Consider the following 144,179-nt stretch of genomic DNA (forward strand, 5'->3'; position numbering starts at 1 on the left):
TCTGGATCTCAGGAAAGCATACTTGCAGATTGATGTTGCAGCCATGTGTTCAAAGGATGAAGGTATTGTCTAACTCAATTAGGATTTGGCCTGAATATGGCACCCTTAATAATGTGGTCTGTCCTTAGGCGGTATTTTTTTTACTTTAATTCACCTTCATATTGCCACTGGAACATACTTTAGATTAGGGGCTAGATTTTTAAAGGGTATCCTAATTAAGGAGTTTTACAGTGAGCTATTTATTTACATTGCATTTAAATTTTTGCATGTCATGAACTGGCTGGGGTTGATGAAACTGTAAAATAAAATGTAGATAAGATGTTTATTTTTTAACTCCGACTCTAGTGATCGTTTTTTTTTTCTTAATCACCAGCAAGGCGCATCAGATGAATACAAACACAGTGACGCTAACTATAGAATGTCTATCACACCAAACTCTACAAACCTAACCAATAATTTTCCCTAGTGACTCCAGATGGAAAATTTCAATAGTATCTTTAGATTCCTTGAAAAGATTAATACTTACTGAAAGTTATTTGAATGTTCTTTTAACATATACATTTCTATAACACATAGACAAATAAACATTGACTTTATATTATTGTTAGGGTTATTCATATGGTTGATCAGTGTTTATACTAAGAAATTAAACACAGCTAGGAGGGGAAGAGCATATGCTTAAATATAATATTTTAATTAGTCCAGATTTCATATATATTATTGTACCTATTTACTATGCCTCCCCACGGGACAGAGTTAGACACCAGGGTCGTTTTTTAACGTGGAGAAAAGGTACAAAAATAAAAAATTGTCTCAGTTGTGAAGGACCGCTCCTTCACCGAAAGAGAATTAGTTTATCTGTGTGTCAAGTTGGTGATGTTACCACTGTACCAACGTGACACACAGATAAACTAATTAAAAATTAAAAATTAGCTAAGATGAATGTACAAAATGTATAACGATTTTTTTCCAATTTTAACCCATTTTTGACCACTAAAAACAATTTTAACCGGCTAAAGACCCATAAAAGATCCAATCATTTGAGGCCCCTAACGTTGCTCTGCAATTTTTAGTTTCTGAGGAGATAGAGTTTGAAAATATGGAGTCAGGCAGACTGACAGACATATAGCCATTTATATATAATGGCAATAGCAAAGATAATAAAATGCAGTGTAAAAGATTGAGATTGTATTTATTGCACCAAATGTACAAGAGAAAATAATGGAGAATAGCTGGTGGAATATGCCTGAAGGACAGGAATGACATCTCTGAAAACAAGAAGAGTTAAAATGACGTCTAAAAGCAAGATAGCTAGAAGGGTATGATAGCGATTCTGGAACCTGGATCGAGAGAAAAATCGATTTTAGAATCTCCACAGCAAGGAAGGTAGAATCAACAGGAATGGGGTTTTTGGAACCTGAACAGCAGGAAAGAGTTGAATCGATAAGAACATGGAAATTGGAACCTGAACAGCAGGAAAGTTGGATCAACAGGAATGAGGAACCTGGACAGGAAACGTTACACAAAGTTTAGTGTGGACATCCCTTAGGTGTAATGTCTCAGGTTCAGTCCGTGTGAACATGGCCAAGGGTACAGGTAAGTTAGGACGCCCACAGGAACTGGAAAGGATTGCTGTTAGAAGGAGGGCAGCAGGAACTGAAAGGCAAGCTGGAGTAGGGGTTGAACAGGGGTCAAAGCTGGAGAAGAGTGCTGTAATAGCAGTGTCAGAAATTTCGTGAAAATAGTGAATAATTCCACCCCATCTTTCCAAGCTTATAACTCCTCGAAAAATGTAATTCAAGCCCTAATTTTTTTTTTCAATTAAAGGAGTAAGGACCAAGGTTTTATTTAAAAAAAAAACAAAACAAAACAATGTGTTTTTTTTTTTTTTTAAAGGTTTTAAACTTCGGACTTTACAGGTAAATTTCTAAAAAACTGATTTTTTTTTTTGTTTTAAATTTGAATATATTATTTATTGACCTTTTCTCTTCAATTTGTGATATATAAACCTATTAAACATAAATTAATTATTTACTTTTTAATAGACATTTCAAAATGGGGGGGGCGTGAAAATGGGGGGGCGTGAAAATGGGGGGGCGTGAATTTAAAAAAAACGTTTGTCTAAAATATTATATTCGGTTTATTGGAAAGAACATAAAATTTCACATTGACCCTGAAAATATCGTAAAAATAGAATCAATAGAAAAATTTTGATAGATTTTTAAAATTTAAAAATATTGAGTTTAAAAATTGAAAAATATTGAGTTCGGAAAATTCATTACTGTTTTAAAAAAAAAATAAAAATATTTTTATTACTTTTAAAACAACTGTAATAGTTTATTTTGGAAGTATAATCCATAAAGAAAATAAATAACCCACTTTTAACAGAGAAATTACGAGATTTTTATATTGTATTCGCAGTTTCGTGTTAGGGGTGTCAAAAATTCCTACAAAAATTCTGATACTGCTAGTGCTGTAATGTCTAGCAAAAGTCCGCGGAATAAGGTACGGTTGGTAGCAATGAGGGGGAAAGTGTCAGGCATATATGCCAAGAAAAAGGCCTGAAATGAGCAGGTTATATTAGCTGAAGCTGCACCTGGTGTAACACTTTGATGAGATCTGATTGATTGAAGTGAGCGAGCGACGATGTGTGTAGAAAGAAAGTGTGTTGATTTCTGTCACACAGGTTAAAGCACTCAAGCAGTTTTATTAGTAGTATCGAGTTATAAACACTTCGACATGACAATGGCTAAGGTTTGATTAAACATACAGTTTTGTTAGGTGTTCGTGTCATAAAACGAGTGTGTGCATGAGAGAAGAAGAAGAAGAAGAAGAAATACTAATTTAATAAAATTAATATTTTATGTTGAATAAAATCCGAAGAGTTGTCTGGGGAAATATTTTTCGTCTGAATGACTCTCCGCCCCCCTTCAAAAACAAAAAAAAACAAAAAAAACAAAAAAAAACGTACATGTTGTGTTTACGTGCATAGTCAACAATTGATTGAGACATAAGGTCGCGTTTAATGTAAGAACTCCGCCCTCTTTCCGTCCCACTCAAAAAAAAAAAAATAGAGGGGCTCTGATCGAGTAGAAATAGCCATGTTCAAACCCGTCGACATTCTCCCGTGAGGCGCCAGAAAACACACCAATCTAAGTGAAAGGAGGGGGCAACGCGTGGGAGGATGGCCTTCACCTTAACATTTTTATGATTCCAGGGAGAAAGCTCGAGTAGAGGTTAGACAGACACTGCGACATCTCCCTACCCACCTACAAACGCACATGTTTAGAGAAAGGAGAACTCTTTAAAGGGAGGCAATTGTGCTGAATACGGCAAAAATTATCTTTTATTATCTCCCTTTAATTTTCGCTTTCTCTCTATCTGCCAGATTTATAGCCACATTCCCCCCCGCGTTACCGTTTCCTTCTTCTTTCGTTCTTCCCACTCTTGTTCCTTATTCTCCTGCTACGACCGAACTGTCACCTTCACTCTTAAAAAAAGAGAAGAGACAATCACTAAAACCTCTCGACCTCGTGTCTTTTTCGTTCACCATTAAAAATGGATCTGCCCGTCGATGAAATAGAACTCTACCGAGATGAGCACGGTAAGTGATTAAAGCTAATCTTCGACGCTCACACCAAACACGATTCATTCGTTAACCCATTGCAATGCCCTTTCCCCTCTTCAATATGGCTTTTCAATCGTAACTTGCATTAAAAAAAAAATCTGAGCAATGAAAGTTAGAAATCTTATCTCTTCTCTAACCTATTTTATTCCAAGAAAAATAATATAGAACGCCTTTTGAAAAGTCTTTTCCTTGTATTTTTGTCGGTTTCTTCAAAGTCATCAAAAAATTTCTCTAGACAATAATTTTCCCACCGTATTTTCTTGATTACATGTTTGTTGTTCAATGTTTATTCAGCTTTTCTTTTTCTTTTTTTGCTATAAATTAAAGTTACACTCCAATCAAAATTTATTTATTGTTTCAAAGATGGTTAAAAAAAAAAAAAAGGCGGAGGCTCTTTTTGTAGAATTAAATGCAACAGCAAGAAATATATTCTGTAAATTTACTTTTAAACGATTTTTTTCGTTTTTATTATTTTAGAGGTCGTATTTAAATCTGGTTGCTTTAATTATGTTTTTAGAATTGTTTTTATTAATAGATTTCAGAAGAATTAGGTTTGTTTTTGTCCCCCTCCTACTCATCTCTTGGATATTCCAGAGGTCGTAGTTATTTTTGATGCAAGTACAATCACATCTTCACTTCTATCACTTTTGTCCTTTATTAATAACATTGCTTGACCACTTTTCGTGTGTGTGTGTTTCTCGTGTCATCATAACTTTGATAATCACATATTGAATGATTTTTTTTGTTGTTTTTATTATAGTCCTACTACTATTGATCGATTTTTATTTTCAATTAAAGGTACTTGTGCAAACGGACTGTGTTTTGTTTTTTGTTTTTTTAAAGATAAAATTTTCTAGTTAAATTCAGCTTTTACGATATGTTTTCTTTAATTGTTAGGTAAAAGTACAGAATATATATAAAAAAAATATCCTTCATGTTAAGAATGTATTTCTAAATAATGTTATTTCAGCACGGCCCGTATTCTGCATACGTACCCAATTAAAAATGCAGTGTAAAATACGAGAATTAAAAAAAAATATTTCCAAATAATCTGATTACGAATTTCATTTTTTTTTTTTTCGTAAACAAGTTGGACATTTTAATTAAGTTTACAAAAAAAATGTACTTCTACATAATTTGAACCGAAATGTTTTTGTGTGTGTTACCTCCACAATTTTCTTTTAAGTGACGACTTTAAAGGTTTTCGTCCATGCTGAATACGAAAATCGCCTTGAAATTTTGCTAAAATAATTAGTTATCGAGATATAAAAAGTTGCAATATGCATTGTATTCTTTGGCGGCCATCTTTGTTACGCGCGTAGATTTGTTTATGGCGCGCACGCGCGTAAAAACGATGGCCGCCAAAGAATACAATGCATAATACAACTTTTTATATCTCGATAACTACTTATTTTTGCAAATTGTCAATGCGATATCCGTATTCAGCATAGTCGAAAACTTATAAACGTCGTCATTTAAAAGAAAATTGTGGAGGTGGACCCACCTGGAGTGGACCTAATCTAAAAAAAATACCTTTTAGCTTTTTAAATTCAGCAAAAATCTGGGTGAATTTTTACGACTTGCCTCAGCACCCTCCCTATGTTAAGAACGGCTTTCGGAATAAACACACTCCCTCAAACTCGAAAGCCGTTCTTAACATGGGAAGGGGTGTTATTCCCAAAGCCGTTCTTACTATGGGGTGGTTAGAGGTGTTTATACTATGCTGTTGTAGGTTGTAAAAAAATACCAAAATCTGTTTGGTTCGGTTCAAATTTTGTAGAAGCACACACAAAATAGAATCGATTCAAATTTTGTAGAAGCAGTGAAGCAGCAGAAGCACACACAAATAGAATGAAATACTTCGTGACTCTTCGAAATTTGCAAATAATTTGGAAGCATTTAAACTGTCAAATAGAAAGGTTTAAAATTCTTAGCAGATTCTCATTAAGATTGGCGATTTTCGAAGCAATAATTTGCAAAAACGTTCAACCTTTTAATTACATCTAATAATTTTGTAGAGATGAAAATTATTTTTATAAAAAATTTTGTTTCGCTTAATAAATTGAGTGGCCAAACTTGAATATCCTTAAGAATTTTAATTTTGAACCTTCGGCTTGTCGAAAGAACATGAAGTGTAGTATCTGTCCTGACGTTTCACTTTTGTTTTCGGCCAATGAAGAAATTCTAGATTGAGACGAGTTTTATTTTTGTTCTAATAGAGTATCCTTTTGAGGGGAGATGAATTTTTCTTATACGAAAAAAACAATATTGTGTCGAACTCTGCCCTCGTGAGGAGGCAAGTAAATATGAACTAATAATGTCAAATACGAAAGTAGTGACGAAATCTCAAAATTTCCATGAGTACAAAAGATAAAAACAACTGAATCCGGCTACAACAATGTCCTGAACTTGGCCTTCGGTAGTATCTGTTCTTTAGATGCTGCACTTCTATTTCTTGTTCTCTTTCGGTGGAGGAGAAATCCTTCACGACTGAGACAATTTTTATTTTTGTACCTCTTCTCCACGTTAAAAAACGACCCTGGTGTTTAACTCTGTCCCGTGGGGAGGCATAGTAAATAGGTACAACAATAGTAATTATGCGGACGCGGACGACACCTCATATGCGGTGATGATGCGTTTCTTTTTTTGTTTGTTTTTTCTAAACTCGCATGCCATTATTAATGCGATTATAATTTAATACGATTTTATTTTTTGTATTCACTTTTATTAATGATTTGAAAATGAGACGCTGATACTTTCATAACATTCGAACTACTATTCTCATCTTCTTGGTTGTTATTTCAGTCCATGTAACCCTCGACCTTTTTCAGGTGCATCTTTTCGGGAATACGGACCGTGCTAGATAGGATATTAAAAGTTAAATTCAATTTTTACAATATGTTTTATTGAGCTTGTTGGCAGACCTGTACGAGAGTACCCACCACCTAAAAATGCGTGTTTTACACCTTTTTTAAAGTTTTTTTTTCCGACGATTATCATAGATTAGACTTAAATATCATATTAGCAGGAAAAAATTTTTTAATGACTTTTAAGAGAGTTCATTTTCTCATTAGTACGTTCATTGTTATCAGACTTATTGTCTTTACCGACGTGTCACACGATTAGAACGTTATAACGAGAAAGTGGACCCCCTTAAGTCATTATTTATTTTTTATTTTTTTCAAAACTTTTTTCTGCTAATATGATAATCGTCGAAAAAAAACGTTTAAAAAAAAGTTGGAAAACACATTTTTAGGGAGTGGCCACTCTTGTACAGGTCGCCGGTTTGTTTTACATTAGACAGAGGTGCGAAAAGTGGTAAAAAACAAATATACAATGTAACCCGGATATAAAAAAAACTTATCCGGGTTTTCTTATATTCGGGTTACCTTGTTTATTAACACAGGCTCTAATTTGGGACCAGAGAAAATCTCTCTTATATCCGTTTTTCTTATATTCTGGTTACACTATAACAGAATAGGCAAGATAAGTTACTCTTCTACCTAACTGGATGTTTTTAGTGTTTTTACTTACTTTAAACGTTTATTCGGGTTGAAAAATAAGTAGTGTCTAGTGTTACGTGAGATCAAGAAAAAATGGCTGCGACATGACTCTTACATCTTTGAAATCTCGATAATGGGTTAAAAAAAATAACACAAAATACTGTTAGAAAGCCATCCAATAAATCTTATGACATTTTGGGTGAGTTTCTAACAGTATTTTGTTGACATTACCTCGTGGATAACTGTCTCAACAGCAGGCAATGGACTCATCATCTCACCTTCAAAAGGGGGAGTTAATACCTGATAAGATGTGAGCTTCCACTGCAGCAAAGAACTGTAAGTAAAGAGAGCATCCCTTGTTTGGGTTAATAATAATATATAAAATAATATAGAATAGATTACAAATAGTAGCAAGATCGAAATATGAAGTAATGTTTGTACGACGATAAGTCGATACTCATACAGAAATACGAACCATATTGAAATAAGGTTATTTAGAAATTACTTAACATGGGAAGGGGGGGTGTTTTGTAACTATTCTGTACTTTCATCTAACAATTTCATAAACTAGATACTATTAAACTTGAATATCCTATCTCAAATATCACTGTTGTGTTCTGCATAAGCATTGAAAAGTTTTTGTGTTGAACATGAGTTGCTTTGATAGTAGTTTTGAGTATGAGATTATACATTTTTGACTTCCTGTATGAATTCTCTTAGATGTCGAGCAGAATAAATGCTAAAAATTAATGAAAATAAAAGAAACACATGAATAGGTTTTGAAAATGTGTATCAATAATTGGCCTACATTAATGTAGAAGCAAATTTGCATATGTAGCTTTTTGATAGAAAACTATACCAGACACTAAAATAAGGGAAAACCTCACTATGTGTAAATATTTAAATTAATCCTATAATCCAAAAAAAAAAAAAAAGATTAATCGGTTATTTTGTGAAACCTCTGTTCCAGCAGTAAAGACAGCAACATTGACAGCGTCAGAAAGACCATTTCTTAAATATTCAATGTCTATGCGGTTGAAATATGGAATACTGATTAGATCAAAATACTCAATCTTGATTGGTTGTCTTCAGCCAATTGAAAACAATCAGCCCCTAGAGTCAGACACCTGTTTGTATTATCCATGTAAGTGAGCACCAACACGCTATCTTCAATCAGAACTCAACTTGACACAAGAACCTATGTCATTGACAACATGATATTACTAATTGCAATGCATATTTTTGGTAGAAAAACTGTCATAGCCCCTGTCTACTGGTATACTAGCAAAACAGCATAAGTCACAGTAATGGATTTGTTTTTAAATATAACAGCTTGTCAGTGTCAAAAACTCACTAGTTCATGTATGGAAGAATATAATACTTTCTTTGTCTAGACCTTTGAACATTTCTTAAATCTTTTGTTTATTCAACAATAAATAATATTATGTATGGAGAGACTTTGTCATTACTATTGCTATTTGACTCTTTTCTACAATTTATTGCAATAAAAAATGTGTAAAGTACAAAAGTTTTTTTTTAAAGCTTATTAAAAAAGAAATTAAATTAAATCTAACACCATGTATTCCAGCTTTTTCATAAATAAATCAGCTACTTTAATCGTTGGTAAAACAAATAATTGTGATCTTTTTGAAAGGTATTCATTAAAACCTCAGTTTAATAAAATAAATTTTTGGTTTAATTAATGTATTTGATTAAACAATATCATAATTATTAAATTGAACACTATCATAATTATTAAATTTAAAATCCGCTTTATTTAATCATTCTGTTTTTATTCTGCATTGCTATCAGTCTTCATAAAATACCCATGAAAAAAGACAAAATAAATGAAAATGAAGACTCCCATGTAATACCGTTTTAAACTTGTTTTTAATTGTTTCAATATGTATCATTTCTCACGATTCTCGGTTATGGTTCATGATTTGCACACATACCTGGAGAGAAGAATCCAGGTCAAAGAGATGAGATGGTTGTAAAAAGATCTTGTGCAGAAATCACATTTCTAATGAAGAAATGAAGAACAAACTCATAAAAGCAATCGGGTCATATGAAGATCTACTAACCATTGTGAAAAGGAGGATAATAAAGTGGTACAGCCATGTCACATGATTAAGTTTCAAAAAAGACAATTCTGCAAGGAACTGTACCGAGAGAAAGGAGGTGCAGACAAAACAAGAGATAAGAGAACAATATCTGAAACTGGACAGCATTGGTGCCGAGTAGTAAAAGGTGGTTGCTTGGTCATCTTTGGAACCTCAACACTCATCCAGACCACAGGTCAGATCATATAATTTCTATAAAATAGTTTTTCATAAATTAAATGAAACTAAATTGCTATTATTAAAAAACCTGGGTCATAAAATGAATAGGAAAAATCCATATTGTGAACATGGATGTATAAAGAATTTAAAATAAAAAATTTTTATTTTTTATTTTAAATTATGAATCTGTTACCAAAAATTATTTTATAATAAGTTATAATTTAATTCTAGCAAAACAATTGCATTTATAAAATCTATGCGATCATTCTCGTTGGATAAACAATTCGTTTTGCTGCCTGAGATCAGAGTGTGTTATCTGTTCAGATCCTGAAACTAATAAACAAATATTTGGTAAAAAATCTAAAACTATTACTCTAGGTCAATTTCTGAATAAAAATAGCATGTTGAAATGAAAGTAAAATATAGAATTTCAGGGAAAACATCACATGATTAGAAAAGAATGTGATGATGGATATTTCAGCTGTTAATATCTTGGTTGTATTCATTAATCTGTACTACAATAATTCATATTATAATGATATATTATGAGGAGCTTTTAAAGCCTCCTATTTTTTTTTTGTTTTACTTTAAAAGTTTAAGATGTACAAAGACAGGAATGGTATGATTAAAACAAGCAACCTTTTGTGCTCCAGGATTTATTTTTCTACATAGTCACCACCATCTTCAATATACTTTGACCAGAAATTTAATGGCACATCTCTGCTTCTGATGCATATCCATGACAAGGGTTGTTTTCAGGGTCTCCCACCATCAATATCTGCAACAGAGATGAAACTTTCAAGTCATGAATGCATATTTCAGTCATCATAATGCAATTTTCAATCACCTCTGATCCATTCAAGTGACCTAAAAAATAGGAGACATTACTTTTGAAACACCCCTCATGTATCCTTATAATATATAATACAATGATTTATAAAATGCACACATGGGATATTTTCTGATATGAAAATGGAGTTTTTGTCATTTTTATATTAAAGCAAAGTTGTGTGTGTATGTGCATCAGTTAAATAGTTGTTCTAAAGAGCCTAATTGACCACAAATTTGCAATCAACATTTTTGATCTGATGTTCTGGATGTCAGAAGTGAAACCTTTGTTAAAATTATTCCAAATTAAAACTACATAAAAATATTAGTTCCATCATTTTTTATTTCATTTTTTTTTTTTTTTTTTTTTTTTTTTTACAAGGGAGTCATCACTTATCGAGGCCATTTGATGATAAGGGTTAATGAGTGTAAGGTGGTAGTGTAGTAATCGTTAATTGTGTAGAATTTGATTATTTAAGGGGATGGCTGAACAAGAACATTGGACTTGAAGGTTACCATATTGTAATCGGCTGGGAAGCAGTCTAGTGGAACAGTGTTCCACAGGCGGGCAGTTCTAGTTTCTAGCATTCTCTTTCCAGTATTAAACTAAACAAGATGCTTAAGAAAAATCATAAACATCTACAGATTGTTTTGTATTTTTTTGTTTAGTCAAATAATTGTTTTTGACATCGTTTTTCTATTACAAATTGAACTTTTCTTTATTTTAAATAATCAGATTGTTTTAGGTCTAAGTAGGTTACAAAGACAACGTTTTTTCGTCATTTGATTGGTGGCCGTGTGCATAAGACATTTAATTTCAGTTTTAATATTTTATGCTATCTCACACTTATTGTTTTTTTTCTTTTGCTATACCGTTCTTATTTCTTAGTCGATACTGATCATAATCATGCCTGAATAATGCATTTTTTACAAACTCATTTTATTGTTTTAAAAACATTTTTTTTTAATTTAGGTTATTGTCAGTTCCTAACCCCGACAGTAGTGCAACTAGAAGCGATAACAAAGCAAATAAGTTCTTTCACTTTTATTGTTTTTCAGTATTTCTATTGTGAAGCGATTTATTGAAATGAAATAGAAAGTACATTATTGAAAAGCATACAATAAAAATTAACAAAATTACACTGATAAAAATAACACAATTTATTTGCACTTTTAATAAGAAAAATAAAAAAATTAAAGTTTTTATTTTATTTGAAATTTTATAAGAAATTATAAAAAGTTATTTTTTTCTTAATTTAAAAAGTTTTTTATTTGAATTTATATAATAAATATACATTAATGAAAGTATAAAAAATATCGGAAAAACATTAAAAAAAAGAAAAAAAAAAGAGTACATACACAAGGGAGATATAGGCATAAGAGAAAAAAAGCAAAGAAACCGATTTGCCTCATCACCACTTCTGGTAGTGCTATGCCGGAAGATAGGAAGTACGTTAGTTGACTATGACCCAAATTTAGTACTTATGCAGAACATGAACCGTGCTAAAATATTAACGTTATTTATAAACCCATTCTTAATAAGGAGGAGGGAGGGAGGGCCTTTTTTTTTTTTTTTTATAACTATTCTGTACTTTCACCTAACAGTTTAATAATAAACCAAAGATAACGTAGAACTGAACTTGAAAATCCTAAAAAAATATAGCATGGTTCATATTTTGCATAAGTACCTAAAATTCATTTGAACTGTGCACAAAAAATGTTTGAGAAACCCGATATTGACAGGTAGTTCAGCTAGTTTATATATGACCTGAAAAGTCTTTCAATGCTGACGTATAGTTGAATTATGGTAGGTTATCATTTGTACAATTATAATAATATACAGTGTTATTCCTGGATTTTTATGGTTATAATCTCCTTGACATAATGGCTCTTGTATGATCAACAAAGTTAAGCAACACTGAACATGGGTGACTATTTGGGAAGACGAGGTGCTGGTGACAGTATGATTTATTGGTCAGAATGTAATGTTACAAATCTGTATTGAAAAATACAATGCAGACCTGTTTAGTAAGGTAAACACAGAAGAAATATGTATTTGTCAACTGGAAAAAGTAGTTGTAACTTGCAGAACATTAGGATGAGAAGAAAAAGTGGATATAGGGAGAGGGTGGTTTGGATTGAAATTATTTTTTCATGTGAAATGATGCTAATTACGAGTGAAAATAGATTTAGCTAATTTCAAAATTTTCTTAAACACAAAACGTTCAATTGTCTAAAATCATTTTATTATATATTGTATACATTAGCTTGTGAGTAACTCTTGATGGAGAATCTTGATTTTTGCCGGTGTTCTTCAGGGCTCTATTTTAGGTCCAACACTGTTTCTTCTCTATATAAATGACGTTACAGAGAATATTATTCAGAAAATTAACATTTATTCTGATGACACCACTCTCTATTTCGACATCTCTTCTCACCCATCTCAGATCAGTTGAAATATGCTGTTGATCTAGAACTTGATTTGGGTTCTATTTTGAATTTGGGTAAAGGAATGGCTTGTTTTGTTTAATCCTGTTAAAACTTAGCTATTTTTGTTCAATCGCAGGTGTGCCCCTTTTCTTCCTGAGATTCTTATGGATGACTCTGCTCTCAATGAGAAATTGACTCTAAAACTTCTTGGTCATTCTTTCTCATCAAATCTTTCTTTGAGTTCATATATCAAATCCATTGCTTTTTCTGTTTTTCATAAAATCGGTTATCTCTATCACTAAAGACTTTCTCACACTCAAGACTATCTATTATCAGACCATGTATGGAGTATTGTAATATTTGGGTTGGTGAATCTGTGTCCCATTTGAAGGTTCTTGAAACGTATCTATAATTTGATTGGCCTCACACTTTCTTCTTCACTACAACCTCTCTCACAGACATGATGCTGCCAGTCTCAGTCTTTTCTACAAATACTATTATGGCATGTGTTCCTCAGAATTGTCTGATCTATTCCCTGCTTCCTTTGTTCCAGCTTTTTTGACTCATTGGTTTAGACATCTTCATCAGTTTGTTGTTTTAATACATCAGTGTAATAGAGTAACCCCTTGCTACTTTGTGGTTTGATTATCACGGAATTTTTACTTCACAGGTTTTTCAATATATTAATATCATGGATTTCCACCATAAATCCATAAAAACCGTAATAATCAAATATTAAAATTTTTTACATCTATTGCTACAGTAACAAATTTGTTGCATGTATTTACTTAATCCTCTAGTTATAGGTGTATTTATGTACAGTACTGAAGGGTACTAATAGTGTACTGTATAACCTAACAAGTGTTAGAATCTTTCTATTATTATCAATATAATAAAGGGTGGGTTATAAACATTACAGGGATGGTTTTAAACAGCCTATAAACAATTAAATAAGGTAAAAATAATGGTTTTGTCCTACTTCGCAGATTTTCAAATATCACAGATGGTCTCGGTCCCTCTCCACATGATATTCGAGAGAATACTGTACAGCTTCCTATTCCTGTAGCTTCTTTCCAAAGACTGCAGGATTGTGGAACTCTCTTCCTGCTTACTGTTTTCCTTCTACATACAGCCCTGGTCTTTTTAAAACTACAGTCCATAGGGATCTCTTGTCTTTTCAATAATCAGCTTTTGTTCTTGTTAGCTCCTTACATAAAGTGGCTTCATATCTTGTCTCAAGTGATTTTCATAAAAACATATATAAAGGAAAAGTTGTAAATCTGTGTGTCAGCCTAGAAGTTGGTAAGTATCAGGATACATTTACAAACTTTCCATCATCAGATTCAGTGTGACCTCTGATCTGGTTATGGAAACAATATATTTATAATAGTATTATTTTGAGATCACCAAGGACTAAGTTAGTAGAAGAGGTTGATTGCTTAAAATACCTGGACTCAATGTTTGTTATCATGGGTTAGGGGTATGAGGACATCAACATCCGAATCAACAATGGCTGACATGCTTTTAGTCGCCTACAACTCCATCTATGATATCATCCCAAAATCTCAATAGGCATGAAAGTCCGGACTTATCAGCCACTTGTTCAGACGATCCTTTGCTACAGCTGCGAGACCTAGCCAATGAGAGCTATGGATCTCAAAGTACATAATCTATACCAATTCCACCGAATTCTGCAGGTCCATTGGCACCATTTTTTTCCTAAATACACAAATCTGGACGTGATGCAAGGTCATCCTCCTTAACTAAGAACTTTTAAAGATGAGACTGAGTTTAACCACACTGCACGCCGCAACTCCAGAGAATTCAGCCACGAAGCAATAGCTCCTGGAGGCCAGCTAAAGATGTGTTTACATGCCATCAAAGCTGACATCGAATTTATCTCTGATTCACAGGTTTTCAGTGTTCGCCGCTGGTATCAGAACTGACTACCCATAACTATCTTGGCTGCTGCAAACTGCCACGCATGGTCTGTGTTCATTTGGAATGCTGTGTGTTCTTTGGGAGGAACCAACTCAGCCCATCCTGGGTAAATGTCATTAAATCGATTGAGTCAAATTAGTAGCAAAGAGGATGAAAATTTTTGTTATTTTTAGTGATTGGTGTTTGAAAAACAACACTGAAACTAGGTGAAAAAACAATCAGCTTTCTTTTCCTTTCTTTCTTTTCTATTATATTGAACTAGTTGTTAGAGAAAAATGTTAAAGACTTTTTTTTTTTTTTTTTTTTAACTAACTAGCAAAAATATTTCCCCTCTAGTTATATACTTTTACTAGGCTGGAAGTATTAGTTAATTGTGAAAGAACTACAATACATAGTTTAAGCAAAATTATTTTGGACTATTAAAATGATTTCTAATAATATTGATTATTACTTATCCATTACCATTTTTATGTTTAATGTTAATGCTTACCCATTTATCATTTTGTGACTAGACACTGAATATTACCTTAAATCTTTATTCTATCCCTAAGCTAAGTAGAACACCTAATAACACTCTAGTCAACTACTTTTAAAATTAGATAAACCCAGTTTCAATATTAGAAGTACATCGTCCCTCACCTTGACTACGGACTTGTGCAATAAGTCATGAAACTATTGTACCTAAAATTCCTCTCCAAACTACAAAATACTGCTGCTTGTATACTAAGCAAGTACCTCCTATAGATACTTTACCTCCAAGATGACTGCCTTGTCTGTTTTGCATGACAAACCTTATTATTTTTTATTTAAATTCTCTTTCTCCTGATCACTAACAAATCAAATCTGCTCTACTTCCTAAGTTGACACTAAACAAATCCGTCTCACGTAACTTAGATGGGTCCTTGCTCTCCGCCCTTGACCTTAACAAACTCGTAAATCGATACCCATTAACACCTAAAATTTCCTAGGCATGCTCCCGATTATAACTCCCAACCCATAACCAAGCTTCTAAGTAAATACTTACTAGCCTTAGTCCAATACATTGACTTAAAGTAATCTATAATGAACAGTAACCATTAATATCTCTTTATTAAGAGATAGTATTGCAATAATTATTACACAAACTAAACCGGTACTCATTGAAATAAAAACTTCCGGATATTAAGAGAAAGGCGAAGTCATTCTCCTTAGTTGTAGTCTAAAGGCAACTTACTCAAATTGTCTAAAATTCCATGCATTCGTATACAATACTACTTATCCATCCATCTATACTTTAACTATACTTACAGAATATGCAATAACCTATATCTATCAGGTATAACTGTACTCCATATCAAATGTTCTCTTGTCTCTATACTGAGCATATCTAATCTTTCAGTCTTACTAAATGTCCGGTTTGGGCACCAAATCAGAATTTCTAATAGAAAGTAGATCATACTCTAACACTTTATCCTAATCCTAAACCTACTAAACCATATCTAACCATACATTCCTAAACCTACTAAACCATATCTAACCATACATTGCTAAACTTACAAAACTATATCTAACCATACATTAACTCGACTCTCTCGATCCAATACTGTAGCAAATTTAACTGCTTCCACTGCATGAATTTTTACGTATACCCTCTCTCAGTATAAATGAAAATGGACAGCATAATAATGCCCTTTTTAAACCACACTTGAGGAGTGAAAATCTTCTGTAGAAGCTAACCTAAATGCCCGATTTTTCCAGGAGATATTAACCTAAATAACCAATAAATATTAACTACCCATGCGGGGTCGCAGAAATACCTGGATTAGGACCCAGGCGCGGGGCGAACCCCCTCAGAGCTGATGGACCCGTAGGTCTTCCCAGGCCATCCGTCTAGGAGAAGGAAAACTCTGAAACTAAACCTAGGGGAGGGAGGTCTCTTCAGTCCTGGACGACAACCTTCCTAGAGCTGGTGACTCAAACAAATCACCGGTTGGCAAACCTAAACTGCTTAAGGAGGAGATAGACTCTGTCTATCGCTCGGCTTTCATACTCCTTCTTTGTCTATTGGCCAGGCGTAGAGGTACTATCACAGGGACTCGCTTGAATCACCCAGTGGTTGACCTTGTTTCCTGACTAGGGTAATGAACGCCGCTTTTCCCCACTCCGGCCACATCCCATCCCCCTAAACTGGACACAGTGGGGTGCTTCAGTGCCATATATGTCAGTGCAGTTGGACTGGGCTGGCTTTGCCTAATGGATTGAGGGTACCGGATTGACAGTTCCTGGCTGCTGTTTCCGACTGATAGTACAGGAGCCCTAACTCTTTGGTAGCGCTTAGAGCGGCTGCTCCATCAACAGTTGTAAAATATCGGGATGTTTGTAGTGCCATGTCGCGCATGGAAAGGGACCCTGCACTCATCCCCGGTGGGCTTTCCTGAGGCCACAATCCTGTGGGTGAGGACAGCTGATGGTCTACTTGTATTGCATGTCTGGTATTCTGCACAACTACTTGTCCAGCACCCCCTCACTCATCCACCCTAACTGAAACTTTTAAATAAAATAAAATGAAATGACGGCTCAAGCAAAAGTTACGTTTAAACCAGGACCAAACTCAAAGAAAACCAACCTGCCTCCTCCCTTGAGGCTTGCATTTACTAATATCCGCGGGCTTAGAACTAACTTAGATGATGTTGAGTCATTTCTCCTTGTAAACACCCCGGATATCTTAGCATTAAGTGAAACTAACCTTCACTCCTCCATACCCTCTAACCACTTTAACATGCCTGGTTATCTCCCACTCTACCGTAAGGACTCGGACAGACATATGCATGGACTTGGAGTCTATATTCGAAACACTCTCTCCCCCTAACTAGAGAAATAAAACTAGAATCAGAGGGCCAGGCCTTTATGTGCTTCAGACTAAATATGCAACACAATATTAGCTACTTATATTTTCTCTACCGCTCTCCCTCAAACCAAGACTGTACCCTAATAAACAAAGTATCAGACAGCATAGATATAGCACTCTCCCTCGATACTAGCGCACAAATACATGTATTTGGTGACTTCAATGTCCACCACAGTAACTGGCTAGGATTCTCAAATCACACAGATGTAGCTGGTAGCGCCACATATAGCTTCTCTATATCTCATTCCCTATCTCAGATGGTTACATTTCCGACACGTTTCCCAGACCAACACGATCAACATGCCTCACTTCTAGATCTCTTTCTGACAACAGTTCCCAATGACTGTACAACAAATGCCCATAGCCCACTCGGGAATGCTGATCACGCTGTGATAATGGTAGAAATCAGCCTAAATTCTCGCCCTAAAACTGAAGACCCACTACTCAAAACAACGAGGTATTACAAAAAGGCTGATTGGGAAGCCATCAGGGAGCTCATCAGAGATGCCCCATGGCAAAATATCTTTACTCTTCCAGCGGAACAGTGTGCAAATGAGACAACTGAATGGTTCAAAACTGCTATTGAAGCACATGTTCCCGCACGGAAATACTATAGCAAGCCCCACTCCCCCCAATGGTTTACTTCTGCTTGTGCAGCTGCCATTTGTCAAAGGCAGCATGCGTTCCGCAGATTCAACCGACATAAATCCAGCTCAAATAAACAGAAGTTTATAGAAGCTAGAAATAATTGTAAGAGAGTGATAGACACAGCTAAGTCAGATTACTCTGAAACCACCAGAAAGCGTATCGAAGCACAGAAATTAGGAACCCGGGATTTTTGGAAAATCTACAACAGTGTAGTTAATAATGGACAGTCAATTATTCCCCCACTAACAAACAATCATGAGGTTGCTTGCACGGCAACTGACAAGGCTAATCTGCTTGCCAGTCGGTTTGCCTCAAACTCCACACTGAACTCGGTACACCACTCACTCCCTGATTTTCCTCTGCGAACAGATGCCACACTTGACGACTTGAAAATCACCCCTTCTCAGGTACATGCTATTATAAAAAACCTAGACACCTCTAAAGCATGTGGACCAGATCTCATCCCGGCTGTGCTATTAAAAAAATGCTCTGCCGAGGTTGCTCCAGTTCTGTCCAAACTTTACAATAAATGCCTTAATGAATCTTGTTTTCCCGACTGCTGGAAAACCGCCTCTGTGGTACCAGTCTTCAAGAATTCTGGTGAAAGAACTGACCCACTAAATTATCGCCCCATTAGCCTCCTCCCGCTTTTCGCCAAAATATTTGAGTCCTTAGTTAATAAAGCCCTAGTCCAGCACCTAACAGCTGCTAAACTCTTGACTGACAAACAATATGGATTCAGGCAAGCCCGTTCAACAGCAGATATCTTAACTGTAGTTTCTGAACGTATATACCGTTCATTGGATAAAACAGGGGAGGGTAGAGCGGTGGCCCTTGATATATCTAAGGCTTTTGACAGGGTATGGCACGATGGTCTTCTAAGGAAAATTAGATCATATGGAATCACTGGAAGAATTCATAACGTAATTAAATCCTTCTTAAGTAATAGAAAAATCAAAGTTGTCCTCGACGGACGTACATCCAAACAATATGACATAAATGCGGGAGTGCCTCAGGGGTCTATCCTTGGACCTCTATTGTTCCTGATATTCATAAACGACCTCCCTGATAATATTGTTTCGGAGATGGGTATATTTGCCGATGACACCACACTCTATAACAGATATGAGGGGAAAACAAATGAACACATATCCAAGAAAATGGCAGAAACACTAGAGGATGACCTCCAATCCGTAGTGGAATGGGGACAAAAATGGTTGGTCTCATTCAATGCTGCTAAGACTAAGCTTGTTTCCTTCAATAACTACAAGAAACCTTCTCTACCACCAATAGCAATGGCCAAGAACACATTGCCTGAAAGTACTTCTTTTAAACTCCTCGGCCTAACATTTACAGGGAATATGAACTGGAATAGATACATTGAGAGCATTGCCAAGGCTGCTGCAAGGAAGGTTGGCTCCCTCTACCGTGCTAGAAAACTACTTACGCCTGCCAGTATCCTATACCTCTATAAGGCAACCATTCGCCCATGTATGGAGTACTGTTGTCACATCTGGGCTGGTGCATCTGCTGCTTGTCTCTCGCTCCTGGACAGGGTTCAAAAAAGAGTCGCAAACCTGATAGGTCCTGAACTGTCATCTGGGCTTCAACCTCTGTCCCATCGACGAGATGTTGCATCCCTCTGCCTGTTCTACAAATACTTTAATGGTGAATGCTCTGACGAACTGCAAACACTTGTACCTCCCCGACGTAACTACCCCCGACAAACCCGACAAGCTACTAAGTCTCATCCCTTTACAGTGGAGATCCCTAGGTGCAAGAAAGCCTTTTACTCCAATAGTTTCTTCCCCAGAACTGCGGGTCTTTGGAACTCCCTTCCGGGATTCTGCTTTCCCAACTGCAATGATATGCAGAAGTTCAAGTGTAATGTTAACAAACATCTTTCTACTCTTCTCCCTTCATAATGACCCCGCTAATTAATTCCCTAATAGTAGCCCCCTGCTTCAAAGTGGCACTGTGCCTTGTTTGGGGTGAAAATTGAATAAAAAAAAAAAAAAAAAAAAAAAAAAACTAAGAACTTTTAAAGATGAGACTGAGTTTAACCACACTGCACGCCGCAACTCCAGAGAATTCAGCTACGAAGCAATAGCTCCTGGAGGCCAGCTAAAGATGTGTTTACATGCCATCAAAGCTGACATCGAATTTATCTCTGATTCACAGGTTTTCAGTGTTCGCCGCTGGTATCAGAACTGACTACCCATAACTATCTTGGCTGCTGCAAACTGCCACGCATGGTCTGTGTTCATTTGGAATGCTGTGTGTTCTTTGGGAGGAACCAACTCAGCCCATCCTGGGTAAATGTCATTAAATCGATTGAGTCAAATTAGTAGCAAAGAGGATGAAAATTTTTGTTATTTTTAGTGATTGGTGTTTGAAAAACAACACTGAAACTAGGTGAAAAAACAATCAGCTTTCTTTTCCTTTCTTTCTTTTCTATTATATTGAACTAGTTGTTAGAGAAAAATGTTAAAGACTTTTTTTTTTTTTTTTTTTAACTAACTAGCAAAAATATTTCCCCTCTAGTTATATACTTTTACTAGGCTGGAAGTATTAGTTAATTGTGAAAGAACTACAATACATAGTTTAAGCAAAATTATTTTGGACTATTAAAATGATTTCTAATAATATTGATTATTACTTATCCATTACCATTTTTATGTTTAATGTTAATGCTTACCCATTTATCATTTTGTGACTAGACACTTTTTCATTATTGCTTATGTTTGAATTCATGTTTTGAAGCCTATCATAAATCTATGATGTCACTCCAAAACTCTATTTATAAAAAAGTTCAAATAGGTCAGTTGCTAGAACTTCAGGCTGAAAATCTTATTTCAATTTCCAATTATAGCATCCGTTTTATTTATTAGAAATTTATAATTATGCAATATCTTTAATTTCTAAAAGTAGTAAAGATTTCTGATATTTCAAAATGAAACAAATCTCATAATATATTTGTTATATTAAATTGTGTCTAGTGGACAATATCTCTATTCATAGAAAATGTCAGGTAGTTTTGCTAATTGTTTAATAGCTGAATGCCATATTAAAAGATTTAATTTTATATTAGAACAGAACAACTGGATGTGTAAAATTATTGTAAAATAAAACTGGGGAGATTTTAAATATATCTTTTCTTGATTTGTAACTCTTTTTTTTTTTTTTTTTTTTTTGTTGTATATGTGATAAAGTGATATATATTTGTTGACTATCTCAACTTATTAAAGTGAAAAATGAATAAATGCAAACGTTTTTTTTTTTTTTTTTTTTTTTTTTTTTTTTCAGTCTATCCTAATTTACTATCAAAACAGCTTATGCTTATATAATTTTATGATACAACAGGTATCTACCTCCCTCCTACTGCAGAAAAATGTGGCTCAAGGCCAGAAAGTGGAGATGGTAGGTCAGAAAATGTCTGAGCAGCTAAGTTGGCATTTGCTGATAAGGCTGCTTCAGATGATTAAACATGAACCTCTTCTAAAAAGGTAAAGCCTGGGAGAGTTGACCTTTTAGAATTGAACAATACATCAGTTTGATGACAACAAAGCTACTGTTGGACTGATTTGTATCATAATTCAGTGGTAATAACATATTTAGAAATATTGTGTGTAAATTTCTGAAATTGATTTTTGAAAACTTTGACAAGTAAAATGAGACACAAAGGAAGCAATAGTTTTAGTCATAGTAAAACGTCTATCACTGGAATGCTGAGAACAGATACTAGACTTTGATCTTAACAAAAAAACAAGGAACTATAAAAAAAAATCTAGTTTTTATTACTAGGAACTGTTTTAAAAAATTTTTTTTTTGTGGGAGGAGGGAATAGTATAGTATTTTTCTGTTTCTAGGCATTATCTCCTCTTTGTAGTGTAGTGTTCATTCATTGTGATATAATCCACTCGGTCATTATTTCCTTTTTTGCAAGTTTACCATGATATTAAGCTTTTGTTATAGAATAAAATTTAGTTGAACACTGTTAAGAATAAGTAGTGTTCATTCATGTTGAAAAGCTGTGAAATTCAACATAATTCACTATGCAAATGTTACTGCTTGTTCAAATATTGAGTTTGGCATTTTTACAAAATTATTAGAAAAATGTTTATCTTTTACTGGCAGACTTTCACTCTGCCAACAATATAATACTTATAGTCATCTAAGTTAAAGCAAAAGCCAACAGCATAGCAGCATTTGGAATGATTAGTAGGAAGATAAGCATTGCGATGTATGGGAAGTTATGTGTTTTTTTTTTGTTTTTTGTTTTTTTTTACACAGTGATCACCACTTATCAAGGCCCGGAAGCCACTCACGGATAAGGGTTATTGCAAGTACATTACGTTAGTGTGGAGATTTGATGAAGTGTTTGATTAAGGGGGCGGTTCATTAGGAATTTGTTAACATTGGACTTGAAGACATCCGAGTTGTAGTCCGGAGGGAAGCAGGCAAACGGAACAGAGTTCCATAGGCGTGCAGTTCTAAGAAAGAAGCCTTGTTCATGGAATCCGCGTTTTGATTTAGGCACAGATATAGAGTGGGAGAAATTTTTCACAGTGGATTCAGCTAGACAGGTGTTTTTCGTGAAAGATTGGCGAGGGGGGACCAGAGACCGGAGTTCAGACGAGCACCTGCCATGGAAATAACGATAAAACAAGGATAGGCTCGCAACGTCTCTTCTGTGGGAGAGAGGTTGCAGGGTAGAGAAAAGGGCATCCCCCACTAAGCCACGAAGTCTATTTTGTACTCTGTCAAGGCATGATAGGCTGTTTTTGGCCGCTCCTGCCCAGATATGGCAACAGTATTCCATCCTTGGACGTACTTGGCTTTTATATAGATAGAGAATTGCATCAGTAGTGAGATATCTTCTGGAGCGGTAGAAGGATCCCACCATCTTTCCAGCGACCTTGGCAACAGACTTGATGTACGTGTTCCATTTCAGATCAGGAGTAAAGGTCAAACCCAGAAGCTTGTCAAAACACGGGGCCTCACCCAGACGAGAGCCATCCATCACAATTGATGCCAGCTGGGGATCAGAGCATTGATGATGTAAGGATAGGAGTTTGGTTTTGGATGCATTAAAGGTAACCAGCCACATCTTCCCCCACTGAACCACGCGCTCGAGATCAGAGGAGAGGGAATCCGAGAGAACTTTGTCATTTACAGCCTTTGATGTGTTGCCGTAGATGGTTGTGTCATCAGCATAGATGTCAACGAATGATGTGGAGAGAAATGATACAAGAATGATACAATGGTCATGTAATATGTGTCTTAATGACAAGTTTAGATCTAGTGACATAATGGAAGATTAAATCTGAGCAGTATAGGGAGATGAATGCATAACAGAAGCCTTTGATATAATTACATTGAAAGAATGAACGAGTTTTTGGGTTAGCAGATGGAGAACAGTTCAGGTAGTAAGTTCAGTTCACAGGGGAAGGCCAAAGAAAACCTGGAAGGAAATAAGAATAGATTTGAGAATAAGGGATAAAGACCTGGCGAAAGATTAGTTTAGAAATCAGTTTATTAAAGCTGTCTAACACATGTCAGCATGTAAAACAGGCACTAAGCCAAATATCATGTTAAAAACTTAGGATGTTAGTATCAACACTAAATACAACATTGTTTATGTTCAATGGCATAAAACGAAAAATTAAATATTTTAAGTAAGCAACCAACTCCCTTCTGATGATGATCACAAAGATTGAAAATGCTTGAGGTCGACCATGCAACAACTTTGGATTCTTACTACTACGATTATCCCCCATCCTACTTCGAAGATTACTTGCAGAGTTGAGAAAATAGTTTACCTTTGTGTGTGTGTGTGTGTCTCTCTCTCTCTCTCTCTCTCTCTCTCTCTCTCTCTAGCTCATGTCCCAGAAGTCACACTTCTAGGTTTTCATAAAAATATAAATATCTATTTTCTTGTTCAGTAGTTTAACAGATAGGCAATTCTAGTATACAACAGATTTAAGATGGTTAAGAGGGACAGATCTGGTGATCAGGGTAGCCACTCCATGGAGATCAGTGTATGGTGTGCAACTTCTGGGACACCCTATATATAGATTCTTTATTTTTGTAATTTTAACACAATCTAATTAAGACATTGGGAAATTATTTTTATTTATTTTTAATGCAAAATTCAAACAATCTTTATAAAATTTTGTGCTTTTTCCAAAACATTATTCATGACAGATTGCAGAATCTCTGGCTTGTGATTTAACTCCCTTATTTCATTCCTGATGTTTTCCTTCAATTCTTGCAGGGTTTGAGGTTTGACGTTTCGAGACCTGCCAGCTTGCAGAATGAAATAAGGGAGTTAAATTGCAATCCAGAGATTCTGCAATCTGTCATGAATGTTTTGGAAAGAGCACAGATATGTGAAGCTGAAAATGGGCAACATTTAAAAGACATTATTTTTCATGAATAAATATTGTTTGAATTTTTCCTTTTTTTTTTTTTTTTTTTTTTTTAAGTTCCCAATGTCTTAGATTGTGTTAAAATTACAAAAAGATATCATCAAAAATAAACAATCTATTTAAGTTCAAAACCTTTCAGTGACTTTTTGGACACCCTGTTATATACACAGTCTTATTTGTCCCATGTTCTGAATAACTGTTAGGCCGCTAAAGATGTAATCGCAACCAGCTTTCTACAACCCTTCCTTGGTCTTTTCTATGTTCTGTAGGCTGTTGGAGTCTTATCTAGGCTTTTCATTAGGTTATTCTGTTTCTGCAAGTCCATCAATGTCATTGGCAAAACTTAAGTTCAGAATTCTCCGACGCTGACAGTATCTTTTATGTTCTTCTAGTGTGCCAAGATGTTGAAAGGAGAGAGCAGAACCACTCCCTTATATTACCATTAAAGTAAACTGCACTACTATCTTTGTTGTGGGTGACTATAAGCCTGTATAATATCAACACTCACGAGTCCTCTACAGCTGAAGAGGTTTATAACTATAAATAAAACTCAAAAAAACTATTTTTCATCTGGGTCTGTTTTCCCAGTTTGAAACCATCTTGATTTGATATGGCGTGTTTATACGTTGATATATTTCTATTACAGGATTTACTCTTAACTAACTGATTAACGAATTCTTGATCATGTAATGGATTTTTATCAAAATTAGAATAAGGAATCTGGACTGAAGGTGTAGTATCGTTACATCTAGATTTTAATTTTCATTAGGGGACATAAAAATGATGCAAAACTATTTGGTTCAGAGGAATTAATTTTACCCAATCTCAGATAAAGGAATAAGAAAAAAAATGTGTTTAAAAGTGTGATGAAAATGTTACCATATTTGAATTTGGGGAAGTGGTTTCTTTGTTTGGGATCATCCAATGTAAGATTCTAAAAACAAAAAGTGTTAAATCCATTGCCTGAATGATCCACAAAGAGTAATTGTACAGGGTGGCCACAAAGTCACGCACCAATATATATATATATATATATATTTGAATAAATGTTACTACTATAACTTTTTTAATTTTTTAACTTTTTTTATTAACATTGGTGCGTGACTTTGTGTCCACCCTATATTTCCTGGGCATAAAAATTAAATCTTCTCTTCCTATAAGACCAGAGCTGCACTGAATTGACCATCATTTTAGGTATTCTATAGCTCCCATTACACTTAATGTCAATAAGAAGCTGGTGTTATGTTTTGGTCTAGCACTAAAAGAAACAAACTTATTAAATCTTTTTGAGTGGCATGTGTATAATTCACCACTAATTCTTGTATTTCTGAAAATAAATTTTTACTTCACAGATGATTTGCCATTCTTACATAAACATTGCTTGATTTTATGTATGACGATATTCCTTCACATTCAACCAAGGCTACAATTTCATACCTTCCAATTCTGGGACTCAAAGGACAAATACTTTTGGCTTTTTGGCTAGGATAAAAGTATAGTTCTGATACTATACCGTCCTTGATCAGTGATGAAGAAATCCTTCTAGACTGAGTTAATTTTTATTTTTGTCTTTATCTAAATGCCCCTTTTTGAAAGCTGTAATTTTCCCCACATTAACAACTGGCCTTATGTCTAATTCGGCCCATGTGGGGAAGTAAATAAATAGAAACACATGACTTTGTTTCCTTATTCTATGTAACTATCACACATGCTTATTGAGCCACTCTGTTTAATAAAGGTGTACAGTTTCCAATGAAGATGTTCTGTGGGAAAAGTGTTGTTGGTGTCATAAAATATTCTTGCATTAATCGGTGAACATATTCTGTGAACAAAAGATTGTTTGATGTCATTTCTAAATATTAAAGTTATGTCGACAAATAAAGTGCATCAACAACAATCAAATTGTTTTTATTTTTACATGTATGTATATATATTATTTTATTCTTTTGTCATGTGCTTAATTATTACTATGAAATGAAAATAAAGATAACAGCTTGCTTCATTAAGTTGATATTTTTATACACCTGCGGTAAAGCGTGACATAACTTTGTGTGTAACTTAGTACAGGGTGGAACGATAAAAGTGTCACCCTAAAGAAAACAACACTACAGCTTTATTTTAAAACTTGAAAAAATTAATTCAAGTAACTTGATTATATAGTAGAGCTGCCATCTATTCAATGTAGCTGCCTTCAGCCTGAATCACTGCCTCGATACGGGACCAGAACTGAGAGCATGCCTTTTTCACAAGCGTTGGCGGGAGCTCGGCAGATGGTGGCGATCAGGTTAGCTTTGATGATGTTCTGATATGACCAAACGAAGTAGTCCAGCGGGTCAGGTTGGGAGAGGAGGAGGCCAGTGAGAGAAAGGTACAAAGTCGTAGCGTACCTTCTGAAGCCAGTCTCTTTGGATTTGTGGGCCAGCGCTGAATCCTACTGCCACAACCAGTGTCTGCTAGTGACCACCTGATTGCACCAGGGGATCACCACACTCCTTCAGCACATCCAGTTACACTTTGGTGTTAACTTTCAGGCCAACTTAGAAGCTGTGAGATGGCATGATGTGCCCCTCACTTGAAAGTAGGGGGTTACCATTTAATTGGTAGGCAATCGGCCTAATCGTCCACTTTGCTGATTAATCGGTAATCAACAAATTTGAAGATTAATCGATCGATTAATTACTTTTCTCTTTCCTATTAAATTTAAACCATTTCATCACTGCCAAGTGACTCGTCAGATAGCTTTGACACATTAACATAGTAACTATTAATTTAATTTAAAAAATTTTAAGTGTCTGGTCACTATTATGACTTTTTGCCTTTTGTTAACTAAAATAACAATTTCCAATTCTTAAATGAATATAATTTAACAGTTTCATAAGAAGAAAGAAATTACAAACTGCAAAGTATAAATGTTAATTCTTTAAGTGAATAATTATAAGTTGAAGTTTTGTTGCTGCTCTACTTCCTCTTCTTGCTGCCTGCCTCCTCTGCTCTCATAGTCTCCTCAATAGTTAAAGTTGAATACTTTGAAGTTGTAATGTAGAAATATTAGAGTTTGTCTATTCTCAGGGCACAGTCTGTTCCTCATAGGTTCATATACATTACCACCTGTACTAAGGAGCCTCTCACTCTCCACAGATGAAGGTGATCCGCTTAAATATTTTGAAACCAGTTTACTCAGCAGTGGTAAGGTTTCCTGTGTCTTCTTCCACAACCAAAATGGATCATCACCTCTTGGAAGTAGTTGTAAAGCGATGTAATGGCCAAGTTCTTTTGTGCATTTAACTATAAGGGATTTACTCCTTTTGAGTTTAGATTGTGATTCTTGTATTTCTGTTGTAATTGCAGTCTCCAGGTTTAACTTGGTTTCTACCTGCTCTAAATTTTAATTTGTTACTGTAGGCTTATTCAAAGCCAATTCATCAAACAGGCTTGAAAGAGATACAGTTTTACTTTCACTTTGATCTTCTTGACTTTTAATAGAGATTGAAGAACTGTATTCTGCTGATGCTGCTTCATTATCACTAGAAAATAGATGTAGAATCCAATTCTTGTATTTTCATGTCATTCTTTTGAAATTTAGATTTGAATCTGGGATCTAGGAAAGTAGACACACACAAGCTTTTATCATTTAGATAAGATGAAAATCTGGTTTCCATTGATTCATTGAATTGTTCAACAACGGCAAGATTCTACTAAAGTATTTTCTCCTATAACTGAAAACACACTATGCAACATAAAAATATCTGTATTTGATGTTGCCAAGCTTATCAAAAACCTTAATTCTAGTAAAGCAATTGGCCCCGGTGGCATTTCAGTCATAGTGTTCAAAAAGCTTCAACTGGAACTAGCTCCCATAATTACAAAGTTGTTTAAGTGTTGCCTTAAGGAGAAATGCTTCCCACCACCCTGGAAAACTTCATCAGTCTGACCTATATTTAAAAATTCTATACGTCGGTCATCTTCCTCTTAGTACAGTTCAATCAGTGTTCTGTGTATCATGAGTAAGTTGCTGGAATTTGTGATAAACAGAAGTGGTCAACCATCTCGGCAAAAATAACTTACTCAGTGACATGCAATATGGTTTCCATTCTGCAAGATCTGCAGCTGATATGCAAACTAATATCACACAGGATTAGTGAATTTCTCGACAGGGGTTTCGTTTTTAGAGCAATAGTTCTTAACATATCAAGGGCTTTTTTTATGGCATAAAGGTCTACTTCACAAGATCGCCAGCTATGGAGTAGCTGGAAATGTCCTTGATTATTAAATCGTTTTTCTCTGATATGCTTATAAGAGTAGTCGTTGATAGTCATAAATCAGAAACTCATAGGATTTATGTTAGCGTCCCTCAAGGATTCATTCCTGGGCCCAACTCTCTTTCTGATCAATGATCTTCTAAATCACATCCTAAGATCATTCATAGATATTTATACAGACAACACCACAATCTATGGCAACACCTCAAAGGCCAGCAATGGCCAAGATCTTTCTGATTCTCTCTTCTGATCTTGAGAACATTGTGCAATAGGGAAAAAGCGTGCTGGTTAATTTTAATGTATCGAAAACCAAGCTTCTCTCCTTTCCTCATAATCGCTCTGATCCCCATCACACCCCATTTGAAACGAATAGCTCTCGTCTTAAGGTAGCTGCATGTCTTGACAAGCTTCTGGGACTGGCCTTCACTCTTAATCTGAAATGGAACATGTGGCCAAGATCACTGGAAAAATGATTGGATCACTTTATCGCTCGAGCAGTTATCTCACTGCCGATGCAAACACCCTAAAATGGAGTACTGTTACCACATCTGGGCAGGAGCTGGTCAGCGAGCCCTATCCAGCCTTAATAGTTCAAAACTGGATTCAAAACCTAGCAAGTGATACCCTTTTCTCTTCCCTTCAATCTCTTTCTCAGAAGAGAATTTGCGAGCCTATCTCTTCTCTATCATTATTCTCATGGCAACTCAACACCAGTCTATGGTTTCACAAGAAAACCCTCGATTAGCTACAACCACTATAAATGATTTCTCCCACTCTATCTGTGCTTAAATCTAAATGCAGATTTCATGAACAAAGCTTTTTTTCTAGAATTACCCACCTGTGGAACACTGTTCCAATTTACTGCTTCCCAGTTGAATGCAACATGGTAGCCTTCAAATCCAATTTAAAAAAGTTCTTGTTGAGTCATCCCCATAAATAATCAAATTTTACCAAATTTACACCATTAACGATTAATACACTTCCACCTTACATTCATTAAACCTTATCCCCGAGTGGCCTTCGGGCCTTGATAAGTGGTGACTCCCAAGTAAAAAAAAAAAAGTTTAAAATATCAGAATTAAATGGGACAGCTTTTGAAAAAAATAACTTCAAAGCTAAAATTGTAGGTATTATCATTGATATGGTTGAAGTTCTGTGACTTCCTTCTTTGGTGATTTCTTCTAATGGACTCAGTAACTAGACGATCTTTGGAACAAGTACCCATTGGTAAGTTGTTAAGGTGGGAATCTTATTATCAACAGCATACATTACAAGAGCTTTTTGTTGTGTTAAATTGCTTTTTAGCATATAATAGGTTGAATTCTACCATGTGGTCACATCTTGAATGAGTTTGTTTTTCCAAATTAAGCTGATCCGGTATTTCAGTTAATTTGTTGATTGCTAATAGAGAATGATTAAAGTGAGAGACGATATTTCTGTTAAATGATGTAATGATTTTCTGTTGGGAAAATAACGAGTCATTTATTGAGTTATTGCAATGTATTTATGAAGCATGATAGTGGTTCTAAATCAGACACGAGCAACCATATTTGTTCCTGAATCCCACAGGACTAAGAAAACTTTGAAGATTTTATACTCATCCAGAACATTGTGCAATTCTTCACTTATTCTTGCATCTGTATGTGCACCAGGGAATGAAACAAATCTTAGCACGACTCTGCTCTGGTCAAAGTCATTTAAAAGCCAATGACCTGTCAAACTCAGAAAAGGAGCATTATTTGTAGCAGCTGTCCAAATGTCTGTAGTTAAAGAAATGCTGCTAAATTCACCAAGAGACAATTGAATTTTTTGTTTTTACTTTTGTATATATTTTGGGAATTATTTTTTCAGTGAAATACTTTTTTGATGGAATACATTTTGCAATAAGCTTTTTAAATCCAATGTCAGATGTTACAAATATGGTTGAATATAAACAGCAATCATTCCTCCTATCAGATAATGTGTCGCTTGTGACCTGTGGTTATTAATATCCCAATTTTTTTTCTTAGCCAATGTTGATTCCATAGTAGTTTGGTGTTTTCGCTGTAGGCACATAGTTGCTGAATATTCATTGTGCTTCCTTTTTTTTATCTGCAACTTTTGCTTCTTCTTCTTAAATATTTCTAAGATGGTTTAACATATTAGTTGTAAAAGTTTTTGCTGGTTTGCCACCCCTTGATATCGTGGTTTGACATAACTTGCAGACAGTTGTATTCTTATTCTTGGGATCAAAATACTGGTTGCCATAATGGTTGAAGGTGGTTGTCGATATTTAATTAATTTTTTAAGTATTTAAATTGCATAATTACTTTATATCTAATTAGCAATTTATCTCAATAAAATATACATTATCTAAACCACAAAATAGAAATGTATATGTAATGGTAGCAAGGATCCAAAAATGGGGAACAAGTACGACTAATGAAAAATGCTTTATTTAATTTGTGTGATCCCTTAATATGAAAAGTGAAAGATGAAATAATTTTCTTTGACAGTGATTTAAAGTACAAAACAAGTGAAGCATGCATGGTTCCTTGTGGGTGCACAGTGAACGAGGCATAAAAAAATGACAAAGTTCAGCATTTGCCCCCACCGCACCCATTTAGCCACAAAAGTCCCCAGGGGATGTCAAATTCTGGTGAAAATGAACAAACGGTGCAGTTTTAGGCTTTAACATATGTAAATTTGAGTTCTGCACCATGCAAAAAAAAAAGAAATGACTTAAGTCCATCATCCCCCCCCTCCATTTAGCCCCAAAAGTTCTCAAGGCCTTAACATATTTAAATTTGAGTTCAGCACCATACAAAACTGCTAACTAGACATACACAGAAAATTTTTGACAAATATGATAAAATAGTCCCAAAAATAGTGTTTTTATTATCCCTAAAAGAGACCCTGAGGTACACCCAAGAGTTATCGCAAAGTATAGACAAACAAAATTATATAGAAATCAGTTAGTTACAACTTTTCAGAAAGTTTTATAAAAATGCAAGGCATCAATTTTTTTCAATAAGCACAAAAGTGTCAATTTTAGCCATTTTAACTTGAAAGGCACCCCTTAGGTGGTCAACCGGAGATTTCCCGGAAAATCTGTTCTGTTACTTTTTTACTTGTATCATATTTAATGTTTGTGCAAAATTTCAAAAAATTCCAAGGCGTAGTTATTGAGAAAAGTATGGACAAGGGTGAATTTACAGGTCCACCCTCTCCTTTTGTCAGGGGATCAATAATGTTATTTTGATAGGAAGAGAAAAAAAGGGATATTTTCTATGTTTACATCTATTTGCCTCAAATTCAATGCAGTTGTAAAAGTCTACATGCTAACAATGTGCCATGCCAGTTATATATTGATGTAGGTGATGCATGTCTCTTCAATAAATTTCACTGGCAAGCAAAAAGGGAGTTAACTTGTCTTTTACAATATAATTCAATTAATATTAGTATCATTTATGACAACAAAATTTGCTGATAAATCGGCATTAGAAACCCTATTAATCGGCCTATAACTCTATGGGCTGCATTGCCCGTCGCCAGGAGCAGAGTTGGGCCGCACCTTAAAGGTAACCCCATTCCCGACGGCTCTGGGTTACATTTTTATAAATAAAATGAAATAAAAAATTTGTCAAATAAAATTCAATAACTTTGCGCCTGGACCCTTCAAGTTTCCAACGACTTTTAATCTTTTTCAAAAGCTTTTGAGAGCCTTTAAACTCTCAAACTACTTGCGAATTAAGACTTTAAACTGGCGAAGACTTATTCATAACTCCTTGTTGTGGTTTGATCGTCTAGTTTTTATCTTTGATTATCTGTTAAGAAAACGGATTTATTCTTTTATCATCATCATCACTGTTACATTCAACAATGTGAAATCCCTAAACTCGTGTCAAAAGGACCACCCAGAAAACCCGATTACTTCTTGATGCAACAAGCAAGACAACCCGACGTTGTCAGGTCCACAATCCTTGTCACCGGCCAATTAATCAGTAATCGGCCGATTATCAAAGGCCACGTAATTGGTAATTAGCTAATTTGCTAATTGGTACATCCCTACTTGAAACCACACCAAAGACCATAACCGTGACTGGAAACTTTTTCATCACACTGGGCACACCCCTGTTATTTATGGCAATCTAGTGATGCATTTTAAGGGTGCTGGCAATGGTCCAGTTGTCATAACTTGGATCGGTAAAGAGCAGGAGTTGATTGTGACACAATGTTCAACAACCGAGATGGCCTGCAACAAAAAAAAAAAAGAAACTGTTTTCATCAAACAGAAATGAATCATGTCATCTTTTCTAGGGTAACAACTTTATCATTCCACCCTGTAATACAATTGAAATATACATTGCATGCTAACCTTTTTAGAATTTTTTAGTGTACATTTCACTTTTTTAGAGAAAATATCAACAAAAATGTTACATGCATTTTCTTCTGTCTATTATAACCATTCATATCTCTAAGGCATGTATATAGAGCCAGCAAAACTGATATAACAATTGTGGTGATTGTTGCTTCCAATGATGTAGATGTGTTTTTGTTGTTTTTTTTCAGTCAAGGTGATACTTGTTTCAAGAGTGGAGTTGTTCCTCTACAAAACCTTTCTTCACTTAAAAACACTTCACACAGCAACATTGTTTGAAATCTTTTCAGTTAGTAAAATAATAGGAATGCTTGAATTCAAGTTTGCAACCATCATATATGCGCATATATATATATGTCACGCGTGTATCATTGATTTAACTCTCTTTGAAAGTTAGTAGACAAAAACCTTTTTGCCTCCCTACTTCCTTATTCTTGCAGAAGAAATGTTGCGAGTTTGTATCGGCTCTATTGTTACTTTTATGGTAGGTGCTCGACTGAGCTCCAATCAATGTAAAACATTCACAACAAATACTTATCTAACTACAGCAACCATCAACGCTCTATCTGTGCTTAAAACTAAACAAATTCCATGAACAGTTTCTTTTGTAGAACTGGCTGTCTATGGAGCACAATGCTATGGGACTGCTTACTGATTGACTATGGCATGGTCATTTTCAAATCTAATATGAATTCCTATTGAGCTGTTCTCTTAAATAATCTAGCCTTATCCAAGTTCCACGATTATTGATCACATTGTCTCCCCATCTACTTAACAATGAACTTCTATCCTTGACTAGCAGTATTACCCAGGTAAAAAAAGTTTGTTTTACATGCTTGCATGTGTTTGATGGTTTGTAGAAATTTACTTCCAAATTAAATTGTGTGTGTGCAACATTTGAATTTTGATGTGTTTAATTTTAAAACCAGACAACATCAAGACTGATTTCTTAAACAATCCTTATATCAATCAGTTACTGTAAACTTAGCATACGCTGTATGAAAAGCTATTGAGGTAGAATCATGTAACACTGTAACCTGATGAGAAAAACTCGGCACAATCATGTTGACTAATTCTCAATAGATTACCAAAAGTTAACCAATGTTGAGCCTAGTCAGTACCAGATGGATGACCATTTGAGAATATCAGGCATTGTATGTAGAAGGACGTCAACACTTCCTGCAAGAGCTGTAAAAACCTAACGTCATCATCTCCCTTAACAGGGATATACGTACGACTGGGAACCACTTGCGAATTTCATGTTCTCATCTCTGGAGGAAACTTGTTCAACCTGTTTAGTGTTAGTACTGCTTTGATATCGTACAGAATGAGAAAATCTATATGGATCACAAATTGACTCTGCAATATGAACGCTAGGGGAAAAAATGACTGGTGGAGGAACATATCTTTTGATCTCCAACAAGCCTTCAACATCAAAAATTGAAATGTTTTAATTACACCTTAATCTAAGGTCTAGGGATAATTACAATATTGTTAAAGAATCAACAAAAATCCTTCAATAATGGAAGGAGTACTTTGCTGATGTATTCAATAGTCCTTTGATTAATGTGTTGGAGAACCTTGTATGACAGTGCACCAAATGGATTGATTGCCTTCTCCTGCCATATGTAAGCCTGGCAATTAATCAGATTAACTCTAGCAAAGCATTTGACTGAAATGGTATTCTGGTCGGAATGTCGAAAGTCTGAAACAAGAACGCAAAAGAAGCAATAGAAAGCTTCATCGGTAGTTAGAATGGAACTTTAATGGTATTCTGCTATATATGGAGAAAGGTAACAAATTGATATGTGGTAGCTATTGCTGTATATCTCTTTATTGGGCTGTTTGCAAAGTGCTCACAAGACTCTGGCTTAAATAATTGATGGGTATTATTTGTCCCGTGTTTCTCAATGCTGGAGTAGTATTAAAGATGGAAGTGGGCCTTTAAAATAGTATTTGCTGCAAAATGTATACAAGAAACCTGTATTGAGCAATCAATGGATAATACTTGGAAATGTTGGGTGTCTTGTGAGTCAGATCAAGCAACTGTACAGAGATGTGATAGTTTAGGTTTCTTTTGGTGGTCAGTTATTTGACAAAATCTATTGACAATGTTGTAAAGTAGAATCCTATGCTGTTCCTACACTTTTCTCTTTGTTGCCTTCCTTGCATTTGCTTTCTGCTATTTTCCAGGATATCTATTTTGTAATGTCAGAACTGCTGAGGAGGTTTTTAACTTGAATGTCAAATTAAAACTTTCCGGACTTTAATCAGAGATCATCTTTATGCAGTAATTTTTTTAGCACTCTTAAAATTTCAATTTTTATAATTGAAAATTTAAAAAAAAAAATTATCGAATAAAACCTTTTTTATAACTTTTTTACAAATCAAATAAAATCTTTTTATAATTGTTTTTTCTAAATACTTTATTTTTCTCAATATTCAGTTTTTTTTATAAATAGAAATGCACCAAAAGTTAAATATATTAATCGTAGCAATGTGTTCAAACTAATAAAATTAAAAATTCTGCCAAACTCTAAACAAACAAAAATAAGGGACTGTTTTCTGATAAACACTGCTTGTTTATTTTCAAATACAAAACGGAAACCGTCATAAAGTGACTGTTTCTCTAAAGCATGAAATAACTACCATTTACAACCTTTCCTACAGTTTGTGTGTTACCTTATAATAAAGATTTTAACTGTCCTGCAACTTTTTTCAATTTGATTTTGCAACAAAATCGTTAATAATGGAGAGCAAGATGTTTTCCCAATGGAGATAAAGTTATTTTTTTACCACTCTTAAAATCTTAATTTTTATTATTGGAATTTTTTTTTTTTTTTTTTTTAATTTATTGAATGAAACGCATGATTTATGAGCTGTTTTCTGGACATTGCCATCATTAATTTGCCATTGAAGGCGAGAGAAAGAGGATCAACAGAGGGGCTCAAAATAAGATTGTAGTAGATGGCCGTCTGATATTAAAAAAAAAAAAAAGAAATCATAGAAAGCATGAGACGATGTATGTTCGCATCTTTAGATTTCAAATGTTGAATAATGCTTTATTACTGTAACTAAGAAAAAGGTTAACATAAATGATCTCTTGGGAAGTGAACAAAACTTAGTAGCAATTAAATCCATCAAATATTGCATGCACAGAGCCTTGTATAGATTAACAAGAGTGTTGTCTATAACCTCAGATTAAAGAATGATTTATTTGCAAGTTGGTAGCCCCAATTACACCCGCCAGCTGGAAGAAGCGCAGAGGCAGCCAACTGCAGATTTTACTAGGAACAGTGGGGACAGACATGGAGCTAGTGACTGGCCCTTGCAGTTCAATGTTGGAACCAGGAGTGGCTGAAGTATGCCAAGGACTCCACTGCTGATCGGCGGGGGTGGACTTTGTTGACATAAGAGTCATTGAACTTATTTGGAGCTGGCTCAACCAGCTGGTGAATGCCATTACAGACTATACATTGATTTCAAAATTAAAAATGTATAAATTGTTAAATACTGAATAAAATTTTAAAACCAAATATTTATAACAGACCAAAAATAGAAATTCTATTTACCTTTTAGCAAATATAATTTAATGTTTTTTTGCAGGGAGAGGAGTATTTCAAATGAACTATCAATTTATTTTTGTCAACATCATGTTACAACTATGTCTGCACCATTTTTCATTATCAACTTTGTTTTCTTCTTGGAATTGTGATTTCAGAGCTTGTACAATTATATGTGGAGCCTGGTTTTTTTATATTTATAAAAAAAAAAAACACTTTTCAAATATATATATAAACATACAAATAGAATCCTATTCAAATACATATAAACATATATGCACAAAAATTCACAAATATACATTATTTTATATTTTTTTTATATAGCTTTAGTGAAAATGTCGGCTATATTATTCTCAGACGTCACATAAAAGTAATAGATTTTTTACTTATTTTATCCCTTATGAAATGATATCTTATATCAGTATGCTTCGACCTTTGATGAATCATTTGCTAATAAGATACTACTCTGATTGTCACAATGAATTACTATAGGTTTTTTACTTAGATCTGGTTTTAAAATAGATTTTAGAAGGGTGTTCAGAAAAATTGCCTTCTGCGCAGAATGGGTGAGGGCCACAAGTTCTGCTTCACAAGTAGAAAGGGCAACAACTTGTTGCGTTTTAGTTTTCCAAGAGATCATAGGTCCAGTCTTTCACAGTCTAAAACAATACCCTGTTATAATTTTTCTATCCTCAGTTACTCCAATCTGAATCTGAAAATCCTAAGTTTAGAGGATATGTAGACTTTTTAAATATTAAAGATTGTTCCTTGGTTACTTTTAAATAACGAAGGATTTGTTTTGCACGGTCCTTAATTGTCAGTCTCGATAAGTTTTCAGATAGCTTTGTTACAGTAACACATGTCAGGCCTAGTTGCGGTCATCAAATAGATGAGGCTTCCAATCATTTCTCTGTATAATTGATCATCTATGGATTTTGTTTCGGTCTCTATATTTTTATTTATGTCCATTTTGACGGGAGTTGTCCGTGGTTTGTAATCTTGCATTCCGAACTTGAGCAGAATTTTTTCAATGTATCGTGATTGGTTCATTGTTATAGTTCCATTTTCACAGGTAAATTTTATACCGAGGAACCATGATAGTCATCCAAGATCGGCCATTTTAAATTTTTTTATTTAATTCATTTTTAATATCTTTTAAAGTGTTGTCACAGTTTGAGGCGAATGATATATCGTTAACCCAAAAAAACAAAATCAACAATTTATTACCTACATTTTTGGTATACATGCATGCATCTACAGAACATTGCTTGAATTCCTGTTCTATTAAATAATTATGGAGTGTTAAATTCCAATTGTGAGCACTTTGTCTTAGTCCATATAACAATTTATTCAGTTTCTACACGCAATTTTTATTTTTCATTTTAAATCTCTCTGGAGAGTGAATATAGATTTCAGTCAATCAGAGCATTTAAATAAGCATTTTTTTACATCCTTTGATGTATTTTTAAATTGTATTGAGCGGAAAGTTGTAATAAAATTCTAATTCTCGTTAAATTTGTCATTGGTGAAAATGCTGCAAAGTATTCCACTCCAGAAATTTGTGAAAAACCTTTTGCAACAACTCTTTAAAAGTTTCTCTGCCAGAAGCTGTGATCTTTTTGGAAAAAACCCAGCATGAAGAAATTGTATTTTTATCTGTTGGTTTTGCCACTATTTCGTATGTGTTATTTTCAGATAAAGCTTTCAATTCGGATATCATAGCTTGTTTCCATTCTTGGTGATTTTCTGAAGTAATCGCCTCATAACTTTCTGATGCGTTTTTCAACGAGTAACAGTAATCCACTGCGTAGTCGTGTATCTTTTCAATTTCTAAGAAGTCTGGCCTTTTTCGCTCCCTTATAGGGTATCAACGTGTCTGTTTAATATTTTCGTCAGTAGTTCTGTAATTGTTGTCGTTATTAATATTTTCATTGTGATCGATTAAGATGCTAGGTAATATTTCTTCACGTTTTTCATCCACTGGATCGCCATCTTTTAAATTCAATGTATCATTGAATTTTACACCTTTTTATGGCATTTTGGGCTGGAAAGTAGATTAAATATGTTGAACTGTTTTTATCTTAACCTACAAAAATACCTTTTTCGCTTTTCGTATTTAGTTTACTGACATTTTCTATAAATACAAAACAATCTGAACCAAATATGTGCATTCGGTTCATTTTGGGTTTTACACTGCAAAACGCTTCATACAGTGTTTTGCCTAATCTTCTCTTGAACGATCTATTTCTGATATATGCTGCTGTCATTAAAGCGTACATCCATAAACTATGCGCTAATTTCGATTTGAGAAGTAGACATCTTGTCATCTCAAAAAGGCTTCGCCATGCCCTTTCAGCGCCATTTTGGGAGAGGAAATAAGGCACATTTTTCGTGTTTAATACGGTGATTAATTAATAGAAGTTCAAAGTCTTTACTAGTAAATTCAGTCCTATTGTCTGAGCGAATACATTTTACCGAGCCGTACGGGGCAATATCAGTTAAATATTTCTAAGTGGCAAAGATCGTGTCGGATTTGTTTTTTAGAAAATAAACTATAATTAAACCGGAAAAATCATCAATAAAGTTCAAAACGTACCTTAGATTATTTCTCCCCGTCGGTGATAACATGTGCTGTAGCACCACAGTCTACAAGGAGATTTTTACCGTTTGTGGTATTGTCAAAGTTACACGTGAATAGAAATGTATGTTCTTCCTCAAAGTTCTCAGCGTTTTTTTACAGAGTCCATTTTAGAGCGTTTATATTGACATTGGAAACTTTTGTGGTTGGGTCGTCCACAACTATAGCAGATAATTTTATTCTTTTTCTTGGTAAAATTACTTTTGGGGAACACGTTGCGGTGAGGTGCGTAATTTGTTGGCGTCTGTTTTCGAGAAGCATTTTTGAACTTCATAATATTGTTGGTGTTATTTGTTATTATTGTTCATGAGCATACGATTAGTCTCTTTATAACTGAGCAATGCCACTTTAAATTCACTGAAATTTATGGGTTTGTCTTTTTACATTATAACAGTTGTAAATGGTTTAAAATCAGCTGGAAGTCCCTTGAGGGTCATTGATATCAACAAGCTATCGCTTATTATTTCACCTGAGCGTTTTAAGTCATTGGCAGTTGTTTCTGCCCTTATAACATAGTTGGTAATAGTTTCATCCTTGTTACATTTCACACACATTAGTTCTGTATAAAGTGATATAATTTTCGGTTTCCGTTTTGATAAATAATGTTCTCTTAATATGTTCAATGCTTTCTGTCCATCTTATAATCAGAGACAGACTTCTATCGTCTAAGCATTGAATCAGTTCTGCAAAAACAGTTGCTTTCTTTTCGAGAAATTCGAGGTCGTTAGGGTTCTCTCTTGGAGATTGTATCACTTTGTGTAGTTTTCGAATCCTTAGATACCCCAGAAATTTTACCTGCCACAATTCAAATTTAGATTCCGAACCGTCAAAGAAAAGACGATGGCTGGGCCTATAGCCTGTTAAGTGTTGAGACATCCTGTTGAACAAAGATGGCGATGGAGAAGCAGTGCAGTCCCGATACTATGTGTAAAGTAAATGCTAGTAGCAAAGATGGCGACCAAGAATCAAATGCGGTCAGTGACATAGTTAACGGCAAACTGATTGAATCCAAAATTCGACAATTTTTATAGTAACTTTGGAAGATTTTCGTTGGTTGTTTAGCACAGCCGGTGGTTATAAAAACGATCGTCGAAATCATTGGTCTCATACCCCCCCCCCCATCAGGAGTCAAAAACATTTCACAGAGGTTATAAATGTTGGCAGCATCTTAGAAATTTACTAAGACTAACACTGTTGAACATTTAACATAGTTAAAATGTCGGAAATAAATAAAAAATGTTAATGTTGAACAAAGGAGATAAAACATAGTTAAACGTGTGTGTCTGTATTTATAGATGATTGAAAGGTATTTTATGTAAATTTGTTTGTTAGAAATGTTAAATTTTCTGTGTGTAGAATTTTCTTGTCTATATATATTTTTTGTTAGTGTGTAAATTGAGAATAGTAATCTCCCTTTACTGCATAGGAAAAGTAAAAACTGAGCAAAGTGGAATGTATTGGCTTGTCATGTCGCTGGCTCTATTGTTGGTTGGTTGTTTTTGATTTACGACATATCAATCCTTTTCAGGTTATTTAATGCCGAATCCAAAGATTTTGAAGAAAATTTTTTTAATATATTTGTTGTTTTCAAGTCGGTTTCTATTTAACCCATAGTTGGGACCCTAATAGATACTACCACTTTGGGTCAGAGTGGACCTGGGAGCAATGGCAATTAAAGGGTGGCTCCACACTCCCAAAAAAAAGCCTGCAAGCTGGGGCCTCACCACTGGATACAATATGTTGCAAAATTTTTATCTTTTTATGCTTATTGGCCGGATTAAAAAGTGAATTTACTTTTGTTGCACAAAAAATTATTTTATTATTTTAAGCACAAAGAATGATTTTGGATGTAATCTAAATACCATATATACAATATCATATAACCATTTTTTTTTTTTTTTTGTCAAATTCTTGCTGGGAGCTTCTGTTTGTGCAACAAATGTATTTTATTTTTTAACATGTTTTTTTTTTGGGTGTGGTTGGTGTCTTTTTTGCACATACAGTTAATTAATATATAGGATTGGGATAAATTAATTAACTTTGAAAACTGATCCACCAAATATTGGATAGCAAAGGAATTTAAACTTTTTTGTTAACCATACTATTTTATGCGTTCCATTATTAATCGTAATAAATAATTTGAAAAAGAATTTAATTATAAAAATGTTTAAGGAGGTATAAATTCAGATTGAAATTTTGCTCTAAATATTTCATTAACAATAGTCACCTGAAAGTGCTGAATAGAAACTCATTTCTCGTTTTAAAAATCTTAGCAAATCCTCATGTATTGAAAGTTTTGCAAGCCAAATAGAAACATTATTTTTCAAGCAAAAATAGATTTTAAAAGAATATATTTTTCTTCCTCGAGTACAACCCAAATTTATTGGATACAGTTAATTAATTTGAAACATTACTACCACTGTGAAGGAAACCACATCATAATTTGAAAAAAAAAAAAAAAAATTGAATTTTGTACATTTTCAGCATGTCAAATTTTTTTTTTTCAAGACGTTAAAATAGAATTTGGGACATGTAAATTATGATCATAATTCAATGTATTAATATGGTTTTTACAAAAATAACTCAATGGAAAAGAGAAAAATAATTTATGTAACCTAAAACAACGTTACCTTAACAAATTTATAGTTTAATTTGGCTCATTTAAAAAATATGAAAGTAAAGATTCCTGGGCAACACCAAGTAGGTACAGCTAGTAAATTATAATTTCATATATCATTAAATATTGTGTATTTCAAGCTCAATTTTCTTTTATTTTTAAATGTCAGAATTGATCTTATTCAGTTTTGTTTCTGTTATTTTTAGACTAGAAATAATAATTTAAGGATGTATAAATAACTTTCTTTCTTTCTTATTATATAACATAAGTAAATCTATTTAGAATTTATCTGAATGCAGTAACAATTGAAATATTAGGCAGCATTACATTAATAGTTCACACCTTTCATCCAGTGTGCTGATGTGGAAATAGAGCCAATTATTTAATCGCATCTTCTTTGTTTGGAGCATAAACCTCAATGAAGATTCAATTTCATTATATGCCATAGCTGCCTACCTAAAAATAAATAAATAAATGTAGTCTGGAGTAAAGATATTAATTGTCCATTTTTTGGCAAAAAGTCATTATTTCCAACAGCCAAAATTATCAATCCTACTAATATTCACTGCTGCCTTAGATATAGACTATGCCTACTTCAGAATCCACCATTTTCGGATATAAGCTACAGTTTAATATTTAATAAATGGACCTGAGGTCATCTCATCAGCATCAGACAAAGCCAAACTCTTTGCCAAGAACTTTGCAGCTAATTCTACCCTTTGCGACCAAGGCCATCAACCTCCAATATTTCCTCCTGTATCAAAAAACATGCTATGTGATATACAAATATCTGTACTTGATGTTGCCAAGCTAATCAAAAACCTTGATTCCAGTAAAGCAACCCGGCCCTAACGGTATTTCAATTATAGTACTCAAAAGACTTCAACCAGAACTAGCACCCATCCTTACAAAACTGTTTAAACGTAGTCTTAAGGAGAATTGCTTCCCGTCACCCTGGAAAATCTCATCAGTATGCCCCAATTTAAGTGATCGCTCTCAGGCCAATAAGTCTTTTGTGTGTCATGAGTAAGTTGCTGGAATCTGTGTTAAATAGAGAAATAATCAACCATCTCAGCAAAAATAACTTTCTTAGTGACACACAATATGGTTCCGTTCTGCTAGATCTACAGCAAATGTGCTTACAGTTATATATCATAGGATTAGCGAATCTTTCAACAGATGCTACCTTTCTAGGGCAATTGCTCTTGACATATCAAAGGCCTTTGATAGAGTATGGCATAAAGGTTTACTTCACAAGATCCCCAGCTATGGTATAGCTGGAAACGTCTCCTCAGTTATTAAATCATTTCTCTCTGATAGGTTCATAAGGTAGTGGAAATCAGAAGCTCTATTAATGCTGGAGTCCCTCAGGGGTCCATCCTGGACCCAACTCTCTTCCTAATCTACATTAATGATCTTCCAAATTGCATCCTTACATCATTCGTAGACATTTATGCTGATGACACTACTATCTATGGTAGCACATCTAAGACCGTAAACGACCAAGTTCTCTCTGATTCTCCCTCCTCTGATCTTGAGCAAGTGGTACAATGGGGAAAGAGGTGGCTTGTTACTTTTAATGCATCTAAAACCAAGCTTTTATCTTTACATCATCAACGCTCTGATCCCCATCTGGCATCAATTGAAATAAATGGCTCTTGTCTTGGGGAGGCCTCATGTTTTGACAAGCTTCTGGGCTTGACCTTTACTCCTGATCTTAAATGGAACTTAAATGAAATACATTGAATCCGTTGCAAAGGTCGCTGGAAAAATGGTGGGATCCTTCTATCGATACAGTAGATATCTCACTGCTTATGCAATTTTATCTATATAAGAGCCAGGTACGTCCAGGGATGAATTACTGTTGCCACATCTGGGCAGGAGCTGCTAGAAAGGACTTATCCTGCCTTGATAGAGTTCAAAATAGACTTCGTAGCCTCGTAGTCCTTTTCTCTTCCCTGCAACCTCTTTCTGATAGAAGAAATGTTGCGAGTTTGTCTCTGCTTTATTGTTATTTTCATGGCAAGTGCTCGACTGAGCTCCAATCTATGATCCCCCCTCGCCAGACTTTCACAAGAAACACCCGTCTAGCAGAAAACATTATCACTAATTTCCCCCACTCTTTATCTGTGCCTAAATCTAAACATAGATTCCATGAACAAAGCTTCTTTCTTAGAACTGCACGCCTGTGGAATTATCTTCTGTTTTCCTACTTTCCAGCTGACTACTGTATGGTTGTCTTCAAGTCTAACGTAAACAAAATCTTGATGAACCATTCCATATAAGTTAACAAATTTACCGAATTTCCATTACTAATGATTACTATATTATCCAATTTCTACTGTACACTTTTAACCCTTATCCTCGGGTAGCCTCTGAACCTTGATAAGTGGTGATGCCTATGTTAAAAAAATAAAATAATAAAATAAAACACCTGTAAGATATGGTGACTCTTGTGATTAAGAACTAGCATTTGACAAACAACTGACTCTGCAAGCATTCATTTAAGGAAATTCAAATTAAATAACACACCCCCATGTTTTTTTTTTTGTTTTTTTAAACAGGTTAAGTAAATCAGCAAATCTTCTTTCAAATAATATTCAGCAGTATCAATAGAATCTAAATGCAGTCGAACAAAAGAGTGACATTATGGACAATTTTTTAAAGTGAGGCTATTTGTATTAACTAGTAGATGTCTCAACTCTGCTTTGACTAGAAATATTTATACATTTATTTTTGTGCCGCATTTATGCTTTAATGTTATTTTTATTATGAACTGGCCTGGGTGCCCAGTGTTGCATGGGTGTTTGGCAAAAAAAAAAAGGTGGTAGTAGGCAGCCATAGGAAAAGAATGTGAAAAAAAAAAATGTGATGTCTTTGCCGTTGCGTCTATAGCCAAACTGGAAGTGATGAAGATTTAAATTAAGGCTAGTCAATCAAAAAAAGGGGATGATTTGTAGAAAAGTACCCAGTTGAAAGTGAACGAATTAATGCTTTCAGCCAATTTTTTTATTTTTTAATGTCTGAAGAGTCGAGTTTAAAAACAATACCGATCTCATGAAAATCCGTCACCTGTCAAAAATTTTAGGCAGGCATACATACATTTAAACAGACAGGTGAGATTTATATTATGGACTAGAAGGGGTGCCCGGCATTGCCTGGGTGTTTGGAGGTGTAAAAGAAAAAAAAAGTTTTGGTAGGCAGGTAGGCTCGAACCTGAAGCCTTGAGGCAAAGTCGGTAAAAAGAAAGCCTGATAACTTACCACGACACTAAGAGGGCAGAGAAGTGAAAATGGTTGAAATTAAACTTCTAAAAAAGCAGGTGCTTCAACGAACGTCAACGCCTGCTTTTCTAGGTCAAACATCACGCCATAGAGAAATGAAATCACAGTGCTAATGTTGTAATTTTGTAACATAAAAGTTGCTCAAATAAAAGATAGACGACCTAGTTTCATAAATTGGAGATATTATAATCTAGGGAGTATATAAAAAGTTGTAAGAATAAGTGGACCCACCCTCCTGAAAAAAGTTTTCGGTAGACATACAAAAAAATTGCACATGCACACACATTTTTGCTTTTTATAATAGATGTCTGTGCAAAATTATGTTCAAATTTTTTCTTGGTCATGTTAAAAATAATAAGAGATTAAGAGCTAGAGTGCCTTTTTTTTTTTTTTTTTTTTTTCCTTAATTTAATGAAAAATGATTTGTAAACATTACTAAAATCACTATACAACGTTAATAGTGCTAATACTATTTTCTTTCAAAAGAAAAAAAAATCATTGTCTGAGGTCCTGATTTCCTCAAATTTGATAAAGAGAACAAACAAACAAAAAAATTCACTTAATATTTTAATTCTAAATGGCTTAGTTGGATATTTTACAAAATCAGTGAATTATGGCCTGGCCAAGGTTCAAAATTTCAACCCCTGTCTCTAATTGCATGTTAAATTACTAAAGAAAACTTATTTATTTTTTGTTGAGTCAAAAGGCAATCAGGGGTTAGGGAGGTTAAGGGAAATGTTGACGCCTAAAAGTTTGTTTATATTTAAGCACTAGCCGATTTACCCGAACTTTGCTACGGATATATTTGTATTACACAATACTAATTGGCATTTTTTAATATTTATGTAATTACAGGTTCAAAACCAAAACTTCTGGGTAAACGACATTTCTTGTTTTTCTTTTATTAGCTAATATGTTGATTGATTTTGAAGTTCCTGTTCTTGAAACTGCCACATAAAACATGCCGTGACTGAAACATGGGTTTGTCAGATCAATTCCGATAACTTTGAATGTTTGCCCTTGACTCTTATTAATGCTCATAGCAAAGCAGGGCCTCACTGGAAACTGCAGCCTCCGAAAAGCAAAGGGCAACTCGCTATCACTTGGCATCAGTGGAATTCTCGGAATGAGTACAGTTTGACCTTTATAAGCCCCAAATGTAGTCATTGCTTCAATCAAATTGTTATGCAATCTAGTTACAACACATCTTGTTCCATTAGTTGTTTTTGGTGGCTCTAATGATCTTAAAATCATGATAGGACAACCAACTTTAACTTTTAGAAGATGGAAAGGCATTCCAGAAAGCTCAATTGAATTCAAGAACTCTGTAGGATATTTCACATCATCTTCATCTACAGTAGTGTCAATAGATTTGTAAAGTTAGAGTTAGATTAAATAGGGGTAAATTAGCAGTGATGATGTCAAAAATGTGAAAAAGATACCACTGGTAAAAATGTAAACGAAAGTTCTACATTACGTAGAAAAAAAAAACTGTACAGGTCCGTTTTCAGTTTGTGTTACTCCCAAAAATGTAAATTAGGATTTTTGTGGATAAACTATGCTTGATTGTGTATATAAAAAGTACCCCATTTTTAATAAAGGAAGGACTTTCACATAAAAATTTAATAAACAAAAGATACGGCAAAAATTGAATTACACTTGTAAATCATATCTAAAAAATAGCACGGTTCGTAAACTGCAGAAGTACTAAACAGATAAAAACACCCGCATTTTTGTACTTCTGCAATTATTTTTCTTTGAGTGACGCTGAGACATAAAGCGACACCCCCCTCCCCCCGAAAAAAAAAAACCCATAATTACGTCGAAACTCTCCCACACAAATATATATTATCAACTAAATCAATTACCCAGACAGGAAAACATAAGATCTTTCTCAAAAGAAAATCGAAGAAAAAAAAGTGAAAAAAAAAAACGCATAGGAATATATCTGATATAAAAAGCATTGCTTTACCTTGTTTCTTTTTCAAAGTATTATGGAAACGATAATAAAATTCAGACAGTCAAGTGAATAGTTGAAAAATGATTTTAAAATCGTCCGTAGGAAATAAATTTTAACCTTTTGGTAAACGTGCTCACACCTTACAATGAATCAACCGAGCCGAGCCGAGACTTTAATAGAGGGCTAACGATTTAAAATATTTCGTCGAAAAATAAAATCATCCTTAGCCTAATTATTTATTTTTTTTTATCAATATTTGTAACTTTTACATTTATAGAAAATAAATAATTAAAACAAATCATTTTATCACCATATCTCTCGATTTGGTTAAAAACTATATTTGTTCATAACCGGAAGTGAAATATCAGTGAAAATTACTTAAAATGTGCCAGTTTAGCAAATAGTACAAAATAACTTGAATTAAAATAATTTAAATAAATTAACTTTAAATAATATTCTTAAATAGAACAATTACATCAATTACATTACTATAATCAGTAATTTTAATTGAGCGAATTATTTAAAAAGATTTTCTTTAATATAATATGCAAATTAGATTAGTTCTATTATGTACATTGCCTTCAATATAGTGTATATATATTGATCGTGATGCTATTTATTTATATAGAAAATCTTATAGTAAATAAAATTTATATAGATAACTGTTTTCAGCAGGAAGTTTTATATATATTAATCAAATTGTGAACAAATAAACAAACAGACAGGATTACGGATTCATATATATAATAGATTATAAATAATTATTTCCTTGATAATGGAATTATTTATAATCCTTAAACATGCGTAAAGTATGAACGTTTGTGTTTTTCATCCCCATTTTCCATTTGTAACAAATGTAGACTTTCATTATATAAAAATTTTCCCATGAAAATAAACTGTGAAAGTGTCTGCTAATGAAAATTATTGGGTCAGAGAATATATAATTAGTGAAATCGATTGGAATTATGTTATGTAAAGAACCCCTGAAAATGTTTGTCATTCACTAGCTAGACAGAATCAAACATCGATTTATCAGGCACATTGCTATAGCAGTTTAACTTTGAAAATTGACTGATTATTCTATATATATTGGATTTTATTTACTATTTTGTTGTGACCAAGTTGATAACAAGTTTAAACATTTTTATTTTTCCAACTGTTTGAGTGAACTTGCAAGCATGATACAGAGAAGTAGACTTAGTAGATCCAAACATGTATGGTTCTTTTCATGTGCTTTCGATCTTTGCAATTGTAATGAAGAGGCATCTTGTTTATTTGGAATTTTTATTGTTTTAGTCCCTTGTTTTGAAAGGAAAAGTTGATTAATTTATTCATTTTAGTTTTTATTTATTATTAATTCATCTTCAAAACGTTTCAGATGTTGGTACCTATGTTATATGTATTATACATAAGAAAGCAACCTAACATAACACTGCATTTAACATAGATAGCAATATCTTAGAAATTTTCAACAACTAAACCTTCTAATGTATAAAGTTCTTTTTTTGAATTCTCTACTTTTGTTGTCCATAACTTAAAACTTAAAAAATCTATATTTTATCATGATTCGTTATTAAAAAAAATTTTTTTTTTCCTCATCAGTGCAACAGATTTTTAAGAACAGAAAATTGCCATTCACTTCACCTTTTTGTTGGAGGGGGAGGGGTAACCATTTAAAATAATAAGGGAATGAACTCTGAATTCCTTTAGGCATGGTTGTGTTCCTTGAGGGAAGAAAATCAATGCTGCTTAGTTCTGTAAGATCTTTTAATATTGTGATACAAATCAAATAAAATCATTTCAACTTTTGCCATCTCTAACTTAATCAGCAGTTTATCTTGATGATTGATGCAGCATGTTAAGAACAAAAATTCTCGTTGATTTTCTTCAAAAAGTAATTCTGCTAAGCGTCCTTATTTTTCAAAATTGATTCATAATTATTTACTCTTTATTAATTTTAATTAACTAGCTGCCTCTATCTGGCATTACCCAGGAGTATTTTTACTTTTTTGCAGTTAGAAAAAAATGTAAATATTGTAACTTAAATTTTTTTTACTTTTACTGTGAACGTCTCCTCAATTTTTCTAAGTCGCATTGACCCATCTGACTTAAGTTAGATTGTGTTTACAATTGTGAACACAGATGTCGGTGTTAACAAGTCTCTCTTTCTCTTATTGCAGTATATTTAAAGAAAACGCTGAAAAATATTTTTCATAAAGCTAAAGTAACAATTTAAAGTAGTTTAGCATTCATTACTTGCTTTGAGCATAGAAATATTTACAAAGCAAATTTGAATGCAATGGTCTTGATGATAAAGATTCCTCAGATTTCAGTTTCTTTGGAATTAGTAGAGGTTATGATATTGGCACAGTCTTGCATTAGAAAATTAATTATCAGATTAGCATTGAATTCGATCTGACATCAATAAAGCAAAATTCAGTTTCTTATTAAAAGCCCTAAAAGACCAAAATCAGAATTCAAGACTTAGTTTAGTATCATTATATCTTGATTGTAATCTTTATGAGGAGACAGTGTTGGAAAACGCTTCTATTCTGGATGTGCATGTGTATATAATAATTGTGTTCGTTAGATTTTGCTTTTGATGCTGTACCATGTTTTACCAATAATAAAATAACTGACCATTCTTTGAAAACTAAACTATAATAATATATATTATGATTCATATCATAGGTAGCCATGTAGTAATCTTTTTGAAATAAGTTATTCTAAATTCTATCAAATCTAATTTTAATATATAATTGGCATATAATCTCTTTTGAAATTAAGAATATTTTTCTTATTGAATGCTATAATTTTCATTGAGAGGATATTTCATCTTTCTCTTTTAGTGGGCCTTGGTTTCAACATACGGGGTGGCGTAGACATGCCTCTTGCTTGGGATACTGGTATTTTTGTTGCTCGAATCAAAGAAGGAGAAGCTGCACATAAGGATGGACGGTTGCAAGAAGGTGATAAAATTCTAGAGGTAACATTTTGCATATCTATGTATATGTACAATTTGTTTTTCACTCATTCCCTTAACATCCCATACTGCCTGAAATCCTGCTTACCACGAGTGATGTTCGTATTCCTGCACAAAACTAAAATGATAATCCTTTGTTTAAATCTATTTTTAAATATTTTTAAAACTGTAGAGTTGAAAAGTAGTAACTTTTACCTGTCTACCTGATATTTACATCTGTGTTGTAATTATTTTCATATTTCTATTTGTCTATAGCAGTTAAACGTTTTTCCATGATTTTTTATTTATTTTTTTTCACTTTTGTTCACCCCCAAATAAAACATTGCTATTGAAACGTAAGGGCCTATTGTGATAGGGATCAAGGGGCAGCCTCGATGGGGAGGGGGGTGAGTAGCAACATTTAAATTTCTGTATGTTGGTACGATTGGGGAACAGGGAGGGAATTCCAAAGGTAAGAAATCCAAAGAAAGAAGCTATAAGAGTAAAAGATTTTATGATTTCTGGGGACCTCTAGAGGTGGGATTTTGCTGCTGGTTGGAGGAGTCAAAAGTATTTTTGTTGAAGAGGTACAATGCAGTAAGTTTCAGAGCATGTTCTGATGCAGTACTTTTAAAACAAGTATAGGGATGCAACACTGCAGCAAAGTGACAGTGTTTTTATGTAATGTCTACTTTTGATAACTCAATTTGTTCAATAGCATTAATACCGAATTAGCTGCAGGCAAAGTATCAGGTTTGGGATTAGATAACTAGAGCAATATATCAGTTTCTTCGATCTGTACTATTGACTTATAAAACTTCAAAGATTTATCATCGGATGATGAACATGAATTGCTTATGGAATGGATTAATGTTTTTTTTTGTTTTTTGTTTTTTTATTTAAAAGTAAAACATTTTTACTAGGACTCTACAACAAATTGTAGGACAACTGCTCCTGCTGATTCTCTACTCGTGATATTTAGGCACAACAAAATAAAAGCTTGTTCAGATATTTTTTATATGTAAAATATTTATCATCAAATTGATGTGAATTATAAATTGTGAAAAAGTAAATTGAGTTTATATGAGAACATCTTTGTTTATACACCTGTGCCTTTATCATAAATTGCGTGAAGGTCAGTGATGTGTTATCATGTATGTTTTATTTATTCACCATTATTATTACTAATTCACAATAATCAGGTGTTCAGGACAAATTTAACACTATAAGAAAAGGAAAAAATGTCTTGCCGAATAATTGATGCATTATTAAATTTCAAAGTGTATCTCTTTTGCAGAATAAATTTCATATGAAGAAGTCTACCTTTAGTTTCCACCTTGGCCTTCAGGTGTAACTTGAACCTGAAACATGTCCTTTGAGAGATGCTTGAAGACTTATTTGATTATGACAATCGGCTCGTTCTTGGTGTTATAGGTGGTAGTTGGTATCTTTCTCAGCTGGGCTCTGCACATAATAGTCCATGAGTTTGCAGCTAGACAAGTTGGGCACCAGTAAAGTTGTGGAAATTCTCAGACCTTTACTTCTGGGTTTTTCCATCTGTGTAAGATGGGGCCTTGTTCTGCTGCCATACATATGGCTTTTCCACGGCTGAGCACTTAAAATCAACAACTCAATATCACCATTTAAATTGAGTTTGAGTAGATTTTTTAAAGGGGGTGGCATAACTTAGTTTTCACTGAAAGCACACCAACAAACCATGACAGTTTGAGGGAAATTGGTCTTCATGATGTGTAGGCATGCGGACTATAAGCTAACCACTTGTTCTGCACGTTGTACAATCGGTCCTGAAGAATCAGAGCATCTTCGACCTAGTGATGTTCTTTGTTGAAGAGTTTCTCTGCTTTTGTAAGGCGTTTGGGCAGGGGGGCATTGATTGGGAATCTTGTATGAGGAGTTTACTACTTTCTTCATCTGCATTGCACATTTTACAATTTCTTGACAAATTTTATGGTGGGGACACAGAACACCTATGATCCTTCCTGCTAACGATTGCTTCCACATCTGTCGTAATTTTCCAGTGTACATCTTCAAGGTATTCCAGGAGCACTGAGCGGTAACTAATATGTCCAAATTTTTTTCATCCGGCACGAATCATGATGCAGGTCACTCTCTAAACTCACTATTAGATAAAAATGCACTTTATGACTATTAAATATGGTAAATCATTCTGAAATGAAAGATTATAAAAAAATATCAAATTTAGTTTGAACTTCCTGTAGAACATTATATTAAAGAACAGTTTTTTTTCCAATGCTGTCAGATTTTATAATAATCTGCCAAAAGGTTAAGCATTTTACACATTTAACTGAAAGATACCATCTTTTATCATTTTATTTTTGTTTGTTATTCCTTACAAGAATTTGAACATAAAAAAAGGGTTAATCAAATATTTGAAGAAAAAGGTATTTTCTATTTGGGTCTGTTTTTTTTTTGTTTTTGTTTTTTTTTGTTTTTTTTTCACCTTCAAATCAATACATTTTTTCAGTAGGAATAAAGAAATTGAAAAACAAGAATCTTTATATATAGCTTACAATTAATTGCGAGTAGAATGTCGACATTCTCTGGTTACACAACAATCTTAAAGATGCATTAAACCCCCCTTCTCCCAACCCCAACTGGGAAGGAGCAAAAGGTAGAACATCTGTTCATATTGATTGTCGAGTCTGTTTTCATGCTTTTTCTTCAATCAGTAATGTAATTCTGAAATTGCTTTTCATACTTTTCTTAATCAGCAAACTTTAAAAACCATACAATGTTTACAATTCACATTTTGGCTTCAACCTTACAATTATCACAAAAATCAGTTGCATTCCAAACGCAATGTGTACCCACACTCCTGACGTGTTACAATCTAGATTATCATTTCTGTTCACTAGTGATCCTGCTTTTTTTAATCAACTCTGGATAATCTTGTTATATTCTATTGAACAGATCTTTGTTCATTTACGATTCTGTCACTTACATTTTACAGAGATATATGTAAATTTTTTTTTTTTTTTTTGTTTAGTAAACTGACCAAATTTTATATTTCCACAAACAACTTGTTAAAAAATGAAAAACTTTCTGGAAATATATCTAAAGAATGTATATTTTTAAAATGTCTCCTTTTCAATTTTGTATTTAGTACAATTCTGATAAAAAGTAATTGTTTTAATCCACCAGTAAAATTCCATTTATCTATTTTTGACAATGAAATTATAAAGAGCTGAATTATTCTGATTCTTTCTGCTGCATGACATAACTGTCATCTACTTTTCCAGAACCATTCTATACAATGAAAGACATTTTTCACATATCAAATGTTGAAAAGAACCATTTTGTTTTTCATTAAATGTTTTACTAATATACACATCCTCCCCTGCTTAAAATTATGCTTTCCTAGTGTTCACATTCATTATTTACATAAAATAATGATAAAATAATCATAAAAAAATATAGAATTACATTCAGTAATTTAATCTTTCATGCATAAGTTATCATTTCTGATGATGTTAAAAAAATATCTAACATACTTTTTATTATGCTGTATATGTAGGTTTGACACCCATAAAAAAATACAAGTAAACACTAGTAAAATGAAATTAATTCATCATAATTTTTACTCTATATTGAAGAGGAAGTATCAGGGTTTAAATCCTGTGTAAACATTATTTTACAGTGAATAAAACCGACAAAATTTGATTTGAACGTCATAAAATAACCAAAACATTTAAAAAAATGAGAATATAACATGGTATCGCAGATATACAAAAAACAGATTTTATAAAACATTAAAAAAACTTATTTTTAAAGCTTTTGTTCAATCATTATTTCATTGAAATATAACAGTAAAAGTCTTTCCTTTGGCTTGAAATATAAAAAAAGACATAGATAGGATATCCAGAAAAAGGTTATATTTTAGCAGACAGCAACTAAAACAATTAACTTTCAGTTTGATATAGAACCTGTTAACTGACAGAATTTCCTTTATCAATTTTAATTCCTAAAACTAAGCTTTTTTTTTTTTTTAATCTTAACTAAAAAATGTTATCAGAAACTTTTTGTATGGACTGAAAGACACATTTTTATTCAATATTAACAGATTGTAAAATATGCCATGCAGAAAGAAATTTAATTAATCGTAACTGTTTCATTACTTGGTTTAGAAATGGTATTTTTGTTCTGACAAAAAAAATGAGTAACACTACGATTTTTATCTGTGACATACGGGAAAATTATTGTCATCGGCCTTACGTAGAAAAAAATTATTCATGTTTGATTTGTAAATATATTTTTTGATTATTCACTTCAAAAATGGTGTCAATTTAAAAAAAAAATTAATTATTAACAGTAAGGTTGGCTGTTTATTCATAAGTTTTAAGAATGAATCTTCCATATTTTTGTTTTTCATGAACTTTGAAAAAATTCGATCTATATATCTATAAAAGTGAACGTGGCTGTGTGTCTGTACATTTTCCTACGCAATAACTCTGTCAATTTTCAGTCTACAGACTCGAAATTTGATATACAGGGTACTGAAATTTGGGAAAATCTTTGAGATCGGTTTTCGGCCAGAAATTTGGCTGTTAAGGGGTCAAAGTTCAACGATTTGACCTTTGAGAACTCTATCAAACTCTTCCGACAATTTTGGGTCTAAACACTTGAAATTGTAGATATAGGTTCCTTGGACATGGATCTAAGTTAATAACTTGATTTGAGCTCCAAACAATAAATGTTAAGGGGTCATAATAGGAGTCAAAGTTAAAAAAAATTGACCTTTTTTTTTTTTTTTTTTTTTTTTTTTTTTTTTTTTTTTTTTTTTTTTTTCAACATACACCTCCAAACATCCGGGCAACACCGGACATAAATGCTACCCCAAATAACTCTGTCAATTTTCAGTATAGAGACTTGAGATTTGGGAAAATCTTTTTAATCGGTTTTCGGTCAAAGTTGAAAGAGTTAACCTTTACAGATTCTACCAAATTCCTTCGCCAATTTTGGGTCCAAACACTTGAACTTTTAGATGTAGGTAACTTGGACATGGGTAAAACTTTGTATTTTGATTTGAGACCAAAATAATAAATGTTAAGAGGTCACAATTGGGGTCAACGTTAAAAGAAATTGACCTCTGTTGTCTCTACGAAATTACTCAGACAAATTTTGGGCTAAACATTTGAAATGTTACAGAAAGTGTATTCACACGTAGGGAAAGTTATGAATAGTACATAGGGCCCGAGCAAAGCCGGGCTGAACTGCTAGTCATTAATAAAAATAAGAAATAATTTTGGAAATCGTTTGAAATTACACAGGTAAAAACTGTTAAATGTAAATAAGAAAAATTTCCTAAAACTTAAATAATTTTAATGTTTTACACCTTTTTTTTTGTTTTATGTTTTCCAGAAAAATCGTATAAATCAGCAACATTTGTCACCCAAAATTAAATATATTTTATTTCATCATTCCAGTATGTTAAGATGTGAATCCCCCCCCAACCAACAATACACACACACACACACACACACACAAATTCTGATAAGATTGTGTTGGCAGGAGCAAGAGATTGGGCAATATACTAGAAATTTTTTTTGTATATTTTTTTATTTCAGTTTGTATATTGTGCAGCCTTTTTTTAAATAAGTCAGTAAAAAAAAAAAAATTGATCAATTATTTGATTTTTAAGAGAATTTTAAAAATTGCGTTTTCATTGTTTATGTCAAAATATGTAGAAATAACAAACATTTTTCCAGTTTTTAGCTGTTTGGGGATTTTTTTTAATTCATCTGTTTTATGAAGAGTAAAAAAAAAAAATTAGAATCTTTCTTGAGAATACTGCAAAAATTACGATGAATCAATTTTATTTTACAAGTTTTTACTGTTATGCGTTATGGAGGTTGAAAATTTCGCCTTTATTATGATTATACTTATGTAGATGATTTTTTCCCAAATTCATTTCAGGCAAGATAAGCCTGAGGTGATTGTTGAAGTTTCTATTTGTTTTTTTTGTTTATCAATTAAAATGGTTTTGTTTTTTTGTTTATCAATTAAAATGGTTTTGTTTTTTTGTTTATCAATTAAAATGGTTTTGTTTTTTTTTGTTTATCAATTAAAATGGTTTTGTTTTTTTTTGTTTATCAATTAAAATGGTTTTGTTTTTTTTTGTTTATCAATTAAAATGGTTTTGTTTTTTTTTGTTTATCAATTAAAATGGTTTTGTTTTTTTTGTTTATCAATTAAAATCATTGTTCAAGATTTAGAAAAAAAAGCATGTGTTGTACTCACTAATTTTTGCATGATGAAATGGAAGTAAATATAGTTATCCTCCACTTTATAATAAAGAGCAATGTGTGTGTTTCTCTTTGTCTGTCTGTTCCACTTTTTCTCTGAAACTACTGAGCCAATCTAGCTGAAATTTTGTGTGGACCTTTATGATAAGGTGCAACAAACTAAGTATTATGGTATCCTTTTGGTGCACGATTAGAGATTAGTATTTAATGCAAAAAGAAGCACAAATTAACCATATTTAATGATCAATTTGGCATAAAGCATTCATTCTAAGTCAACATGCTATAACTTTTGCTTGTTTTTAACAAGTTAATAAGTCTAGTGTGTGTGTAATGACAAAAATCTATATTCCAAATTTCATGTTGACCATCTTATAATTTGTTCCTTTAATTACATTGACATTTACAATTCTTGATAGTAACTGTTTTGTCGCGTAAAATCATTCATTTAATTATTATATCAATCAATGAATCTATTTTGCCCTTAACTCATCAGAAGAAATAGCAACTATCAATCCACCAAAAGAAAAGAAAATGTATTTGGGCATGATTACAAAATCCAAAAATTGGAAGAGAAGTTGCAATTATCTTTTATTTTATTTTCTGTTACGCCATTTTGAATTTACAAGTAAAATCACAAAAAAAAAATATCCATATTAATAAATTGTATTGATTTTGATATACACTACTAAAAAAATTCTATGTAGTATTTTATTAATTTATTATTTATAATTAATCTATATATATTTACTTAGATAATATTTTTAATTTTTGTTTTTCATGAACCTTGAAAAATTCAATCATTAATAAAACTAAGAATTAATTTCTGAAATCGTTTGAAATTACACAGGTAAAAACTGTCAAATGTAAATAACATGTCTATATATTTATTTTATACTAAACTAATTACAAAATATATATATTCTATTTCTCTATTTCCGGTTATACCATTTGTTGATTTCATCTGAATTTTAAATTCATATGTAATTCAGTTTTATTACTATTTTAATTAAATTTATTTTTACATAAATTATAATTATTTTATCGTCATTTAATTATTTTTCATTAATCTTAATTTTAATATAACATTTCCCTTTAGAATATTTTATCATAATTTGTTTAAATACAGTTAAATGATCGATAATTCACTCACTTATATATATATATATATATATATATATATATATATATATATATATTAGCAGAGTGATGCAACATTGCCTGTGATTGAATTATGATCAACAAATGTTTCACACCATATTTTTTTTATTGCTATCAAAATCTGTGAAATTTCCCATTTTTCAATTAAATTGATGGATTGCTTGCTCTAGTTGGGGACACATTGCGGTGCATCAGAAGAAAGCTTAACAAGCCTTCATGCAGTGACTTAATCAACAATACATTGTAGTCTATATTTCACTGTAGAGAATCTACTGTTGATTTTTATATATAATGGCTTGAATTAAAGTTTGAAATAAAAAGTCAAGTATCATGCTTCAATTATGCTCTAAACAGAAACATTAATTTCGAATACCTCTCAAAGCCCGGGTATTTGTAGGTGTGTGTGTTGAGGGGGGGGGTGTAAATCAGAACAAAAAGGAAACTTAACAATAGTGATTTTATAAAAAAAAAAAAAAAAAAATGGGGGGGGGGCATGTGGGCTTGAACCTGGAGCCTTGAGGTCTATAGACTGAGCCTGAACACCTGCGCTACGGCAACAATGTTAATGTAAGAGTAATTAAAATGAGTCAAGTCAAGGAGGTTTGATTGATAGGTGGACGCTTAATGAGGTCATCGCGGGAGTGTTACGCTTACGGGGCAGTTTTTTGCGTTTGTTTACTTTGTTTCACTGCAGGGCAGTTTGGGCTTTCCCAAGATGATGGGGGGGGGGGACCAGCTCTCCATTGAAAGGGGATTGTCCAAATTGAATAGCAATTGTCTGATATCAGGAAGAAACCACATTGATCAAAGCTAATTGCTTTTGGACATTCTGGTGATTGCGCTGGGGACGATGCAACAACCATATTAGTTTCACTTTTATTATACGAAAAAGGTGAATCTACACGCGCCAATCGAAAAATGTTGAATATTTAGCGTTTGAAAGTCGGGCAAATTAAATACACACGCGACCCCCGTTCATAACTCATAGATATTATGATTTTGACGTGATATAAAGTTTTAAAAATGAGCGACGGTCTCGAGAAGCCGCTAGAAAAGATCCTTTTGCGGACATACACAAAAAGCATACATACATACATTTTCGCTTTTATATATATAGATGGCTGCTCGATCTTCACGCATTTACATAAATCATTTATAATTTAGTTTAAAGTTATACAAATCAAAAAAATAATAAGTTCCATATAGATAAGTTAGCACAGTTACCTCTGGTGATGTTTACATCTAATGAAAATACTGTTTCTTCATTCTAAACCATCCGAGCCTTCTTTTTTTATCATTCCAATTAATAAAAATTATACTGGTATATTTGAAAAGGACAAATGGCGGCTAGCTTGCTGTTGAACACGTTAAGGTTGGGAAAATGAGTCCAAACTAAAACATTATACAATATACTGTTAGAAACCCACCGAATATATGTCAGCCTATGTCACGGTTACATATATTGAGTTTCTAATAGTATTTTGTATAATTTCTTAATTTGAATTAATTTTCCCAAACTTAACTTATCCAACACCATTTGTCTTTTTCAAATATACCGATAAACACTGCATGTTTTTCGAACCGATTAAACATTTTACATTAAATAAAAACACTAAAAACTTATCCAGTTAGGTAGAAAAGTAACTTATCTTACCTTTTGATAACATTTATGTTTTTTTTTTTGTTTTTTTTTTTTTGTTTTTTTTTTTTTTTTGACAACTTTTTCGAATTTGTGTATAGTAAAACAAACTCCAAAAATATGTAAATTGGGGGAGGGGACCATTACATAAACTTCCTTTGAATCTCTTTCTAAAAGAGTTTTGCTTTCTTGTGGGGGTAAGGGGGTTTATTATTTATACCAAATTTGCTTATTTTCATTATTGAAAACAACAAATACAGCGAGGATCGCAGAAAATCGTTCCTTTCAGCAACCAGGCATGCACGTCTACACGTCTTCCTTGAATTGGTTAAAATAGAATAAAACATGACGTTATTTCGATGACGTCTTCGTGGACAAAGCTACAGGTTGAACGTTCAAGTCCATGCATCATATCGTTTTGTTTTTTGGTTTTTTTTCTCAAGTTTTAACATTTACATACGGTTATTTATGTGATTTCGCTGTTTTTTATTTTCCTGTTTTTTTTTTGTTTTTTTTTTTTTTAGATGGGACATGCTTCCACCGGGCAATGCCCGTTAGCGGGTACTGCTAGTTTCAAATATTTAAGGGAATTGAGAAAGCAAATAGAAAGTCAGTCTTTACCTTCAATATATTTCTATAAGATTTTTTTTATCTGCTATGCTAATTTATACATTTTTTTTTCTTTTGTAAATTTTACACTTTGAGACTTTTGTTACTTTCTACTGTTTTCCATTTATGATCCTGGAATTTTTTAATCTTTAGTTATTTCTATAATAGTCTGTTCTTTTGAAAAATGTGAAAATTCATCACTCATCAAAAGTTTTAAATCAAAAAAATATCTGATTAATTGTACTGAAATTCTGAAAAACAAATGACACACATGCAAAACCCCAATAAACATCTTTTAGACATAATATTTATAAGTTTCAGTATGAAACAATGCGCACAAAATAAATATCAAAGAAAATAGAATAGGACTTCCTTTGTAGCATATATAATGATCTTTTTTTTTTTTTTTAACAGCCCATGTTTTCTTGTTAAAGTTTTTTAAATTTTAATATAAATAGAAATTGACAGCACACTGATGCTGTAATTTGTACTAACTCATAAAACTTCAATGTGTTCTTTCAGCTGCTAAAAACCCTTGACTACTTATTATCCTCAATTTGTCCTTAACGCATCTAATTCCTTTATATACAAATTAATGCATTTATATTTAACTAAACACTGAAAATATGTTCAATAGTTTCTGCTTCAGAAGACAAAAAATATTTTTCCTCCTCTTTTTACAATCTTTGCAATTTCATAAATACATTCCTTTTTTTTTTTTTTTTTAATCTCAATTTCACACATTTTAAAGTTAGTCTGATGAAATTACTTTTTGAAAGAGTTTTGCAACCCCCATGCCCCAATGTCTGGTTTGATGAGTGGCGGTCTCAACAAAGTTTTCTCGGATAGAATTTTAGTCTTTTTTTGTTGCGCTATCACAAGTCATTCTAAAGACAAACTGTTTTTTCTACTCTCTCCAATCGATGTATGCACCAAAACCAATATTTATAAAGAATTAAGCACAACCCTGATTTTCAACTAGTCACTGACAACCAAGCTACCATCTTCAGTTTGTATGTCATTAACAAGCTCTCAAAGAATTTTTTTTATATTTTATTTGCAGGTTAATGGGAAAAATTTAGAAAATTTACCGCATAATGAAGCTGTAAAAATATTCTTGTCTGCTGGCAATGTAATAAAACTTAAAGTACAACATGGTGCTATGGATAAACTTATGGTGAGTTTTTGACATTCAAAAATTTTGCTTAATTGAATTTTCTTTTTAACCACACTTTATACGAAGTTGTTTGCAATGTCTGTTATTCATGAGCTTAAGTATATTGCATCGTAGATTGGGATGAAAATAAATGCATGGAAGACAAAACACTTCAGTAGTTCTTGAAGAGGTTGAGTGTCAAACATTGTGACGCCATTATCACAGCCACAGATCAAGGTAGAGCTGACATGAAAGTGCTAATTGACCTTGCATGTCATGTTTTCTGCCAACTCTATTCCTGGATCTGGTCAAGATCTGAGATGAGGCACAGCACCAGAGTAAAAATCTACCAAACACTAGTGCCAGCGAGTTTTGACCTATGAGAGTAAACGATGTTGGGCGATTGGATAATTTTGACCATTACTGCAGATGTCTCATCAGACATCTGCGATGCTCTGAACACCTTGCTTCCCCAAGCTTGGATCTATTGAAGTTCTGGTATCTAGAAACTAATTTAGTGAACACAGACATAATTATCAACCATTTTGCTAACATCCATTTGAATCACCTTTTTGATCTACACGTGTCTAAACACATTGCCTGCGTCAGTTGTTTGCTGCTGAGACACCGTATCTTTTAAACCCTCATGCTTCCCGAAATTCACGAACATTACATCTTCCATACACGCACTTTTGATCAGTTATAATACACCTGAGCACTGAGTACAATGATTTCATTGTTATTTACTCACTAAGTTTTTATATACAAGACATTATTGGTGATTGCTCATTCATAATGACCAATCTGAGTGAAAAGTCTCCCCAGATTTCCAGTATTCTATAACTCTTTTGATAACAACTTTAATTCATTTTGCATTATTGCAACAGCCATTTACTATTGATTTTTCACTCGCAACACTCATTGGTTCTACTGGAATTTGAGTAGCAATAAGCCTCCACACAGTTCCAGTTCAGATTAGGTTGATGCTCCCTTTTTCTCTCTTCCTGGTCTTTCCATCCATCTTGACCTTTCACAACCATTTTATGTAATATTAGCTAAGGTTGGTGTAATTGTAGTTTTGTTTTATTATTTGGTAAGAGATTTCGTTGGCAAGAGATTTAAGACAAAAATGGCTCAATAACTGCATTCTGATTTTCCTCTTTTTTTAATTGCAGAGAGAGGCAGCAAGCCGAAGCAAAGCAGACCCTGAAAAGAAGGAAAGCATGACAGACTATGTTGTCCCACTTCTATTAGTGACAACAGCATTGGCTGTGATCTCTGTTAGTGCTTTCTTTGTACATAGACGCTTCTTTAGATAATAACTGTATGGATTCTGCTTTTAGTTACTTTGCTATGAGGACATAACTTATTTCTAGACTTGGAAGGCAATTGGAATTTGTACTCACACTTGTATTATCCGTAAAAAGCTTTATCCTTTGTTTGACAGTTCTGTTCTCTTTCTAAACGACTGCAACATCTTACTATCCAAACATTTAGTATGAGATTTTTTTTTAGAAATGAATTTAAATAGGAGACTATTCAGCTGCAATTGTGTTGAGATTGTTTTGTGAAAATGTTAAAAAAGAATTAGGATGTAAAAAAAAAAAAAAACAAGTTTTTAATATTTTAACAATTATTGAAATTAAATCAAAATGAACAATTTTTTATCAGTTTTTTATTGTTATATTTAGTTAATGATTTTATTGCTGATAATTTATCATTCAAATTACTTTAACTAGTTCGTTTTTTGTGTAAAATTTATTGAATTGTTTGAAAAAAAAAAAATAGTTTCTAGAAATAATTTTATCACAAACATTCAATAAACAGAAAAAAAATCCATTAAGGCTTCACTGTCTAATATTTCTGTTCAATTATTTTAAACTTCAAATGTGTTAGATATTCTTTAAGTAGGTATCCCAAACCAATATATTATTTCCATCATACTTAAAAACTTTTGATGTGGCCATAAAAATCTTTGCAAAACAAATATAATCAAATTTATTTGGGTAGTTCAATTAGCAATCATTCAAAATTTGTTAGAATATTAGAAAATTTGCCATCTTGTGTGCTATTGGTTTACAAGCTCATTTTTAGTGTATAAAAATATAGGCTTCAAATAAGTGAAAAATTCTTACAATGTAGTGTCATCTTGTAAATGGAAATTATAGCAAAAACAATATTAAGTCAAACCAGCTTAAACATAGGAAAAAATTCAATTACCCTTTTTAAAAAATATGAAAAAATCAGGAAAAAACAACTTTAACTGTCCATAGGATTCATTTTAACACATTAGATATATACTTAGATTGAGTAAATCAACAATAAAAAACCCTTTTATTTTGATTATGTAAAATGGACAAACAATTTGATAATGGGGCAAAAATTGGAGTATTTTATTGAGTTTTCAACTGAAACCCTATCTTAAATCCACCATGTTATTGATGAGTAGGCCCTTTTCTTTAAGATGAAACTATTTTTATATACTGTACTGATATGCAGAAGTTTAAATGTAACATAAACAAATATCTTGTTCATCTTCCCTAAGCATGGTCCCAAATGTCCCTTATGTCCATGTGGTGATATACCTTGTTTTGGGTGAACGTGAGTAAAAAAAAAATAAATAAATAAAAATATTGCACACGTTTGTAAAACAAACATCTTTCATATACACAAAATAAAGCATCCTTTAACCTAACTTTAATAGTTTAGAGAAAAAAAATTTTGACACAAAAGAAAAGTTTAAATTTTGTTTACATCCAAATTTTTTCAAATAAACATGATCTCACAAGTTGAAATTGAAAGTTGGAGAAAATTCCACTATATTTACCCATTTTCACACTTAAAACTCTGCTGGTTTGTGAAACCTACTTTAAGTTTTTATCTTTCATTATTTGATATCAAAACAGATATAATCTTCCTGACTACATTTCAATGTACATCTTTGGATACTTAGTTTAGCTACAAAAATTTACTCAATTATTTTTCTATGATTGTCTACTCTGACTATTAAAAAAAATTAATACTTTTGAAGTGTTATCTTTGAAGTTTTCATTTAGCACTAACTGCTAGCTACAAATTTTTGCCAAATAATTATACATATCTGTACAATTAAAGAAATGTAAGGTGAAACAAAAATGAATCTATCTGAAGTTTTTATTCATTCACCTTCTCAGAAAAGTGGCGACATGATGAGTCTGTATTATTGTGGTTAAATATTTTCTAACAAAGACAACAGTATAAGGATTTAGAGCCTTATGCCAGCCAAGTTGGTTATTCACTTTACCACAGAAGACACCCAAAATATTTTAAACTTAGTTTCAAAACCAACACTAACTCTTACAAGTGGAAAACTGATATTAGAGTATTTTTAAAAGGCTTAATTTCTTTGAAGCTAGAAATGCCATTGTTTTGTCTTTTTCAAAGTTGATCATTTTTAAGTAGACATTGTTGACAGTAATGAATACTCATAAATTAGATTTTTTTTTTTTTTTTTTTTTTTTTACTAAAGAAAAAAAATCTTTTTATTAATTTTAAGTAAATATTTCTTTAGCATAAAATAGTATTCAAATCTGGACTCATGAAACTTTCTGACATGGTTTTTATTTAAACTGTTTTAAATTTGATATTTATTAATTTATGTTTGTTTATTTTCTGAACAAAAGTTGTGAAACTTAATTTTTCTCTGTGTTCCTCCTCTTAAATGTAAATTATTTTATTCCAATTTATATTTACACTGACACAAAATATAAACTGGAACTTATAATTTCAGATGTAGAAAATAAAGTATGGCGTTTTTAGACTGCTTTAAACATTTGTTTGTTCACGTGCATATGTTTGAAAAGAAACGTTTGAGAAATGTAAATCAAAAATTTTAATTTGATTCACAAGTTGAACAGATTCTCATTCAACCTATTTAGTATTCCTCTCTGCATTAATTCATTTTCTTGTATGCCATAAAAATTGTCATTTCGGAGCCTTTCATTCACTTGATGTAAAAAGGCTAGTGAATCTGCATTTCAGAAAAGATGACTTCTTGTCCGCATCATTTTAAGTTATCTTTTTCTTCTTTTTTAAGAATTATTTTTTATTAAAAATGAAAGCCATAATGAAGTTGATCTTCATTTGTTTCCTGACTTTTTAAGAAAGTTTTCGTAGTTTCATAGAATAAGTCTTTTTTCTTGTGCTCATTTCTGGGACCAATTTCAGTTTGAAACTATAAAATATATTGAGATAATGGTATTAATGTAATTAATACTGGCAGTAAAAAATATAAATTAGAATATTTGGAGTGAAAAGAGAAATGATTTGACTGGTTTTGTTATAAACCGTTTGAATTGTACAAATGCCATTGTTGAATAAAGTTTTACAAAATCTATTTTGATTTATTTTTTTTATACTCACATCTTTTGTTTATTGTTGAAATCTCATTTCGTTACGGAAAACCTGCATCTTTACTTTTTGTTATTGGTGTGACTGCTCATAAAGGAAGGGAAACTATCCTTATGGGGCAAGATGAAATTATAGACAGAAAAACACTAGAGAGTAAAGTATCTTAAAGAAACAACACATGTTGGGTAACAATGACTTCCTAAGCAGACCTAGTCTAGAATTTTATACAATATGAGAACCATTAATTATAAATTATAGATCAGAACAATATTAAAAAAAATTTTTAATTAAAAGAAATTTAGATAATCGGCAATCAATTTATGAACATGAAAGACCTACTGTCTAAGGTGTCCTATATATATAGTCGGCCGTTATTTTTGGAAAATCTCGAGTGAGTCATAATCACAACAGTGAGCCTTGTATCTGTAGAACCGTTACTTTTCTATAAACAAATCTAATTCTTGGTGGTCCATCCCAAATAAGAGATATTTCCCATTTTTCGAATACTATTCTCATCTTGGATGTTATTTTCACGTTTCAGTCTATATCTTTTGTTTATTATTGTTGAAATCTCATTTCGTTTCAGAAAACCTGTATCTTTACTTTCTGTTATTGGTACGACTGACCATCTAAGGAAGGAAAACAGAAACTATCCTTATGGACAAGATGAAAATATAGAATTCTTCAAGTGCATCTTTATAAATTTAGAGATCTAAATGGAATTTTGAACTGAAATGGTACATTGTTCTTGTTCCATAATCCAAAGGTAGAAGTGTTCAGAAACTTTTTATTTTTATTCTTGCCTTTTAGTGAATATTAAATCTTCAAGCTAAGTTCTTCAGATCGCAGTTTGACATTTAGAACTAACTAGCTGGCAGCCCAGCATTGCCCGGTCATACAATATGGTTAAACATGATATTTTAACTTGTGAAGATTGCGTATGTATTATTATAGAATCAATCTTCTATTGATTATTATATATTATGAGGAATAATTTGCCCGGTGGACTAATTCTGCAAAAAAAAAAAAATTAAAAAATGATAATGTTGTTCATCAAATTCTGTCTGTGTTTGTTTACAATATGACATCAGCTGATATTTGGCCTTGACGATGAATGCCCTGGAAAAGTCGCTTCTAATTAATGTTTAGTTTTAAAATATGCAAACGAAGAAATGATTTGTGGCGATTTTAAATGGTACCTTTTATTTTATTGTAAACTGAATCATTAATAAAAAAGGTTTTTAATTTAATGGTGAGGTACTTCAACAGTGGATCATTCGATCTGTAGTTGAATGCTTTACCACTAAACTATATCTCCAGATGATAATAAATTTGGATTTTTTAAGAAGAAATTTTATTATTTCCTTTGCCGGTGTAATGTAAAATATTCATCTAGAAGAAAGGAAAGGTATTTTTAAGATTGGATTTTCAATTTTTATCGGATGAATTTCAGTAAAAAACATGTATGAAAGTGAAAAAAAAATATAAGTAGAATACAAAATTAATAGTGGATATTGTCTGCTTCCCTGCAGAAAACAGAATTTCACTAAATAAGTCAACAATATTATCCCATTGAGTTTAATCGACATTGTTTTAGAAAAAGTTTGTGTAGTGGGACGCACCTTTTTACCAGCAAGCAATGATATAAGAAAAAGATCTATCTTTTGATCTGAGATTTTCAATTGCAAATAAGAATGATTTTGACAGAGATGCTTTATTTGAACAATACCTGGATCGCATGGACAATCTTCATACATGCTTTACCAAAAATTTCAAATCTTTTCATTTAATTTTTTTTTTTTTTCAATCCTTACACATATTCCCAGATTCAGGTTGATTGCAATGTGATCCGAGTTGAAAAGAAATAAAAAGATAAACCTTACAACAGGCCAGTGGACTTTTCAAGGACCCTTAGACATGTGTTAGCATTGGAACATGTTATCAATGTAATTTGATAATTTGAAATATTTACATGCACTATTGTATCGCATTGTATAGTAATCGTCCCCCAGCTGAACCTGTCAACTGGTGCACAATCTTTACTTCTGTGTGGCAGAACCTGCATTTGTCATCATTGCTGAGACCACTCATTTTTTTAAAAGAATTGGTCATCAAGCCTCTCCTGATCATAGTGAAGTGATCCTCTTTTTAGCTAGTTTATACAGCTTTCCTTATCTATATAGAGTTCTGGGTTAATTCATCCAGAAAATACTTATTATTTGGGCCATTCTTCTAGTTTTTTTCAATGGAAATGCTTGGTGTATTTTTGGCAACTCTTTTCGGTTATTTCCATAGCAAACTTGTTTTCTGATTTTGTCTTATTTGTAAAACAATCTTGTCCAAAATGTTTTGACAGTTTTTTGATGGAAGTTGTTCTGTTGGCTCTTTTCTTGTTACGTTGGTGCACAATTTTGAGCCTGGAATTTTGGGAGCTCATCAGATATTGCTCAGTACTTACAATAGTGGAACAATGCTGATGGTCCATCTCTGAGAGACCCATACCTCCTACTCCTCTGGACAGATACATGCAGACACTAGTTTCGGTATGTTATTCAATACAATGTTAACATTTTCCATGTTTTAATGTCTAGTCTGGGGGGGGGGGCAATTAACAATGCCAAAACAGCTATGATTAGTTTGTTAATAACATTGATTTTTGTTTTATAGATTTTCCTTACACGATGTTTATATTTACTGCTAATTTTTCTCATCTTGGCATGTTGAGTTGAGCCTTCTCGTCTATGACAAGGTATTTGTATTTTTCCTACTGTTCTAGGTGCTTGATGTCAGTATCTTTATCAAGTATGCTTTTTGTTTGGATCAACTATATATATACTAGCAGGAAGACCCAATATTACCTAGGATCGAATGTTTCACAGTCTCATATTTTTATTGTCACCAAAATTGGTGAAATTGCCCATTTTGCAATCAAATCACTTGATTTCCTGTTCTAGTTGAGGACCTATCACGGTACACTTGGGAGAAGCTTCACATGCCTCTTCGCAGTCTACAATACATTGTAGTCTACATTACACTGTAGAGAACCTACTGTTGATTTTATAAAATTATTATTTCTCGGATTAAAGTTTAAAATGCAAAAGTCAAGTATCATGCTTCAATTGTGCTCTAAACAAACATTCATTTCAAATGTGCCCTTGTCATATCAAAGAATCTACTGTTGATTTTATGCCTGGCTTTACTGCTTGTGTAGTGTGATGATGGTTTAAGTTTAAAATGAAAGTCAAGTATCATGGTGCAATTGTGCTTTTAACAGAAATATTCATTTCGAACATACCCGTCATATCAAAGAACCTACTGTTCATTTTATATATCAGGCCATACAGCTTGTGTGGTAATAAAACTTCTCAAATGCACTTGTGATGTTAGGCTATGTAAGGTGTTAACTTTGGTCAAAATCACCTGTTCCTTTTTTCATCGGATTATTTCGATTAGCGATTATTGATACTTATCAAAGACATTCCAATACAAAACCTCAGATACATAAAGTACCTTCATATGAAATTTCATAAAAATCGGCCCAGCTATTTTCAAGGCCATAAGAAACGACCTTACGCACAGTTCCTTTTTTTAAGGTCTTTTCTTATGGCCTTGAAAATGGCTGGGCCGATTTTAACAATAAAATCAATATAAAACAATCTATATAATTATAAAACTCAAATGATCTTTTAACAAGTGATGCAACCCACTTTCCGGTTTACGACATCCGGTTGCGCATGCGCGTATAAACATTAACCCATAACAACGTAAACAAATAAACACAAATCGCTTCTTTTGCAGATTTTGACCTGCGCACTGAAATATTAACATTATTATTTCGAAATTATTATTTAACATGGAAAGAGTGGTGTGTTGCAACTATTCTTTATTACAACTATACTGTCGCTATTTTCTTACAACTAAACAACTTTAACCTGTTGACAAACATAAGAACAATTGTAGTAAAGCCAAGACTACTACTACTCTATCCGTCCCTTTTCCTTCCTTCCTTTTTTTATTTTTTGTTTACATTTCTAGATACAAAATAGTTGTGTGAGAACGGTGAATTTGTTGACACATTTACTAATCTGTTTCAATATTAGTTTTATTTTATTTTATTTATTTAGGTTTTATTTTTTTGCTTCAGGTTTTATTTTAAGTCATATTTTCACTTATGAATGAGTATATAAATCCTTCAAATGCTTGTGTTATATCCAGGAGACTGATTGGGCATTGTTTCTAAACAACTTCTCTAGGACTGCTCTTTGTGAGAGAAAAGAAATGTTAATGTTTATAACTGCTACATTATCCCCTACGTGGGAGGAAAGCCAACAGAGAAAAAGATAGTCAGGTTCTTGATTATATATAGATTAAACACTTGAATGCTGATGTTAGTTTATAAGAAACGGTTATTTAAAACTAGCGGGGGTCCGGGTGTTGGCAAGCTGGAACCCGAACAGTGAAGGAGGAAAAGAACGTGAAAAAAAAAAAAAGAATTAAAAAAAAAGTGTTGATAGGCAGGCGGGCTGAAACCCATGACGCAATGTGAAGGGGGAAAAGAAAGTGAAAGAAAACCTGAGATTTTACCGCTATGCTAAGACAGGAGAGGAAATGAAAACCGTTCAAATTTAGCGATTAAAAAGTTGACATGCAGTTCACTCTGTTAGCCAGTTAAGCTCACAGCTTTCCGCCCATCATATTTCTCTTTCTCCACGATGTTTGGGAAAATCAGCTACCTACTAAAAGGGAGTGTCAAATGAATAGCAATTATAGCTAATTGCCTTCTGATCACGAAGGCCAGGCGGCTACCTTAGCTCCACTCCAAGCACATGAGAGGGCGGAATAGCGGGAATTTTACAAAAGTTGATCAAAATAAATCTACAGATGACGTCCGTTCACAAATCGTAGATATTACAATCGAGGGAGTATATAAAAAGTTCTAAAATATAGTACCCAGCCCCTCCCCGCAAAAAAAAAAAAAAAAGCCTTTGCTGGACATACAAAAACATGTGCACCACTTTTACTTTTTATATATATAGATGAGACAGTCACATAAAAGCATTGCAGCGACAGTTCAGATACCCATTTCCATTGTGGAGGCATCCCTGACAAACAAAAAGCATAAGAAGGCAGCACATATGCTAAAAAAGAAAAAATACTAAGCCCAGAGTTTAGTAGCATTTAGAAGCCTCAAATTGTAGAAAAAATAAAGTGTACACTATTAAAATTTCAGCAATAAAAGGGAGATAATTTACTGTCGATCTTTATTAGAGTTGCCTCCCCTTTATAAACCAATTTTTTTTTTTTTTTTTACAAATTCAAACAAACACAATAAAATAAAGACTAACTCAAAAAATACACAAATATCTACAGAGCCAGTAACCTTTCTCTTTTCTTTTCCAAACAACAACCAATATGTCTGAGGACGGTCGAAGGACAATCTGACCGATGTTGCACAAATAAAACTCAAGGTGAGAACAATCAATACAAGTAATATAAACAGTCAGCCTTCATCTAAAAAAAAATTCAGAACTTTAAAAGGCATAAACTATACAGGAAACACCCATCTAATCGCAAATTCCGGCATGGTGACAGAAATTTTAACTGTGGCTACTAGATCACCCCTGACCCTGTTTATACAGCTATGCAAAAGGTTACCAAGAAACTAAAAAGGGAATTAGAGGCATCGAGGCTCTCTAGAACCTCATTACCTATACATGAACACTGAGTTTGGGCAGGAACCACTGGTGCAGCTGCTGCTGAAAGTTGCTGAGGCATGAGGAGTAGCAGCATGAAGATGTTGGAGAAACAGGAGGAGTGAGCTGGAGCTGTAGAAGTTGGAGCAGGAACTGAAGAAGGGGGAGCTGGAGTTGGGTGGATGAAGGAGGCAGCAAGGTGTGAATGTTTAAATTACATTTTAATAATTTGAGCTGCTCTGAAAAAAGCAATTTGATTTGCTGTTTGTTCGACAACTGACTATGCAGTTGGGGGTAGGGTGTTTCTCCCTTCCTTGACTGAAGTGGTTTAGCTGGTCAAAGTTCACTATCTATTTCACAGGAGCCGCATTACAATGGTGATGTTATCAAACAACTAAACAATTGTAACGTCCACGCATTTTGGAAGAAGGATTATTTGAATCCGTAATGTTCTATTGTAAACAAATAGCACAGCAACGGATACTGCTGGAATCCTTTGGTGCTGGTGGATTCGAAAAACGTGACTGGTAGCGTCAGTCGTTGCTCTCCGGGCGAGTCCCTCTGACTTGGCCAAAACGAGCTGTATTCATTTTGCCAGCGTGATATTAGTGATGTCGGTCCCAATGAAACAAACAAATGACTCTAATTAATTCTAGAACGAAATTTATGCAATCAAAAATAGATTGTGAGTTTGATTCCATTTAAATTAATTTCATTTAAAGGGTAAAAAGTCAATCGCCTGTTTTATTGGTGTTTTGTTGATATATGTTCATGCGGGGGCGAAGAAAGAAAGAAGAAAAAAATGGAGGAGGTGATTTTGAAATCGCGACACGTGTACGAGCGGTACCCCCTGCCCCATATTTTTTATCTTTGTCTTTTTTCAGTTTTTCAGCATATTATTATCAAATGGACACTATTCTACGAGATTACCAAAAAATGAAAAATGTTAATATTCTGAATATAGGGGGTGCTCAGTTTCTAATGCAATGTTTTAGTAAATCGATCACCTATTTAAGAACTAACCACTTGACGTTTTTAAGCCAAATTTCACAAATGTAGCCTTTTTTTTTAAATTTCACTTGAAATTTGCCTTCCCCTGATTGTTTTATATACACATTTATGATTATCTTCAAGTTTCGTCATCCGACATTTACAAAGGTTTTGCCTGGACGATTTTTTTTTTTTTTTAATGAATTTTTTCAAGTTTCGTCACTCAAAATTTATAATTTTTAAATTAACAGGAAAACTTTTTGGTATCCTTACATGTGTGAACAGTTTCTAATACAATAAATGGATCCCCCATATTGGAATCATTCGATGAAAACTGTAAGATATTTTATTTCACCTGTTTTTGCACCAAGACAGTAGCAAAATAACAACAATTACAACAAAGCATACCTCTAAAATGCGACACAAATTGTTCTTCATTGCAAAAAAGGAAATGCCTGATTTGCTGCTAGTAACAATCTTGAAAGGTAATAGTTTTTTATCTTCATCAGGAACTGGTATTTGAGTACAACACTCTTGTAAGATTAGATTAATTACAGCCGTTGAAGGGATTGGTATGATGCCTTCTGATGAAAAGATTCAATTCTCGACTTGAGTCGACATTACAGAAGCTCATAATTAATGTTCAGTTGGAGGAAAAGTCATTAATGACAGGTTGATAATTCTGGGAGACATATATAATAATAACTTAGCCTAACCAAAGAGACAAAAAGTTAGAGTCGTCCAAATGCCTCATAGCCATATCCATATTATATCCATGGAGAGTTGAGTTCCATGTTTCTTCTCATTTGGCTGCTTACTGGAACTGCCTGTAAATAGAAAAGGCAAAAGCCCACCAAGCTCATCAGTGGCAGTTAAACGTCGACCAATTTGATTTGTCTAAACAAAAACAGTGGGTGGTTAAATCAGCCAATGAGGGGCTTGCTTATAATTGTAGAATTTCTCACACAAGGAATGGAGGAAAAAATTAGAAGGTAATTATCTCTACCTTCTAATTATAAAAATTTTTTAAAACTGTCTGTAAGTGATAGATAACAAAGGTTGTCCTTAGACTTAACTTTAATGCAGTTAATTATCATTATTGAATTTAAATATGTGTGTGTGTCTGCTGTTAAATGAATTTATATACAATAAATCTAGTTTGTCTAGATCAGTTATTAACAATAAGAAATGAAGTGACTTTATCTTAAAATCAGTATTTGAGGTCAATTGATTTAAGATTTAATGAGATGCTTTATTCAAACAAAATTATTCTCACTATTAGTGAAATTTTTAAAGAGGCACAAGCTCGCTCTTTTTTTTTTTTTTTTTTTAAATTGGGAAGGCGACCATTCTAGTAAGAAACTAATAAATAAATGAACATCAGCTGCTCGGGGAAATTAGAATTAAAACAGCATGAAATTTGAATTTATTGTGACATTTTATCCACACAATTCGGACAAACCGACTCCCCTATTGATTTATTTATATTCGATCAAAAATATTTTTTTTTAACCCTTCCCATTTAAAACCCATGATAGGGCTACTTGTGCATCTGAGACAAGGAAAAGGCATGGATATTAATAGACATTAGGACCTGCAAGACCTGAGGAATAACTTTAAGAACCAGATATATAGCCATGGGAGCCATTTTAGCTTTTGCGAACATCAAGGAATATCGAATCCCTTGTTTCGCATATAACGAAAATCCATAGGCATGCTTAGATGCATCACAGAAACAAATGATTTCAACCGGGGCGTCCTCCATTAACACACGTCTGGAGAACTCAAAATTCCATAAATTATTTAATTCTTTGGCATGCATTTGCCACAATGTAAGAAAACTTTCAGGGATCTGCTGATCCCATGATAAATTGTTTTCCACAATTGACTGACTAGAATCGGTACTTGTGCATAATTTGAATCAGACTGCATTTGATTGGCTTTGCTCAGAACATGACGTCATGCACTCGAGTTTGATTGTAATATGACGTAAGACATCGATCAGCCAATCGATGCACTGAAAATTAGCAGACAAACTTTTCGAAACAAATTGGAAGAAGCAAAACAAAAAAAATTATTAAATTCAATAAACAGCACGCTTGTGAAACATCTTTTCAGTAAACTGTCTAATCTCCGTCCACAAAATAATAATGAATATTTCCTGTTTGGAGAAAGTTTTGATGACGCTTGAACTAACGGTATCATACTGTCAGGAAAAAAAAACTGCATTTCCTATGGCGAAATGTGTATCATCGCAAAGCGAAGATCTGTGAAAGATGGCTGTGAGCGGTGTTTCACATGCACGCAATGCCAACAATGGACGTCTATAGGGACAGGAACATTTTTCCAAAACTCAAGCTGCAGATTGTCACCATCATGCGTTTTTAGGGTTTTGGCACAACCTAAGAAAATAATTCAACACAAGCTTCTGAAATGACGAACGCAACAACTTCAATAAACATAACAAAGAAAAGGTTGGGTTTTTTTTGTTTTTTTTTTTTACGCGGTAGTCACCACTTATCAAGGCCCGGAAGCCACTCAGGGATAAGGGTTATTGCAAGTACAGTACGTTAGTGTGGAGATTTAATGAAGTGTTTACTTAAGAGGGTGGCTCATTAGAAATTTGTTAACGTTGGACTTGAAGACATCCAAGTTGTAGTCAGGTGGGAGCAGGCAGACGGAACAGAGTTCCACAGGCGTGCAGTTCTAAGAAAGAAGCTTTGTTCATGGAATCCGCATTTTGATTTAGGCACAGATAAAGAGTGGGGGAAATTTTTCACAGTGGATTCAGCTAGACGGGTGTTTTTCGTGAAAGATTGGCGAGGGGGGACCAGAGATTGGAGTTCAGACGAGCACCTGCCATGGAAATAACAATAAAACAAGGATAGGCTCGCAACGTCTCTTCTGTGAGAGAAAGGTTGCAGGGAAGAGAAAAGGGCATCCCCCACAAAGTCTATTTTGTACTCTGTCAAGGCAGGATAGGCTGTTTTTAGCAGCTCCTGCCCAGATATGGCAGCAGTATTCCATCCTTGGACGTACTTGGCTTTTATACAGATAGAGAATTGCATCAGTAGTGAGATACCTTCTGGAGCGGTAGAAGGATCCCACCATCTTTCCAGCGACCTTGGCAACAGACTTGATGTACATGTTCCATTTTAGATCAGGAGTAAAGGACAAACCCAGAAGCTTGTCAAAACACGGGGCTTCTCCTAGATGAGAGCCATCCATTTCAATTGATGCCAGATGAGGATAAGAGCGTTGATGGTGTAAAGATAGGAGTTTGGTTTTAGATGCATTAAAGGTAACTAGCCACGTCTTCCCTCACTGAACCACGCGCTCGAGATCAGAGGAGAGAGAATCAGAGAGAACTTTGTCATTTACAGCCTTTGATGTGTTGCCGTAGATGGTCGTGTCATCAGCATAGATGTCAACGAATGATTTAAGTATGTGTTTAGGGAGGTCATTGATGTAGATCAGGAAGAGAGTTGGGCCCAGGATGGACCCCTGAGGGACTCCAGCATTAATACTGAGGGCTTTTGATTTCTGTGCATCAACCACTACTCTTATGAACCTATGAGAGAGAAATGATTTAAGGATCGAGAAAACATTTCCAGTTATACTGTAGCTGGAAATCTTGTGAAATAGGCCCTTATGCCATACTTTGTCGAAGGCTTTTGATATGTCAAGAGCAATTGCCCTAGAAAGGAAGCCTTTATCAAGAGACAATGAGATATAACCGTTAGCATGTCTGCTATAGATCTAGCAGAGCGGAAACCATATTGTATGTTACTAAGAAGGTTGTTTCTGCTGAGGTGGTTGACTATTTCTCTATTTAATATGGATTCCAGCAACTTACTCATAACACACAGGAGACTTATTGGTCTGTACTGAGAGGGAGATGACTTATCACCTGAATTCTTAAATACAGGGCATACTGATGAGGTTTTCCAGGGAGTCGGAAAGCACTTCTCCTTAAGGCAACGCTTAAACAGTTTCGTAAGTATGGGAGCAAGTTCTGGTTGAAGCTTTTTTAACACTATAATTGGGATGCCGTCAGGGCCAGTTGCTTTACTAGAATCAAGGTTCTTGATTAGCTTGGCGACCTCATGCACAGATATTTGTATGTTACCTAGCATGTTCTGTGTTATAGGAGGAAATATGGGGAGTTGATGGCCTTCGTCGCATAGGGTAGAATTAGCTGCAAAGTTCTTTGCAAATAGTTTGGCCTTGTCTGATGCTGACGAGATGACCTCTGGTCCATTGATAATGGTTGGGATAGAACACACACTTCTGTTCAGGATCCTATTTGTTATTTGCCAAAACTGGTGGGTACCAAGCCACTGATTAGCTACTTTGGATTTAACAGACTTTTTTATTACTCTTTTACAGTGGTTGCTGGCGTTCCTGAAAGCAGCTTTAGTCTCAGTGCATCTATTACGTTGGTAGTTATGGAAAAAGTGATTTCTGTATGCGATAGCAGCAGCACATTCTGGGGAGAACCATGGCTGGCTGTTAGGTTTTTGTTGGATTTTTTTAGATGGTATGAATTGGTCTACGCCTACAATTAACCATTCGGTCAGATCTGATACTATAGGTTTATTCAGGCGAATGTTTACAGTGAGATATTATCCCTGGGTAAAAGCTGGACTCTGGCCACCTGGTGTTATCGCGGTAGTTATTTCCAATAGGAATCGTCAATACTGGATGAAATAACACTGAGGTGGAGAGAGAGTGAAGAAAGAAAGTCTGATCCGTTTGGCGTCTCGGTAAGGAAGAGTTGTTTTCCTTCAAACTGGAAGCTGTCCGATTTCCTTCTGGGGAGAGAAAGGATCTATGTGCCACATCCCTGATTGGTCAGTATATGGCCAAATAACACAGGGGAGAGGCATTGACTTGCAAAAGAAAAAAGTTCCATTTGTTTCTGCTGCATAACCCCCTGCTTAGGCTGAAAGCCAACAGAGAAAAAGGTAGCATAACAAATAGCGAAAAATAAAAATGTCATTTTATTTTTTTTATTTTTACGGAAAAAAAAATGTCTTACTTTTGTGTGAAAAGTTGGGGAATATTTGCATCTTTTGTTTTTTTATTTTTTTTTTTCTGTAATAGAACATTCTTTCTTTTTTATGGAAAGAAGGGAAAACAAGGAAAAAATTTTTTTTTTCTTAACAGAAATACCAAGTTTTACACAGTCTCTTCGACCACTACGTGCAGTGGTGACATGATTGTCTTCATTTGGAGCATTTAATTCAGGTGTATGCATATTTTGATGCTGTGTGAAAGTAGGGGGAATGTGTGGCTCGTGTGTTTTTGTGTCAAGAAAGGCTTTTTTTACTCTATCAATAGAGACAGTTTCTCTTCTACCACTGATATCTAAGGTGAAAAGTTTATCAGTACGTGAAAGCACACGGTAAGGGCCAGTATAAGGTGAAGTTAGGGGGTTTTCACGGCATCCTTTCTAAGAAAAACATGAGTCCAAGATGAAATGTCCTTTGGGACTGAAGATCTAATGGTCTGCTCCCTAGTGTGCATTGGTGGAAGCTAACTAAAATAAGCTCGCAGTATGTCGACATACAGAGTTGAATCGGTTGTTGTTAACTATCGGGCTCAGCATTTGGCCTGGCAACGATAGAGTTACTCCCATAGACAAGTTCGGCTGAAGAGTATCCCAGGTCCTCTTTGATAGCAGCACGACAGCCAAGAAGGACAACCGGTACATATTCACTCCATCGCTGTTGGTCAGGGTAAGCACATAATGCTGCTTTCAATTGACGATGGAAGCGTTCAATCATCCTGTTAGAACCAGGGTGATAGCTTGTAGTACGAATACGTTGGATCCCTAGAATCCTGGAAAGTTCCTGGAAGAGGTGGGATTCAAATTGTATGCCACAATCAGTGGTGATGGTGGTGGGAACTCTGTAACACAATATCCAGTCTGATATAAGGGCTCGCGCTACGGACTCAGCCGAAATGTCTATGAGGGGAATGGCTTCAGGCCACCGTGTGAAACAGTCTATACAGGTCAGGAGATAAGTAAATCCCTAACTGACCGGCCAAGGTCCAACCAGGTCGATATGAACATGGCTAAACTGAGCGTCTGGGGTGGTAAATGTTCCAAGGGGTGCATGGATATGCTGGTGCACCTTTGACTTTTGACAGGATACACAGGAACATGTCCAGGCAGTGATATCACGCCTCATATTTGTCCAGAAAAGTCTAGCTGTAATCAGCTTCACTGTGGCTCTGCATCCGGGGTGTGCCAGATTGTGTAGAGTGTCAAAAACAACTCTATGATGAGTCAATGGAACAAATGGTCGAGGTGAATCTGTTGAAGTGTCACAAATGATCTGTGTGTCCGAGGTAGGCATGGGCAGGTATGTGAATTTGTAAGACTTGGCTGGTCTAAGGCCACCTGCTGTAAGTCGATATCTGATGGTGAGAAGGCAGGACAAAGCATCTGCCGCAGCATTCTGCTCACCTGAGATATGTCGGATATCGCTGGTAAATTGCAAAACAAAATCCAAGTGGCACGTTTCGCGTTGAAAATATTTGTCCAGCTTAGAACGCAGTGCGTATGTAAGCAGATGGTGATCAGTGTAGATCACAAATTGATGACCCTCGACTGAATGTTGGAAATGTTTCACTGTGCGGTACATTGCCAGGAGTTCACGGCCAAACGTGCTGTAATGTTGTTCTGCCAGTTTCAGCTGTCTTGAAAAGTATGCGAGAGGTTGTAACTGTTCTTAGTGCTGCTGTTGCAACACTGCACCTACAGCTGTGCCTGATGCATCAATGACCAGTGAAAACTAGGCATCGGGTACAGGATGTGTAAGTAAAGATGTTGTTGCCAGTTTTGTTTTCACTTCACTAAAAGCTTTAAGCTGAATCTCATTAAGTGAGATTTGCTCATTTTTCTTCTTCCTGTTACATAACAAGTCGGAAAGAGGAGCTAAGAGATCCGCACAGTGTAGGATAAAGCGTCTGTAATAGTTTAACAGACTGAGGAAGTGCCTTAGTCGGTGAAGTGAAGTGGGTGGTTGAAGGTCTTGTAGAGCCTTCACCTTTTCCGGTAACAGAGATATACCGTCTGGGCTTATAATGTGGCCCAGAAAAACTAGTGACGAAGCACCGAAAACACATTTACCAGGGTTAATCCCCACCTCGTATTGCTGAAACCGTTCGAATAGTAGGCGGAGGTGAGTGACATGTTCCTCAGGTGAGGCACTTGCCACAAGAATGTCGTCTATATAGTTATAGATGAAGTCCAGGTCATGCACTACTTCATCCATGAAGCGCTGAAATGTGCTAGCCGTGTTTCTTAAACTGAAAGGCATAGTTAAAAATTCAAACGCTCCGAATGGAGTTGTTACCGCAGTCTTGGGTATGTCGGCCAGATTTACTGGGATCTGATGGTAATGTTACATGATAAGGGCTGTCCCCTTTTCATGTAAGTATAAAAATAGAGAGATTTAGTTAAAATGAAAATGAAATAGCATAGACGAAATTCGAATCTCGTAATTTAGGTTTAGAAATAGATTACGAGAGAGAACTAGCAAATGGAATGTGAAAACAAACCATTGTTTAGCTTAGAGATAAAATAGTTTCAAGAAAAGAATGTGCGTTGTCAATTCTGTTATGAAAATTCAATTGAGGATTGCAACTATAGGATAATTTAATAAACATGTTTTTAACATATTGGAAATATAGGTTACTGGGAATATAGGTTAAAATTCCTTTTGTAAACAAAGGAAAAAGTTTTGGACACGCATTTCCAGAATACGTGAAAGAAGACACATGTTTTAACATGTGTATGACGTCATGGAAAACAGGAAGTTCTCGATATAGTTAGAAACTTTAGAGAACTGGGGGAGACGGAGAGGGAGTTTGAGGACGACAGACGATAGTCTGCAGTTGGAATTCGAACGTCTAGAAGCGAGACGGTCACTTTTGAAACTTAGAATGTGAAGCTTTGAATTCTTGACTCAGAAAACCACGACCAGTCGGGATAAGAAATAAACCCATCATATGTTTTTATAAACGTCGTCTTTGTGTTGTAATTCTACCAAAAGGTAAAGTGAAAATTGTTATTATATGTCTTGTATATGATGTGTTTTAAAATGTCTTTACATACACGTCTCGACATCTCATATCTACAATGTGAACACTAAGACTGTCTGAACACTGTTTCATCACTCAAAGAGCTTCTATTACACTTCTAAGTATGAACATTTTATATATATGAATCTCTTTATAACACAAACATCTCTCTTACAACATCTCTCCCTAAGACTCTAAGACTCACTCTAATAAGACTCTCACTATTAAAAGTCCTAACAACAAACAATAACAATAACAATAACAACAACAAGAACAATAATAACAATAAATATATATAACAGTAAGCCTTAACTAGGTCTAGTTTGGAGAAGGTCTTACAACCATGCAGAGAGGAAGTAAAGTTTTGTATACGTGGGATTGGGTAACAAACAGGTACCGTCATGGCATTGAGTCGTCGGTAGTCCCCAGTCGGACGCCAATCTCCGTCTCATTTTGGGACCATATGCAAAGGGGAAGCCCATGGACTGGAGGAGGGGCGTATTATTCCTAGCTGCAGCATATGGTTGAATTCTGCCTTCGCTGCCTTAGGTTTATCAGCAGGGAGGCAGCGAAGGCATGAGAACACAGGAGCATCTGTGGTCTTGATATGGTGTTTTGTGGTGTGCGTGGGTTCACTTATCACAAAATTTAAATTTGTTTACTTCGGGTAGAAGCATAAGGTGGTCTGATACAGGTTATCGGAAGTGGCAATAAAGAATACTGGGCTGATAGAGGGGGTGTTTGTTTTCACACCAGGGACAGAAAGTTCCGTATTTGCATCTATCAGCCGACGTCTGTGCATATCCACTATCAGGTTGAAGTAGTGCAGGAAGTCCGCGCCTATTATAAGGTAGGGTAAATCTGCTATAGTAAAGACCCATGTAAAGTCTCTCCGTAATTCCAAGTCCAGAGAACGAGAAATTTGACCGTACATGGGGATGGGGGAGTGATTTACCGCTTGCCGTGTGATGGACGACACTGGAGGCTTCTCAGTAAGAAGTTTCAGTGGGCAGATACTGCAAGCAGCTCCGGTATCAACCAAGCAACGTGTTTGGGATAGGGAATCTGTGATAAAATAGGCACGGTTGTTATAAATATCCCTGGTTCGTGTGCGTACAGGGCTTTTTGCATTTCCGCGCCTCCATACCAAAATGACTGATAAAAGCACAGTTTTGGCTTGTTTGAGTGGCAGTGGTGGCAACGGAAGTGGCGTGAAGGTAAGGAGTTAGTCTGGAGTCGGCGCCTGCGCGACTGCGGCTCCAGCTTGCCAGGTTTTTTTACCTTGTGAGTAAGGCTCTCAATGGCTTTTAAAATAGCCATATCCACGAGTGGTTGGATTGTGATGTCGTTAGGTTGTGACATCATTGCAAAGGCTCACAGCAACTATTTTATATATATATAAAGAAAGCGACAACAGACCAAAAAAAAATCAATTATCCAAAATACAGACAAGACATTATCAAAGGACTACGTGGGGAAAAAAGGGGAAATATTTAACACTAGACAAAAATAGGAGAGAAAAATTAAGAGACGAAAAAGAAAAGATTTCACAATGAAATAAAATAGAAAAATATACTTTTTAATTCAACACAAGCTTCTGAAATGATGAATGCAACAACTTCAATATATGTAACAAAGAAAAGGTTTATTCAGGCAAATGTTCACAGGGAGATATTATCCCTGGGTAAAAGCTGGACTCTGGCTACCTGGTGTTATCGCGGTAGTTATTCCCAGTGGGAATCGTCGATACTGGATGAAATAACACAGAGGTGGAGAGAGAGTAAAGAAAGAAGGTCCGTTCTGCTTGGCGTCTCTCTCGGTAAGGAGAGTTGTTTTCCTTCAAACCGGAAGCTGTCCGATTTCCTTCTGGGGAGAGAAAGGATCAATGCACCGCATCCCTGATTGGTCAGTATATGGCCAAATAACACAGGGGAGAGGCATTGACTTGCGAAAGAAAAAAGTTCCATTTGTTTGTGGGCCTATGACATGGCAACCAGAAAAAATATTATGCGAGAATGTGGGGTTGTGTCATCGTATACTGTTACTGACTGGAAGAACTTTATTCAGAACATATGCCATGACTATTTTCTAAGACATCCCCGGCAGATTGGTGGCCCAGGGCATATTGTCAAAATAGACAAATCAGTATTCAATCATTGGAAATACAACGTCGGGTGACTACTGCCTTTTCTCACTCAAGTTTGCCATCGTCTTATGAGACCATAGAAAAGTCTACTTAAACATAATCGTGACCCCCCCTCCAAAAAAAAAAAACATGTTGTCCTGTCTCACGCTATCGGAAAAAAAATATACTTTATTAACCTTTTTCTTGAAAAAAAAAAAAAGAAAGTTTCTTTGATTGTTAAATTGACAACTTTTCCTGACAAAAATGTAAAATAAAATCCTACCTTACAGAAAAAAAATATATATAATTTATTCACCTTTTTCTTGAAAAAAAAAATTTCTTTAATTGTTACACAAAAACTTAAAAAAAAACCCTTTGTTTATCTGTTTTATTTTCAACTTTTTTGTTGGACAAAAAGAACATATTACAGTAAAAAAACTTATTTATTACAAAATTATTTTTAAAAAACTTGTTACAGTAGATCGTTATTTCTTGGTTTATTTTTGTTTTGTTTATTTCTTCTGTTAAAATTAATATGTTTACATGTTTCCTTCATTTTTTTTTTTTTTTTGAGTAGCATTTGTAACGCCTGCATAATCAGTGATACCTGGCGAAGCTTGGCAGTTGCCGTCATGTTCCGAGCAAAGTTGATCAGATGCTGAGTTACGTCTAGTTCAAATTATGCACAAGAATCTTCCCCTAAATAGTGACAGGGAGAAGCAACGATAATGCGTCGTATACACTCGAAATCTGAGATAGAACCCCATGTTTAGTTTTGACATCTTTGTCTATAGCTGTGGTAGTAAGTTTAAAAGAATCTTGTTGAGGGAATATCGATAACCCAACACCTTTACCGTGCTAGAAAACTACTTACGCCTGCCAATTGAATTAAAAAAAAAAAATAAAAAAAAAAACCCAACACCTTTTCACAGGTGGGAAGTAGAGATGTAATAGATCTTCCAACATTTTGCAAGTTCGCACAATTGAATTGCAGGACCGCAGCTCGAACCCTGCTTCACTTAACCTGTCACGGACATTGCTATAAACTGAAAGTAAGAAATCACGGTCACAACTAGTGGTGACCAAATTGTCAACATAAAACTTGTTGAAAATTGTATAAGAGGCCAAATCAGCCTTATATTTTTCCGCATGAAATTTGAGAATAAAAACTCAAAATAAAAGGACTGGCATTGAAGCCAAATATAATCGTATTGTATGTAAAGGTGTTCAATTTATTGTCCACCTGAAGAAAAAAAACAAAATCTATTCTTGTCTTAAATCAGGTGAAAGGCTTTTCGCAAATCACCCAAAAGAACATAATTGTTTTTTCTGAAGGCTAGTAATAGGTCTAATAGTTGAGCTGTTAAATTGACACCAGAGTAAGCAGCATCATTGATTGATCGTTTTAACGAACAGCTGAAGACAGGGTGAATCTTCGTTGTTATCTCCAGACCCTCCTTAATAAGGGGTCTATGGGAGATCCAGATGTAATTCTTGTATGTTCTGGAAGGATTCAATAATTCCACAGTTTTCATATTCTCTGAAAACTTGCAGATAGTCATCATAGAGACCCTTCTTATTTAAGGACTCTGCCACCCTCTGCATTATTCGCAGAGAGCACACATAATTAGACTCTACTTTAGAAAGTTTCTCAGAGTCCCACGGCAGATCAATATAATATTTTCCATCCCTGAGGATGATAGATTCTTTAAACTTATTTATCTTCTCTTCATCACAGGAAGACAACTTATTGTTCTCATCAATTTCAATGGAATCTAGAGAGAAAACCTCTCGATTCCATGCTCAATGGAAGATTCATTAAAGAACGGTTAAAGTGCATCCTCATAAGTAACAGTAGGTTTAGCACGTTATCAATCAAATAAGAATTGCATGTAGGGAGAGCATTTAGCACTTTATCAAAGGCGGGTAACTCTTCCTTAACATTTGAATTGAAATTTTAAAATTTGGACCCTTCACCAAAGGGAATTACGTACTTGGAAATCTTCCACGCAGTACCTCCCAAACATTTGATTAAATGGAGTTTATTTACCCATTGAATTAGATCCAGACCTATTATTTCATGAATAGCCGAGCCATTCAATTCTGACAAAGACGAAAACCCTCCTTAGTCAATTTTGATGTGATTTCATCAAATCTGTCCATGTGAAAATTCAGTTTCAGGTCATTAGCAAATACAGTAAAAAATAGAAAAGGTCTTTGAAAACCTAATTGAAGGGTGACTTCAAGTTCCTGAAGTTTCAAAGAATTAGACTTAATAAGTTTACTGGAATCTAAACCGTCCTTGGATTTAATTTTTTTCCAGGACTTAATTGGTTTAAAACTGCCTGTGAAAAGAATGATCTCTAACTTCCCGTATCTAACAGGCAGTAGAAGTAGACAGGGTGGTCCTTTACCCTCATTGAGATTTTAAGTACAGGAAAAATACACTTTTCTTGTCCCGTTAAAGAGGTATATCTCACAAAGGATTTGGGACTTTTAGGACACATAATAGAATAGTGGTTCTTTAGTCCACAAACAATGCAAGGATATGAAAATCCCTTAATGCTCTTCTAATTAATTTCAGAGTGATCACAAAGACACTTTGTGCACAGCTTAAGTTCCTTGGCCCTCTGAAATTTAGTGTCAAAATTCTGATATTCAAGAGAGTCCTTAACAGAATGGTCTGTAACCTTACATGATTTACAAATTTTAATAGTTTTGCCATTATTAGTGAATGTTCTGAAGGTATTCATACCTTTCTTTACGTTAATGGGTTTGGAGTAAGAACCGGCCGCCATATTTGATCTTGGTTCCGTTGAAATAGCCAACATTTTAGACAAACTATTTTTCCAACTATTTTTCCAACTTGTCTAGTAGTGCCGTCATCAAAAATTCCAAAATGTTCAAATTATGTGACATTATGCAAAAAAGAGAAGGAAAACGTTCATTTGTCCTTAGTATTGTCTCTCATTATTTCTTTTCGTACACTGTTGGGGAATTTTGCAAACAAGATAAGGGCTATTATAGCCCCAGCCATTGAATTATCCAAAAGGAAGTCTGTACCAAATGATTTATACATTTCGCATAAGTAGTTTGACATGTTTGAGGAAGACCTGAAGGTCTTCTAATAGAGTAATACATTCTGGCTCCAAAATTCGATTTTTAATTAAAGAAGTATTTAGAAATCTCTGCTTTAAACACGCCAATACCTGGTCGTAATTATCAGAAGTTATGTCCAAGTTGGAAATGAGGTCGAACGCTTTGCGCATTAATTTTGATTTTAATAAAAGTAACTTGTCCGTTTTCCCCATGTTGATCAAACAGAACTCAAGCCTCCTGAGGAAGCCACAAAATTCGAATTTATCCGACGAGGGGGATCCACTAAATTTAAGACAGTCCGATTCCATTCTCGTTAGTTGAATAGCAGTCAGGTTGTTTTAAACCAGATTCTTCTGTACTAGGCTTCATCCCAAGTAATTTTAATCTCATGTCAGAAGTAAACTGTGACATCAACATTCAAGATGTGTGGTACATACTCATTTGGGATGTAGGTATAAGTGATCACATTGAACAGCTTATCCCCTTTAGTTGAGTATGGCTTCCTTGATCTTGTCGACTGTACCATGTACCCTCTTGACTGCACTTGGTCCAAGCTCATGATGCTCTGTGATTCTGTCAGCTTGCATGTCAAACTGACTCTTGAATTCTTTTGACAGACGTGAAAGTTCTGGTGTGACCAGGAAAAATCTCTGCCTGGCATTGGCATTGTTGGAGATGCTTGTGATGCCATCAGCTTGTTCAAGTGTTTACATGCATGGTCTGCCCCAACAAACACAAAGGACATGACAGTTTTCATGATTGATATATTGTCTACTCATAGTTCCTCTCATGTCTGAGGGTGGTTGATCCTCAATTTATGCATACCTGCAATGTATTTTGGCCAGAATCGCTTATACTTGATCCAGTCCATGGCAAAGAACAGCTTGCTCACTGCTTCTCCAGCTTTCAGATGGTCAGCATTTTGAGTTGCTGCTACAAGAACAGAATTGCTTCAACCCAATCTAGGTACCACATCATGGCCTTGAATATCGCATTCTAGGATTTCTGTTCCTTCCATTTTTGGAATGCTGTGATGACCTCAGCAATGGTTAAAGCTTCCAGGAGGGTGCTGTTTGCTTGCTTTATGTATTCAGCTTTTGTGTCTTTACCCTCAGAGCAGGAAACTTCTACTCCTGTTGCCATCAGTCACACATCTTTCAGTTGTGGGTTGTCCTTGAAAAGCTCTTCCATAGTCATTTCATAGAGTGCTATGTATGAGTAGATATGGACATGGAGAGCTCGCTTGTAGCGTGTGCATTTCAGGATTTGCCTTGTCATAGCAAGACCATACACACCTGCTTCCACCAAGGAATCATCTATGCCTGAGTTATCCATGAAGGCACCAAGCATTCTGAGGGCAGCCATGATGAGATGCAGCTCACCCAGTCTGGGAACAACCATTTGTTTCAAGTCAGGTCTGGCATCTAGGAGCTACACCACCTTCTCATATAGAGCCATGTTAAAGGTAATAATCATGGGATGATCTTCCCCAACTGCCTCAGCTGATTTGCTTGTATGATCACAGTCAGCAGAGTTCACCACTCTGGAAATAGTGGCAAGGCTCCAACCTGTGTCAAGGGAAGGCTTTCAGACAGCAATGAGTTGTATCCTGCCCAGCCTAGAATCTTGCTGGAAGTTTCTCAGGGTTTCATTCTAGATAAAACAGATGCCACAACACATCCAAGCTGTGTCAGCTGATAGGATCCTGAAATCCCCTGGCTGATGGCAAACTGTTCTGACCTCTTGGTAGGCTGTTTTGGTTTGTCACAGTGAAGCATGTCTACATGGTAGGACTTGACTGATAGACTCTTTGCATCATCTATGATCAGAGGTTCTGCAACAGGTTCTTTAGAAGGATCAACTTTCTGATACACTGCTGTGATAGTTCCATGGGTGGTTCCTTTTCCATCAGGAGTATCCTCAGCAAAATCTGTGTTATCTACTGCAAAAAACACAAAGGTCCCCTTCTTCAGGAATGGTGGTACAAAGAGTCCTTGGTATGCTCTGGTGTTTTCTACAAGAGCATTTGCCAGAGCAGTTTCCATGAGAAGGGTACAGCCATGTGAAACAGTGTAGCCATGAGCATTGAGAAGATCCATCAACTTCTTGTTGCATGTGTCATGATGGACAGCAGTGCGAGTCCCAGAACCTGAGGGTTCTCTCATGCAATTGAATGATGCTGATTCACTGCTTGGCTTTTACTTTACTTGTTTACTGGATTTGAACCCATACATAATATTTTAGCTCACTGTTAGTGTTGTTCGGTCAACAACTTTGGTTCTCTTAACAGTTTCCAGCTTTTCAGCAGGCCTGACCATTATCCAATGGATTAAGGTGTATAATTCAACTGGAACATCGTCGTCACTAGATACCTGCATGACATTTCTCTCCTTGAAGGTTGCAATACTTTTCCTTATTAGTGGGGCAGGTTATCTCAATATTCCATAAGAATCTTTCACTTAATGATACAAGCACCAAAATTGGCACAAATGACGTTCAGAACATATATTTCAAAAAAAGAATGTTAACCATCAGAAAATTCAAGATGGCTGCAGAAGCAAACCTGACAAATTTCTCCGTTCTCAGTGTCATCCGTTCCTAAACACTGATCCTACATTCTCAGTGTTGTCTATTCCTTAATACTGATCCTTCCATTCTCAGTGTCATCCGTTCCTTAACACTGACCCTACGTTCTCAGTGTTGTCCGTTCCTTAACACTGATCCCTCCATTCTGTGTCGTCCGTTCCTTAACACTGATTCTCAGTTTTCAGTGTCGTCCATTCCTTAACACTGATCCCTCCATTCTTCGTGTCGAACGTTCCTTAACACTGACCCCTTCGTTCTCAGTGTCGTCCATTTCTTAACACTGACCCTACGTTCTCAGTGTTGTCCGTTCCTTAACACTGACCCTACGTTCTCAGTGTCATCCATTCCTTAACACTGACTCCCGAATTCTCAGTGTCCACTGTCTATTCCTTAACACTGACACCCTGAGTTCTCAATGTCCACCGTCCGCTCCGGATCGCCCTGATGTCTAGCTGATTGTTCCAGACCCAGCAAGCAACCCTGAATGACGCTACGTCTGGAGTTCCTGACCTACAGACCTTAGCCTCCAGTGATGTTCAACCTTCCAGGTGACCAGCATCCAAATCAAACGATTTTTTTGCTACCTTTAAAAAAATAAAAGGTGAACCCTCGTTTTTAACCAAATAACCTATGTCTGTCATTCTTCTTTGCCTTTTTTGCTATTTACCTTTTTAGTTGTTGGATCTATTGTCCCCGGACAACCGGCCCCGCAACAAGTGGTGACCCAACATGATACTTGACATTGGCAAACAGCTGGCAGAGAAGATGTCTGAAAATACAGACGTTCATCAAACACATAAAGTCTGCAGACATTACCAACAACCGCTATGAAAGGAGTCGCACCAGTTCTGAAGAGTTAAGCTGCAATATGCACATTAAAAAACTCAACAACTGGCCGTTCGTTGATGCATTCAACACACCAGGGACCCAATCGACTCGAACGACACAATCGACTCAAACAACACAAATCAACACCAGTACAGACCCACCTGCACGTGGCACTGCAGACTCACTTGCAGAAAAACTTTGCGCAACTGACTTCGATCATAGTGTACTACCAATTTTGACAATCATCTCCACAACACGGACCATACAATCGATACATGCAGCCCCACTTGCACATATTTCAGCACATTCAACCTCTTCACTTGGACTCTACAGATGCACTTGCAGACTCACTTGCACTCACACATCACTTTCAACCACACCACACACTCTGCAGACTCACTTGTAGACTGACGAACAATTGTGCAGACCCACTTACACTCACCAATCATTCTCAACCAACCCTGACAAGACACAAATCTATTATTAATTGATAACAATCAATTATCCAGGGAAAGGGCCTTGTTGCGGTTTCAAAATCACCGCCTCCATTTTTTTCTTCTTTCTTTCTTCGCCCTCGCTCCTTCTCTTACTGGCTAAACACGAGTGAAACGTTCACCAAACAGGAGTGAAACGTTCACCAAACATGAGTGAAACATTTGGCTAAACACGAGGGAAACGCATAAACATATATCAACAAAATACCAATAAAACAGGTGATTGACTTTTTACCCTTTAAACGAAATTAATTTAAATGGAATCAACAAACTCACAATCTATTTTTGATTGCATAAATTTTGTTCTAGAATTAATTAGAGTCATTTGTTTGTTTCATTGGGACCGACCTCACTAATATCACGCTGGCAAAATGAATACAGCTCGTTTTGGCCAAGTCAGGTCTCGCCCGGGGAGCAATGGCTGGATTTTTTTGCTTCCCCACTGAGCAAATTAGGCACAAGGCCGTTTTTTAATGTGGAGAGATTGGGGAAATTTGGAGAGTAGGGGAGCTGGATAGTGACAATTGGTATGAAGGGTTTCTCCTATATTGACTACATTGACTAAATGCTACAAAAGCAATGCTCTTATATGTGGGGTTTCCCCCACATATGGTCTTTGCTTGATCTTTGGTGCCCAGGCCCCGCAGGGGGGCGAGGGTGAGACTTTACCAGTCATGTCATCCGAATCCACCAACACCGAAGGATTCCAGCAGCAGCCGTTCTCAGCAGCAGTTCAAACAGCCCTTATCAGGACTAATAAGTTTTTTCACAAATACGATTCACTAATGCTTGCTTCCTGAGACCCACTAGCAGCGAACTTCACTTCGAGTCTCCAGCACTCCCAGCTCGCTCCAGTACCTCCAGCTTCCTCCTGCAGCTTTCCTGCATGTCGCTCCTCCGGCCTGCAACCTCGCTCGCACCTGGCTCCCTACCGACCGTCCGCTCCTTAACACTGACCCTACGTTCTCAGTGCCATCCGTTCCTTAACATTGACCCCTCCGTTCTCAGTGTCGTCCGTTTCTTAAAACTGATCCTCCTTTATCAGTGTTGTCTCTTCCTTAACACTTACCCCCGAATTGTCAGTTGTACGAGCCTTTTTCAAGTCTCACACAAAACACACATTCATATTTCAAGCTGTCATATACATACGTGCACACAAACATACGCGCTCACGTCCACACATGTACACTTATTCACGTTCGCGTACATACACTCACATTCACGTATATATACACACATGCGAACACGAACACGCACATGGATGACGTCACTTCCGCTTTCTAAGGAAATACACATGCGCAAGATACACTCTGGAAGCGAGTATCAAACATGGAGACAAACTGTTTCTAACTCTTTTTAGGACCAACTCTCAACTAGAGAGGTTGGGCGAACAAGCCGCCGCCGTTTCGGCGCGCCTGCCCGCGCACCTCACGCCCACTTCCTACTATGTATGGGGCACGAGCTAAAGACTGTATGTATACATTCTCACTCTTTCTCTCTCCATCTACTACTGGCCACTAAGAACACCTTCGCGCAGCTGACTACTAACTGATGACAACTCTAATATCCTCTTCTTTGTCTACACGCTGGACTACCATTCTCAATTTTCCTACAACATTTATTTCTCTTCCCACGCGCGAACAAACAATAGTGACCCGAACTTGAGATGAAAACACATTTCCTATTCTTGCTACAACACCAGTCCTGTAACGAACATGGGTTAATACGCACGGACATGTTGTAACTAAAACGTTCATTTCTTTCAACAGCAAATAAACGACATTTATCTTATCCATTAATCGAGTCTTTGTTTCCTTCAATTCCCATTCGTTTCATTATTCTTTTGTAACGGGATTGGGGTATTTATATATCCTAGTCCCCTACAAATTTGGTGACCCCTTTATTTAAATGAAATGGATGAGGTTGAACGAGACACTCATACACACACAGACTCTTTCCTACAAAGATAAACTTTTCCTCTTCACCACTTAACGAGAGACGCACGCCAAGCTATAAACTTTTCCTTTTCACCAGTTAATGAGAGACGCACGCAAAACTAACCACGTGTGGTACCCTTTTCTTTCACTTGTTTCTTTCACCCAAGAAATTCCTGTTAGTTTAATTCAATTTAACACGTCGTTCGTTTCTTCCTCGAGACAATTCATTTTCCCTCGGAACGCGAGAGGAGCACGCATTTCCTCCTATGCCACAAGTCCACAACAAACTGGCGCCCGACTGACTTGGAACGAACAAGCATGGCGACCCTACCGTTTTGAGATTAATTGTTTTGAGCGAGACGCGCGTTTTATTTGATAAAAAAAAAAACGAACTTCTCAACAAAGAAAACCAAGCGAACTACTACCAACTACAATGGCGAACCCTCGTCAGACTCAGCAAAAAACTAACACGGAGCTGTCGACTTTCATATCGAATTTAAAAACAAATTCGAGCTCAACAAACATTTTCACGGTTTCCTGACATTACCCTGCAACAAACGCGAGGAGCAAAATCATATAGGCCTATACACATTCCCTCCCGCACAGCAGACGCAGCAACAAAGAAACAGGACATTCCTATCAACACATAGGAAGAAGTTGAATCAACAATACGAGTTGAGATGCATGACGCACGTGGATAAACTCAAAACTTGGAAGTTTCGTTGACAGCCGGCAACCACTAACGACCACACAACAAACGCCCGTACAGACAATGTACACACACTACCGCAGACGCACATGCGAAGACAACGGCAACCAAACTCCGTTCAACAAGAATGAACACGCGACTAGCGCCCGTCCAAACGATGCACACATTACCGCAGAATCATGCGAAGATACCGTCAACTGGACACACACACGACACCGTTAACACGAAACAAAAAATTTTCCTTCCAAACGGAACAATTCACTTCTCTGTCCAAGCAACTCTTTGCACATGTCAACACACAACAGAAACCAAACCAACAAATGTCAGCCAAAAAAAAAAAAAAAAAAAGTAAACGCATTTTCCACGCGTAAGTAAATACTTTTTTTTACGAACACACTCCGTTTTTGACATCCTGTTCCTTTTTGACGTTTTTTTTCAAACAACCACACCAAAAAAAAAAAAAAAAAAAAAAAAAAAAAACAGGACAAAAAAATCAACTGCCGAAAACATTACTCACAAAAAAAAAAAAAAATATATATATATATACATAAATATATATACATTGCATGTATTTTTTTTTTTTTTCCTAGGAGGGGGAGTATTTGTACGAGCCTTTTTCAAGTCTCACACAAAACACACATTCATATTTCAAGCTGTCATATACATACGCGCACACAAACATACGCGCCCACGTCCACACATGTACACTTATTCACGTTCGCGTACATACACTCACATTCACGTATATATACACACACGCGAACACGAACACGCACATGGATGACGTCACTTCCGCTTTCTAAGGAAATACACATGCGCAAGATACACTCTGGAAGCGAGTATAAAGCATGGAGACAAACTGTTTCTAACTCTTTTTAGGACCAACTCTCAACTAGAGAGGTTGGGCGAACAAGCCGCCGCCGTTTCGGCGCGCGCGCCCGCGCACCTCACGCCCACTTCCTACTATGTATGGGGCATGAGCTAAAGACTGTATGTATACATTCTCACTCTTTCTCTCTCCATCTACTACTGGCCACTAAGAACACCTTCGCGTAGCTGACTACTAACTGATGACAACTCTAATATCCTCTTCTTTGTCTACACGCTGGACTACCATTCTCAATTTTCCTACAACATTTATTTCTCTTCCCACGCGCGAACAAACAATAGTGACCCGAACTTGAGATGAAAACACATTTCCTATTCTTGCTACAACACCAGCCCTGTAACGAACATGGGTTACATACGCGCGGACATGTTGCAAATAAACGACATTTATCTTATCCATTAATTGAGTCTTTGTTTCCTTCAATTCCCATTCGTTTCATTATTCTTTTGTAACGGGATTGGGGTATTTATATATCCTAGTCCCCTACACAGTATCCACCGTCCGTTCCTTAACACTATACTAGCATGTAACTAAGTATAACCGCAGGAAAACAAAAAAAAGGGGGGGGGCGAAAAAATTAAAATAAAATATTGATAGATATAATTCAAAAGACCTTTTTGAATAGGAAGTTGACGAAGGGTTTCTTACTGGATCAAAGTTTTCCTTCGAAAACCTTCGTTTCAAAATGTGCTTTCCCTTTCTCTTTCTTTCACCCAACTCCCTCCCTCGCTCCCTCCCTAACAAACACATACGCGCGCGCGTGTGCACGTGCGCGCGCGCACACACGCACACACACACACACACTTTCTCTGGAATTTTATCGTTCACCTCTTCTGGTTAAATCAAGTAAAAATCTTTTAGGATTTTCTCCCCCAGTATTTTCTGTTAAAAAATTCTGATCTTTAATTTTTTTTTTTTTTTTTTTTTTACATAGGCATCAGGCATCACCACTTACCAAGGCCAATAGGCCACTCGAGGATAAAGGTTAAATTCTCCTTTTTTTAAAAGTTTTTATTTTTATTTATTTATTTTGCTTTGGTAAACTTTTACTTAGTTTCCATATTAACATTTTCCTTTTAAATGACGACTTTTATAGGCTTTAGGATATGCCGAAAAAATATGCATGTGCTTATGCGTAACATTATTACGCGTAACATTGGTACGCATTTTTATGCGTAACATTGTTACGCATAAGCGCATGCATATTTTTCCAGCATATCCGTAACAATGTCCACCACTTATAACATAAAAAATTACATTGCTTAATATCCGGAAAACTACTTATTTACAGAAAATTTAATTGCGATATTCGTTTTCAGCATACCCGAAAACCTTTAACAGTCGTCATTAAAAAAAAATGTTAAAGTGGAAACCAAGTAAAAATTTACTTTTGCTCTTTACTTAAAATAGAATTATAATGGATTTAAACAACAGAGCAATAGTACGTCCTCTCTAAAGTTGAAATTGGCGCCAGGAGCAGATTGACCGAAAAGAAGACTAAGACAACTTTGATTCAACGGGGGTTCAGGAGGTCTCTTGACCCTTGGTACACTATCACCAACGCAGACCGTCACAAAGTCCCCACCTACCACACTAGCATAAGAAAACACACACACACACACACACACCTGATCAAACCTGATATAGTGACATACATGTTGACCTTTCCCCACCCCCGACACATCTCGTATCCAATATAAGAGATTAAATTTCCCTTGGGGTATGAGAGCACGTAGAGATCCAATTCCAAAAACCATTTTCATCGCACAAATGAAATTTTAGTTACCATTGTTATCTTTTTTGTATTTTTTTTTTTTTTTTTTGTAAATAAAAATATTATAAAAATTGAGTTTAAGTAGGACCCCCCCCCCACCACCACCACATTAGAAAAGGGTAAACACGGTAAAAGATTCTGGCTAAGAGAAATCTTTTTTCTTTAATTCTAAAAGACGGGACGGACCAACCAACCTCACCAGCCCCCCCCCTTTTTAGTTGGCCTTATTTTTTTTGTTCATTTTCCTTTCCGTATTTTTTTTTTTCATGTGAATAAAAAAAATGGATATTTCAAATTTAATAAAAATAGGATATATTTAAAGTTTTAAAGAAGTTCATGGCTCTTAGAGGTAGGTGCAAGGGCTGCAAGGTGCACTTAGAGATTTAAGAACACTCATATTGTCCCTATTTACTTGCCTCTCCACAAAGGCAAAGTTAGACACAAGGTTGCTTTTTTAATCTGGGCAAAATTTAGCAAAGACACTTTGAATTGGAACAAAAATAAAAATTGCCTCAGTCGAAAAGGATCTATCTTCCACTGATCGTGGACATTAGGCAAAGTGTAATACACAATAAATACTACACTTCACTTCTACACTACATTAAAATGATTTGTCTTTATTTTAAACTTCCATTATTTTCTTCGGTACACCTAGTTTATCTCTCTCCTATGATGGGAGGGTGTGACATAAGATTGGGAAAGTGACCTGTAAAAATGCCCAAACAGCCCTATCAGCCTTCTTCGATAGGAATGCTGCAAGTGATTAGCAATAAAGTAAACCTTTCTGAAACGGTGAGAAGGCAAAGCCTGTGAAGGTGGACCTCTTAGAACCACACAGGACCAGTCCTCAGTTAACAGAGAGAAAGTCAACTCAGCAATGGTCTGGTGACTCTGGTGGCTTAAGGCCGAAGCAAAACTCCGGAAAATTTTACATAAAAATAAACTTTTAGATTTTATGTAGATTCTGTAACCTTTCTATAGGGAGCACACAAACGTGACACAACATTATTGGGTGATATGTGTGTGTGTGTGTGTGTGCAGATAAATTCATTGAAATTAGGAGTAGGACAAAAAAACACTATTAGAAAAACCCACCCCAACATTTTCTAAAGAATACATCGTTCATTGTTTTTCGGTTTTGTTTAGTACCGGAAACAAATAACCCTTGGGTCCCAGTTCTTTAACTCGAAATTAAAATAAAATGAAGACGTAAAAGTCTTTTTTGCAGTCTCATCCAACCACCTTGCACAGTCTGTCAAAGTAGAACAATGTCTGTACGTCAGAATAATAATAAAACGTGACTCAGCCTCAGACCCGTTTCTAGGGTGGAAAAAAGTGAATTTATAATTGAAGGTTGGGCCGAACATGACGTCAAGTTAAATTTAGAAATTCTACAACTTACTATTACTTTTGTGTCTCTTTACCAGCTGTTTATTTATTTTCTTTCTCTTTTTCTCTATTATCTTTATAGTCGTTAGAATAAATTCCGTATACAACTTTGACAAGTTGGCTAAGAAGTCAGTCATTTCCTATGCAGTTATTTTTCGTTACTACCTGAGGCGTACTTTTAAGTGCTTTTCGCTTTCCTTAACACGCGACCATATCTTTTTCTTTCTTTCTTTCGTTTTCTTTTACTCACGCTTTTTCTGCTTTTCTTTCTTTTGTATATCCGTTTCGTTTCCTCGGTCAAAAAAAAAAAAAAAAAAAAAAGGCAGAGAAGAGCAGGAAATTAGCAAAGGAAGGGCCGTCAAGTGGAGTATACCGATCGGTCAACATAACGAAAGCGCGCACTTGCGAGTTAGGGATTTTAAGAAAGCAAATTATATAACGCGTACGTGAAAATAGAATCGAATTTAGGTAAGTAATTCTTTGTTTACGAGTTGATGAGGAAAATAGTTCGTTTTATTTATTTAAAACATTTTCTATTAAAAGATAGGGGAAATTGTTTTATCGAAAAGTTTACTAGAACCTCTCCACCCTATTTTAACTCTCGAAAAAAAAAAAAAAAATGAGATTCTACTTTTTTAGGCGATTACATGTAAACAGCTGGAAAAGGTTGGCGGAAAAAATAAATCAAACAAAATATATTTTAAATAAACAATTAGTTTCGCATGTAAATTTAATTTTAAAATGATAATCCACTTCCGAACCAGATAGCGTTTTTAATAACATATAACCAGTCTCTCTAAAAAAAATAAACTTTAGCCAATTTCTTGATTTCTTCTAAGTTCAGTTGCAGGTGAATGTGTTTAGGGGAAGTTTTTTTTTTTTTTTTACTGCTGAAAATATACATTTTGGGGTGCGAAATTAACTTCTTTTTTTTTTTTTTTTTTTAATCATTTATTTTTCGTATTATTACCCGGACATGGGATATTAAAGTTTGATCAAGAACAATAACTATTATAATTATGAATTAGCATACGGTTCCAGTTTTATTACAATAGCTACTTTTTTAAATGATGCAATGGCCCTTATTTATTTATTTATTTATTTATTATTATCATTATTATTACTACTACTACATGTTATTATTATTTATTTATTCAGCATAAAAATGCTTTGGATTTCTTATAGCTTACAGAAAACAGAAAATTTATCCCGCTTGAAATTTATTTTGGTTATATGTCCTTAAGCCCTATCCGGTTCGGAAGTGGACCACCTGGTGACCCAAAAGTGGGTGGTCATTCTACGTTCCATTTATATGAGAAACTGATCCTCTCGTCTAAATTCTAAATGGTCGTTGTTGATTTATTAGCCAAAATTTTCAGGATGTGTACACAAGTAATCGCCTAAAAAAGTAACATCTTATTTGTGGGCGGAGGAGGGGGATAAATTAGGTGTAGGATCACAATTTTACTTTAATTAAATAAATGTCCATATTTACTTGCCTACCCATGGAGGTGGATACAAGAGAGTCGTTTTTTAACTAGGGAAAATCTAGCTCCTAAAAAGACCTCTCTAGACCGAGATAGAAATTAAAATTTCCTCTTTCTAGAAGGATTTCTCTTTCACTGAGGACAGAAAAGATTAACTGTATCGAAACAGATACTGCACTTTGCTCCTAACCATCGTCGAATCATTCAGAAAAAGAACACCAACAATAATTTGCTAGTTTTATGAGTTTTACAGTGATATTTTTTTCAAACTTATTATTCTATATTAAAATTTAATAAAGAAGCTAATAAACGAAAAAGAGGGAAAATGTTTCAAATACCAACTCGGTATTACTTGTGTTTCGAATTAAATAGATGCTTTAAAATATGTTCAACTGCACAAAACTTATCCAGGTAAGCAGAAGAGTAACTTATCTTGCATTTGGTAAAATTTATTGGGAATTTAGCTGAGAAGCCAACAAATAACCAAGTTATCAAATATACAATAAATAAATGTTGCCATAGCCAATAAAAATGACTCTACCTGTCTCTTTTTGTGTTTTAAAATAGTTTTAAATGTTATTTTTTTATCACAAATATTCACTTTGTATGTAGGGGTTAGCCGACACATGAAGAATATCAGTGGCCATTTTTGTTGGCTAACCCCTTCGAATATTTGAGATCAATTAAACACACACACACACACACACACACACACACACACACACATACAAAAAATGAGCCAGGTAGATATAAAAGTAACTTTTATTGGCTGCGGTAACATTTATTTATTGTATATTTGATTTTTTGGGTACTCATACACTTATTGATCCGTGCTGAAATAACGTTATTATTTAAAAAGACATTCTTAACATGGGGAGGGGAGGGTGTTTTGTACCTATTCTGTACTTTAACCTTACAATTGATTAAAAAATAACATATAAAACTTTAATTAAACTTGGAAATACGATTTAAAAAATAGCGCGGATCAGTAAGTGCATTAGCACAGATTTTTTTCCCTTAGTCGCTTGTTGGCATCTCTGCTAAATTTCCAGGGCTACTATCTATTTGGGATTGTGTCTAACAGGAGACTGTGGGAGTTGAGCAGCGGGGTGTCTGTATGACATTTAAACTTAAGCAGAAACTATTATAAAAGGCTTTCTGGTATCTAGGAATTTCAACAATGAAGGGTGAGATTTTGCTGCTTGTCGAGTTAGTTGGGAGTATGTATGTTGAGACCACATAAGTGCTATGAGTTAACCAGAGCAAGCACGTTCCATGAAAGTATCTGCAAAACGGATACAGGGATGCAACATTGCGACAATGGGATTGGGTTTGCAGCTTTATGTCAAACTTGAAAACTTGTAAGGAATTTTTAGCTAAACCCTTTATTTAGTTCATGAGAGTAGCTTGTTCTCATTCTGTCACCCATAACCGAGTAGAAGTATTAATTTATGTTATTTTTATATTATTATATCGCCTGTAGTTACGATTGAGCCTTCAACCTCCAGATATCTATCAGTTATTGTACAAAACAATTTGTACAAAATCCTGGAAAATGCTTCTAAGACACAATTGATTGTGAAATGTTAATTTATACATAAAATTAATTTTTACATTAAAATTGAAAATCTTTGATTTACTCTAATCTGTTTTAGTCATTATCGACGGAGAATCCCGAAACAATTTATAATAGAAAAAATAAATTTATAAAATACACTACAAAGAAATACAATAATTACAAGGAAAAAAGTAACAATTTACAAAAAAAAAAAAAAAAAAAAAATACATGCAAATAAATAATTGATTTTTCTTTTTCTATTTTTGTTCTCCATTTCTGGAACTACGTTTTTATTCTGTGTCGTTACCTTTCGATTGTTGTCATGACTCATTGTCGATAAAAACTTCAAATTTGTAGGCAATAAAAATCACGTTAAAATTTTCTTTGGAAAAAAAAATACAAATGCAATACAAGACATGGCAGAACATAGATGCAATGGGAGTGGCGCCTGAGACAATGGCTGGTTATCCAGTCAACCACAACCCTGACAACAAGAAAAAAAAAATGAATGAATAGGTATTGTGTGTGAATGCGACATCAACAAAAGGAAGACAAACTTGTATGTACAACAAGGATGAAAGTATTTTTACTTCTTTTCATCTTAATGAATAAAAGTTTTATTTATCACACTTATATGATAACGATTCATTGTCATTTAAATCGATAATAATATTGAAATACTATAGATATACAGTAGAGAACAAAGAGCAATTTGTATGCCTAATTCATCATTATCGTCGTCAGTTTTACATGCTGTCATGTGTTGGACAGCTTTAAAAAATTGATTTCCAAACATACCTAAATCTGGCATGGTCTTTAGTTAACCCTCTTCCTCTCAAGTCCATCCTCATCACTTTCTCCCATGTTTTCCTTGGTCTTCTTCTGTGACCTAGACTTGCTACCTCAACTGTTCTACATTTACTAACCTAAGAACGATATTGCTATACTATCAAAATCTCCCATTCTGCACACATCTCCCTGTACAGTCCAGATTTAATTTTCCTCTGAAGGCATTAAGTCTAATCTTATTACACATTAATTGTGTACCCAATGCTTACAAGTACCACAATAGATTGAATTGCACTTGACTTCCTTTCTGAGCAGAACTTTTCTCATTTGGGAAGCTTTCCAACATTACAACCACTGATCATCACTCTCAGACTTTATTTTCCATAACATTCCTCCAAATCTTTAAATTAACAAGTAGACCATTCATTGTTTCACGTGTAACATCTCTTCTAGACAATTTGTACAAAACTTCCTGGAAAATGCTTCTCAGACACAAATGAAAAGCAACAAAAACAGTGCAGTACTTTAATATTAAAGCTGTCACTAAATGTATTGGTAATCCTAATATGAATTTGAGCGTTTCTTTGCAAATAACCTTCACTAACCAGCCATTTGCTTTACGCAACGCGCACCATTATTGAAACTCTATCAAAAACTTTCTCTAAATCCACAAAAGCAAAATACAGGTTCTGCTTTTTAAGGTACTTCTCATATGTTTCAGAATAAATCTAGCACCATTGGTACTTTACCCAGGCATGAAACCAAACTGCATTTCATCTATGCTTATGTGACTTTTTATTTGCTACTCCATTTTTCTCTCAATCACTTACAGGATCTGATACATCATCTTTAAATATTTGTAATCACAAAAGCTAGGACAACATCATATTCTTTTCATTGTTTTGACGGTTGAGTGTGTATCTGTTGATATCTTTATATGGTTTTATATAGAGTGATGTGATTCTTGGTTGATTAACTGTGTCTGTGTCGGATATATACTCGAGTCAAAACAATGAAAAGAATATGCTGTTGTCATAGCCCTAGTAACCACATACTTCCCTTTTACCCTCGTAACCGTTCATAATTGTATTAACTTTCCAGTCTTTTGGGATTACCTTATCATCTATGATTTGATTTGTTAAGTCTGATTATCTCAATGTTTGCTTTATCCACGGCCTTCAATATTTTTGCAACTTAAGGATTCTGCATCCTTACCCTTCCTTACAGCTTCTCATGCCATTTCTTTCACAATTCTTATAGCTGAACTGCAACTGCAATTTCTAGATTTTCACAGTTCCATAGAAACTCAATGTTAAACATTTTGAATGCACTTCTCTCCAAGAATATCTATATTTATCTTTGTCATCTGTTTTTCTTCATTCTTTTTGCTATCCCTTCATAATATATAAGAAAATCTAACTTTCTCAACCTCATTCCTGGCGTTGTATATTGCTTTTCTTGCTTCCTTCTTTGCCTTTAGGTACATTTCTTTATTTACTGAACTTTTTATCCACTGACATCCTCATTTCTGACTCCTTTGATACATTTCTCAGCTTCCTTATTCCACTACCATGCCTTGGGAATCTTCAAATCTTGTCTGTTACATCCAACAGTGTATCCTTCAATATCTTCCATTGTTCTTCCACATTTTCTGCAGTGGATTTAGTAGTTGAATACTTCATCACTTGCTCTAAACTTGCCTTTCACATGTTCTCCATTTAAATTCTACGCTTTCCCCCCAGGCATAAACTTTATCTTCACGTCATAAGGTTTATTCCACATAAAATTGCAAATCAGTTTGTGCTGTGTCACAATTCCTCACCAGGTCAATTACTATATCACTTTCAGTCACTTTTTCCTAATCAGCAGATAATCTATGTGAGTTTTTGCTGTACTAGATTCATGTGTAACAAGATGGCTTTTTTTTCCCTAAAATGGTTGTTTGCAACCTTCGTGGTCGAAAGTTCTTTCTCCTTTTGCATTCTTATCGCCGTATCCATTATCTGCATGCACACCCTAAAAAGCACCAACCATGTCTTTCCAACATGATCATTCAAATCTCTTGTCATAGCAAGTACTTCTTTCTCCTCTACTTGATTAGTTACTGCCATAAGCCTAGCACAAAACTCACCTTTTGCATCTATATTCAAACCACAAACAGATATCGCTGTGACAATTTTCTCACCATCAGCGTCATCAGTATGATTTGTTTACTTACATGCTCAAAGTCAATCACTTTATCTTTCATAAGTTAAAAAATACCAACACCACCTTTTCTCTTTTCATTTCCGGTTCAATGCCTTTTTAAAAACTTTTATTCACCCCAAACAAGGTTTGCTGCCACTGAGACGTACAGGACTACTGGGAATTAAGAACCAGATTTATAAGGAACGTCCTAAGTGACGAGATGTGCAGTGAGGTTTTTGTTTACATTACATTTAAATCTTTGCAGTTGGGGAAACTGGGGACAAGAAGGGAATTCCAAATACTAGCTATTTGAGAAAAGAAGCCATTGAAGTAGAAAGTTCTCCAGCATTTGAGGACCTCCCCACTGAATGGATGAGGATTAGCTGATTGTTGGGTTGATGAGTTACATTTACACTGAAGAGGCACCAAAGCAGCAAGTTCATCAGAGCATATTTCATTATAGCATTTGTAAAACAAGTACAAGGATGCAACAAGGACTGGAGCATGATGGATAATGTGGAACCAATGAAATTAAAGACATTTTTTTTTAACTATGTCTATGAAGGAGAGACTGGTCGTTGATACCAACCCAGATGTGACAACAACATTCCATGCATGGGTGGATGGTGGCTTTGTAGAGAAATAGAATACTAACAGGTGTGAGAAATTTTCTAACACAATAGAGGAATCCAATCTTTCTTACACCAATTAAAGTTACCTGTGAATGTGAGGCTGAGAAGTTTGAATGTTGGACTCTCGGGTAAGGTGTTTTTGCCATGGCAATCAGTGGTTGCTTTTATCTTCCATTCTTTCCTACAATCATTTTAGTAGATTTACCGATCCAATGAGTTTCTTGGACATAACACAGATCAAATACATCTTCTCTCAAGAAACTCAACAATCTCACAAGACCTTCCACATGAACATCCAACATTTAAACTACAAGAATAAGAAGATAAGGAAGAGGTTAACGAGGGGCCAACATAGTTATTAATAAACTTTATTATTATTATTTATTATTATTTATGTAAAAGGAACTTTGTGTGTGTGTGTGTGAGAGAGAGAGAGAGAGAGTTTATTTCCTATGGAATCGGCTGGGCCGATTTTTATGAAATTTCACAGAAATGTACTTTATGTATCTGGCAGTGTTTTTTGTATCGGAATGTTTTTGATAAGTATCAATAATTGATAATCGAAATAATCCAATAAAAGAAGGAACATGCGATTTTGGTCCAAGTTAACACCTCATTCAGCCTAACATCACAAGAGAAGTTTTATTACCACACAAACTGAAAGGCTAGGCATATAAAATTAACAGAAGGTTCTTTAATATGACAGGGGCATGTGCAAAATGAATGTTTCTATTTAGAGCACAATTGAAGCATGATACTTGACTTTTGCATTTTAAATTTTAATTCAAGCTATGATATATAAAAATAATTTTAATTCAAATCAACAGTGGGTTGTCTCCAATGCAATGTAGTCACTGCAGGGAAGTATGTGAAGCTTTCTCCAGGTGTACCACAATGGATCCCCAATTAGAGTAGGCAATCAATCAATTTGATTGCAAAAAATCGAGGATTTCACCATTGTCATTTCGATGACAATAAAAATATAGGAGTGAGAAACATTTGTTGATCATCATTCAATCCTGGGCAACGTCGGATTTCCGTGTTAGTATAATTCTTCTCTCTATAATTATTAAGTTATGAGTATTTTATTCTCGATTATAGTCAAGCAGTATTTCCTCCTTTGTAGGCCCAAATTTAATGAATCATCTATAATATAAATCTCACCTGTCTGTTTAAATGTACGTATGTATGTATGTTTGCTTGTATATCTACCTAAAACTTTTAACAGAGGTGACTGATTTTCATGAGATCAGTATCGTTTTGAAGCTTGACTCTTTAGACGACAAATATCGAAAAAATGGCTAAAAACATTAATTCCTTTACCCTTAACTGGGCACTGTTCTACAGGGAGGGGGTCATATTTTTTGCCGATATTTTCTAAAGTCATCCTCACTTTTCGATTGACTAGCCTTAATTAAAACCTTTGCCACTTCCAGTTTGGCGATGGACACAATGGCAAAGACGTCACTTTTTTTTTTCACATTGTTTTCCTCCTTCCCGTATAAGTTTGAGCCTGTCTGCCTACTACCAATTTTTTTTTTTTTTTTGCTCAACACACACCTCCAAGCACCCAGGCTAGTTTTTGATAATTGGGAAATCCTTCATGTACATATATTCCTTATTCATAGCTGCTGCTGTTGTAAAAGTACTACTATGTACACAGTCACTCACTTGGGAAACTAAGAATTAGAAAATTGGTCCAAATACAGAACTGAATCGGCCCATATCTACGTTGATAAAAAAGGAAACTAGGAAAGTGGTAGAACACTAAGCAACAGACAATGTCAGACAGCATCGGTAAAAGCAACCAGCTGGCCCAATGCAATTTCTGCTTCCTCTAAGAGATTATACAAACAACAACCATATTGCAGCACAAGAATATTGGGATCACGCACAAATGTAGATGCAAGAGACGTTGCATGAAAACTCAAAAATGCCCTCACAAGTGATCACAACCTACACGAGTGGGGGGCATGTGGAATAGTACAACAGATGTATTATATAGATGGTAAGCCTTTCAATGAACACAGTAACCCCCTCTAATAATATTGGACTAACCTGTCTGTGAACAATGCATCACATAGCAGATAAATTAGGCCACTGTGAGACAGAAGGCAATTGTTATCTGAAAAAGAAATGTGTCATACTCTTAAGTCAGATATTTCACAAACTTGTTTCAGAATTCTTTTTTTTTTTTCACAAAGGAGTCACCACTTATCAATGTCCAGATAAGGGTTAATAAGTGTACAGAGGTCAAAGGGACAATGTCATAGTAATTGTTAGTAGTGGAAATTTGGTGAATTGGATTATTTTAGGGGAACAGCTAATCAAGAGCTTCTTTACATTGGACTTGAAGACAACCATATTATAGTCAACCGGAAAGCAGGCAAATGGAAGAGAGTTCCACAGGTGTGCAGTTCTAAGAAAGAAGCTTTGTTCATGGAATTTACATTTAGGTTTAGGCACAGATAAAGAGTGGGGGAAATTATTGATAGTGTTTTCAGCTAGACGAGTGTTTCTCGTGAAAGTTTGGCGAGGGGGACCATAGATTGGAGCTCAGACGAGCACTCGCCATGAAAATAACAATAAAGCAGAGACAGGCTCGCAACGTCTCTTCTGTGAGAAAGAGGTTGCAAAGAAGAGAAAAGGGCATCTAGCACTAGGCTACGAAGCCTATTTTGAACTCTGTCGAGGCAGGATAAGTTCTTTCTAGCAGCTCCTGCCCAGATGTGGCAACAGCACTCCATCCTTGGATGTACTTGGTTTTTATATAGGTAAAGAATTGCATCAGCAGTGAAATATCTACTGGATCGATAGAAGGATCCCACCATTTTCCCAGCGACCTTGGCAACAGATTTGATGTACATGTTCCATTTCAGATCAGGAGTAATGATCAAGCCCAGGAGCTTGTCAAAACATGGACACTCCAAAGCCATTCATTTCAATTGATGCCAGATGGGGAGCAGAGTGTTGATGATGTAAAGACAGAAGTTTGGTTTTAGATGCATTAAAAGTAACCAGCCACTTCTTTCCCCATTGTACCACATGCTCAAGATCAGAGGAGAGAGAATCAAAGAGAACTTGGTCGTTTACGGTCTTTGATGTACTGCCATAGATGGTAGTGTCATCAGCATAAATGCCTACGAATAATCTAAGCATATGATTTGGAAGATCATTGATGTTGATTAGAAGAGAGTTGGCCCCAGGATGGACCCCTGAGGGAATCCAGCATTAATACTGTGAGCTTCTGATTTCTGACCATCAACCACTACTCTTATGAACCTATCACAGAGAAATGATTTAATAATTGAGAAGACATTTCCAGCTATACTGTAACTGGAGATCTTGTGAAGTAGACCTTTATGTTAAAATGGCAATTTTTTACTATTATAGTTGTCATAGTTTACTACGTTAAAAAAATTTAAATGCTACTTTTTGGGGCGATTCCTAATGAACAGCCTGAAAAAATATTTGCAAAGAAGAAATGTAAAACAAATATTTTAGATTTTAGAGTGGGAGATCATTTTCCTATATAAATTTCATGTAAAATCAGCATCGATTTCTTATCCAGTTAGCAGTAAATCGAGAAGTATAACTAATTGGTTCCTCAATTTTCTCAGTGTTATGGAAGAAAGTACATCTGAGAAAAATGAGAGTTTGTGCATCTCGACATCAACATGATAAGACATCGGTTTTGAGTCCTCCTATACCTTACAAGGGTTTAGAGGGAAAGATGCTGTTTATTTTGGTGTAGTAATTGCAACTTAATACCGTAGAAGAAAATCAAATTTCAGAGCAATTAATGGAGTTATTTTTTGTTCTTTTTGATTGATTGTACTATTTTAAACACAAAAAGGAGGGGTCCTGGATATGACCTTAAACTATATCCGATGGTGAGGCTTTGGGGAATGTGAAGCCATCCTTTAATTGCCATTGCTCCCAGGTTCACTCTGACCCGGAGTGGTAGTACCTGTTATGGTCCCAACTATGGGTTAAATAGAAACCAATATGAACAAAATAAATATATTCTGTTAAAAGATTTTTCTTCAAAATTACTGAATTCGGCATTAAATAACCTGAAAAGGGTTGATATGCCATAAAACAAAACAACCAACCAAAAAGAAGGAAGAAGAAAAGAACAACATCTTTGCAACTGCCACATAACCATTATCACCATCTTTAGAACTAGATATCATCAATTATTTCAAAGAGATGGTCGTCAGTTGTTTCTGTTGATTTAAAAGATCCATGGGGATCAAAGAATTGCTCCACACTCTCAACACACCTACGTTTGAATATAGGAAATAGATAAAAATATAAGAGTGTAATGCATTCAAAAATACCGCTGTCACATCTAGGGAGAAGATGCACAGAGCATTTTCCTACCTTCACAAAATACAAAATCGACTTCAAAATCTAGTGGATTGGGGTGATCTATTTATTTCCTTACAGTTCCTTTCTGACAGAAGACATATTGCTAGTCTTTCTCTACTCTATCATTTTTTTCCATGGAAGGTGCTTGACAAAGCTCCAATCTTTGGTTCCTCCTTGTAAGACATTTACAGCAAGAACTCGTCTTTCTACCACAATGAAAAAAGATTTTCTGTTCTCTCTTTATGTTTCTAGTGTCAAGCGAAATTTCCATGAATAGAGCTTCTTTGCAAAAGCTTCCCACATATGGAACACATTACCAAGGGATTGCTTCCCTGCTGATTACAACTTTGTGATCTTTAAATCAAATCTCAACAAATTATTGTCATGGAGTGCTTCATAAGTAATTAAATGCAGTTTATATTAATTAGCATTAATACTACCATAGTGTTCCCCATCTTTCAGCTGCCAATCATATATGTCTCATTAACCCTTCTATTTAATGGTTTTTGACCTTGATAAGTGACTAATATTAAAAAAAAAGAAAGAAAAGTGTTTATATATTGTATCGTTACATTTTTTTTTTGTTGTAACAGTTGGTTTTTAATTATCTACGCAATTAGAATACAGGTGAATGTTTCTTTCATTCAGTTATTAATATACTGTCTGACTTCTGACAATGATATATTATTGAAAACTTAATCTTTTTTAGTCCGCTTTTCATAAAAATTGTTTTTTTATGAGAAAAATATCTATTAATCATACATTGTTTCCATCGTTAGTTGAATTCATAATGCATACTATTTTTCTTGTTTTTTAATTTTCTCATCATTGTGTTCTAGCTGGGGATGGAGCATCCTACCAGATGCCAGACATTTATTCGCTATCTCATACATTCCTACCTGGAGATGTTTTTAAAATTCTAGCTGTCCCTTTTGAATGCAATTGTTTGTATCTCTCTTGCACTTGGGTGTATTTACCAGGTAGTTTTTGAAAAAAAATTTTTTATTGCGTCTGCTTGCTCCTATAATTGCTGGAATAATGGAGATTTTTCTAAGATTTCAGTTTCTGTTCATAATAGCATTATGATAGAACAGTCACATTACTGACGACATCTTTAAAGTACCCCTAATCTTTGTCTACTTCCATTTTTATGTTTGTAACTCTCCTCTTCCTATTCCATCATCATAAACATCAGTCTAACGTCCATTTTACATGCTGGCATGTATTGGACGGCTTTTAAAAACTCATTAATGGCATGGTCACATTGAAAAATGAATGAGCATTCTTGTGTTAGTACATGTAGAACAGTTGAGCTAGCAGGCTCAATTCACTAGGGAAGATCAAGGTAAATATGTGAGAAAGTGATGAAGTTGAGAGAAAGATGGTTAAACAAAGACCTGGCCAGAAATAGGTTAGTTTGGAAGTCAATTTCTAAAAGCAATCCAAAACATGCTAGCATGCAAAATGGACATTTAACCAGATTATGATGATGATGATCTATACTCTGACCATAAGAAGAACGTACTGACCAGACAGAAAATATCTTATCCTTCTAACACATTAACATTAACCAATCCCCAAAGATAAAGGCTTTCATTCTCCACATAACTTTAGAAAACGGAGCCTAAATAATCATGTTGCTAGTCTCTTATGATTCAAAATCCTACCTACAAAACAAAACGCACTACAGATTGTAACACCATATTGGAAATAAATACATAGAAGATGCTGTCAAGACTGGTGCAAAGAAGATAGACTCTCTCTACCAAGTTAGAAAACTTCTCACACTTGCCAGTATCATATATCTCTATAAAGCCACCATTCACCCATGCATGCAGTATTGTTGTCACATTTGGGCTAGTGCACCAATCACCAGTTTCTCATACCTGGGCAAGGGTGCAAAAAAGAATTGATAGCTTAATAAGTCCCATACTGTTTGCCAATCTCCAGCCCCTGTCGCATCATTGCAGTGTTGCATCTCTGCACTTGTTTTACAAGTATTTTCATAGAATCTGATCCAATGAATTTACTGCACTTGTATCCCATCAACATAAATGCCCTCAACCCACCCAACCGCAGCAGCTCCCCCTCTTCACAGTAGAGACACCGAAAATGTCAAAAAATGTCCTACTAATAGCTTTGTCCTTTGTTATGGGGTTAAATGATAATAAAGGAACGAAAACAGGATTTTTAGGAACAAAACATGTATTCACATAATTACAGGCAAAGTGAGTTGAGTAATACCATTCCTCCACAGTGGGGCGTGTGCACCCAACCTGCTTGGTCGTGTGCCAATCTCTGACTGCCGGGCACCAGTACTCCATACCGGAAGTGATGTCGCCAGAGGAAGTGACGTCATGAGATAGTTCATTAATCCCATAGAGGGGCGTCTCCAACACCCCCCCCCCAAGCTTTTTGTTCGTAAAAGCTGTCAGTACCTCTTCCTTTTAGGGTTTACCCTCAATGGCTCGGTAACCTTTCTCTTACAGAACGACCACCGTAATTCGGGTATTGGTTGAGGAGGTTCAAGATCAAAAGTTTTGAAGACAGTGTTTATCGGCTCCTCTTCCAATGGTGGACTGTCACTGGTTTCCACTGATCAACATCTTCTTAGTTGGTTCTGGTGACGTTTGTGGGTATATGTTGGTCCTTGGATGATATATATCATGTCACCGACTCTCTTAGTAATTGTACCCAATGATGTGTTGTTCTTATAACTTTTGAAAAACACTCTTTCACCTGATCTGAAACGTTTACTGTATACACAAGTGGTCACTAGTGGCCTTGACTGTTTGGGTAAGAGCTTGTCAAAAACGGATCTCACTTTCCGCACTAACATCGTTTCTGCAGGTGAGACTGCTTTTGGTGTGTTCGGGTTTGGGGTAATCCTACACACATGTAGAAATTGTTGAACTGCTTCACTTTTAATCTTTGGTAGAAACACCGGGAGTTCTCTGATTGTGTTGCCCGTCATCGTTTTTATTTTTTCATCCGTCCAAAGAGTGGCAATGATGGAATCTTTAAACGGATCCCTTTTCAATGGTATCAGCCTAGATTGGCTATCCGCATGGCTAATTTGTTTCTCATCAGTTTTTTCAGCCTCCTTAGGTTGCTTTGGCTTGGGGAATTCTTTTAGCATGGGTTTTTTAGCTTCTGGCTTTGCAGTTTCTTTTTTTTTTTTTGCCTCCTTTGGCAGATTCTGTTGAAGCTTTCTTTTTTGATTTCTCTGTTGCTGCAAATAGAACATTTCGTTTCTTCTTGAAAACAGGCAGAGTATTTTCTTTTAGTTCGAATCTTGCTATAGCCTTTGTACATTTTCCTAGTCCTGGTCAAAATACTTCTGGAAATTCTTTTTAACTCGTCCTTCAGTTGTTGCTCCTCCGTAGACGAGTCTTCTACCCTATGACAGAATTTATTCATAGGTTGGTCCTACAATTCGAATCGTTCCACTGAACAGGTTTTTGGATATCTTATGTACATACGCTTTCACTTTTTTAGTAACACCATTTAAGGTTACCGGGAGTGTGAGCTCTCCCTCAAATTCCACTTTATCGCCTGTCACAGCTCGAGCTGATTTGTTCGTCTTCCGCATGGTTGGTTTCCTTAGCCTTTTCTATGTCTTAAGGTTACTGATGGACAGGTCTGATCCGGAATCCAATTGTAGATGCACAGTTTTATTTGCGATGTTAACTGTGACATATTTGCGGCGGTTGTTATCCAAATCCAAGTCGGATCTAGTCTGTTGAACGCTGTTCTTGACCTTGTTCTTCCTGCACTGGATCGCTTTGTGGCCCTTCCTGCCACAATCATTGCAATACTTATGTCTGTAAAAAGATTGACTCAACCAGTGTTTCCCGCTGCAGCGATAGCACGGGCTTGTAGGTGATCCGAGTCTTATGACTGGGTGGTACTTATTAGGTGTAACCTGAGTTTTCTTACTTCCAGCTTTGCATTTTAGGGGTGAGTATTTTTCCGGTCTGAAGGTCGTCCTAATGAATGTTGCACCTGCCTACTTGACGTGTCTCGAGTTGTTCCTTACACAGACTTCCTGTTGACAATCCTCAGCCAACTTCTGGAGGGTGAGGTCCTGTTCGTTCTCAAGTCTAGAGAGAACATGTTGTTTAATCTCAGTGTTTTTGGATGAGACTAGACCCTGCACAAAGATTAAACACTTGAAGTCATCTGCTGATAAGTCAGATAGATGGAAATCATCGCAGTGTTTATTTACCATGGACGCGAAGGTTAGGTAATCGTCGTCGTCACTTTTTTGCAGGTTGAAACACTTCCATCTTCTATGAAAGAGCATAGAATTTGGCTGAACAGTCCAGATAAAAGTTTGACCACTTCAGAAAATTCCAATTCACTCGGGGAGAATATAATCCACAAACTTGCTATGTTCTATGGTCCCTAATTTCCTTAAAAGTAGGTGAACTTTCTTAGCGTTGCTCCATTCTTGATAATCCACAGTGAATAGGTCCTCATATATCTGATAGAAAGCATCAAACGTTCCATCCAATTGGTAGTTGAACGTTTCTATAGCATTCCATATTGTACTTTGGGAAAAAGCAAAACTGTTGTCCCTGTGTCCCGTTCTATCGAACATTTTTAACAATAGCTCTTCTTGTCTGTGTTGTTGAAGTAGCATTCTCTCCTCCAACGCTTGTTGCCTCTCTGGAAATTGTAACTGGAGCTGTTTATCACGTTCTTTTAAATTTTCCTCAGCTTTCTGCTGCTGGTCCATCTGGGCCTTGATTAGCTGTATTCACGTCCTCCATCTTTTAATGGCTTTTTTCCAAATGCACACAAAAAAAATTATTTCCGTTTTTGACTGGAGAAGAAAAATAGAATAAAAAAAATAGAAAATGCCCTTTCTTTGAGTGTGTGCATATGAGGAGGGAGTAATATATCCTTTACTTCTCGGTAAAAACCTTAGAGATAACCCAATGTAAGGGTGAACAAAAAAAAAATGTTTACTTGCGAAACCAAAACAAAAACAAAATGTACTGTGATACAATACAGTTGCAAAAGAATGAAAATACTTGTGGAATTATCTGGAAGTTAAGCAAATTGGGTGTTTTTTTGTTTTTGTTTTTGTTTATATGTGTGTGTGTGTGTGTGTGGGGGGGGGTTGTCCCACGTGGAAGAAAAAAAAGTTTTTCACTTTAGAACCGACAGTTAAAAATAGAAAATTCCACTCAATGAAAAAGTATCTTTCTTTTAGTCCAAGTAAAACGAAAAGGGGAAAAAAAACATTTCTATCCCGTTAAAATATTGCATAAAGTTAGCAGCACAAGACAAAGACAAAAAGCAATTTTTCACTTCATTTGAAAAATGTTCAAATTTGCATACAAATAAACAGGCGATGAGTTACAAGTGACGAATTATCCTCGCGGTGAAAACTGGATCAACATTTTTCTCTTTTGTTTTCTTTCTTCTTTCAATAGGCAACCAAATTAATTTTTAAACATTACAAAAATGCGTTTCGTACAATTCCTTTCAATTTAAATATAGAGACAAAAAGATTACTTACAATTGCGTCGATAACTTTGCCTTGTGTTCTTTTCTGTTTTTTTTTTTCTTTTTGTTTTTAGAACATAATTGCCAGCTGACTTCTTAGCTTGTAAATTCAAAGTTCTTTTGAAGTCAATTAGAATTTTGTGTTTTTTTTTTTTTGTGGAGTTAACCTGTGTGAAAGTCGAATGCATTGTCGCTAGTTGTTATGGGGTTAATGGTGATAAATGAAAGGATTTTTAGGAACGAAACATGTATTCACATATATTATAGGCAAAGTGAGTTGAGTAATCCCATTCCTCCACGGTGGGGCGTGTGTACTCGACCTGCTTGATCACGATCCAATCTCCATGGAGGGGTCTCCAACATCCCTTGAACGGCTTGCTTTTTAGAATTCTTTCCTTGCTTCCTATTTCACCAACCATTCTAAAATACAGAAATTTAAATGTAACGTGAAAAAGACATCCTGCTTCCCAACTTCCCATCGAAGTTCCCATATAAATTTGACCCTTATCAAAACAGTCTGTTACACTTCAGTGGAAATGTATCTTGTGAGCAAACAAAAATTAAAAATAAATAAGAATAAAATAATCAGAGAAACACATATAAGGGCAGAATCATAACTGACTTATTCTGCCCAAGAGAAAATGCACCTTCCTGTCCAGAAGTTATGTCCAAGCACACAATTTAGAACGATATCTTGTTCTTTTTCTGGCTGGTCCTGCAAGGCTATCTGATAATACCCAACCGACTGTTCCTTTGTATGGCCTTTATAAATCCTTATACTGACTGTCGGGCACCTTTTCTGGTAATAGTTGCATGGACTACTAGAACAGCATAATAAAATGTAACTTAGATTTATTTATACATTGCCTCACATATATATCTCTATTTATGGTCTCATCAACATGTGTTCTTTATCGATTGTATTTGGGACATAAAACGCTATTATTGTTTTGCTTGTCTATAATAATGTGCACCACATTACATGTTTTCATAACCCATTTTATGTTTGTGTTAAACAAACTGTTTAGCTGTGCATAAATCTATATGTTTTCATAACCCATTTTATGTTTGTGTTAAACAAACTGTTTAGCTGTGAATAAATCTATATGTATGCAAATTCAACTGTTTCTTTACTATTCTCCTTTTATTGTGTTGTATATAATTTTATGTTTTATAATAGCACAATATATAAAATGGCAACCTTGTGTTGAATAAAAAAATACTCAAATATGTGATCAATAAAAACATGAAAGCTAGAATATGACATATTCGTTAGATAATAAACACTTTAATGCAACCCAATTGTATTACATATTGATGAGTTTTGGTGAAAATAAATCTATATTTCGACTTTCTTGCAGGAATTTCATTTACAACTAGATAGATATCAGTATGTCCATTAATGTATGTAATCTGCTGTAATATGTTCATGTATGTGATATATCTTTCTTTAGATAATCATAGCACAGGACATTCCCTTAGAGTTAATACAAAGGTTTATTTACAAAGGGGATGCAAGGCAAGAGTCTGTCTCACTCGGTGTCTTGGAACTTTCTCATTCCTGGAGGAGTATATCTACATATACATAATACATATATTATTACTGTACGAAGGGGTGTTAGGTCATTCCATTATAACAGTATGAATGAATGATATGTGTACTGTTTGTATTGTTTTCTTAAGAAGCTTTCATTATCTTTATGTATAATGAATAAAAGAAACTACACTTGCCTTATGTCCTTGTTCTGAATAAGTTATCATATGTAGCTGTTAACAACATAATTATAGCTTTGGTATGATGTCATAGATTTATGATATGTTTATTCAAACATAAAGCTATAAGAAAAGATAAATGAATAGGTAAACATTATTAATAGCATTGGAAGGTGATAGTGGTTCAGTGGTTAGTGACACGGACTGACAATTTGGGTGTGCCAAGTTCGAATCCAGTTTATTACACAAAACAGCTCAATCCAAGATAAAGATCAAACCAACACACACAAAAAAAAATTTGCCTCCTCCCTTAAAGTTTGTATTTCCAAATATCTATGGACTAAGAACTAACTTAAGTGACATAGAATCATTTCTCCTAGCAAACTCGCCAGATATCTTAGCACTAAGTGAAACTAACTTGCACTTCTCCATCCCCTCTAACATCTTTAACATGTCTGGGTATCTTCCACTTTGTCGTAAGGACTCTGACAGACACATGCACGAACTTGGAGTCTATATTTGTAACACCTTCCCCATGATGAGGGAATATAAACTAGAATCAGATAACCAGAACTTCATATGCTTTAAGTTAACATAGCATTAGCTACTTATATTATCTTTATCACTCTCTCTCGACCCAGGACTCTAATCAATCATGTCATAGATGTACCACTCTCCCTTGACACTAGCACTCAAATTCATGTATTTGGTGACTTTAACGCCCACCTCAATAATTTGCTTGACTTCTCTAACTCCACAGACGCAGCTGATAGCATCATCTATAACTTTTCTATATCCTATTCCTTGACACAGACAGTAACATTCCCGACCAGACCCCCAATTCGCCAGGACCAACAAGCCTCACTTCTGGATCTATTTCTGACAACAGTTCCTGATTGTGTAACATATTGCCCATTGCCCACTCAGGAATGCTAATCATGCGGTGATAATGAGAGACATCACTAAACTCTCGATCCCAAGTTGCTATTGCTCAAAACGACAAGGTACTAAGGCTGATTGGGATGCCATCAGAGATCACATCAGAAATACCTAATGGGGAAATATCTTTTCACTTCCTGTGGAACTGCAGAAATGAGACCACTGAATAGTTGAAAGCAGCAATTGAAGCACATGTTCTCACACGGACGTTCTATAGCAAACCTCACTCTCCCCAATGGTTTATTTCTACTTGCACAGCTGCCATTGCTCAGAGGCAACATGCATACCATAGATTTATCCGGCATAAGTCCAGGACAAATAGACAAAAGTTTATAGAAGCTAGAAGTAATTGTAAGAAAGAAGTAACAACAGCTAAGAGAAAATATACCGAAGCACAGAAATTAGGAACTCATGATTTCTGGAAAATCTACAACAGTGTAGTAAATAATGGGTAATTAACAATTCCCCAATAATCCAACAATCATGAGGTTGTTTGCACGGCAACTAAGAAAGCTATCATGCTTGCCCGTCAATTTGCCTCAAACTCTACTTTGGACTCAGCAAACCACTCCCTCTTTGATTTTCCTTTGCGGACAGAAACCATACTAGATGATCTGAAAATCACTTCTTCTCAAGTGCATGTAATCATAAAAAACCTAAACACCTCAAAAGCATGTGGACATGATGTCATCCCAGCTGTACTATTAAAAAAATGCTCTGTTGAGGTTGCTCCAATTTTCTCCAAACTCTTCAACAAATGCCTTAACGAATCTTGCTTTCCTGACTGCTGGAAAACTGCCTCTGTGGTACAAGTTTACAAGAATTCTGGCAAAAGAACTGACTCATTAAATTATTGCCCCATTAGCCTCCTCCCTCTTTTCGCCAAAATATTTGAGTTCATAATTAATCAAGCTCTAGTCCACCACCTTACAGTTGCTAAACTTCTGTTTGAATATCAATTTGGATTTAGGCAAGCCCGTTCTACTGCAGATATTCTTACTGTAATCTTTAAACATATATACCATGCACTGGATAAGGCAGGGGAGGGGAAGCAGTAGCCCTAGATAGATCTAAGGTTTTTGACAGGGTATGGCACGCTGGTCTTCTCAGGAAAATCAGATCCTATGATATTATTGGATAAATACTTGATATAATTAAATCGTTCTAAAGTAAGAGAAGAATCCAGGTTGTCCTCACTGGTCGTACATCTAAACAATATAATATAAATGTGAGTGTATCTCATGGGTCAATCCTTGGACCTTTATTATTCCTGATATTCATAAATGATCTCCCTGATAAAATAGTGTTTGAGATGGGTATATTTGCTGATGACATCACGCTTTATAACAGGCATGAGAGGTAAACAAATACACACATATCCAAGGCAATAGCAGAAACCCTAGAGAAATACCTCCAGTCTGTAGTGGAATGGGGTCAAAAGTGGATGGTAGCACTCAAAGCTCGTTTCCTTTAATAATTACAAGAACTCTTCTCAACCACCAATAGCTATGGCTAAAGATACGTTACCTCTACAAGGCCACCATTCGTCCATGTATGGAGTATTGTTGTCACATTTGGGCTGGTGCATCTGCTACTAGTCTCTCGCTCCTGAAAAGGGTCCAAAAGAGAGTCACCAACCTGATAAGTCCTGAACTGTCATCTAAGCTTCAACCTCTGTCCCATTGAGTAAATGTTGTATCCCTCTGCCTGTTTTACAAGTATTTAATGGTGGATACTCTGACGAACTACAAGCCCTTGTACCCCCTTGACATAAATACCCTCGACAAACAGCAAAGTCCCACCCCTACTCATTAGTAATTCCTAGATGTAAAAAAGCTTTTTACTCCAATAGTTTCTTCCTCAGAACTGCTAGACTTTAGAATTCCCTTCCAAGTTGCTGCTTCCCCAACTGTACTGACATGCAGAAGTTCAAATGCAATATGAACAAGACATCTTGCTGCTCAACTCCCTACATAGTATCCCTTCAACTTATGTCCCTGATAGTAGCCCCCTACATCAAAGTTGCACTGTGCCTTGTTTGGGGTGAAAATGTAAATAAAAAAAACAAAACTTTCTTTCACTTAGGATGTTGGCAACTTTCATATGACCCCCCCCCCAATTGCTCAGTGTCTTTCTAGAAAGAAGTACAACTAGAAGAATATTGGAGAAACCAGTGCCAATAACAGAATCTTCAGATTCATACAAGATGATGGTGATCAATAGTGTTGGAAATCCTTTTAATAGCCCAAAACTATTTTGCTTTAACTATGTATTGATGTTAAAAAGTAATTAGATATTTGATATACTATAATTAATAGCCACCATGGGCTCAACAAGTCTAGTTTTCATAAAATAGGACTTGTCATATGTCCTTATTCCAGAGAAGTTATTGTACATAGCTAGCAATGAATGGATACTTATCAATTGCAGCATAAAATAATAAGCTATGCTTACTTTTTATAGTATAATTTAAAATAATACTCGTCCCATGGGAAGTAAAATAAAATGAATTCCTCCAAGTTCCAACAGAACAGTTTTCTTCTATTTTTTATGCCCCCTTATGAAAATTGAAATCAGGACATAATGATACTAAATCCTCATTCCAATTTTCATCCTAATTTTTGAAATAAAAGCCATGTTTAATTTTAGAAGAGTTTGACTCCATTTGATTGGCCCGTTCCTATCACCAATGTCTATAAATAGAACCTTCCAATTTTCTTTAATCATACCTGCAAGTTCTATCAAAAATATTGTAACGCTAATATATGGTTTTAATATTAGAAAATATCTAAAATTTAAGTTTAAGTTTAAGCAGTTTCAACAAGAAATTGGAATTCATGGAATCTTGCTTAATTGGTGTCTCATGACTATGAATCAAATTTAGTGCTAATAAATTTTCAAATAGAAAGCAGTCCATAGTATGCCCCTAAAATCCTTTAAAATAGTTCAAAGAAACTGAAATTTTCAGGGTATTTATTAATTGAAGTTTGATATCTATTGTTAAATTTCACAAAAATCAAAAGTTTTATCTAAATTTTCACAAAGAATTTTCACCCACTTTTTACCTCTATTGCAGAAAACTAAAATAAAGTATATGTAGCCACACATAGCAGCTGTTCCAAATTTTATAATGATCGGTTGACTAGTTTAGAAGTAAATCATGTACATACCAATATATAAACATATTTTTTTGTATAAATAGTGATATCTCAAACAACTTTGTATAAATAGTGATATCTCAAACAACTTTGTATAAATAGTGAATATCTCAAACAACTTTGTATGAATAGTGAATATCTCAAACAACTTTGTATAAATAGTGAATATCTCAAACAACTTTGTATAAATAGTGATATCTCAAACAACTTTGTATAAATAGTGATATCTCAAACAACTTTGTATAAATAGTGATATCTCAAACAACTTTGTATAAATAGTGAATATCTCAAACAACTTTGTATAAATAGTGAATATCTCAAACAACTTTGTATAAATAGTGAATATCTCAAACAACTTTGTATAAATAGTGAATATCTCAAACAACTTTGTATAAATAGTGATATCTCAAACAACTTTGTATAAATAGTGATATCTCAAACAACTTTGTATAAATAGTGATATCTCAAACAACTTTGTATAAATAGTGAATATCTCAAACAACTTTGTATGAATAGTGAATATCTCAAACAACTTTGTATAAATAGTGAATATCTCAAACAACTTTGTATAAATAGTGATATCTCAAACAACTTTGTATAAATAGTGATATCTCAAACAACTTTGTATAAATAGTGATATCTCAAACAACTTTGTATAAATAGTGATATCTCAAACAACTTTGTATAAATAGTGAATATCTCAAACAACTTTGTATAAATAGTGAATATCTCAAACAACTTTGTATAAATAGTGAATATCTCAAACAACTTTGTATAAATAGTGAATATCTCAAACAACTTTGTATAAATAGTGATATCTCAAACAACTTTGTATAAATAGTGATATCTCAAACAACTTTGTATAAATAGTGATATCTCAAACAACTTTGTATAAATAGTGATATCTCAAACAACTTTGTATAAATAGTGATATCTCAAACAACTTTGTATAAATAGTGAATATCTCAAACAACTTTGTATAAATAGTGAATATCTCAAACAACTTTGTATAAATAGTGAATATCTCAAACAACTTTGTATAAATAGTGATATCTCAAACAACTTTGTATAAATAGTGATATCTCAAACAACTTTGTATAAATAGTGATATCTCAAACAACTTTGTATAAATAGTGATATCTCAAACAACTTTGTATAAATAGTGAATATCTCAAACAACTTTGTATAAATAGTGATATCTCAAACAACTTTGTATAAATAGTGATATCTCAAACAACTTTGTATAAATAGTGATATCTCAAACAACTTTGTATAAATAGTGAATATCTCAAACAACTTTGTATAAATAGTGATATCTCAAACAACTTTGTATAAATAGTGATATCTCAAACAACTTTGTATAAATAGTGAATATCTCAAACAACTTTGTATAAATAGTGATATCTCAAACAACTTTGTATAAATAGTGATATCTCAAACAACTTTGTATAAATAGTGATATCTCAAACAACTTTGTATAAATAGTGAATATCTCAAACAACTTTGTATAAATAGTGAATATCTCAAACAACTTTGTATAAATAGTGAATATCTCAAACAACTTTGTATAAATAGTGAATATCTCAAACAACTTTGTATAAATAGTGAATATCTCAAACAACTTTGTATAAATAGTGATATCTCAAACAACTTTGTATAAATAGTGATATCTCAAACAACTTTGTATAAATAGTGATATCTCAAACAACTTTGTATAAATAGTGAATATCTCAAAAAACTTTGTATAAATAGTGATATCTCAAACAACTTTGTATAAATAGTGAATATCTCAAACAACTTTGTATAAATAGTGAATATCTCAAACAACTTTGTATAAATAGTGAATATCTCAAACAACTTTGTATAAATAGTGATATCTCAAACAACTTTGTATAAATAGTGATATCTCAAACAACTTTGTATAAATAGTGATATCTCAAACAACTTTGTATAAATAGTGAATATCTCAAAAAACTTTGTATAAATAGTGATATCTCAAACAACTTTGTATAAATAGTGATATCTCAAACAACTTTGTATAAATAGTGAATATCTCAAACAACTTTGTATAAATAGTGAATATCTCAAACAACTTTGTATAAATAGTGAATATCTCAAACAACTTTGTATAAATAGTGAATATCTCAAACAACTTTGTATAAATAGTGAATATCTCAAACAACTTTGTATAAATAGTGAATATCTCAAACAACTTGGTATAAATAGTGAATATCTCAAACAACTTTGTATAAATAGTGATATCTCAAACAACTTTGTATAAATAGTGATATCTCAAACAACTTTGTATAAATAGTGATATCTCAAACAACTTTGTATAAATAGTGAATATCTCAAACAACTTTGTATAAATAGTGATATCTCAAACAACTTTGTATAAATAGTGATATCTCAAACAACTTTGTATAAATAGTGAATATCTCAAACAACTTTGTATAAATAGTGATATCTCAAACAACTTTGTATAAATAGTGAATATCTCAAACAACTTTGTATAAATAGTGAATATCTCAAACAACTTTGTATAAATAGTGATATCTCAAACAACTTTGTATAAATAGTGATATCTCAAACAACTTTGTATAAATAGTGATATCTCAAACAAGAAAACCAGGTTACATTAAAAAAAAGCAACATTTTTTTTTGTCCCGGAAACCCTTCAACTACTATATGTCCAGGCTCGTCTATTGATTTATTTTTACCTGAATGCATATTTCTTACACTAGCTATTGATTCATGCTTTGAGCTATGTATGATACACAGCTCATAACCTTAATATAATATGATTGAGGCAGAAAAATCTATCTGATCAATAAAAACACATACACAACAGGAATATGATTCAGCATATAATTCAAAATTCCAAGCTGAGTGAGAAATGAATGACTTGTTCAGTATGATTAATTAGAAGAATTAAAATGGAATTTTGTTTTCAAATATAACACAACCCCATAGCTAAAAATTATTTTAACATGTATTTTAGCTTTGTTATGATATATTGTACATAGCATTTTGGTGTTTGATCAACCAAGTTTCTTATACTGAGCAATATTTAAAAACATTACTAATTTTATATGTTTGAAATGGCAATCTTCTCCAATACTTTAAAAGAACATTGATAACTCCAACTAGGGTTTTTTTGTCGGCACTAAAGCCATCAGTCTACGCCACTGTTTAGATTTCCTTCTTCATGTTGGCTGAAGTATGACTTTAGTCCTGTGCAGTTCTAGGAGGTCCACCTTCTTAGGCTTTATTTTTTTTCCTGAAGCGCCCCTACCAGGAAATGCCAGTGAGGCTGCACACTGCACAGTCATTTTTGCAGAGTGCTCTTTCTCTAAGGCACTGGTTCTTCAAATCCACTTTCCAGCCCTTGTGTCACATCCACCTGCCATGGGAGGGAAATGAATATCATATTAAATTGATAATACTCCACCAGAAATATGACAACTTAAGTTCCTTTGAGTTCTCAAAAATGGAGAGGATCTTAATATCATTGTAATATCTAAAGTAAAGTAAATTTAGTAAGTATTTCAAGTTTTTTTCTATGATACACAAGAAAAATATTCTTTCAAATGAACCCGTGTCTTTTTTGTGGTCTGTTGTAACTGTGTGTAGAGGAGGGGGGGAAGAGAAAAGAATAAATTCATTTACATCTATATATATAAAAGGCAAAATGTGTGTGACCATTTCGTGTATGTCTTCAAAAGGCTTTTCTCGCACACGGTTCCGAGGTCGTTACGATCGCTTACAACTGTTTATATGGGTCTTAAATAATAATATGTACGATTTGGGAAAGCGCGTCGCATCTAGATTTATTTACGTCGACTTTTACAAAATTATTGCTATTTTGGCTTCTCGCGTGTTGATTGGGCTTTTTAGTATAAATATGTGAAACTAAACTCAAACGACTTCTTCTCGGCATTGCGCTGGGAAAAACGTCCAGAAGCAATTAGCTTTGATCAATCTTGTATATCAGACAGTTGCTATTCAATCTGGACAATTGGGAGCGCTGCTTTCCCCTCCCCAACATCTGTTGGGGGAAGAAACAGTCAAATTTGGGTAAACAAATCCAAACGCTGCTTGACTTCTATTTGACCTTCTTAATTAAGCAGCAGAGTTAAGTTTTATTGCGCACTCCTGTTTTTATAGTTAAATAAATAAATTCAAACCTGATTAACGTTGTATGTCACCGTGGCTTAATGGTTAACGTAGCACTTTTTTTTTTTTTTTCACACATTAATTTCCATCTCAAGGGTAAGGGTTCGATCCTCATACACTCACTTACCAAAACATTTTTTTATTATTATTTAAACCCCCCCCCCCCGGAGTTTTGATTTACCTCAAGACACCTGGGCATCGCCGGGTACCCCTCCGCTAGTCTAATATATAAAAGGCAAAATCTGTCTGTGTGTGTCTTACAAAAACTTTCCACACATGTGACGGATCCTCACGAGATTGGTATCGTTTAAAACCTCGATCTTTCGGACAACAAATATTGAAAAATTGGCCAAAGACATTCATTCCTTTACCCTCAACTGGACAGTTTTGAACAAGGAGGGGTCACTTTTCTGTCAACATTTTTGCTAAGTCATCATACGCACTTGCAATGACTAGCCTTAATTTGAACGTCAGTGAAGTCGTATATCATGGTGGCCGCAGGGATTTAGTGGTTTGCTTTTTTTACCTTCTTTTCCTCCTTCACGTTACAGGTTCGAGCCTGCCTGCCTACTCCTTTTTTGTTTTTTTTCTTATTTTGAGGCTTACATAATGGGATTTTTTTCCTTTTAAAACAAAAACTGAATTATTTTACCATTCGCTTAAACTTTTTTTATTTACACCTCTCTTCACCCAGGCTGTGTCTATTTTTTTTCTGGTTGTATTGACTCCTTATTACACCACCTTTCCACTCCCAGGCAACGCCGGGTACCCTCACTAGTGTATTATATAAAGGAAACTTATCTGTGCGTTTGTGTGTGTGTGTGTATTTGTATGTCTGCTAAAAACTTTTGTCAGCCACATTTGACCGGATTGAAACTGGTACCATCTGAAAGAGCGATGCCTCGGATGCATAATATGTGAAAATTAGAAAAAAAAATTAATTCAGTGGCAGTCGTCTGAACCATCCTTTTTCGCCTTGCTCATTTGATAAGTCATGCACACGTATCAAACTAAAACTATATTTAAAAACCTAATTTTGCAACGTCATGACGTCATAAGCATTGGTGACCGTCTGAGTGAATGTGTTTGTCTGTAGCTTTTTCCCTTCTTTTCTTCTTTCTTATTTCATGTTCAAGGCCAGCCGCTGTGGCTCACTTTTTCCCCCAGTCACACAGGCACTCCCTGCTATTTTGGTTGAAAGAAAAGTTGTTTTGATTCATTTATTTTTTTTTTTTAAGGGGAGGGGTTTCCAGCGCATGAGTAACAAAAAGTGTTCAATATTCGGAGAATAGCTTCTTCTTTTCATATCCCTTCTGCCGAAATATCTGGTGGGGACGGTGTCACATACTTCTTTTTTTGGGTGATTACAATTTCTGTGTTTTTATCCGTTCTTTTATGTTTGGAATTGTTGTGGGGGTATCAATGAAAGTGTTCAATATCCTTAGTATAACGGGTGCATCCAAACCAAATTTCATGTCGACCCGAACAATGCCAGGTATCCTGTAGAATAATCCAAAGAATAGACTGGCCCATGTGTGCACAATGGAATCTCCCATTGTGCCATAAATAGTTCTCCTCTTTCATGAGAGGTAACTTTAGTCTTTGTCAAGTTATCCACAACTTGAACGCTGACCGAAAGTCCACTACACAATCCAATATGGCGCTACGAACAGGATTTGAGACAGAAGATTGGGAAGACTATTTCCTCAAAGCAGGCATTGCTGCCGATTCCGCCAAGAGCTACGCTGCAACTTTTGTGAAGGAAAAACTGAGGAAAGAAAACCTTCAAGTAATGGATCGAGCCATGCTAAGAGAATTGGGAATCACAACAATGGGAGAAGCTCTGTCTATCCTTCGACAAGCCAAGGAGCCCGCTACCCAGACCACCTATGCTAAGGCACCAGCTGCCAGGCCTCCCCAACTTCATCTCAAAATGACCTCTCAACAATTCAGAAAATTTCGGATTGACTGGGAAGTATTCACCAGAATAACGGACATGCCAACTTCTCAGGCCAATACCCAGTTATACAGTTGCGCTGATGAATCCGTCCAAAACGCAATCATAAATACGTACCCTAAGTTCTTCACCACCAACCCAGACAAGCTGCTAGAGATGACAGAAGCATTGGTAACTCAAAAATCAAATCCCATGGTCCATCGGATGACATTTGCATCTATATCACAGCATGAAGATGAACCCACCCAACAATACCTTGTTCGTCTTAGGTCCACGGCCATAGACTGTAATTTCTCATGCCCCAACTGCGATCACGACCTGTCCGACATTTATATCAAAGACCAATTTATCAAAGGGATATCGAATGATATGCTTCAAACCGATCTACTGGCAAAAGCCGGGTTGCTAAGAACTCTCAACCAAAATATTTGTCATGCTGAGGCATTTGAGTCTGCACTATGGGACCAAACCGCAATGACTGATACCTCAGACATAGCTACAGTCCGGATGTCAACATATCGCAGGCAAAAAAAAAACAGTGCTGTACGGACTAGCAGAGGCAATATTTGCACTAGCTCTACTGCTACTCACAACGATAACATTGCTGATAAAGAACCCCGTCAAACCTGCATAGGTTGCGGTAGTCACCAACACGGTACTCCAAGGACAAGTGCCCGCCATTTAACATGTCCGGCATGGAATCAAATGTGCAACACTTGTGGGAAACTTAACCATTTCTCAGCAGTGTGCCGGACAAAGAAATATCGCCCGGCAATGATAAAGTTTTGAAGACCAAGAAGCTCCCATGAATAAACTCATGGCCCATATCACATTCGATCAAATGAGGGGCACCATTATGACTATAGAAGGTGATCTGTTAACTGAAATAAATGCATCAGTAATCCCATTCTCACCAAAACCAGATCCCAGACAAGCTGTCAATATCCCTAGGAGTCGTAGTACAACGCTAAAGGTTTTTCCCGACAGTGGTGCCGCCATTTGTCTTGGGGGACCAAAGCATTTAATCAAAATGGGCCTCACAAAGATTAGTCTTGTCCAATCAAGAAAGATCATACGAACAGTTGGAGGTCTCACACTCATGTGTCAGGGTTGGCTACCAGTTGAGTTTGTGGTCAGAGGGAAAACAACTAAACAAGCCCTCTACATATGCAAGGGCATACAACGGCTTTATCTCAGCAGAGCAGCCTGCATCGATGTGGGAATATTGCACAAACATTTTCCAAACCCTTTAGCAGACGAACATGAAGAGATAGACACCGAGTCTAAAAAGTGTGTAGATCAATTGCCAAATCGCCCCAAAAACCTCCCTTTTCCCGCAACAGAAGATAACATAGGCAAACTTAAGAGCTGGCCCCTAGAAAAGTTTGCCAAAACGACATTCAACAAAGATGGGATATTTCCAGCCATGTCCGGCCCAGCTGCCCACATTCACCTCTCATACAACCCAGCCTACTCGTGGGGGGGGGGAGATGAGGGGAGATGTAGAATAATCCAAAGAATAGACTGGCCCATGTGTGCACAATGGAATCTCCCATTGTGCCATAAATAGTTCTCCTCTTTCATGAGAGGTAACTTTAGTCTTTGTCAAGTTATCCACAACTTGAACGCTGACCGAAAGTCCACTACACAATCCAATGTTAGTTTTTATTATAAATTACAATTTACACTAATTTTCTTTCCTTGCCTAGATAGCAACCAATAATGAAAATTCATCTTCTGAATAAAAAGCTGTTTCTTTTTTAATGTTGGTTTGGAATTATTTTTCTTTTGGTAGCAAATGTGCCTTTTAGTTCTTAAGCAAAATGTTGGATTAGTTGCAATTTTGCTTGCTAGACTGTTTATGACTGATTTGCCATTGAATATTTTTTAAGAGACTTTTGATGAAGTTACTGTTGGCACGTGTGTTCTTTTTGTATATATTTCTACTGATCCCATCGGTTAACTGTTCAGTTACTTGTCACAAAGCCCAAGATAGATTACTAGAGTGGTTACAACAATCAAGGATATAGTCTGATGTTCTAAACGTCAACCACATATTAGGTCTGATGCAGATTCTACTATGCATAAGACAAGGCAGCAGAATGGGTATACTTATGTAAAGTTGTTGGTGTGATTTGAGATACTTGTTAGAGATCTTGCTCAAAATAAAGAAACAGGACACCAGGTTTTATATAAATAATACAAACATTTTTCTACAATAAAATCATTATAGGATATAAATACAAGTATAATAGGTTGGCTCAATACATGTTATAAAAATGTTATATAATATTAATAAAAAATAAATGTTATATAATGTCCAGAGTTGTAGGTCTTGGCTTTGGGGTTTGCCTCCCGATTAAGTCATGATGAGAAATGAATCAGGAAATTTAATGTCTTTTTATGTCATCATCTTGGATAGAACTGATCAATTTGTTTACTAAATTAAGTGGAAATGAGCAAAACAAATCTGCACATTTGGTTTTAAATGTTCATGCCATCACGCATCCAGTGTAGCAGCAAGTCCTGGGAACATCAACCTGAAAGAACAGTTGAAAATTACTTATATACCATACATTACGACTACTTAATCCCTACAGCCACCTACCTTGAAAATGTTGCTGTGAAACCTAACATAGTTATATGGAATAAGTCAGAGAGAGTAGCAACATTGGTTGAAGTGAGTGTCCCTAATGCTGGAGGTCTGAATAGAGCTGAATATCAAGAATATCAGACCAAATATCAAGGTTTCATGTATGATATGAAAAGAAACTGGAATCTTAGGGAGATATCAATCATATCAGTTATTATAGGAGAAATCCAGACAATTGCACTTAAGGGAACAGCGAAGAAACTAAAAAGAGCTCTCAGTTGGTTTCAATAAAAAGCAGAGGAATGTTGGTAGCTGGTTTGGCATTACAATCTTCGAAGAAAGAAAATTTTAAAAAAAAGTATAATACTGCATGTGCAAGAGACTACTTGTTAGTAGTACCAAAAGTAGACCTCAATGATGTAACTGTCAAATTTAACTGCAGCATATTCCCTTCTCCAAATCTTCATGAAAATATTGTGACAGTGCTACAACCTAAAAGAAAATAAAAGTTTATACATGTGTAATGGAAATAACCACAAACCAAAATCATTCTTGAAGAATTCTTGCATCAAATATTAGCTTGCTATTAAATTTACTAGTCAGTGCTTAGTTTTCTGACCGGTCGATTTAGAACTAAATAGTGATCAGGTGGCACATAGTTGGTATATAAGCAGTATTTAGACAGGCAAGTCCATTCTCTTAATTCTTATTGGTTACTAGTCCATAAGTGCGCATTCTAACGTATAGTTGAAAAGAGTACTAAGGTTTATCTAGATTGACTTACATGTCTTCCAATAGAGCAAGGATTGGGTTGCCTATTGACCAATCAATAAGTGTGTTATAGATTTCAATACATGATGATTAAATCTTGCAAGGGTTTTTTAATGTTAAACTATGCAAGCATCACTGTGAAACATTTGACTTCCTATATTATGCAGTCTAATTTTCTGATTCTGGGGTTACCCATAAATTGATGATGAAACAGTCATTATGTTTTTTTCTTAAGGCTTATTGCCTATGAGACATGCCAAACCTGCGCATAGTCAATGGTATTCCACTAACTGAAACAGTTATGTCTTTCCATCGTCAAATATATGATCATCTATGAATCCATGTTGTTGGCAGAACGAAATCATCAGTTTGTTGGTGGTGAATGAAACTGTGGAGTGAAACTGAACAACACTGAGGTTACAAAATGATGTGCACAAGAACGATCGTCATTCGAACCTGGAATCCGTCCAATACAAGGAAAAGAGGAGAAGGGAAGAAAGATATGCAAATCATAGTGCTATCGCAATTAAAAGTCTGCATATAGACTTTTTTTGTGTGAGAGGGTCGGAATGTAATCATGATTTTATGATGACGATGACGACGAAGAAGAAGAAGAGTTGAAAAATCAAGAGAAGATTGCTTTACGCAATCGGAGTTATTTTTTATATGTGTCAGTACGAGCGACGGATTTATTTATTCTTTTTTATTTACCAAGTTAAAACATTAATTCCAACACTTCAAACTGAAATTACTGTTAACCATGGAATGGCAGGATTTTTGTTCAACGTTTACTCCTCTAGATCCGCTGTGTTCTGTGCTCATGCATATTCACAGGGTAATCTTCAGAAAGGCATGCCGCCTCTTCATGCATGGACAGGCTCTATGGAGAGGCTATATTTTACACATAATATAGTGCTGAGGAGATGCAGGAATTCCAATGAGAAACCCTCTGAAGGCCAATCTGGAAAGGTACTACCTTTCTGCAAAACCTTTACCCCTAAATGATTGATAATAAACTATGCCATTTTTATTTTGTTGAATCCTTTCAAATGAGGCTTCATAATTTGTGTATTTATTCTTTGCGGACTGTTATCCTCATCTTCATTGTTGTTGTTTCACCACGTTTCGGCCAAATCATCCTATGTCCTTCTTTCTTCAGGTGGTTAACCGCAAAAGGACAGGAATGCTGAGTCTCGTAACTGTATCCTCAGTAATTACTGCCTTCCATAGTTGTTGTTTTCTTACCACGTTTTGGCCAACTAATCCTCTGGCCTATTTTGGGTAGGATTGAAACCACTATCTTCACACAATGCTCACCTGGAACCATAGACTCAATGCCTCTATCCACTGTGTCAAAGTCCCCAAAGAAGGCCAGAGGATGAATTGGCTGAAACGTGATGAAGCAACAACTATGAAGATGAAGATAACAGTTCGCAAAAAATGAATACACAAATAAATTATTCATTCACACAGTAGAAAAGCCTCAACATGGGGAGATTTTGATAATAACAAGTTTTTTTTTTATATTAATGATTCACAGTTTATCACATTGCATTTCAACTTAAGCAGGAAGCAAATTCTAAAGTGTAGCAGTTAGAAGAGAAAAGTTATTAGAATAGGATCCTCTACAGTGAAGGGGGAGGATTTTGTTGCTAGATGGGTTTGTTGGGGGTATGTACATTGAATGAGTGGAATAAGTTCATAAGGACATTAAAATAATATTACCTGGCAATGTTAGGTAGGTGCAACTAGTCATATATGTATATATGACTAACACTATTCAGAAAATTCATATCCTGTTGTTATAAAAAGAAAGAATGGACGAAAATATTATGTAATAAAATAAAAACGATTTAAAGCTCACCCATTTTTACAAAAGTTTTCAATTAAAAAAAATAGGTTACTAAAACAATCAAACATGTTTTTCTTTTTATCACTAATACAGTTGCTGTTTTATATTTTAATACAATTGAGGCAAAACTAATTATGAATTATTAGGAACCAACATAGTCATAACCTCATCAACATAATAAGATGACTAAAGTTTTCCACACACACACATATATATATATATATATATATATATATATATATATATATAATGTGTGTGTGTGTTTTCTATAGGAAAAAAGTTAGAGAATTTACAAAATATCTAAAAGTATACACATATGTAAAATTTACCTGGAAAGACAAGTGCCTTCCTAAGAGAGTTACGGGAGCAGCCCCCAACCCCTTAAAACTTCAAATATGTATTGTTGAAATTTAAATATATATAAAAAAATATCCGAGGAAGATAATGGAAATAGTCCTAAATTCATATGTGCTTCTCATTGTACTAAATTTCTAAGGGAGTTATGGTTGAAGAAACTCATTAAAACTTCAAATATGTGTCTGATTTTAATGAAAGTTAAACCAGGGGTATAAGATATTAATTCAGAAAGTCATGAGCATAAAACCATTCTTGAAATAAAAAAATGTAGTTGCCCCAAGAAGAAAAAAATGGTAGCATAAACCTAGTCAAAGAAACTTTTCCAGATAAAGAATTAATCCAGTCAAGATCAGCATAGTGTAGTCGTCTTCTCGTGTCAAGATGGAAAGCTATCATTGAAGAATTCAAAGAGATTCAGTATAGAATAAAAACTAGTCTAGCATCTGATTGGTTAGTTTTTATTACTCATGGTTATAGGATCGCCCAAAACTTTTAGTATACCAAAAATATTGCAACAGTAAGTTTTCCAAGATTTCATGTTTTTGCAATTATATTAGGAGGATAAACAGGAGGCAATAAGGTAAAAAGTAAAATGCTATTTTTAGGATATAGTGAAAAAGGACATAGTAGTGACCTTCATTCCAAGGAAGATCGGGTTGCCCTGCTAGTAAATATACATAATAGATCCAAAGTCTTTTTCCCCCATCTGTATTAAAATCTGCTGTGCAAGTGCACACTGTACATATTGCATAATCGAGCCTATTCAATTCATTTTTTATTGCAAATTTTTAGTTTAGAACCTATAATCTAAAGCAAGGTTTTGCTATTTTAGTTTTAAATAATCAACAAATTCAATTATTTCCATATCTAATAAAACGCTGAGGATCTTGTGTTCTTGTATATTTGTTTATCTACTTACATGATAAATGACGTCATAAAGGGTTGATGTCATCCACTAAAACAAGTTCGAGACATTGGGAAGATCTTTTATGATTTCATAAAAGCTAAAGTAACAAAGAATGAGGTTAGCATTCAAGTCACAGGTCGTTTACATATAGACAGTGATTGTGTGTGTGTGTGTGTGTGTGTGTGTGTGTATATGTATATATATATATATATATATATATATATATATATATATATATATATATATATATATATATGTTTTATTTTTTTATTACCGTTTTATCTGTTTGGCTACATATGTTTCAGATGTTGAACAATGTTTACGATCTAACAGTCTCGTCAGGCATTGCAGAAGTGGCTGTTATTAATTGGAAAAAGTGTTTAAAAAAAAATCAATGGATTAACACCAATGACACCATTCGATGGTTCAATAATATCCAAAACAAAAAGAAGGCCGCATTCATCCAGTTCGACATTGAAAGCTACTATCCTTCAATATCAAAAGAACTGTTTGACGAGGCATTAGACTTTGCTTCACTACTCTCTGACCTACAAACATCCGAAATGGAGATTATCAAAAAATCAAGGAAAACAGTACTAATCAGCCAAAACACTCAATGGACTAAAAAGAACCAACCCGGATCATTTGACCTCTCAATAGGATCTCTGGATTCAGCTGAAGCAACCGACCTAGTTGGTCTCTTCATTCTATATAATCTCACAAAAACTATAGATAACAAAAACATAGGACTATATAGAGACGATGGCCTTATCGTATTTGAAAATTCAAATGGCCCTAAATGCGAAAAATTGAAAAAAAAACTTAACTAAAGAAATGAACAGAATAGGTCTAAAACTGGACATTAAGTCTAACATAAAAACTGTTAACTTTTTCGATATAACTCTCAACCTCTCAAATAACTCATATGAACCTTACACTAAAGACAATACTTACCCACTCTATATACACCCACTATCGAACCACCCAAAACATATCATTAAACATGTCCCTGCATCTATCGAAAAAAGACTTAGTACTAACTCCTCTAAACTTGAAATATTCAACAAACATACGTTTTATTAAAATGCCCTTAAAGAAAGTGGCCACCCAAACACCATCTTTAATTACATCGAACCTAATCCATCCAATACCCCAAACAAGCAAAATAGGGCCAGAAAAATAATTTGGTTCAACCGCCCTCCCCCCTTCAATATAATGGTTAAAACGAAACTAGGCAAAAAATTCTTCCAACTAATAAACAACCATTTTCCACCCAATCACGCACTACACAAAATATTTAATAAAAACACAATTAAGCTTAGCTACAGCTGTACTGATAACCTAGAACAAATAATCAAGAAACACAATAGGAAAATATTAACAAAGATGATGAAAACACAAATAACACTAGCAGAGATAATTGTAACTGCACCAACAAATCCCAATGACCACTTAATAGGCAATGCCTACAAACAGAAGTAGTCTATAAAGCTACAATTGCACCTGAAGGAAACCCAAACGACAAAAAATACTATATTGGCCTGGCAGGCACCTCCTTTAAGGTTTAGAGTACATAAATGCCCCTTCACAAACCCCAACTACCCTAACAAAACCTCACTAACCTCCCAATATCTAGATCTAATCCAAAATAACCTTACACCAACCATTAAGTGGAAAATCCTTAAAAAATCTAACATATGTAAATCATTAAACTCTCCATGCCTCCTCTGCCTAAACAAAAAACTTTTTATATTCAGTTTTAAAGATAGACACAAATTACTAAATATAAAGCATAAAACCACCATAAACTGCCGGCATTACAAATCCCACCTCCTTAGCAATTATACACCCTTCTGAAGCACCCCTCAGACAACATCCTTTTTGGACCCGCTGAATAATACACACAATACATCCATCTATCACATACACCCAATTACTGTAACATCAATACAACCAAATCCCCTCACTCAACTCTCCCCATACTGTATACTATCTACACATTCGTCTACTCATGACTCATACCACACCCCACCCACTTACTAATTACTACTAAAACTCCCCACACTTATATGGGTGTACATATGTTGCAATCTTGTATGGATATCTGTATGTATATATATGGGTCTTTTTTGTGGATGTACCAGAAATACTAATATCTTCAACGCACCTACTCACTTGTCTGTATGCGTGCATATATCTTCATGTGTATGTGCGGGCATGATTGAATCTATGTATATGTCCTTATGTGTGTTTATGTATATCTTTCTATGTACACGCGCATGGATATGTGTGTACATGGATGTATATTTGTATATGTGTATACATGCATCTGGATGCCAGTGTCTGTATGTATATGTGTATCTATATATGTACGCATGAGTGAGCGTATGTATGTAGGCATACCTATATCTGGCCTTATATGCATGTATGTGTTTGTATACCTATATCCACAATGCACTTGACATTGAAAATTGAGTTAAGCTTAACCACTGCCCAAAGCACCATCTTGGGAGCCCACCTCCTATATATATAGGAACTTAATATTTAACTTTTAAACCTTTATACCCAATCTTAAATTTTTTTTTTTTCTAGGCACTATGAATTAATCCATATCCAATAAGCCAAGCAAATCAATGCAGACCCCTAAAAATTAAACCAGCAACATGTATTTTAAACATATCCCACAGTGCGTCTACCTAACATCGCATTGTTAACTACACCCACTTGTTTATTTATCCTTTGTTTTGTTTATTTGTTTATTTATTTGTCTGCCCTAACCTTTAATTTACTTGCTTAGCGTAGATGTGCACGTCTCTGTGTGCATATATATAGATATATATATATATATATATATATATATATATATATATATATATATATATATATGTGTATGTGTGTATATATATATATGTGTATGTGTGTATACATGTGTTTTTATCAATATGTATAGTTGTATAATTCTATATATATGTATAGGGGTGCATATTCGTGTCTGCATGTACATCTACATCTCACTGGAGATCCATGCATATATCTTCATTTGTATTTGTATAGCCGGGCCTATATATATATATATATATATATATATATATATATATAGATTAAAAAAAAGCTCAACACTATTAAGAGGAGCAAACAATCAAATTAAAATGAACGATGCAAAATAAAAGTGATGTAAAACTTTATTATATAACAACAACAATAAGAAAAAGTTAAGGGACCCCTTAACTTTTTCTTATTGTTCTTATGATATGACATCACTTTTATTCCTCATCTTTCATTTTAATTTATATATATAAACTACTTAATTTACTCACATAAAATTAATATACGAAAGTATAGATTTATGCGTAAACTTTAAGTATTTACTTCAAAAGTGCTCAATACGTAGGTAGAGCTAGTTAGTAATTTATAAAATATATATGGCGATTAAGCTACACTGAATATTCTGCGTTTCATCCACTCTAGGACTCTTCAGGCTTATGCGCCTGAAGCCATAAGCCTGAAGAGTCCTAGAGTGGATGAAACGCGGAATATTCAGTGTAGCTTAATCGCCATATATATTTTATAAATTACTATATATATATATATATATATATATCAGAGAGAGAGATGAACTGTCAATATCTGGAGGGTCTAGTATACTCCAAAATAGTGGATATTGTTATCTTGCTTGTCCAGGTGTTCACTGGTATTACAAAAGGATGATGACATCATTTAAAACAGACGGAAAAAGGTGGCAAAATCTTTCATGATGTAACAAAGCGATGACGTAATTCACTTACGTAAATATGTTGAAGACATTGAGAAGATCTTTTATGACTACATAAATGATAAAGTAACAAAAGGCTGGTCTCATCTATTAAAACATAAACATCAACAATCATTGGCCATCTATTTTGACAGTGGCTAAAAGCTGAAATCTCTCGTGTTATTAAGAACAAAATATTTTTTACTTTTGAAAATATATGAAGCCATAAAGTATAAATGCTTAGTTTCAATAAACTTTCTTAATAATCATGATGACAAGCAAATAAGGAAGCTACATTCATTCAGATATATTTTATTAACGTTCAAGAGAATATGGAATTCATTTATAAATTTTAATAGGTTTTCATAAATATGTATTATGTATGCTTTTGGGAAATATTTATTTGAATGAAGCTCCTAGAAAAATCCTCAACGTAAAAAATGTGTTGTTTGGATTATTCAGACTACTGTTTTCATCTTCGATGTTACTTTCACAACGTTTCGGCTGATGCAACCTCCGACCACTCTCCAGGTGTATCTTATCAAACTCAGAAATCTGCACAGAAATATGAGCGACACCCTTTATCTGATCCATGGGAGTCGCATGCTATCATTCTGTCAGCCATGACATGGTAGAAGTCCTAAGTAATTCGCAATTGTTGTATTCTGAGTATCGAACTTTCAACCTAAAGAACAATGTCATTTTTACTAAATACTTTATCCGTTACACCACGGATGTAAGTAGCATTCGTTTGGATGTTGAAGGTTCAATCCTCAGTGTAGGCCATGCTCAGAATACTACTGCAGATTACTTAGGACTTCAACCTAGTGATGGCTAACAGAATGAGAGCATGATACTCCCATGTATTTGTCCCTCGACAAAAAGAGGGTAGATCTGTAAATTCATCCTTGTCCGGTTGTTCATTCGTTTGTTCAGTTGTTCATCTGTCCACACTTTCCTCAATAACTACGCCTTGGAATTTAAAAAATTTTTGCAAAAACATTAAACATGATATGAGTAAAAATGTAACAGAACGGATTTTCCGGGAAAATTCAAAATTCTGGTTGCCCCCCCCCCTCGCTAGTTAAAATGGCTAAATTTGACACTTTTGTGTTTATCAAAAAATTTGATGCCTTGGATTTTTATAAAACTTTCTGAAAAGATGTAATTAACTGATTTCTTGTTTGTCTATACTTCGCGATAACTCTTGGGTGTGCCCCAGGGGCTCTTTTAGGACTAATAAAAACACTCCATTTTTGGGACTATTTTACCATATTTCCGAGTTCAACAGAAAGATATCCTAATTCAACAAGATACACCTGAAAAAGGTTAGAGGTTACATCACCTGAAATGTTTGTGAAAATAACACTAAAAATAAGAACAGCAGTCCGAAATAATCCAAATGGTATAAATTATCATTCCTCATCTCAAAAAATTCTGAAACATAATTTTAAAAAAATGTTAGTATTTTGACATCTGCTTTTGAGCATTTTTCCATTTAATGTCTATTTAAAGATTAAGTAATTGTATCCTCTTGAATAATGTTCACCTGTCTTATTCTGAACAAAGAACAATTTTCCTTAGGGCTAAAAAAAAACACATAAGCTGCAACAATAGTCGGTCAATAATATTAGTTGAATAAAACATTTTTTATCGTAGATGATGTATGTTAAAAAGGATTATAAGAAGGAATTAAAGTTGCTTTTTTTAATCAAACTTTCACTTTGTTAGTATAATATAGTTTGATTCAGTTGTAATGGTGCATTTGCTGTATAGTTACAATTGCTTTTCGATGTTTTTTTTAATTATTAGAAAATTTTAAGAAAGCAGAAAATGGATCTTGGGTTTACTTTTGGCAACCTCATAACTCTCACTTTTCCTTTAGTCCTCACATTCAATGAATGATGTTTCTGATATAGGGGAAAGAATTGCTCTTTTCTAGGTTAGAATTTATCCATCTAACACTTATCATTGGCTAATTTTCTTTAAGTATATATATATATATATATATATATATATATATATATATATATATATAAGAGCAAACAGTTAATAAAACATGTTAAAAAACACTTTGAAAAAGAGTTAAAAACATACTTAATCTGAAAAGGAAACACTTGATTAGTGGATAGTCCTTAATCCACGGAGTTTCGAAGAAATACTTTCCTTCTCATCAGAGGGTAGGAATTAGCAAAATGCGGGATCGGATTTTGCATACAAAAGTATTTGATGAAACTACAAGTAAGTCAAAGATCTTACTTGATAACAAAAAGTGAAGCAGAGGGAATATGGTGAAGAAAAAGGTGATTACACGTGAATGGATAGTCTGGTGAAAGGTAAATAATCCAATGACGGTAAAATCCAAAAATACAACTCAAAGAAAGTTAATTGAGTTTCCATTTGAAATGTATATATATATATATATATATATATGCTGACTGTATTAACCGGAAAAGTCCTATTCATGGGGTTCAAAAACCTTTTAAAATAACTTTTGAAATATTGCTTTTTTTCTAATGCGTTGATGAAACCCATGCTTGTGAAAGTTATAATTTGATGAACAATTATAAGCTAAAACTGGGAGCTTTTTTTTTTTTTTTACAAAGGAGTAACCACTTACCAAGGCCCAGAGGCCACTCCAGGATAAGGGTTAATGAGTGTATAGTGGTCAAAGGGAACATGTAGTAATCGTTAGTAGTGCAAATCTGGTAAATTGGATTACTTAAGGGGATGGCTCATCAAGAATTTGATCACGTTGGACTTGAAGACAACCATATTGTAGTCAGTTGGAAAGCAGGAAAATGAAACAGAGTTCCACAGGCATGCAGTTCTAAGAAAAAAGCTTTGTTCATGTAATCTACGTTTCGCTTTAGGCACAGATCAAAAGTGGGAGAAATTATTAATAGTGGTTTCAGTAGATGAGTGTTTCTCGTGAAAGATTAGCGAGGGGGGACGAGAGATTGGAGCTCAGACGAGCATTTGCCATGTAAAAAACAATAAAGCAGAGACAGGCTCCTAACGTCTCTTCTGTGGGAAAGAGTTTGCAGGGAAGAGAAAAGGGCATCCCTACTAGGCTACAAAGTCTATTTTGAACTCTGTCAAGGCAGGATAAGCTGCTTCTAGATCTGCCCAGATGTGGCAACAGTACTCCATGCTTGGATGTACTTGGCTCTTATACAGGTAGAGAACTGCATCATCAGTGAGATATCTACTGGAGCACTAGAACGATTCCATCATTTTTCCAGCAGCCTTGGCAACAGATTTGATGTACATGTTCCATCTCAGATCAGGAGGAAAGGGCAGACCTAGAAGCATGTCAAAACATGGAGCCTCCCTAAGATGAGTGCCATTCATTTTAATTAATGCCAGACAGATCAGAGCGTTGATGATAGAAAGATAGAAGCTTGGTTTTAGATGCATTAAAAGTAACCAGCCACCTCTTTCTCCATTGCACTACATGCTCAAGATCAGAGGAGAGAGAATCAGAGAGAACTTGGTCATTTACAACCTTTGAAGTGTTGCCATAGATAGTAGTGTCATCATCATAAATGTCTACAAATGATTTTAGAATATGATTTGGGAGATCATTGGTAGATCAGAAAGAGAGTTGGGACCAGGATGAACCCCTGAGTGTTCATCCTGGGCATTAATACTGTGAGATTCTGATTTCTGCCCATCAACCACTACTCTTATAAATCTATCAGAGAGAAACGATTTAATAATTGAAAAGACATTTCCAACTATACTGTAGCTGGAAATTTTAGTTTTTGATTCTTCTAATTATTTGTAATTTGCAATTTGCTCAGGAATCACACATCGTACCTTAGGTAATGTATCCTAAAAATGATTATTAAAAAGAAATTTTTTTTTTTTTTTACATTCAATTAATAGTCTGTTAAGATATCACGTTGCTAATATATCTCGAGTCTACATTGCATATAATGGTGTTTTTGGTGCTATAATTACAAGTGCTGTTTTTTTGTTTTTTTTTTAATGTAGAATATTTAGTTTTGATTACACATATTAAAAGTATGAAGATATTTATTGTTATTTCAATTAAATATCTCAATTGCTGTTAGTATTATTAAAAAACGGTTTACCTTACGGTGAAAACACTGAGAAAAATCAAGTTGATGTTTATTTTTAAAATTAATTTAAATTCATTAAAATTCAATATTTCCGAACAAATTTTGATTTTTCAGAATGATAAGACCCTGAATTTTATCATATCGAAAGCAGAATAATATGATATTTTTTCTGTGATTTTTTAATAGAAGTTTAAATTTAAAATTTTTCCTAGTTAACCTCCTCCGTCAAAAATGACAAAAAAATAATTATGCACCATTAGTGTTCGCACTAATATTCATATAAAATAATATCTAAATCGGTGAAGTTAAAAAAGAAATACGAAAAAAACAAAAAGAAAAAAGGAAAAGAAAGAAAGAAAATGATTCAAACTAACAGGTTTAAGAAAATAAAAAAAGGAAAGAAAAACGTATATATCTTTATAGAAAGCAGAAAGAAAATAAAGAAAACGTTTTATTATAGGAAGCTTGACCTTTCCTCCTGATCTTAAATGGGACACATACATTAAATCCGTTGCCAAGGTCGCTGGAAAAATGGTGGGTTCCTTCTATCGATCCAGTAGATATCTCACTGCTGATGCAATTCTCTATCTATATAAGAGCCAGGTACGTCCAAGGATGGAGTAATGTTGCCACATTTGGGCAGGAGCTGCTAGAAAGGACTTATCCTGCCTTGACAGAGTTCAAAATAGACTTCGTAGCCTCATAGGGATGTCCTTTTCTCTTCCCTGCAACCTCTTTCTCACAGAAGTGATGTTGCGAGTTTGTCTCTGCTTTATCGTTATTTTCATGGCAAGTGCTCGAATGAGCTCCAATCTATGCCCCCCCCCTTGCCAAACTTTCACAAGAAACACCCGTCTAGCAGAAAACACTATCAATAATTTCCCCCACTCTTTATCTGTGCCTAAACCTAAACGTAGATTCCATGAACAAAGCTTTTTTCTTAGAACTGCACGCCTATGGAATTGTCTTCCGTTTTCATGCTTTCCAGCTGACTACAATATGGTTGTCTTCAAGTCTAACGTAAACAAGTTTTTGATGAGCCGTTCCATATAGATTAACAAATTTACCGAATTTCCATTACTAACGATTACTATATTGTCCAATTTCTACTGTACACTCTTTAACCCTTATCCTTGAGTGGCGTCTTAGCTTTGATAAGTGGTGCGTCCTATGCAAAAAAAAAAAAAGATTAAACGTGAGGGGTTGACTTACTTGCTATTTTTAACCAAATTCCCCTAAATACTTGAAATGGATTCGTCCGGCAGTTTTTTCTATTTGCTAACTTTTGTGTGATAAAGTTTTTTTGCGAATAATTTCTCACCTGTGGAACACATTACCGTAGAACTGCTTTCCTACAAACTACAATATGGTCGTTTTTAAGTTCAGTGTCAACAAATACCTGCCAAATTGGTCTCTCGAGTAACCATCTTTGGCCATTTCGTTTATCATGCTCAATTCTTTCATTGTACTGTTCAATCATTCAACTGACAATCTCATTAACTTTTATCCTCGAGAATGCCAAAAATTTATAAAATGTCTAAAAGAAGTGAAATTGGTGTCACTTTAAAAAATTCATTAAAATTTAAATCTTGATTGTCTGTCCGTTCCTCCTTTTCTCGGAAACTATAGGGTCAATCTGGCTGATATTTTGTATGGACCTTTGTTATGATAAGGTGCAGCGAACTAAATATTATGGTATCCATTTGATACACAGTTATGAATTAATAGGGATTAGTCATCACTATATCGTACTTACTCTAGAAGATTTGCATAGAGCACTCATTCTATTAGGTTGATAAGATCCTTGTGGAATTTTTAATTTTTATGTCAAATGATGTATTTTCAAATAAGTTTTCGTTATAATATCTTTAATTTATATATCATTTTAAAAGGCGTTTTTCGCTCAAATTACAATTGTTTTTTCAAAACGTTGAATACAAAATGGAACAAAAGCAAATTCACACAATTTTCTTATTTCAACTCAAACTAGATCGAAAAGCTGCTGAAACAGCTTGCGATATCAACAAAGCATTTGGTCCAGGAACCACTACTGTACACTCAGCACAATGGTGGTTTTAGAAATTTTGTGGCGGTGATGAGTTTTGAATGGGTTTGTATTACTATACACATAGATTCGAGTAAGTTATCAAAAAACAAATATATAAGAAATTAATGTTATCAAACGCAAGAGAAGTTACTTTTCTATCTAACTGGATATTTTTTTTAGTGTTTTTATTTAATGTAACATGTTTATTCAGCTCGAAAAACATACAGTGTTTACCAATGTATTGAAAAATTTAAAATGGCGCCCGACTCTCTGTTGAACATGGTAAGTTTAGGAAAAGGAGTTAAAAATAAAAAACTAGACAAAATACTGTTAGAAACTGGCCCATTAGATGTTGACAACAATCAATTAAGAGCCTTAGTCGAAGTCAATCCACACACAACTGTTCAAGAACTTGCGTCTGAATTAAACGTAATGTCTATGACGATTTCCAACCACTTAAAAGAGATTGGAAAGACAAAAATTCTTGATAAATGGGAGCCTCACGAATTGAAAGACAACCATAAGAAACGCCGTTATGAAGTGTCATCTTCCCTTCTTTTACGCAACAAGAATGACCGGTTTCTTGACCCGGTTGTAACTTGTGATGAAAAGTGGGTTCTTTACGACAACTGGTGATGTTCAGCTCAGTGGTTAGATGCCGATGAAGCTCTACAATACTTCCCGGAGCCAGAGTTGCACTAAAAGGTCATGTTGACTGTTTGGTGATCTGCAAGCGGTCTCATCCATTACAAATTTTTGAATGCAGACAAAACCATTTCAGCAGTGAAGTACTGTCAGCAAATGGACGACATACATCAGAAACTTCAACAACAACACCCAGCATTAGTCAACTGAAAAGGCCTAATTCTCCTCCACGATAATGCCCGATCGCACATTGCTAAACTGACCCTGCAAAAGTTGAATGAATTGGACTGCGGAACCCTATACTCTCACCTACTGACAACCACTTTTTCAAGCGTTTCGACAACTTTCTGCATGAGAAATGCTTCAAAAACCTAAGTGATATCAAAACTGCCTTCAGCGACTTAATCTTACGCAAACGCAAGATTTTTATGTTACTGGCATAAATACACTTGTTTTGTGTTGGCAAAATTATTTTGCTCAATAAACTTTTGTTTGAGCTGAGATATGTTCATCTACATTTTAAAGTTAAAAACCGCAAGAACTTTCTTGTCAACCTGATATAAAGCATACAGACATGGAGAATTTTATTTTTCTATGAGATATTGTATGTCTCATGATGTCCTGCAGCACTAAATAAATTATCACCTCTATCCATATCAAACAATATGATAAAACGGAGGATAACAGATATGTTTCATATTTTATGTCAAATTGTTCAAGAATTAAAAGAAATTCCAACTAGGCTGTTTAGTATACAGCTTGAAACTACTGATATGACAAACTTTTCACAACTTTTTATATTATATTAAATTATTTTAATTATATTTATTATCTATAATAATAATAGAATAACGTGTGTGTTATTTATTTTGTATGTCACACTTACAGCCAAGTGATTGTCGTTCGTTATGGACTTTTTTTTTTTTTTTTTTTTTTTTTACACAGTGATCACCACTTATCAAGGCCCGGAAGCCACTCAGGGATAAGGGTTATTGCAAGTACATTATGTTAGTGAGGAGATTTGCTGAAATGTTTACTTAAGGGGGCGGTTCATTAGGAATTTGTTAACATTGGACTTGAAGACATCCAAGTTGTAGTCCGGAGGGAAGCAGGCAAACGGAACAGAGTTCCACAGGCGTGCAGTTCTAACAAAGAAGCTTTGTTCATGGAATCTGCGTTTTGATTTAGGCACAGATATAGAGTGGGGGAAATTTTTCACAGTGGATTCAGCTAGACGGGTGTTTTTTGTGAAAGATTGGCGAGGTGGTACCAGAGATTGGAGTTCAGACGAGCATCTTCCATTTCTTGTAATAAATAATTTTACCAAGAATTCTTCATAAGTTTTGGTTTCGGTTTCGATTATAGCTGATGGCACTCCAGTAATATATATATTTTTTATAAATAATTTTATCAAGAATTTCCATTTCTTGTAATAAATAATTTTATCAAGCATTCTTCATAAGTTTTGGTTTCAATTTTGATTATACTTGAAGGAACTCAAGTTATATATATATATATATATATACACACACACATTTATTTTTTTCATACGTTTTGGTTTCGATTCAAACTGATGCACCCAAGTCATATGGATATATTTTTTTCTTTTTGAAATCGCAACTTTATAATATATAAAAATCGATAGAGCATTAATTCTATAATAATATATATGAAATCTGCAAGAATTAAAATATCATATTTAAGCATACTTAAGACCAGGCTACACTGGGCGTCCCTGCTAGCTTAAATAAATATTTTGCAGTTTAAAAAAAAAGCTACAATAATATAAGAGCATCTCCATTTACGCTGAATATCTACAGAATGCCAACATCAATATATTACATATGAATGAGTCCTCTGTGGAATTTCCACAGGTCCCCCCGCTAGTAAAATAAATAAAATTATTAAAGACGAGTTCTTGTTTTGTAAGCCTCTGCCAACTTCAACTACTGGTACTGAAATATTCGATCGAATGAAAGAAATTGTGTGGAGTTTGTACTGACGGGTCACCTGCAATGCTCAGCTATAAGTCTGGCTTCCAATCATTAAAGCTAAAAAAAAGTGACCCCAAAAGTTATTGGGACTCACTGCATGATTCGCTGACAAGTATTACCTACCAAAACGTTACACAAATCATTCAAAGAAATGTTTTACCGAATTATTAAAGCAGTAAATGTCCTTAAATCAAGACCACTTACCAATACGGTTTTTCAAAGTTTTATTTGAAGATTTGGGTTCAACAAATGGCACACACAGAGGTAAAGTGGCTCTCAAAAAGTAAAGAAATTGAAAATAGTTTTTGAATTGAGAGGAAAGCTGCAAATATTTCTTGCTTCTCAAAATACAAACGATTATGAATTATTGTTTGCAGAGGAATTAACGTTGTGCCAATTGTCTTATCTGATCAACATTTTTTTTATAGATATTTAATAGTATTAATACAAAATTACAGAGCAAGGAAAGTATGATAATATATTTGCCTGAAAAGATATAATCTTTTAAAATGAAATTGGAACTCTTGATTACTAACATTAACTAACAGAAGTTATACATGTTGCTAATACTTGCCCAATTTGTTGAAGAAGTGATAAATGAAATTAACATCGATGACTTATATG

General features: G+C 34.7%; 2 protein-coding genes across 3 annotated transcripts in view; both read left to right on the forward strand.

The window, feature by feature from the left end:
* Nucleotides 1-3,070: 3,070 nt before the first annotated feature.
* Nucleotides 3,071-63,569, forward strand: LOC145255750 (synaptojanin-2-binding protein-like). The gene is made up of 4 exons (XM_080114396.1): nucleotides 3,071-3,604; nucleotides 50,109-50,245; nucleotides 60,975-61,088; nucleotides 62,243-63,569. The coding sequence occupies exons 1-4, from the start codon at nucleotides 3,559-3,561 to the stop codon at nucleotides 62,384-62,386; spliced, it is 441 nt and encodes a 146-aa protein (XP_079970522.1). The 5' UTR covers nucleotides 3,071-3,558; the 3' UTR covers nucleotides 62,387-63,569.
* A 32,572-nt stretch (nucleotides 63,570-96,141) lies between these two features.
* LOC145255747 (uncharacterized) overlaps nucleotides 96,142-144,179 on the forward strand; it is a 212,731-nt gene continuing 164,693 nt past the window's right edge. For both annotated transcript variants that reach the window (XM_080114390.1, XM_080114392.1), the window contains exon 1: nucleotides 96,142-96,531. The gene's annotated coding sequence lies outside the window, so the exon portion shown is untranslated. The remainder of the gene's footprint in view (nucleotides 96,532-144,179) is intronic.

Source organism: Euprymna scolopes, chromosome 31, assembly GCF_053919585.1.
Source record: "Euprymna scolopes isolate OS-2025 chromosome 31, ASM5391958v1, whole genome shotgun sequence".
Taxonomy (NCBI): domain Eukaryota; kingdom Metazoa; phylum Mollusca; class Cephalopoda; order Sepiida; family Sepiolidae; genus Euprymna; species Euprymna scolopes.

What these genes read in the sequence shown, in the direction of transcription:
- LOC145255750 (XM_080114396.1), top strand. Translation starts at nt 3,559, where the DNA reads ATGGATCTGCCCGTCGATGAAATAGAACTCTACCGAGATGAGCACG. An exon ending in ACTCTACCGAGATGAGCACG is followed by an intron (nt 3,605 to 50,108) that starts GTAAGTGATTAA and finishes TTTCTCTTTTAG; the next exon opens with TGGGCCTTGGTTTCAACATA. An exon ending in AAGGTGATAAAATTCTAGAG is followed by an intron (nt 50,246 to 60,974) that starts GTAACATTTTGC and finishes TTTTATTTGCAG; the next exon opens with GTTAATGGGAAAAATTTAGA.